At 43.3% G+C, this 125,384-nt stretch overlaps 4 protein-coding genes, 3 non-coding genes and 2 pseudogenes across 20 annotated transcripts; 4 read left to right on the plus strand and 5 right to left on the minus strand.

Annotated features, from left to right (window-relative positions):
* Positions 1 to 102: 102 nt before the first annotated feature.
* Positions 103 to 422, minus strand: LOC123825249 (annotated as a pseudogene).
* Positions 423 to 2,425: 2,003 nt separating this feature from the next.
* On the minus strand, positions 2,426 to 2,532 carry LOC123825336. The gene has a single exon (XR_006786879.1). It is a non-coding gene; the product is annotated as a U6 spliceosomal RNA (small nuclear RNA).
* Positions 2,533 to 21,256: 18,724 nt separating this feature from the next.
* COMMD4 (COMM domain containing 4) lies at positions 21,257 to 25,528 on the plus strand. Of its 2 annotated transcripts, none has more exons than XM_045848552.1 (8): positions 21,257 to 21,333; positions 23,405 to 23,476; positions 23,709 to 23,774; positions 23,978 to 24,017; positions 24,293 to 24,412; positions 24,571 to 24,651; positions 24,972 to 25,148; positions 25,235 to 25,528. In XM_045848552.1, the coding sequence occupies exons 1-8, from the start codon at positions 21,331 to 21,333 to the stop codon at positions 25,273 to 25,275; spliced, it is 600 nt and encodes a 199-aa protein (XP_045704508.1). In that variant the 5' UTR covers positions 21,257 to 21,330; the 3' UTR covers positions 25,276 to 25,528. The 2 variants fall into 2 exon arrangements, with proteins under 2 accessions (XP_045704508.1, XP_045704507.1); XM_045848551.1 differs by lacking the exon at positions 21,257 to 21,333 and adding an exon at positions 22,655 to 22,675.
* A 3,412-nt stretch (positions 25,529 to 28,940) lies between these two features.
* Positions 28,941 to 29,047, plus strand: LOC123825343. The gene has a single exon (XR_006786884.1). It is a non-coding gene; the product is annotated as a U6 spliceosomal RNA (small nuclear RNA).
* Positions 29,048 to 33,041: 3,994 nt separating this feature from the next.
* On the plus strand, positions 33,042 to 33,177 carry LOC123825335. The gene has a single exon (XR_006786878.1). It is a non-coding gene; the product is annotated as a U4 spliceosomal RNA (small nuclear RNA).
* Positions 33,178 to 34,393: 1,216 nt separating this feature from the next.
* On the minus strand, positions 34,394 to 35,091 carry LOC123825163 (annotated as a pseudogene).
* Positions 35,092 to 35,300: 209 nt separating this feature from the next.
* Positions 35,301 to 41,834, plus strand: NEIL1 (nei like DNA glycosylase 1). Of its 10 annotated transcripts, XM_045848515.1 has the most exons (12): positions 35,509 to 35,647; positions 36,123 to 36,218; positions 36,869 to 37,129; positions 37,202 to 37,325; positions 39,283 to 39,417; positions 39,503 to 39,566; positions 39,835 to 39,934; positions 40,292 to 40,419; positions 40,758 to 40,785; positions 40,965 to 41,026; positions 41,208 to 41,373; positions 41,552 to 41,834. In XM_045848515.1, exons 3-12 carry the CDS (start codon positions 36,892 to 36,894, stop codon positions 41,620 to 41,622), a joined length of 1,116 nt encoding a protein of 371 aa, XP_045704471.1. In that variant the 5' UTR covers positions 35,509 to 35,647; positions 36,123 to 36,218; positions 36,869 to 36,891; the 3' UTR covers positions 41,623 to 41,834. The 10 variants fall into 10 exon arrangements, with proteins under 10 accessions (XP_045704465.1, XP_045704464.1, XP_045704471.1 ...); XM_045848509.1 differs by lacking the exon at positions 35,509 to 35,647 and adding an exon at positions 35,301 to 35,435 and having other exon boundaries at positions 36,869 to 37,325; XM_045848508.1 differs by lacking the exon at positions 35,509 to 35,647 and adding an exon at positions 35,343 to 35,435 and having other exon boundaries at positions 35,982 to 36,218; positions 36,869 to 37,325.
* Positions 41,835 to 42,316: 482 nt separating this feature from the next.
* MAN2C1 (mannosidase alpha class 2C member 1) lies at positions 42,317 to 52,841 on the minus strand. Its single transcript, XM_045848504.1, is given in 27 exon segments — positions 42,317 to 42,537; positions 42,614 to 42,723; positions 42,889 to 43,037; positions 43,171 to 43,250; positions 43,341 to 43,450; positions 43,815 to 43,958; positions 44,070 to 44,226; positions 44,325 to 44,429; positions 44,673 to 44,767; positions 44,934 to 45,031; positions 45,227 to 45,382; positions 45,525 to 45,610; positions 45,732 to 45,853; positions 46,211 to 46,334; positions 46,702 to 46,847; positions 46,943 to 47,038; positions 47,267 to 47,383; positions 47,513 to 47,605; positions 47,921 to 48,031; positions 48,212 to 48,318; positions 49,003 to 49,192; positions 49,480 to 49,657; positions 50,696 to 50,766; positions 51,645 to 51,768; positions 52,193 to 52,318; positions 52,558 to 52,578; positions 52,580 to 52,841. Coding segments are annotated over 27 exon segments (3,126 nt in total). The 5' UTR covers positions 52,654 to 52,841; the 3' UTR covers positions 42,317 to 42,401.
* Positions 52,842 to 55,526: 2,685 nt separating this feature from the next.
* Positions 55,527 to 117,118, minus strand: SIN3A (SIN3 transcription regulator family member A). Of its 4 annotated transcripts, none has more exons than XM_045848577.1 (22): positions 116,907 to 117,118; positions 101,414 to 101,460; positions 100,681 to 100,901; positions 94,943 to 95,122; positions 89,954 to 90,060; positions 89,011 to 89,293; positions 87,981 to 88,232; positions 87,269 to 87,421; positions 86,971 to 87,129; positions 85,139 to 85,228; positions 82,663 to 82,781; positions 81,915 to 82,125; positions 81,490 to 81,606; positions 78,731 to 78,969; positions 77,180 to 77,363; positions 75,185 to 75,758; positions 72,505 to 72,674; positions 68,896 to 69,069; positions 63,735 to 63,827; positions 62,687 to 62,781; positions 58,771 to 58,978; positions 55,527 to 55,953 (listed from the first exon to the last, which is right to left on the minus strand). In XM_045848577.1, exons 3-22 carry the CDS (start codon positions 100,867 to 100,869, stop codon positions 55,723 to 55,725), a joined length of 3,828 nt encoding a protein of 1,275 aa, XP_045704533.1. In that variant the 5' UTR covers positions 100,870 to 100,901; positions 101,414 to 101,460; positions 116,907 to 117,118; the 3' UTR covers positions 55,527 to 55,722. The 4 variants fall into 4 exon arrangements, with proteins under 4 accessions (XP_045704533.1, XP_045704530.1, XP_045704532.1 ...); XM_045848574.1 differs by lacking the exon at positions 116,907 to 117,118 and adding an exon at positions 116,074 to 116,249; XM_045848576.1 differs by lacking the exon at positions 101,414 to 101,460.
* Positions 117,119 to 125,384: the final 8,266 nt, after the last annotated feature.

Raw genomic sequence — 125,384 nt, forward strand, 5'->3', positions numbered from 1 at the left:
AATTCACAAAATTGTGAAAATTAAATGGCACACTTTTATTTATTTTGTAAGTGGATATATCCTCAAGATTTTATTGTCACATAAGAAAACCAAATATAAACCTTAGAACTGGACCACTTGGCCCTTTCTCTTCTGATCTCCTCCCAGTTCAAAATGCTTGCATCTCTTAATAGCCAGCATCCTCTTAGATCTGCAGTTGGGCTCAATGCATTCAGCCTCAGCACAATCTTCTTTGCAGTTTTAGCCTTTTTTCAGAAAATGAGATTAGTCTGCCCACCACAGCCACTCTGCTTCCTGTCATAACACCACTTTCCCTGTGCTTACAGAGAATCCTTGCCCTTCTTGTACCATGTTGCTTTGTGGGTTTGATCCTTGCCACACTTCTTACAAAAAGTCCAGCCAGTTTTAGGAACATACACCATGTTTGCAAAAGCACTATCAGCATGTAAAGTTAAAAAACACACTTTTAAACAACCAATGGATCAAAGAAGAAATCACAAAGGAAATTAGAAAACAGAGAAGATAAAATAAAAAACAACATAACAAAACTTAAGGGATTTGGTAAAAGTGGAGCTAAGGGGGAATTTGTGGCTATAAAGGCTTACATTAAAAAAAAAAACAAGAAAGACCTCAAATCAAAAACCTAACTTCACATCTTAAGGAACCAGAAAAATGAGAAGAAACTAAGCCCAAAGCTAGAAGAAGGAAAAAAAATAAAAAAGATTAGAACTGACATAAATGAAATAGAAAACAGAAATACAGAGAAAAATTAGTAAAACCAAAGTTGGCTCTTCAAAAAAAATCAACAAAATTGACAAAACGTTTGCTAGGTAGACTAAGAAAAAAAGGAGAGAAGATTCAAATTATGAAAGTCAGAAATGAAAATGAAGCCTGTCCTACCAATTCTACAGAAATAGGAAGGATTATAAGACAATGCTATGACAAGTCTAGGTCAAAAACCTAGATAACCTAGACGAAATGGAAAAATTCCTAGAAACACAAAACCTACCAAGACTAAATCATGAAGAAATAGAAAATTTTAATGGACCTATAGTTATAAAATTGACTGGGGTTAAAAAAAATCTCCCAACAAAGAAAAGCCCTGGAACTAATGGCTTCACTGATAAACTCAACCAAACATTTAAAGAATTAGTTCCAGTCCTCAAACTCTCCTCACTCTACTGCAAACTGAATAGGTTGGACACTTCCTAACTCATTTTATGAGGCCAGCATCACTCTGATACTAAAGCCAGAAAAAAACACCACAAGAAAAGGAAACTATAGCCCTGGCTGGTATGGCTCAGTGGGTTGAGTGGTGACCTGCGAACCAAAAAGTCACTGGTTCAATTCCCAGTCAGGGCCACATACCTGGGTTGTGGGCCAGGTCCTCAGTAGGGGGTGCATGAGAGGCAACCACATATTGATGTTTCTCTCCCTCTCTCTCTCCCTCCCTTCTTTCTCTATAAACAAACAAGGCCAATGTATAAACATGTATAAATAAACAGGCCAATATATCTTACAAACATTGATGTAAAAATTCTCAACAAAAATACTAGTAAACAGAATTCAGCAACTTAGTAAAAGGTTGTACACAAGACCAAGTGGAATTATTTCCAGAATGGGAGAATGGTACAAAATATGAAAATTGATCAATGTAATATAACACATTAACAGAGTGAAGGGAAAAAGCCATGTACTAATCTCAATTTATGGAGGAAAAGCATTAGACAAAATTCAACTCAACAAACTAGGAATAAAAGTAAACTATCAGCACATAATAAAAGCTATATATAAGAAACCCCAGCAAACATAATACTCAATATTGAGAGGCTAAAAGCTTTTCCTACAAGATCAGAAACAGGCACGGATGCCCACTTCCACTGTTTCTATTCCACATAGCAGTGGAAGCAGTGGAAGTGAGGCCTGCTGGAGGCTTTTGTTTGTATCAAAAAGGCTTTATTTTGCCTTCATTTTTAAAAGGTTTTTCTTAATGTAGAATTCTAGGAGGATGACCTTTTCTTTCAGCACTTTTTAAAAAATTTTAATTGTTCAAGTACAGTTTTCTGCCTTTTACTCCTGTTCCAGCCCACCCACCCATCCCTCCCCACCTCCCTCCCATTACCACCCCCCCTAGTTTTTGTCCATGTGTCCATCATATTTGTTCCTGTAAACCCTTCCCATTCTCCCCTGAAATTCCCTCTACTCTCCCCTCTGGTCACCATCAGCCTGTCCTCCATTTCAGTGTCTTTGGTTATATTTTGCTTGTTTCTTTGTTTTGTTGTTTAGGTTCCTGTTAAAGGTGAGATCATATGGTATTTGTCTTTCACTGCCTGGCTTGTTTTGCTTAGCATAATGTTTTCCAGCTCCATCCATGCTGTTTCAAAGGGTAGGAGCTCCTTCTTTCTTTCTGCTGCATAGAATTTCAAAAAATATGGAACTCTTCACGAATTTGCGTGTCATCGTTGCACAGGGGCCATGCTAATCTCCTCTGTATTGTTCCAATTTTAGTATATGTGCTGCTGAAGTGAACACTTCTTTCAGCACTTTAAAGACAACAATCAATTTTTTAGTTTACATAATTTCTAGGGAAAGTTTTATGCCATCTTTCTTCCTTTGTTCTCTGCCTTCTTTGAAGTGATTTCTTGATGATATGCCTTGGTGTGATTTTCATCTTCTTGGGGTTCATTGAGAATCTTGGATCTCTGGGATTATTGTTTTCATCAAATTTGGAAATTTTGAGCCCTGACTGGTGTAGCTTAGCTGGTTGAGTGTCATCCCACAAAGGGAAAGGTCACCAGTTCAACTCTTGGTCAGAGAACAGGCTTGGGTTGCAGGCCACATCCCCAGTTGCAAGAGGCAACCTATTGATGCTTCTCTTGCACGTTGATGTCTATCTTCCTTTCACCCTCCCATCCCCTCCTCTAAAAAAAAAAAAAGATAAATAAATCTTTAAAAATATTTTGGAAATTTGGGGAGCATAATTTCTTCAAATATTTTTCTGTCTCCTCTCTCTCCTCTCTTTCTGGAATTCCAAATATGTGTATGTTAGACAAGTTGACACTGTCTCACAAATCACTGATGTTCTCTTTATGTTTTTTCAGTCTTTTTTTTTCTCTTTCATTTTTGATGGCTTCTATTCAAATTCATTGCCTTCAGGATCACATCCCCACCCCCCTAACCCCAGTGACTGATCTGCTGTTAATCTTACGTATTGTTGACATTTTTATTTCTACAAATTCCATTTTAAAAATAACTTACATTTATCTATTCTCATCATGTTAAGGTTTTTCTCTACTTTCTTGAACATATGAAGCATATTTATAATAGTTGTTCTTTTTTTAAGATCTTATTTATTTATTTTTAGAAGGAGGGGAAGGGAGGGAGAAAGAGAGGGAGAGAAATGTAAATGTGTGGTTGCCTCTTGCACACCCCCAACTGGGGACCTGGCCCACAACCCAGGCATGTGTCCTGACTGGGAATCAAATGGGAAACTCTTGTTCACAGGCTGGCTCTCAATCCACTGAGCCACAACAGCCAGGGTTCTAATAGTTGTTCTTAAGTGTCCCAATCTGCCAATTACATTAGTCCCCACCTATCCATGGGGGAAATGTTCTAAGAACTCCAGTGGATGCCTGAAACCTAGATAATCTTGAACCCTATGCATACTATGTTTTTGCCTATTAAAGATAAAGCTTAATTTATCTTCAATAATTTATCTTTTAATCTAAGCTACATTAGGCACAGTAACAGACTGACAACAATACCTAATAATAAAATGGGATGAGCATAATAATACACTGTAATAAAAGTTATACAAAATGTGGTCTTTCTCTCAAAACATCTTATTGTACTATACTCATCTTTTTACTCAAAGGGGTCACTTGAGGCCTCATCTGTGGAATATCTAAATTGCCAGCACCACTACTCTTGCACTTTGAGGCCATTGTTAAGTAAATAGGGGTGACTTAAACACAAGCACTGCGAGATCCCAACCATCAATCTGATAACCTAGACAACTACTAAATGATTAATGGGTGGGTAATGTCTACAGCATGGATACAGCATGAATTCACTGAGACAAAAGGTAACTAAAACCACAAAAAGCAAAACCGTGGTAAAGAGGGGACTATTGTACACCATTGCTGTCATTCAGGGTCTGTTTCTATTGAGTGTTTTTTTCTCCTGGATATAGGTCCTATTTTCTCCCTTCTTTGCATTCTTCATAATTTTTATTGGGTTATAGACATTGTGATTTTTATGTTTCGGATGATAGTTTTTGCCACTTTCTATTAAATTGTTTTGGACTTTGTACCAGCACCATTTATTTGAAATAAATTGGATCTAATCAAGGCTTGCTTTCAAGCTTTGTTAGGATAGTTTCAAAGCAGCCTTTAGTCTGGTGCTATTTGAGCCTTACCTAATACCCAGAAGACAATCCTCTTCTGGGTATTAGGAGGTGTCCTACTCTGACTAGTGAAAATTGGAATTATTTCCAGTCTTTTGTAAGCTCTAGAAATCTTTTGGTCTTCTGCTTTTGGGTGGTTTTCCCTCACATGTGGACATGTCAGCATATAGGGTAATCCCTTGGGTAAGGATTAAAAAACAATGTATCCTAAAATTAAGAGAAAAATCAGTCAACACAAAGAAATCCATAAATAGCTCAGATAATAGAATTAACAGACAAGGGCTTAAAAATAACTGTTAAACACATTAAAGAATTTAGAGAGCTAATTTTTTAGTTTTTATCACATATGTAGAGTTGCACAGCCATCTGTAGTGAAAGTACAGAATGATCACTATGAATGTTGGGGACCACTTTATGTGGTATTGGAGGCTGGAGCCCTATGTGAACAAGACCAGAACACTGGGAATGCAGGCTGCAGGCACAATCTGATGCTAACACCAAGGGTTCCCATGGGAAATCAGGCCTGAAGAACACATTGTACCCTTTGAAGCTTTTTTTGCTTTGTATGGCACTGTTGATATAAACCAGATGTTTAAGTTCAAGGCATAAGTTTACTTCTTATCTCATGAAACACATCTTAAAGACCACCTGGCATCAGCATGTCTAACAGACCCTGACCTGAGGCAGATCCCTGTGTTTCTTCAATTGCTATCTATAGATAATACCCGTTTTCTATAACTATAGCCTTTTGACATTGATTGATGAGTTATGCATGCATGCTGTATACCCCTACACATACCGATCCCAATAAAAGCCATATTGGAGAAGGACGCAGGGCATTCTCCACTGGAGGGAATTGCCACCCCCTTTCCTGCTGGAACAGACTGTGTCCGGGGTGACTCATTTCATCCATGACCTGAAGAACTCCATGGAACGAGGCTCCCCTCATATGAAGAACTCCCTCTGCTACTCCTTGGTAGCCACACCTACCTCTTCCCACCAACCCTATCCCTGGCAATCACTGATCTGCTTTCCATCTCTATAACTTTGTCATTTCAAGACTGTTATAGAAATGAAATAATATGTGACCTTTTGAGATTGGCTTCTTTCTCCCCTCAGCATAATACCCTTGAGACCCATCCAAATTGTTACGTGTATCAATAGCTTGTTCCTCTTTATTGCTGAATAGTATGTCATAATGGATGTAAAAGATTTTGTTTAACCATTCACAATTTGAGAAATATTTGATTGTTTCCAATATTCCAATATTTGGGGCTGTTACAAATAAATATGCCGTGAAAAATCATAGATTTTGGTGCAAACATGAGTTTTCATTTTTCTTGGATAACTGCCCAGGAGTGCAACTGCTAAGTCATACAGAAGATTATATGTTTAGTTTTAAAAGAAACTACCATTCAATTTTTTCCAGAGCCTGTACAATTGTATATGCCCACCAGCAATGAACGAGGGACCCAGCTTCATCTGCACCTTCACCAAGAATTAATGTTGTCACTATTTTTTAAAAAATTGAATTTACTGGGGTGACATTGGTTAATAAGATTATATAGGTTTCAGGTGTACATTTCTATAATATACCAACTGTATATTGTATTGTGTGTTCTGTTAACTCAGCTGATCTAATTGGTATGTAGTGATCTTTCACCAGTCTTTATTTGCATATTCCTAGAGGTTAGTGATATTGAACATCTGTTTAGTTATGTGACTTAAATCAATTCATTTTAAATATATTTTATTGGTTATGCTATTACAGTTGTCCCAGTTTTTCCACCTTTGTCCCCCTCCACCTAGTACCCAATTCCCTCCAGTAATCCCTCTCCTTAGTGCATGTCTATGAGTCATGCATATAAGTTCTTTCACTTCTCCATTTCATATACTGCTCTTAACATCCCTGTCTATTCTGTAACTACCAATTTGTATTTTTTCCAATCCTTGTACATTTTCCCCCAATCTCCTTCTTCCCTCTCCCAACTGATAATACTCCATGTGATCTCCACTCCTATGATTCTGTTCCTGTTCTGGTTATTTCCTTAGTTGTTTTTGAGATTCAGTTGTTGATAGTTATGAATTTATTACCATTTTAATGCTCATAGTTTTGATCTTTTTCTTAAATAAGTCCCTTTAACATTTCATATAATAATGGCTTGGTAATAATGAACTTCTTTAGCTTTATGTTGTCTGGGAAGCACTTTACCTGCCCTTCAATTCTAAATTATACTTTTGCTGGATAGAGTAATATAGGTTGTACATCCTTATTTTCATTACTTTGAATACTTCTTGCCAGTTCCTTCTAGCCTGCAGGTTTTTAAAAAAAAATCAGCTGACAGTCTTATGGGAACTCCTTTGTGGGTAACTATCTGCTTTTCTCTTCCTGCTTTTAAGATTTTTTTAAATTTTATTTTAATCATTGTTCAAATAGTTTTCTCCTTTTTACTCCCAATCCAGCCCCCGCACCCACCCCTCCCCACTTCCCTCCCATTACCACCCTCCCCTTAGTTTTTCACCATGTGTCCTTTAAGTTTGTTCCCATGAACCCTTCCCACTGTCCCCTGAAATTCCCTCTACTCTCTTCTGTGGGCACTGTCAGCCTGACCTCTATTTCAGTGTCTTTGGTTATATTTTACTTGTTTCTTTGTTTTGTTATTTAGGTTCCTGTTAAAGGTGAGATCATATGGTATTTGTCTTTCACTACCTGTCTTGTTTTGCTTAGCATAATGTTTTCCAGCTCCATCCATGCTGTTGCAAAGGGTAGGAGCTCCTTCTTTCTTTCTGCTGCATAGAATTCCATTGTGTAAATGTACCATAGTTTTTTGATCCATTCATTTACTGATGGGCACCTAGGTTGCTTCCAGCATCTAGCTATTGTAAATTGTGCTGCTATGAACATTGGGATGAATAGGTTCTTTTGAATTGGTGTTTTAATATTCTTAGGATAGAGTCCCAGCAGTGGAATTGCAGGGTCAAAAGGCAGATCCATTTTTTAGTTTTCTGAGGAAGTTCCATACTGCTTTCCATAGTGGTTGTACCAGTCTGCAGTCCCACCAACAGTGCACTAGGGTCCCCTTTTCTTCACAACCTCTCCAACACTTGTTGTTTGTTGCTTTGTTTATGATGGCCATTCTGTCTGGTGTGAAGTGGTATCTCACTGTGGTTTTAATTTGCATCTCTCTGATAGCTAGCGATATTGAACATCGTTTCATGTGTCTTTGGATTTTCTGTATGTCCTCCTTGGAGAAGTGTCTGCTCAAGTCCTTTGCCCACTTTTTAACTGGATTCCTTGTGTTCTTAGAGTGCAGTCGTGTAAGTTCTCTATATATTTTGGAGATTAAACCTTTGTCTGAGGTGCCATTGGCAAATATGTTTTCCCATACAATTGGTTCTCTTTTAATTTTGATACTGTTTTCTTTAGCTGTGCAGAAGCTTTTAATTTTGATGAGGCCCCATTTGTTTATTCTTTCCTTTATGTCCCTTGCTCTAGGGGACACGTCAGTAAAAAAGTTTCTTCGTGAAATATCTGAGATTTTCCTACCTACGTTCTCCTCTAGGACTTTAATGGTGTCACGTTTTATATTTAAGTCTTTTGTCCACATTGAATTTATTTTTTGTATATGGTGTAAGTTGGTGCTCAAGTTTCATTTTTTTTGCACGTGGTTGTCCAGTTCTCCCAACACCATTTGTTGAAGAGGCTATTTTTACTCCATTTTATGTTGCTGCCTCCTTTGTCAAATATTAATTGACCATAGAGACTTGGGCTTATTTCTGGGCTCTCTGTTCTGTTCCATTGGTCTATGTGCCTGTTTTTATGCCAGTACCAGGCTGTTTTGATTACAGTGGCCTTGTAGTATAGTTTAGTGTCAGGTATTGTGATCCCTCCTACTTTACTCTTCTTTCTCAAAATTGCAGCAGCTATTTGGGGTCATTTATAATTCCATATAAATTTTTGAAGTGTTTGTTCTATGTCTGTGAAATATGCCATTGGTACTTTAATAGGAATTGCATTGAATGTGTAAATTGTTTTGGGTAGTATGGACATTTTGATGATATTAATTCTTCCAATCCATGAACACGGTATATGTTTCCATTTGTTTGTGTCTTCCTTGATTTCTTTCCTGAGTGTTATATAGTTTTCTGAATACAGGTCTTTTACCTCTTTGGTTAGGTTTATTCCTAGATATTTTATTTTTTCTTTTTGCTATTTCAAATGGGATTTTTTTCCTTGATCTCTGTTTCAGCTGTTTCATTGTTGGTGTACAGAAATGCCTTTGATTTCTGGATATTGACTTTGTATCCCGCTGTTTTGCCAAATTCATTTATTAGGTCAAGCAGTTTTTTGGTAGAGTCTATAGGATTTTCTATGTATACTATCATGTCATCTGCAAACAGTGACAGTTTTGTTTCCTCCTTTCCGATTTGGATGCCTTTTATTTCTTTTTCTTGTCTGATTGCTGTGGCTAAAACTTCCAGTACTATATTGAATAGAAGTGGTGAAAGTGGACAGCCTTGTCTTGTTCCTGATCTTAGTGGAAAAGATTTTAATTTTTGCACATTGCGTATGATGTTGGCTGAAGGTCTCTCATATATGGCCTTTATTATGTCGAGGAATGCTCCCTCTATTCCCACTTTGCCGAGTGTTTTTATCATGAATGGGTGCTGTACCTTATCAAATGCTTTTTCTGCATCAATTGATATGATCATGTGGTTTTTGTCTTTGCTTTTGTTTATGTGATGTATTACATTTACTGACTTGCGAATATTGAACCAACCTTGCATCCCTGGAATGAATCCCACTTGGTCATGGTGTATGATCTTTTTAATGTATTGTTGGATGCGGTTTGCCAGTATTTTGTTGAGGATTTTAGCGTCAATGTTCATCAGTGATATTGGCCTGAAGTTTTCTTTCTTTGTTGTGTCTTTATCTGGTTTTGGAATTAGGATGATGTTGGCCTCATAAAAAGAGTTTGGGAGACTCCCATCATTTTGGATTTTTTGGAATAGTCTGTGAAGGATAGGGGTTAGCTCTTCCTTAAATGCTTGGTAGAATTCTCCTGTGAAACCATCTGGTCCAGGGCTTTTGTGTGTTGGGAGTTTTTTGATTACTGCTTCAATTTCTTTTGTTGTTATTGGTCTGTTTAGGCTTTCTGCTTCTTTTTCATTGAGTTTTGGAAGATTATATTTTTCTAGAAATTTGTCCATTTCATCTAGGTTTTCAAATTTTTTGGCATACAGTTCTTTGTAGTAATTTCTTACAATCCTTTGTATTTCTGTGGTATCTGTTGTAATCTCTCCTCTTTCATTTCTGATTGTGTTTATTTGGGTCTTCTCTCTTTTTTTCTTGATGAGTCTGCTTAAAGGCTTGTCGATTTTGTTTATCTTTTCAAAGAACCAGCTCTTGGATTCATTGATCCTTAGAATTATGCTTTTAGTCTCTATGTCATTTAATTCTGCTCTGATCTTGGTTATTTCCTTCCTTCTGCTTGCTCTGGGCTGCCTTTGTTGTTGTTCCTCAAGTTCTTGTAGATGTAGGGTTAGGTTGTTTGTTTGGAATGTTTCTAACCTTTTTAGGTGGGCCTGTATCGCTATAAACTTCCCTCTCAGGACTGCCTTGGCTGTGTCCCATAAGTTTTGGGTTGTTGTGAGTTCATTTTCATTTGTTTCCAGAAACCTTTTGATTTCTTCCCTAATATCATTCTTGACCCATTCATTGTTTAATAGCATGCTATTTAATCTCCATGATTTTGAGTGTTTTGGGGTTTTTTTTCCTTGGGATTGGTTTCTAGCTTCAGTCCCTTGTGGTCTGAGAAAATGCTTGGTATGATTTCAATTTTCTTGAAATTCTTGAGGCTTGTTTTGTGTCCTGTCATGTGGTCTATCTTTGAGAATGTTCCGTGTACATTTGAAAAGAATGTATATTTAGCTTCTTTTGGATGGAGGGCTCAGTATATATCAGTAAAGCCCATTTCATCAAGGGTATTGTTCAATGCCACAATATCTTTGTTGATATTTTGTTTGGAAGATCTGTCCATTTTTGATAGTGGGGTGTTAAAATCTCCCATTATAATTGTGTTGCTGTCCATATCTTTCTTGAAGTCCTCTAAGATTTTCTTTATGTATTTGGGTGCTCTTATGTTGGGTGCATATATATTTACAATATTTATGTCTTCTTGATGGATTCTTCCCTTGAGTATTATGAAATGACCTTCTGGGTCTCTCTTTATGGACCTTTTTCTGGAAGTCTATTTTGTCTGATATGAGTATTGCTACCCCGGCTTTTTTTTTCCTGTCCATTTGCTTGGAAGATTTGTTTCCAGCCCTTCACTTTCAGCCTGTGTAGGTCTTTTATCCTGAGGTGGGTCTCTTGTAGACAGCAGATATGTGGGTCATTTTTTTCTTATCCATTCAGCTATTCTATGTCTTTTGATTGGAGCATTTAATCCATTTATGTTTAAGGTTATTATTGATAGGTACTTATTCATTGTCTTTTATGTATGTGTGTTCCTCTCTCTCTATCTTTTCCTTCCCTTCCTTAAAGCAGTCCCTTTAGAATCTCTTGCAGAGCTGGTTTGGTCAAGGTGTATTCTTTTAGACTTCTTTTGTCTGGGAAGCTTCTTATTTGGCCTTCTATCTTGATTGAGAGCCTTGCTGGATATAGTAGCCTTGGTTGCAGACCTCTGGTTCTCATTACCTGGAGTATTTCTTGCCATTCTCTTCTGGCTTGAAGTGTTTCCATTGAGAAGTCAGCTGTTAGCCTTATTGGGGCTCCCTTGTATGTTACTTCCTTCTTCTCCCTTGCTGCCTTTAAGATTCTCTCTTTGCCTTGAAATTTTGCCATTTTAATTATGATGTGTCTTGAGGTGGGCCTCTTTGGGTTCCTCTTGATTGGGACTCTCTGTGTTTCCTGGATTTGTGTGACTTTTTCTCTCGTCAAATTAGGGAAGTTCTCCTTCATTACTTGTTCCACTAGGTTTTCGATCCCTTGCTCTTCTTAGTCTCCTTCTGGTATCCCTATTATACGGATATTATTACATTTCATATTGTCTTGCATTTCTCTTAATCCCTCTTCATTCTTTCTGAGCCTCTTTTCCTTTTCTTGCTCTTTCTGGATGTTGTTTTCTACTTTGTCCTCCAGCTCGCTAATCCGATCTTCTGCTTCATCGATCCTGCTTTTCATTCCTTCTACTGTGTTCTTCAGTTCAGAAATTGTATTCTTCATTTCCTCTTGACCTTTGTTGAAAGTTTCTATTTCCTTTTTTATGTTTATATAGTTTGCAGTGAGATTGATGTAGTTTCCCTCTAATTTCTGATAGCTCATTGTGAGTTCATTGAACTTCCTGATAATCATTGTTTTGAACTATCTGATAGTTGAGTTGCCTTTATTTCATTTAGCATTTTTCCTGAGGCTTCCTCATTTCCCTTCAATTGGGGGTTGTTTCTTTGTTTTCTCATTGTTCATGGGTTTCTTCTTTTTTCTTCTTGTTTGTTAAATTGATCTGTTCTGATTCCCTGTAATTATGGTGTGAACTCCTCTGGTAGAATATTTGTGAGATTCAGTGGTGCAATCTCCTTCATGTATCCTGGTGTTCACAGCTTCCCCCTACTATTTTTTTGTGATCAGTTGGAGGAGTAAGGCGAAATGGTTTAAGACAGCAAGACAATGTACTATGATATTTACATTAGCAGCCAGTAGAGAAGAGATGGGTTATCCTTTGGCTCCTTATAGTGTTAACCGTGATCCTCCACCCCACTATCCACGTTCTAGAAAGGATGGAAAGAGGGTAAGACTCTTATTGAGGACGAGAGGATTGTTAGTTGGATCTAGAAAGCTGTGAGGCTGTGGGAGGTCAGATTCTAAGGTAGGGTTGGATTAAAGATTAGTATATAGGAGTAGTGTGTAAAAGAATAGAGACAAACCACAATAGTATAGTTCAGAAAATTGCAAAGTGGGCTGAGATCAGGTAGGGGTATTGAGTAGTATTTACAATTGTATAGACTAGGTCTTACTAACAGTAATAGTAAAGTGACAGTCTTGTGGCAGAATCGATGAGGTCTAGATAACAAGAATAAAGAGTATAGAACCTTGAGAGGTGTATTAATGGAACACAGATGAAGGATAGTAACTTATCAACACCTTGTGACTGAGATACCAGGGGGAACCTATCAAATGACAGTATAACCAGCCAAGCAAAGAAGATTATACAGAAAGAAAAAGAATACCAAAATATTATTAAAATTAAAAATGTCAGAAAAGTGAGAAAAAGATAATACAAATTTCCAGTAACTTGCAAGATTAAAAAAAAAAAGGAAAGAAAAGCAGGAGAGATAAATTTGGAGTGGAAAGAATAATATTAGAATGAATGGAAGAGAAACATAAGGGATTGCGAGGTATAAAAATAATAAGAATTGAAAAATAAAATGTCACATAAAACACAAGATAAAATCAATCAACCTACAACAGCCACAAAAACCAAACCAAACCAAACCAAACAAAATAAAAAAAAAACCTTTTGTTGGTTTCTAACTGGCCAGACCAGATTTTCTGATCTTGCTGGCTTCAGCTGGCTGAGGGACCTTTGAAATGCTTCTCTCACTTCCCCGCCAGATCTCAGCAAGTCTGTCAGGTACCCTGGGTGCTCCCGAGCACACTGGCTCTCCGGATCTCACTCCCACATACTTCTGGACTCCGGGGCCTGCAGGGTTCCAGCTCTATGATCTCAGGAGGCACCCGCAAACATTTTGGGATTCACTGCACCCTACCTGGGAATTGTAAAAGGGCACACCCCTCCCCCAAACTTTTGAGATTCGGGGTCTAGGATCGCCCTAAACGCCTCGCCAAGACCCTTCCAGGTTCACAGCGCGCAAGTCAGGCTTCCCAATGGTGCATGAGCTGAGCCCTTTCCAGCTCCGTGTTCCCCGCCGAACCACCCTCTGACAGGGCTAGGGGTGTTGGTGCCTTTCCTGGCTACCCCGGTCGGGCTGGCTGGAAATTTCTGAGCCACTACTGTAGGAACGCACCAAGCGCCACGTCCCTCCAGGGATCACAGCGCACGATTCAGGCCTCCCTATGGGGCACGAGCCGAGCACGGCCCAGCTCTGTACTCTCCACCGATCTGCACTTCCACTGGGCTAGGGGTGCAGGCTCTCTTCCAGGCTGAACCTGGTCGTGTCGGCTGGAGGCCCTCACTTCTCCCAGGTCTCTGGGCGGGTGTTCATAGTCCCTGGGCGATTTTTTCCCAGTCCAACTGGCCAATCTGTTCCTTCAAGCAACACGTTCTCCCCTGGAGTTGCTCACCCCCCGTATTCGGGGGAGGGAGGAGCGACTCCCCTCTCCCGGGAGCCCTGAGGCAGACCCAGGAGCACCGGGCCTGGGGACTGCACACCCCTAGTCCCCGCGCTGATCCCTGGGTCCCTTTTGTCCTGAAGCAGTCTCCTTACTGTCTGGTTTTTCAGTGATCGCAATAATTTTTGATGTCCTGCTTTCAAAAGTGATTCGGTAACCTAGTCCACTTGCTCTGTTTCTCCACTGATCCACACGTTTCCCTCCTCTTCACAGAAGCCGAGAAAAACGCTGCCTACAGTAAAGCCGCTGTCTTCCGTCCCCCACTGCTTTTAAGATTTTGTCTTTACTTTTAATCTTTGGCATTTTAATTATGATGTGTCTTGGTGTGGTCCTCTTTGGGTCCATCTTGTTTGGGACTCTGTGCTTCTTGAACTTGTGTCTATTTCTTTCACAAAATTAAGGAAATTTTCTTTCATTATTTTTTAAAATGTTTTCAATTTCTTGCTCTTCTTCCTCTCCTTCCAGCACCCCTGATATGTATGTTTGAAGTTGTCCTAGGGGCTTTTTAGCCTTTTTTTTTTTCTATTTCTTTTTTCTGCTTGCTGTTCTGATTGAATATTTTTTTCTTAAGTTCCAAATCATTGATTTGATCCTCAGCTTCATCCACTACCACTGTTGTTTCCCTGTGAATTTTTTATTACACTTTGTGTAACCTTCATTTCTGCCTGGGTCTTTTTTTTTTTTTTTTTTTAATGCTCTTGAAGTACCCAGTGAGTCCCTTGAGCATCCTAATAACCAGTGTTTTGAACTCTGCATCTGATAGGTTGCTTATCTCCATTTTGTTTAGTTCTTTTTCTGGAGTTTTGTTCTGTTCTCTCATTTGGGTCATTTTGGCAGCCTCCCTGTGTGTGTGTCTGTGTTTTAAACTAGGTAGTTACTACATCTACCAGGCTTGGTAGAGTGGCTTAATGTAGTTGGTGTCCTATAGGATCCAGTGGCACAGCCTCCTCTAGTATCCAAGCTGGGTACTGAAGGTGGGCTCACTGTGCAGGCTGTGTATGCCTTCCTGTTGTAATTGAGCCTAGATTGCGATTGGCACATCCAAGGTCAGCTACCACCTGTGTTCTGCCCACAGTCACACAGCATTAGCTGCAAAAGTGATCTACAGATGGCTGCTACTTGTGCTGGGTTTGGGGATGTCCAAGAAAGGACAAGCTATGAACCCAGGGGGGGCCTGGGGCAACTTAGCAAGAGGGCATAGAGCTCACTGAAGCCAGATGATGCTTGTTGAGAGATTTAAGAAAATCTGAATCATGGGCCAATACAAGTCATTCGTATGGAAAGCCAGTGGGTGGGAGGTGGGGGACTAAATAGTAATGGGAAAAAATACAATAAAGATTAGATCAAAAAAAGATATAAAAAGAAAAGCCACTGGAAACAGCTTGGGTGGGCCTGAAAGTTGGGTGGTGCAGGACCTCAGGTAATCACCAGTGGGGCAGTGTTAGCCAGGTTGATGGAGTCTCAAGTTTGCTGCCCCACCTTGCTCTGTGGGGGAAGGGCTCAGAAAAGGAACGATGGCCTCTGTCAGCTCTTCTGTCTAGGAGAAAGTGCTCCCCAGCTCTTGTCCTGCTGCCAGACAATTCAGTTACTCTCCATGTCTCTGATACCTTTCAATCTGCTGGCCTAGCTCAGAGGGAGTGAGTCTATGTAGGCCTGTGTGAGAACCCTTTAAGAGGTACCGCCTGGGATTCTAGAAACTTATCTTCCACATCCTTAATCCCTATTGGTTTTACAGCCAGAAGTTATGGAGACTTACCTTCCTGGCACTGGAATCCTGGGCTGGGGGTGCCTGGTGTGGGGCTTGGACGCCTCTTTTCAGATATATCCCTTTCAATTTTTATCTGCCACCCATGGGTTGGGACCAGCCTGTTCCATGTCTCTGCCCTTCCTACCAGTCTCAGTGTGGTTTCTTCTTTAATTCCATAGTTGTGGGACTTCCATTCAGCTCAATTCCTGATGGTTCTGAATGATGGTTGTTCTACAGTTTAGTTGTAATTTTGATGTGGTTGTGCAAGGAGGTGAGCCATGTTTACCAATGCTGCCATCTTGCCCAGCAGTTCCCCCTTAATTCATTTCAGAGCACACAGGTTAAGGGCTCAGTTCCCCAAGATTGCTCCCACTTCAGACAGCAATTCCAAATTCGTGAGTCCCCTGTTGCCCACATGTCTGTCTGATTTGGCTAGAAATCAGGGCCTCACAACCCCTTCCTCAGGTTTAACAATTTGCTAGAATAGCTCTCAGAACTTAGGGAAACACTTATGCTCACCAGTTTACTAGATGATAAAGGACATGATAAAGGATGCAGATGAAGCAATATATAGCACAAGTTCAGGAAGGTGTCTGAGCACAGGAGCTGCTGTGCCCAGAGTTCGGTGCATCACCCTCCCAACCTGCAAGCTCTCTGTGGCTTAGGGATTTTTAGAGGCTTCATCATATAGGCTTGATTGACTATTAACTCATCTCCAGCCCCTCTCCAAGCTTCTCATCAAGGATTGGCATTCCTGGAGACGGCCCCATCCAGAAGCTACCCAGGAACCTACCAAGGGCTGCCTCATCTTAGGAAAAAAGAGGCTCTGATCACTCAATTCCAAGGGATTTAGGAGCTCTGTGTCAGAAAACAATGGCAGAGACCAAATATGTATTTCTTATTATGTCAGGGTTGCTCGTGCATGGAAAAAGTCAGAAAGGACTATTGGAGCAGTTATTTGGAAGGAAAAGTAGTTTAACACATTTTGTTTTAACTTTTCTGTATTTTGTGATTTTTATTACAACAATCATGTTATATAATTATAATTTATTAAAGCTATAAATTTACTAATATCCTGATAAAAATCAACATGAATCTTCTATTTGTGATCCAGACAGGGTCTACAGCTGGCAGGGTCAGGAAGCCTTCCAGACAGAGGTCGTGCCCCTACCCCAGTTTCACAAGCTGGACCCCCTGCCTGGACACCTCTACTACCCTCCTCTTTACCACCCTCCCCCAAATCCTGTGGGTAAGGCCCTCCCTTTCCCCCAGCCCTGGGCACACAACTGACCAGACGACACCATGGTCTGAGGGTGTGCCTGTCTGTCTGTTTCTAAAAAGAAAGAGGAACTCCTTGGGTGGGCACTCGTCTTGACCTATCACCCTGGTGTCTGGCATAGAGAAGTGGAAGATGGGTATTTGGTGAGTAAGTGAATAAATGAAGGCGGAACTAATTCTTAAAAAAAAAAAAAAAAAGTGATTTCCTTTCCCCAAAAGGTAGGACCAGTTCCCCTTTTAGCAACCCCCTGAGCAGGGAACCAAGTGTGAGGAGTAGAGTGGGTATAAAGCCTGGTGTTCTGAAGCCTGCAAGTCTCAGGGAGAGCTCATTCTTGGATTCACAGTCCCCTTATTCCCAGCCATAGCTGTACAGGGCAGGAAGGCCCAGCTGATGGTAAAGGTGTAGAGGGACTTGTTTGGGACTGGCCATGTGGTTCAGCCTGAGGAGCTGACGCTGGGCCGTGGGGGTTGTGCTCCCAGCTCCTCAGACCCCCTCAGGAAGACACTCACCTTTGATGTGGGGCTGTATGGGCACAGCAGCAAACTGCAGGAAAGAAGATATAATGCTTTGGTATTGGCACTAGAAGCCAAAACATCATATCCTGGCCAAAAGCTGCACTGGACTCCCACCTCAATCTGTGGGGCAAAAGAATGGGGTCTTCAGGTGGCCCCAGAGTTTCTTGGTTCTGATTGGGGTCCTCTCCTTATGGGCTGTGACTTCAGCTGACCCTCCCTCCCTAGGTCTCACCTCCATAGGTGAAGCTAGGGCTGGGCCAGGGTTCTTCAGGCTGCCCAGCTCTGTCTGACCTTTGGCTTTCTCACAGGGTGGCTGGAGGTCAGATAGATGTGGTCTGGGGTCCCCTACTTGTCTCCATTTCCTTGTGAAGCCTTCCTCTCTTCACCCATTAGGCAGGCGGGGCTGGGACAAACAGGCACTCACCTATGGGTCTCTGGCTCCTCTGGCCCAGGTGGGCCTGGACAGCCTGGTCTATATGCAATGCTCCACTACACCCCACTGGCTATGTGGCACTCGGTGACTTCTAATTGTTCTTCATGTGCTTGTTTTGATTTTCTTAGATGGACTGTCATCTACAAACACTAATTTATTCTTTTGCAACATTTATGCTAATGGATTCTTATTTGTCTAGAATAGAGTTTTTCAATAGAAGCACTATGGACATTTTGAGGTGTATAATTCATTGTTATGGGAGACTGTCCTGTGTATTGTAGGATGGTTAGCAGCATCCCTGGACTCCGCCTTCTAGATTCCACCAGTACTCCCTAGTTGTAACAACTAAAGATATCTCCAGACATTGCCAAATGTCACCTGGCAATATCACCCCCAGGTGGGAATTGCTGGCCTAAGTACATCTAGAACAATGCTGGATCATAGTGATGATAGCACATTACTACTCCTGACCTTACCAGAAATAGCCCTAGTAATAAAGTCTACTAGTTCTGTATACTGCTGTCCAGGGCTAGTATACTAGTGCAAAAAAAACAAAACAAAACAAAAAACAAAGCCACTTTAAAACGGAGCTGAGCTGTCATCCCAGAGGAACTGCCTTGAACATCTTACGCCTCAAGCCTTTGGGATCTTAAAACACAGCAAAGTAGTAACCTTTGGCTGGACCTAAATCAACATTCTATCCCAAAGAACTGTTTGCAAGGACCAGACTGATGACTACCTGAAAGGAAAATTAAAAAGATTGTTTAAAATTAGCATCCATATGTCAGCTTATCTGCACCAACATAAACGCCTTCCATTAATTCTTCTCCTTCCCAGTCTCCTAAATACCCCTTGCCTTTGTCTCCAAATAGAAACACTATTTGGATCTATGCCTGAATCAGTGATTCCTAAATAGGTTTTCTTTTTTATTTCATATAAATGCTTGTTGCCACTCACTTTGGCCTTTTATTTTTAGGTTAGCACTAGTATACTGTATCAGAGTTTAATTTGCAAAAAATGAAACGTATGACTTTCATACAGATAATGAAGAAATGTCTGTCATATTTTTTTAAATTAATGAGGAAACAGATGAAAGTTGGTTCAAGGAACAATTTGAGAAAAAGTATTTATAGTGCACTTGGAAAGCCATTTGAAATGTGTTCTGAGACAATATATGGGTTATTTTTTTTATTGAACAGATATTTGTAAGTTAACATATAGCCTCTCAGCTACATTTTCTTACCTTAGTGGTTTTCATCAAAGTACAGCCCAAACTGGAAGCATCAGCACCACCTGGGTACAGGTTGGAAATGCAAATGTTCGGCTCCTCCTCCAGACCTATTTAATTATGAATTCTGCGGGTGGACCCCGGTGATCTGTTTTAACAGCCCTGCATGTGATTCTGATGCATTGTAATATTTGAGAACCACTTCTATAAATAGTCAAATAATCTTTATTTTCAAAACAAGTATTAGGCACTGCTCCAATATGACATTAAAAGGACATGCCACCCTATCTGGTATGGCTTAGTTGGTTGGGTGGCATCCTGCAAACTGAAAGTTCTGGGGTTTGATTCCCTATTGGTTGGTCAAGGTGCATCCTCAGTCATTGCTCAGTCCGTGGTCCACAGGAATGTACAAAGGGCGACCAATCCATGTTTCTGTCTTACATCAATGTTTCTCTCCCTTGCTCTCTCTCTCTCCCCCTTACCCTCTAACATCAATAAGCATGTCCTCTAGTGAGGACAGACAGAAGAAAAGAAAAATGAAAGTTAAAAAGACATGCCACCCACCCTTTTGCCTTATTTCCAAATTTAAATCATTTCACTGTTAAAGTCTGGTATCTGGTGTTTTGTTTTTCAAATAGTCTATCAACTTAAGGCAGTTTTCACCTATTCTTAATTTACCTTTTCTCTCCTTTTTAATAAAAATGGGTTTCCAAGTCTATCAACTTTAAGCTCTTGGTATCATGAAATACAATATTTTAAAATTTATTCTTTGAGAGAAGGGAGGCAGAAAGAAAGAAACATCGACATGTGAGAGAAACATCAGTAGGCTGCGTCTGGGCACACTCCCCAGCGGGGTCCAGGAGACTCATGCAACCCAGGCATGTGCACTGACTGGGAATCCAACCAGTGACCCTTTGTTTTGCAGGATGATGCCCAGTCAACTGAGTGAGGCAGGGGGTGCTGGGCAGTCAGGGCCCACTCTTACATTCTTTTATTCCTTATATTCTTAAAATAAAATTTTTCTTGAGCATGGTGTAGTATTTTAATATGGCTGACTTCAACATACTGGTGTTTATGATTTTTAAAAAGCTCTTTATAAATGAGATCATCGCTTCCCAGCCTTTTGACTAAGATCAAGTGTAAAAATGAGGTCAATTTTAGTGCGAATTGGGAAACTTTCCAGCTCTTTCTCTTCCTGGGGCAATTTAATTGTCATGGGCTTTATCTGTCCTTTGAAAGCTTAAAAGCCTGCAGCAATAGAGCCAGCTGGGCTCCGTGTATGGGGCTGAGACCAGACACGCACTCAAGAGAGGTCTCAAACTGTTCCGTTTCTCGATTAGTTATTAGCCTATTCTCTTGCGTATTTTTGTTGTTGCTGCTGGTTTGGCGGGTTTTGTTGTTGTTGCTTTACCTCGTCATGTGAATATTGGAAACTTGGTTTTCCTAGACCATCTATTTGCTGAAACTCACCAGTAAGCAAACCAATGCAATTTATAACCTCTTTTTCTCCCATTTTATCGGGCAAATTTAAGATAAAACACCTAATGTTGGTGAGGTTGTAGGGAAAGTGTGCTCCTGAGCATGTTGTTACCGCCCTCTTTGCTAGGCAAATAAGGGGGTTCATCAAAATGAAAGAAAATACCCAGGCACTTGAGATGTCCGGGGTACTAGTAATGTTGTTATTTTATGTGGGTACAGGTGACATGGTGTGTACAGTTTATAAAAATTCATTGAGCTTTGTACTAACACTGGGTACAGTTTTCCATATGTGTATTATATTGTAATAACCTTTAAAAACATGGTTTTCAGTCCTGGCTGGTGGGGCTCAGTAAATTGAGCAACCAGCTAAGAACTAAAAGGTCACAGGTTCAAGTCCCAGTTAGGGCGCATGCCTAGGTTGCATACCAGGCTGGGGAGTGGAAGAGGCAATATCTCTCGTGCATTGATGTTTCTCTCCCCCTCCCCCCAAAAAAAATAAAATTTTAAAAATCTTTAAAATAAAATATATGGCTTTCGTCACAACCCACAGCTATATATAATGGCTGTACTTACCTGTGACCCGAGGTCCCTTCTAAGGCAATTACACCCAGCTTCCTGATCCCTTAACTCGAACAAATTAAATGCCTTCTGCTTCCTATTTTCTACTGTTTCTGGGTCCCCCGGTTAAAATGGAGGTGGCGTCGGTCATTTCCCGGGAGGCTTTCCGGGGAGACCGAGAAGGCCCCCTAGCATTTCACCCTGTAGAAGCTCCGGGTCTGAAGAGCTGCCACTCCCGGCACGGGAAGGCCGGCGCCGGAATCACGTGACCTTCGCCTCAGCTGACCCCAAGAGGCCGGAAGAAGAAGGTCCCGGGGCCGGGCTTCCTGGCGCTATGGTGAGCTTTCGGGGACGCGAGGCACGAGTGCTGGGCAGTCGGGGCAGCGTCCGCAGGTCTCGTGGACTGCCCCTGTGTAAGGGTGGGGCGCGGGTACGAGGAGATGGGGAAACCGCGCTGCCTCCTCCGCAAACACTTGGGGTGCAGTCGTGCGGGCCGAGGGGCTGGGACGGAGAAGCCCCCGACCCCCACCGGCGGGCTGGGTGCGAGTCCCGGGCGATGCCTTGGCGAGAAGGAAGGGCCCCCACCCCTGCCCCCGCCCCCGCCCCGCGGGGCGCGTCTTGCGCCCTTCCGGAGTGGCAGCTCTCCCAGGCCTTCCCTGGCTCCGACAGGACCTCCCAGAGGTGCCCACTTCCAGCCCTCCTGTGGGACTTGGACAAGAGCTTGCTTAGAATTTGGCTCAGTCTAATAATTCTTAACTGCTTAGAAGGCCCTTTCTTCCCAGAGACAGAAAAGAATAGGTTTTGGGTCGGGACTTCAACCCATCCATCCATCCATCCATTCCTGCAGCAGATTTTGAGTGCGTACTATATACCATGCACCGAGCCGGGCACTGATACTTCAGCTACATAAGGGAAGGGCAAAATTGGAGACTACATTTGGCAGTCATAATTAAGACTTAAGAGGGAGGCGACCTAACTATACCGTAAGCATAGTGTTAGGAAAGGATCCTGAGGGCCCCGGAGCAGGAAGGAGAGCTGGCTCCCTGTATTGCAGTTTGTGTACCAGGAGTTAGAAGTCTGGAGGTGGGGGCTATAGAGAGCATGGCTTCCTAGGAATGAATGCATTTTCCCCAGGTCGAAGAGTATAAACTGGAGGTTAGTGAAAGATGAGGCTGAACAGGTAAGCAAAAACCAAAGCTTACTGCGCTTTGAGAGGCACATAAAGGAGTCTGAACTTTAAGAAGAGGGCACTGGAAAGCTAGGAAGATCCTTTGGCTAACTTATGAAGGGATCAAGAAAGGAGCAGAGAGCCCAGGCTGGGGCATCAGACCCCCAGGAGATGGCGGTGACCTGAGTTAGGGTGGAGAAGGTGGAGGTAGGAGCTGGGGGAGTCGGCGGGGCTCAGGCACTAAATGCAGGAGGTAAAAGAAAAGAGGTGTCTGGGTTTGGTTCCCAGGTGGTTGAGCTCAGTGGGGTGGGATACCCAGTAGGGTGAGCAAGTATCAGTGGGAAGAGCATCAGTTTTGCCAGGTTTGTTCCCAGCCCTGGTAGACATGTGGAAAGGTGGACATGTATGTTGTTGTGGGCTAGAGTTTTTGCCAGGCAAACAGGACAAAGGACAAAGCACAACTGATCAGGGCAATGGAGGATACTGGCAAGATGCGACTGGCAAGATGCGAGTGAGTTTGCCTTCTAACAGAGGAGAGAATAAATAATAAAATGTGATATGTGCTGTGATAATTGTTGTGGAGATCAAGGAAGAAGCATAAGGGACTAGAGCATGTTAGTAAAGTGATATTTTTAAAAAATCTTTATTGAGAAATACATGCAAATATGCAGTGCAATATATTTTGACATGTATGTGCTCAAGAAAACATCACCAGGATCAAAATAATGAACACATCCACTGGCTCCTGAAATTTCCTTATACAAGAGGCTATTTTAGAAAGTCTAGTCAGAGAAGGCTCATCAGGAGAGGTGTCATTTGAACAGGGATCTGAATAAAGGGAGAGGTCAAGCAAGCCACAGGGACGATGGGAATGTGCCTGGTATAACAGGAACAGCAGGAAGGCCAGTGTGGCTGGAGCCAGGGAGGAAAAGGTGGTGAGAGAGGTCACTGGCTGTGAGGCCAGGGACTTTGTTTTGTTCTGTGGGATCTACCATAGAGTAGGCACCCAGTCAATATTTGCCAGAGAGATCAACTGGAATAGGCATCAGAACAAGGACTGGTGGGAGGGTGGGTCAGGGAGAGGGTTCTCTAAACAGCCTGTTAATCAGGAAGATCAAATGGCCCGAAGGCATCCATCTTGGACAGGGAGCAGGGGTCCCTGAGGAACAGTAGTGAGGGAGACACTTGGCCACACCTCAGCCCTCCCTCCAGCCTGACTGATTGCCTCCCTCTTGTGCAGAGGTTCCGGTTCTGTGGTGATCTGGACTGTCCCGACTGGGTCCTGGCGGAGATCAGCACACTTGCCAAGATTGTTGAGTGCATGGGGTCTTGGGGGTGGAGAGGACAGAGGGATTGTGGGGCGGGGGGCGGCTCTGGGACTGGAGGGAGGGTGGTGAGGTCACTCTGGGGTCTGGGCCTCAGCGCTCTCAGCTCATCCTAGCATGTTGTGTGACTGATCACATGGCTGACCCTCTCTGAGCAGGCCCCCCAGCATGGAGGGGTGAGGTGGGCCAGTCTGGCTGATGTAAGGCCTTCCCCTCCAGTCCTCTGTGAAGTTGAGGTTGCTGTGCAGCCAGGTGCTGAAGGAGCTTCTGGGACAGGGGATTGATGTGAGTGCCTGGCCCAGCAATGCTTTGTCCCACAACCCAATGGCCCCTACTGTCCTGAGAGCGCCCCAGGCCCAGGGAGGTGGGTGATCAGCCTCATGCCCTCCCTGGATACTTCCCATTCTTACCACAAAATCCAGATTGTGGGGGTAGGGAGAGGTAGGAAGCAGGGGTCTGGCACCCCTAAGGGCTTTCTTCTCCCACAGTACGAGAAAGTCCTGAAGCTCACTGCCGATACCAGATTTGGTGAGTACCCCACTGACTCCACAGACCTTGGGCAACTCTGGCTCCTTGGCCTGAGGCCTGGTCCAGAGGCACTCCCTCCCAGCATCCTGTCCTGACCCACCTCCGCAGAGGAACCTGAGGAGAAGACATTGACAGTCCTGCCCCCAGAGTCCTCTGCCAGCAGTAGCAATGCTTATTGCTCAGGGAGGCCTGGGAGCTGGGAGCTGAAGATGGTATGGCAACAAAGGTGTCTGGGACCACAGTGACACCCGTTCCCCACCCATGGGTCTCCCCAGAGTCGGGTGATGTGAAGGCCATGGTGGCAGTACTGAGTTTCATCCTCTCCAGTGCGGCCAAGCATAGTGTGGATGGCGAGTCCTTGTCCAGTGAATTGCAGCAACTGGGGCTACCTAAAGGTATGGGAACCTGGGAAGGCCAAGGCCTGCAGGGCAGCAAGCCAGCCTGTGTGACCCTGAGATGCACCCTGCCCTCTCTGGGCCAGGAGCCTGAGACCTGCCCTCTGAGCTACCCCAGTGACCACCTGCTGCTCAGAGGACCTCCATTCTGCCCCTAGAGCACGCAGCCTGCCTGTGTCGCTGTTACGAGGAGAAGCAAAGCTCCCTGCAGGAGCACCTGCAGGCCTGCAGCCTGCGTGGTGAGTGTTGAATTGGCCAAGGTGGGGCCTGGCGTCCAGTCTGGAACGTGTGTGTAGTATGGGAGACACTGTCCTCAGAAGAGGACATGGTCACATGTCACTGTCACAGAGCCAGCACTCTTGACTTTAGGCAGGTTTCTTCCTCTAAGATCTGCTGTGGATAATCTGAGCTCCCAATTACTGCGCACCTACTTTGGGTCAGAGGTCAAAAGGATAAGAGCTTCTCAAAGGCCACACAGCCTTGGAGAGTTGAGGGCTGAGTAGGGGGTGGGCTGAGAACTGTCTGGCCACGAGCCTGAGAATTCCGCCCTGTCTCACAGTGAACAGGCTGGCAGGTGCAGGCTGGCGGGTAGACTACATCCTGCGCTCCAGCCTACTGCAGACTGTGGAAGAGCCCATGGTGCGCCTGAGGCTGGAAGTGGCAGCTGCCCCGGATGCCCCGGCCCAGGTTGTTGCCCTGTCCCTCTCAGCAGACAAGTTCCAGGTCCTCCTGGCAGGTAAGGCTCAGCTATACCTGGAGGGCTTAGGGGCTCTCCCAGATGCGACCTGACTGCTGCCTAACTCCCTGCCTTTTGTCCTTTAGAACTGAAGCAGGCCCAGACCCTGATGAGCTCCCTGGGTTGAGGACAAGAGTGTTTGTAGCCTGCACGGAGCTGCCCTACCCATGTTGAGTGGCTGCTCTCTGAACTTCTTTTCATGACCCCAGGTCTAGGACCCTGGAGGCTTGGTCCCCTGGATCTCTGGCTTTCTAGGTTCCTGTCTTAAGGGTTCAGCATAAGGATCCTGAAGACTTTTCCAATACTGTCTTCTCTTCCCCATGAAAGATACTTGTCAGTGGTTTTCCCGAGCAGGAAGAATAAACAGAAGTGTAAAGGAGTGTGTGCACAGGTTTCTTTTTAGGTTCAGACCAAAGGCTTTCATGAGAGAGACCCAAGTAACATGGACCTGGCCCATCACTCATCCTCTCTTTGCAACTGCCGATTGAAGCAGGTCAGCAGTGAGGCACACAGAGGACCAAAATGGAACAACAGCTTGTCTGTAGAGGGGAAAGTCAGAGTTTTAGCTCCCAGTCCTCTGGTGCTCTTGGCTGTGCCCTCTCTGCTGGTCCTTAGGCTGGTAGCAAGCAGTGGCCCCAATGCCAGGTGCCCCAAGTAGAGAAAGGAGAGGACCTTGTCTTCCTTCTGTCTTCTGTAAAAAGAGGGAATGGCCCATGCCTGAACCACTCATTGGCATGAATGGTTATGGACCAAATGTGTCCCCCACCTCAGATTAATGTGTCAAAGCCCTAACTCCCAGTGAGATGGTTTTAGGAGATGGGGTCTTTGGGAGGTGATTATGTTTAGATGAGGTTAAGAAAGTGGGACCCTTTTGAGGTGCTCCTTTTAGTTCCTTATAAGAAGATAAAGACACAGGCACTCTCCACAAGCGTGTACCAAGGAAACGTCTCCCAAAAACAGCAAGAAGGCAGGAGAAGACTCTCACCAGGAACCACATCCGGTAGTTCCTTGATCTTAGACTTAGATGTCTGTTGTTAAAGCCACCCAGTTTATGATATCTTGTTAAAGTAGCCCTGAGCAGAGTAAAGTAAATGGCCTCCACGGACTGACTTAAACCAACCAGGGCTCCTTGTATAAGAGACTAATTCCAAGGCTGGAGAGGGAGAATACAAGGTGAACCTAGAACATCTTAGGAAACAATCAAAGAATAATGAATCATTTCAAAGGGAGCCAACTGGCCAAAGAGTGGACCATTTAGGCATCAAAAGGATAAGGACTGACTCTTCCTGACTTCTGCTTTTGAAATAAGGGAGCAGATGTGCTTTACCTGATTCCTCCATTAGGCGCATTTCCAATCCTTGGACTGAAATATAAGAGAGAAGAAGGGAGACTAGCTAGGATTCTTAGGACCCAAATAACACAGCAAAGTATTCCTTAGATTTTCTTTTTACTTCATGTATCCTGGGCTGGGTGCTAGAGAAGTAGAAACCTGGAAATGCCAACACACAGGCATAAATGACATATATACATACATACATACATACGTACATACACACCCAACAAAGTCTGCACGCTCTAGCCAAAGGACTAGGAAAGAGGTGGCACAGCAAGACAGTAATCTTGTGGAAGTAACCTCTGTACACACACGGGCAGCTTCTCCACACAGCAGCAGAGGCTGAGTAGGGCATAGACCCCCAAGGCAGTTAAGAGGCAGCCTCCCCTTCCCCCACTGGCGCTGTGTCAGAGGAGGCCTGCCTTAAAAGAGATGATTAAGATCCAGAGCCTCATAATGCCCAAAATGTACAGGATTCAATTAAAATATTCATCATACCAAGAAAATCTCATATGAGAAAAGAACCAATGCCAACACGAACATGACTCAGATATTAGAATTCTATGCCGATTTTTAAAACAGCCATCATGAAAATGCTTTAAGTCTCAGCAAAGAAATAGAAGATACAAAGAGCCAGATAGAAATTTTAGAACTGAAAGCTACAATAACCAAAGTAAATCTCAGTGGATGTGCTTAACAATAGAAGAAAGATCAATAGAAATTACCCAAGTTGAACAACAGAAAAAATAGCTTGGAAAACAAGCATAACCAAAACAACCTCAGAGAACTGTAGGGTTATAACAAAAGATCTAATATTTGTGTCATCACAGTCTAAGAAGGTGAAGAGAAAGAGGGTGGGACAGAAAAAGTATAGAAAGAAATAATGGCTAAAAAAAGGGGGAGTTTTTTAACTATAGAGTTAATAAGCAGAATAGACCTCACACAGGTCATTTGCAAAGAAATCCATGCCATAATCAAACTTCTGAAAACTAAAGAAAATTCTGAAAGCAGCAAAAGAGAAATGACAACTACAGGGCGAAAACAATTAGAACAACTGAATTTCTCATCAGAAATCACAGAGTCCAGAAGGATGAAGCACAATGTTTTCAGGCCCTGAAAGAAAATCATCAGCCCAGAATTCTATATTCAGTGAAAATTAACTCAAGAATTAAAGGAGGGCCCTGGCTGCTGTGGCTCAGTGGATTGAGCGCAGGCCTGCGGAGCAAAGGGTGGCTGGTTCGATTCCCAATCAGGGCACATGCCTGGGTTGCAGGCCAGGTCCCTGGTAGGGGGCGTGTGAGAGGCAGCCACACGTTGACATTTCTCTCCCTTCTTCCCTTTCCCTCTCTCTAAAAATAAATAAGTAAAATCTTTTTTTTAAAAAAGGGGGAAATCAAGACATTCTCAGATGAAGGCTAAGTAATATAATTTGTTGCCAGCAGACCTAACCTAAAAACAAAGGAGGCTAAAGGAGGATCACTAAAGAGAGGGGAAATGATAAATGAATGAATCCTGGAAAGAGTAAGAAAGTGGATACCAAAAACTTCCCTTTCTCATGAATATCTTATATTTGACAGTTGAAGCAAAACTATAACAATATTAGATGTGGATCTCATTGTACCGGAAATATTTAGGGTTATTATAAACAGGAGATGGTAAGGGAGGTAAGGTTTCTGTACTGCACTCAAATTGACAAAATGTAGTTATGTATATAATGTAGGTCCTCAATGTTGTCAATAGGTTCTATAACTTTTAAGTGAAACAGTGTATAACAAAACCAATTTTACTATAAGCTAAATGATATAAACAAGAGTTAAGTTCCTACAGCATCTCTTCTGCTATATGTGGAGGGACCATTTCAAAAGCTGCATGCTACAGTGTAATACACTAAAAAACAATTTAGATACAGTAACTGCAATTCTAAAAAAAATGTTCAAGGAGCCCACAGGGAGGCAAAAAAGAAAAACAAAAATGGAATAAATACAAAAAGTGGCAGACAAAAAAGTCATGAAAGTACTAGATCTCATAAACTGTATAATATTAGCTTCATTTCCCAGGTAGTTTTCCCTCTTCTGTGTTATCACAGAATCCCACATGCACTTCTCTCATTGCTATTGTAACATGACACTGTAATCTTGTATTTAATCATTTGTCTCTTTTACCAGCTTGAGTCTTTTAAGGATGGGAATTGTGTTCCATGTTCAAATATCCCCAATGCCTAATAAAGTACTCTTTCAATAAAGAGGGCAGGGGGAGCCATAAGGGCTGCAATGGATTTAAAGATGTTGAAAGTAAAAAAAGAAACATGAGGCTGGTCTCTCACCCACACGTGGTGGATAAAAATTCAGGAGAGTTATCTCAGGAGTAAGGAGTCCCAGGCCCACACCAGGCCCCCCAGCCCAGGGTTCCAGTGCCAGGAAGGTTAAGTCCCCACAAGTGGCTGTAAAAATCAGAGGGGAGTGCTTGCTTTGACAGCACATATACTAAAATTGGGACTATACAGAGAAGATTAACATGGTTCCTGTGCAAGGATGACACGTAAATTCATGAAGTGTTCCATATTAAAAAAAAAAAAAAAAAGCCAGAGGGGGTTGAGTAGGTGGAAAAAACTGCTGGAACCCTAGGCAGTTCCTCTGAAAGAACCCACACACAAACTCACCTACTCAGACTCATTCCTTCAGCTGTAGCACCGGGGCAGCAGCTTGAAAAGTACTAGTGGTATACAGGGAGGGACCAAAGTGTCTGGCATCAAGGTGAGCAGAGGCCATTGTCCCTTTTCTAAACCCTTCACCCACAGGGCCAGCAGGCTGGTGCCATATCTGAGATTCTATCACCTGGTTAACACTGTTTGGTCCACCTTGGAGAACCCAGAGGCTCTGCCCTACCTAAAGCACCGGCCCACCCAAGCTGCTTTTCCACATGAATGGTTGGTCTTGGCTCAGACTTCACAAATTCCTAAATTGTCTCAAACAAGCGACAGCTGACCTCAGTGAGCCCCAGGCCTGGCAGCCAGCCTAGATTCGCAGAATGGCTTCACTTAGGAATCTCCTAGCCCAGCACAAGCAACAGCCACCTCAGATTCAGATTGCTTTATAGCTCAGGCAGGGTGGCCCTGGGAAAACTCAGGTGGGGGCTGACCTTGGCCTGCACCGCCCAGGAAATCCCATGGCCAGCACACACTGTGGACAGTTACAGGCCACATGGGAGCATCACCACCCTGCCCCTGCACAGCTGAACCTCCACAGAGGGCAGAGGATAGTAGCCAGTTGTCATAGCCAATCCTTGCAGCTGACTGGCCTGGGTAAATTCCTCCCGTTGATCTGCCAACAGCAACCAAAGCTCAACTACAAGAGGAGGGTGTACTCAGCCCACAAAAAGGCCACACCTGGAGTGCCCAGCTTGGGTAGTAGGGGAGGCTGTGCGACTGGGCCCTACAGGACACCTACCATATTAGGCCACACTACCAAGACATGGAGTCAAAGCAGCTCTACCTAATACACAGAAACAAACACAGGGAGGCTGCCAAAATGAGGAGACAAACATGGCCCAAATGAAAGAGCAGATCAAAACTCCAGAAAAAGAGCTAAACAAAATGGAGATAAGCAATCTATCAGATGCAGAGTTTGAAACACCGGTTATAAGGATGCTCAAGGAACTTAGTGAGGAATTCAACAGCATAAAAAAGATCCAGTCAGAAATGAAGGATACACTAATTGAAATAAAGAACAACTTTCAGGGAAACAGTACAGTGGATGAAGCTGAGAACCAAATCAATGATTTGGAACATAAGGAAGCCAAAACAACAACAACAACAACAACAACAAAAAGCAACCAATCAGAACAAGAAGAAAAATATCCACAAAAAAAAAAAAAGAGAGAGAATAGTATAAGCAACCTCTGGAACAACTATAAGGGTCCAACATTCACATCATAGGGGTACCAGAAGAAGAAGAGGAAGAGCAAGAATTTTTCTATTTGAAAAAATAATGAAATAAAACTTTCCTAGCTTGGTGTAGGAAATAGACATGCAAGTCCAGAAAGCACAGAGTCCCAAACAAGATGGATACAAAGAAGCCCATTCCAAAACACATCATAATTAAAATGCCAAAGGTTAAAGATAAAGAGAGAATCTTGAAAGCAGCAAGAGAAAAGTAGTTACTACACAGGCATCCCCATAAGACTGTCAGCTGATTTCTCAAAGGAAACTTTGCAGGCTAGAAGGGATTGGCGGGAAATATTCAAAGTCACGAAAAGCAGGGACCTATGGCCAAGATTGCTGTACCCAGAAAAGATTTCATTTAGAATGAAAGGGAAGATAAAGAGCTTCCCAGACAAGAAAAAAACTAAAGGAGTTCATCATCACCAAACTGTTACATGAAATGTTAAAGGGACTTATTTAAGAAAAAGATCAAAGCTCTGAACAATAAAATCACAAAAAATACAAATCTATTAACAATTGAATTAAAAAAACAATAAAAAACTAAGCCCTGGTTGGTGTGGTTTGGTGGATTGAGTGCCAGCTTGTGAACCAAAGGGTTGCCAGTTCATTTCCCTGTCAGGGCACATGTGTGGGTTGCAGGCCAGGTCTCCAGTTGGGGGCATATAAGAGGCCACTGGTTGCTGTAGTTCTCACACATCAGTGTTTCTCCTCTCTTTCTCCCTCCTTTCCCATCTTTCTAAAAATAAATAAAACGTTTTTAAAAAACTAAGCAAACAAGAACAGAGACAGAATCATGAATACGGAGAGCGTTTTGATGGTTGCCAGGTGTGAGTAGGGTGTGGGGGGATGGGTGAAGAGGTGAGGGGATTAAGAAGTACAAAGAAGTAGTTACAGACTAGCCATGGGGATGTAAAGTACCGCATAAGAAATGGAGTAGCCAAAAAACTTATATGAATGACCCATGAACATGAACAATGGTAGGGAGATTGCCTGAGGAAGTCGGGGGTGATGAGTGGAGGGGGGAAGAGGGGAGAAAATCAGAACACCTATAACAGCATAATCAAAAAATATAATAAAAGAAATCTGAGTCCCTAAAACTCCCTGCCTCTCCCCCCAAAAACCCCAAAATCAATCCTAATTTGTCACCATTGGATGTTTTTCATTGCATCGGATTCTTAGTCTAAAAATTGATCATTAAAGGGAAGGAATTCAGGATTTATCCTGTCTTAGTATTTCAGGATAATCAAATAGTCAACAAGGTAAAGCTCTTCTTTACAGAAGAATTCCAACTAATGTAGAAGGAGTGAAAGAATTAGAAAATAACCATTTTGTGACTCCCAGTGAAATACTTGGTTGAGGCAGGATTATCAAGGATGCTAAAATCATACGATGAAAGGTGAATGTGATGTAAAACTGGGTATTTGTGTGGTGCCAAACAATCCCCTCAAACAGCCCAATGTCCCTTGGCTGGTAAGCAAATAAACACGCTGGCATGTCTACATAGTAGAATACTACTCAGCAATGAAAAGGACTGAATGATAAGCATAACAATCTGGATAGATCTCAAATGCATTATACTAAGAGAAAGAAACCAGAATCAATGTATGTCAACTATAACTGAAAAATATTTTTTTAATAAAGAAAAGCCCCATTAAGTTGTATGCCTGGAGCCAATACAAAATAATATTAAAAGTAAACTGTAACTGAAAATTTTTAAAAAATTAAAACAGGTATCAAGTACACACAGCATTTCATAATGGTTTGCTTTATAAGTGTTTTCATGGACAGACTGCCTCTGCATCATGAATTAACCTTCTAGAGTACTATTCAAGTAAGTTTTACTTATTTAATTGATAAATCAATTTCTTATACTGATTTTTAAAAAAAAGATACACAGAGAAATCAGACTCAGATGACTACATACTGAGGATTTCATTTATATGGTGTTATGGAGAAGGCAAAACTATGGGACAGAAAGCAAATCCAGTGGTTGCCAGAGCATAGGGTGAAAGTGTAGATTAAAAAGCTGCAATGGAAATTTTTTTTTGGCGGGGGATGGAAATGTATTATCTCTTGATTGTGGTGATGGTTCCATGAGTGTATGTATTTATCATAACTTGCATTCTAAAAGGTGAATTTTACTGTATATATATTATACCTTAATTTCAACAAAAAGTGACCAAACAGAAATCACCTCCATAGATTACTTAGTGGTCAGAAGGTGTAAAATATTCCTTTACTACACAGAGGTCTGGCTGTCACAGCCTCATCTGTGATCAATTTCAGCCTCACTAAAGTGGGACAATCAGCTATTGGTGCCTCCTACTCTTAATGTGGTGGAGTCTGCAGAACAGAGCAGCATCTAGGAGATGTCCTTGAATGGATGTAGCTGAGCCTTTGGATCTGACTCCCAGCATGCCGGAAAAACTAGATAGAGGAACAAGTCTGAAGAATGTTTGAGGAAACATTCAGAAAATCCCAGAATGCGATGGGGCATCTTAAAGAACACCTGGCCTGGACTCTTGAGAAAGATCAGTGTCATGGACACAAAGAAAAGGGAGTAGGGTAGGAGGGTGACTTCATCTAGATTAAAAGTGATTATAAAAAGACATATATACCAAGCTCTGTGCAGTGGCAGTATTGCAGTCAGTGAGGTTTATCCAATGTGTGATCATTGCTAAGTGAAAACTTTCCCCAAAACCCTGCCACAACTTGAAATATATAGGCACTGGCAATTTTTGACAGTCTCTATGGACACTGAGGGAAAAAAATGGCATATAAACTTTGACTGGACTCTGCCTTGAACAAATAGCTAAAAAGACATTTTGGGGACCAATTTGAATGTGGACTAGCTGTTAGATGATATAAAGAAGTTATTGTTAAATTTATTAGGTATGATAAAACACAGCTTTTCTACCAGTGTGTAGCAGCACACTGCTGTGCTTCGAGAATCTTTACAATATGCAATACCTGACTCTTTAGTCAGGGCACTGACCTCTTTTCCCTTAGAGTGTCAAATAAAAAAATTACAACAGCCAACAAACAATAGCCTCCAGATGCATGAATCTATCACCAGGTGAATGAATAAAACAATTTTTATTGTTTTATTGTTTTAACAATTCATCTGGTATGAATGAATAAAAATTATACTTATTTTTTTGTCATGTAGGAAAAAATAAATTTTTTGGTGTCCCACAGGATTTTAGTAATTAGTTCATGTGCACCAGAGATCAAAAGGTTGAAAATCTCTGGATAAAGGTATTGTGGCTTTGTAGGAAATTGCTTTTTACAGCTGCGTGCTGAAGTATTAGGAATGAAATGCCATAATTTAATTTACTTTAAAATACTTCTGCCAAAACAAATGAATTAATAGATGAAGGGGGGAAGAGGCAGAAGTCCCAGTATGAAGGGGGAAAGTCATGTTTATAGGTCAAGCACACAGGATGAAATGCAAACTCCTTACAGAAGTCCCTGAGGCCTGATCTGAACTTGCTTGTGTCTGTCCTCACCTCCCGACACTGTCTCAGCTACACTGCAGCCTACACAGACCTTCTTTCAATGAGTCAGTCACTTCCCTTCCTCCAAGCCTTTGCACTGGCCATCTCTTCCACCTGGCATGTTGTCTTTTATTTTTATAGCAACTTATTAAGAGTTTATTATAAATTTGGTTCATAGGCCACAAGGAAATAAAAGGACTTTGTAAAGTCATTTGGGAAACAGGGAGGTGAGGAGGGCAAAGGTGAGTCTAGGGCGTTGGTGGGCACCCACTGGGGAGGGGGCTGTATAAGGGGAACTAAACAACCTGTGAGGCTCCGGCATAACAAACAGGTCTGTAATAACGTGGACCTGAGGAACTGGGCCCGCACCTCTGTAGAGCTACTTCTGTAACTCTGTGGCCGAGAGTCAAAGAAGTCCTCAAATCCATGGGAGAGGGGTCTGGATTCCTGGAGGGAACCTGCCCATTGAAGTTTCTCATCCAGGGAGGATCCCCATTGGGGGACCCATGAGAAGCCTCATACCAGGAGGTGGGACCATCATGCCGGGAAGGGGTGCCCCTCGAGGGCCCATAGGTGGGTGAGGACACCTGTGGCCAGGTGGGGTGGGATCCCTGCAATACTGGTTGTGGCAGCAGCTGCAACAACGCCTCTATTTTTGTGGGGTCATCATCTGTTGGGATGACCCACCAACCCCCGCAAGTCCTGCAGGGGCCTGGGACCTGGGAACATCAGCTGGGGATTCCTCTGCCAGCAGCCCTGCCCATCCCTGGACCCCCAGCAGCTCCAGCAAGTGGAACTCAGTCAATGACAGTATCTTTGGGAAGAGGTCCTTCTACTGTAACTGAGACCATGTTCTCCCCTGGTCTCCCCTCCAAGCTGCAGCAGACCAAGGACTTGCTTCCCTTCTTCTCTCTTTCGCTTGAGTTCTTTGGCTTGATCTTCCTGAATTCATCACAATCACACTGGATCAAATTCATGTTAGTTGAAAGCCTTGAAGGTGCCCATGAAGACACAACCATCTTGCAGGATGTACCTCATCCTGTAGTGGATGTGGGCAGCATCTTGGCTTGCCTGCAGCCATGGTGGAGGTTTTGATCCCTCCAATTTCCCCTGGCATGTTGTCTTGTACCCCCTGTTTGCTGGATACTTCTGAGGTCTCAGCCTAAATGTCATTGAAGAGAGACCCTCCCCCACAAAACTGTCTGATGTGGGTTCTGCTTCTTGGCCTGTTTATTTGTCGCTTGGCTGCACTTCTCACCCACAGGTGGTAAAGATGTTTCTGTTTGTAAGTTATGTCTGTGTTGAGATACTTAGGGCCACCACTGGGTCCCCAAGGGCCTTCGTTTATCGTGCACCTGCATGCTCCCTCTGCACATCTGGCAGGAACCTGGCTGCTGTTTCAGTCTGGGAGTACCGACCCTGTCACTAGCCGGATGACTTCCCCAGCCACAGAGACAGCTGTGACACAGGACCTCAGAACTGACCTTGGATCCTGCCGGTGCCACCCTCCCAAATAGGTGACTGCCCCTAGCCTTTCCCACACGCCGAATCACCCCAGTTCGTGGATCCCACCCCGAAGGCCTCGGCCTCCTGCCCGAGGAACTACATTTCCCAGTGGGCGCTGGAGCAACCACAGCTTCAGGCGAGATCCGCCCGCGACTTTAACTCCTTAGTGGCTGCTGGTTGGCGGAGCGGGTGCGGGTACCTGGGGCGAAGGGCGACATTCGGGGTGTGTACCGCAGATTGCAGAGAGGATGGGATTTAGGGGCCTTGGAGAAAAAGGGAGCCAGGGTGTACCGAGGACAGGCAGCAGGGGTGAATGGTGAGGATGGGGGAGCGGGCCACAGAGTGCCTGCCCTTAGTGGGATTGGGAACCCCGCTGAGGGACCTTTTCCCTCAGTTGGAATATTCTCGGGGTGCCGGGTCCTGCACAGCGAGAAGGTGGGTGAAGGGAAAGGGGGTCTATCCTGGCTAAGCTCCGCCTATGCCCGACCACACCTGCGTCTTCGATCTCTCCGCTTGGCAAGGAGAGGGAGAAAATGCAAGCTCCCTTCCCCCAACAGGTGGCCGGGATAGGGAGAAGAGGTGGAGTGGGTTCCCCTCCGTCCCTGGCGCTGACCTGGGAGTGACCTGTTCTGCTCTGGACCTTGGCCTGGAGCTCGGCGACCCCGTCTTACTGGCGACCCTGTCTTCCTCCCTCGCAGCTGCGGGGACCTGGCTCCAGCCCAGACGGTACCTCGAGACACCTGCATCCCCTCCTGTCTGTCTTCGCTCCGGTCTTAACTCGTCCTAACTGCCAGGTGAGCCTCTGAGCGTTAATTTTCCCAGCTCCCCAAGTGGTGTCGGGCTCATTCCCTCAGCGATTGTGGCAACAGATAAGGTTGGTTCTGAGTGGTGGGGTGGTGAACAAAATGAGCTTCCACAGGGGAGGAAGTGGAGGTTGAGGTGGACAACAGACGATAAGACAATTTCAGATTTGGGAGTGCCATGAAGAAAATGTGTGTCTGGAGGAGGTGGGGAGGCCAATTTGGAAGGGTGGCCAGGGAGGGCAGCTCAAGCATTCCCAGACTGAGGGGACAGCAGGGCCAAAAGTGTGGGGATGGGAAAAGCGGCATGCTTGGGGCAAGTGATTGAGGGGCAGCCTAGGAACTAGATGATAGCTGGTTCCAGGAAGGATCTGGACTTTATTCTAAAAGCTGCAAGTGTTCATGGGAGACCATCGTGGAAGGTGTTAACAAACAAGACTGGAGCTCTCCAGTGCTCTGGGCTTTCCCAGCATTTTTAGCTGGGGATGGTCCCAGGCTGTGGCCAGGCCAGCAGCATTTCCTGCAAAACCTACCACTCCAGGGTCCCCTCTGATTCTCAAGTGCTCCTCTGTAAAATAGGGGTGATAAGTCCTGCCTCACAAGGTACACACCTGATCCAACTTGCAGTTCTCTTCCCCTCACAGGGCCTGCCCACTCCTGGCACAGAATGCCTGAGGGCCCTGAGCTGCACCTGGCCAGCCACTTCGTGAATGAGGCATGCAGGGGGCTGGTGTTTGGCGGGTGTGTGGAGAAGTCACCCGTCAGCCGCAACCCCGAGGTGCCCTTTGAGAGCAGTGCCTACTACATCTCAGCCTCAGCTCGGGGCAAGGAGCTTCGCCTGACACTGAGCCCCCTGCCTGGGGCCCAGCCCTCACGGGAGCCAATGGCCCTTATGTTCCACTTTGGTATGTCTGGGTCCTTCCAGCTGGTACCCAGTAATGCGCTACCACCCCATGCCCATCTGCGCTTTTACACAGCTCCTCCTGGCCCCAGACTGGCACTCTGCTTTGTGGACATCCGCCGCTTTGGGCACTGGGACATCGGGGGCGAGTGGCAGCCAGGCCGTGGGCCATGTGTCTTGCTGGAGTATGAACAGTTCAGGTAGGTAGGGCCAGCCCCAGGTGTGATGAGCACAGCCCTGGGTCCTGGACCTGACTCTTTTAGTGCCTTATTGGCCAATGAGGGGCAAATCCCAGCCCCTTCTGAGCCTCAGTCCCTTCCTCTATAGACCAAGATACTATACTTCCCTGGGGACAGCTCTCTGAGCTAATGGATATGGAAAACCAAAATTGTTATGGGAGGTGGGAGCAAGAGGTGAATAGGAAGGCATGCCCTGAGAACGTAGCCAGTTACTGTGAAAGTTGAGGCTGGATCAGCGCCCTCCACTGCTTCTAGGTACCCTCAGGAGGCTAAGAAGAAAGGTGGAGGGGCTTTAACAACATGAAAGAAGGGAGGCTGAGCAGGAAGTGTTTCAAGATGGTAGGATGGGGACTGCCTAATGACATGGTTTCTGAGTCAGGTTTTACGGTCACCCACATTTGCCTACCCACTCGTTTGTGTCCCATGGTCTCCTCTGTGGCTGTCTTTTGCCTGTGGGAGAGGTAACAATCTTACCTGGTTGTGATGCATGTCACCTAAGATGGCATAGTGTCAGCCACCTCCCTTCCTCCAAAGAGGAAATGTGTATCAGTCTCTTTGTGCCAGGCCCTGTTCTAGGTGTTGGGGATACAGCAGTGATCAAGATGGATGTGGATCCTGCCTCCATGGAGCCAAAGTTCAGGCAGGGCATGGAGGGACAAGGAAACAAACTAGATGGATTCATATAGACACATTCCTGAAAAACCCAAGAGGGAGAGAATGACTTTTGGCTAGGGAATGGGGGGCGGGGGGCATTAGGAAAGGCCACTCCTGGAGGAGACATTTGAGCTGAGGCCTGCCTGAGAGCCAGCCACGGAAAACTCTAGAGGAAAAGCATTCAAACTGACCAGAATCACAGGCACAAAGGTCTGGAGCCCATTTGGTGGATCCTCCCTTCCCTGGGGACAGCCCACCTTCATTTGGCCCTTAGGAGACTGTGTTGCCCACTGAGGTGGGTCAGGCCACGTCTGGAGCTACAGAAGGCAGTTGACTCCTGGCCTTCTCAGGAATTCCCAGGCATGACTGACCCCAAGTGCACACTCAGGAAACATCTGTGGTCCTGCACTCCTTCACCTTGCCTCTCCTGAGAAGTCATGCCACAGGTCAATGCTGTCAGCAGGCTTTGAAGTTTCTCTCAAACAATGAGCATCTCAGTGTGTTCTTGGCCCTATAGTTGGGGAGTCTGAGGGGATCTGTTCCCCTCAGGGAGCTGGCCACCCAGGCTAGCCTTCCACTCTTACATTTACCCCAAAATACTGTATTCCAGTCCCGTTTCTTATGCTTCTCAGGCCCATCACTGAGTCAGTCTTGCCATGACCCTTTTCCACAAAAAAAACAAGATGCATTTTCTCTTCCCAGTGGTGAGGAATGACCCATGGCCCTTGGAGGTAGGGTGGGGGCTGCTGACGCCATCAGTAGCCAGGACTTGCTCCCGCACACCTGCTGCACAGAGCTATTACTAGCCTCCCTAACATCTTCAGGTCCTGAGAAGAATAGACCCTTCCATATTAACTCTTCATTGCTAACCATCCAAAATTCCTGTACAGGGATCTCTAGGCTGCAGGCATATCTGAGGTCTTGTGATCACCTTGCTCTCAAAAATGTCTGGAGCCTGAGGTACTCTGGTGGCATATGCACAACAAATACACTCATGTGTTCCCTTTAACTTGTTGCTTTTGATTGGAATTTTCCTTTTGTAATGAATTAAAATCCTGTATTGTTCTCATTTAACAGATAGGAAAACTGAGGTTCCCACTGCCAAAATAGCACTGAGGCTGGGCAAAGGGAACTAGGACTCCTAATTTCCTTCCTTTGCACCTAGGAAAAGGTTCTCCTGGCTCCTCTCCGCCATCCCATAGTGAGGGGGGTGTGTGTGTGTGGCGGGGGAGATGAAAGGGCAGAATGGGCCTCACGTGCCCAGGCTGTGTCCCTCCAGGGAGAATGTGTTACGAAACCTAGAGGACAAGGTCTTTGACCGGCCCATATGTGAGGCACTCTTGGACCAGAGGTTCTTCAATGGCATTGGCAACTATCTGCGTGCAGAGATTCTATACAGGTTAGCAGGCAGACCATGGGTACAAGGGTAGGTTGGGTGCCCACATTCCCCATTGCTTACTACGGCTCCCTCCCCCACACTGCAGGCTGAAGATACCTCCCTTTGAGAAGGCCCGCACTGTTCTAGAGGCTCTGAAGCAGCACAGGCCGGTGAGGGTGGAGAGGAGGGAGGTATACTCACATACTAGTGAGGGCTGACAAGGTATGGACTGAGTCATAGCTAACTGTCTCTAATGTAACTCATACAGGTCCTTAGTTTGCTTTCTCTACAGTGTGTGTATGTGTGCATGTGCACGCATTGGGTAGGAGGAGGATGAACCATCTGAGTCCTGCAAGCACGCTCCCAATGGGGTCAGCTGTCTTCTGAGTGCCCTTACTGCATGCTGACAGCCAGACCCTGTCCCTGCTCTTTCTCCAGAACCCAGAGTTGACCCTGAGCCAGAAGATCAAGGCAAAGCTGCAGAACCCAGATCTGCTGGAGCTGTGCCATTCAGTGCCCAAGGAAGTGGTCCAGTTGGGTAAGGCCTGAGATACAAAGATGGCCAACTACCTCTGCTTTGGCATATTGTATAACCCCCAGGGCAGCTGGTGCCCCTTTTTAGGCCTGGTTCCCTGACTGGGGAATGGAAGTTGTTGCTAAATGGACCAGGCATCTTCACTTGTCAGGTGTCTGTGTCCTATAAGATGCCCATGAGACAGGCAGCACAAGGATTGTTAACCCCTCTCCAGGATGGCCCAGAGTGGGGAAGACACCAGTCTGAGGTCATACAGAGCTGGAGGAGAGAGAGCCTTGGCCCCTGCCTCAGTCTATCAAGTTCCCCCTCCTTCTAGCCTGAGTCTGACCTCTGACCCCTGCCTGGCTCCTCTGTCCACAGGGGGCAAGGGCTATGGACAGGAGAGTGGGGAGGAAGACTTTGCGGCCTTTCGAGCCTGGCTGCAGTGCTACGGCATGGCGGGCATGAGCTCTCTACGGGACCGGCACGGCCGCACCATCTGGTTCCAGGTTTGGGTCCTAATGCTCACACAGGCAAAGAGATCCCAAAGAGGCATGTGTGGTAGAGACTTGGGGTCACAGGTGGGCAGGAGATGGGGTCTGTATCTAGGCCCCCCAAGTGTCACAATGTCCTTGAAGCTCTCTAAGCCTTCCCTATGCTATGCCTCTCCCCTCTTATGAGTCCCAGGCTCCTACCTAGTAGAGTAGCCCAAGGCAGGGTGACAACAGTCTGATAGGCTTAGGGGAGGAACCACACAGATCTGGAAATAGGTGTGAGTCCTGCCTTTCCAAGGAAAAATGACCCCTGCCCCAATCAGGCTGATTTCAGAATCCCTGTTTCACTTTAGGGGGATCCTGGACCTTTAGCACCCAGAGGTAAGCTACTCCTAATGTAATAAGCTAAGAAAACAGAATGGATGAGTTATCTATAAGGGTTGCAGCGGTCCCTAGTCCCCACTGCAACTCTGGGAGTTGCCCCAGGGTGGAAAAGTGGGAGTCTGGAGAAAGGGCCCAAGGCCATAGGACCTTGCAGCCCCAGCACCAGTGTCCTTCAGGGAACAAGTCCCATAAGAAGAAATCCAAGAGATCACAGCCAGGTCCTGAGGACAGAACTGAGGTATGACTCCCTGCTCCTAACTCCTTCCTACACTCCCCCTGCCCTGACTGTACTTCCCAGGGCCAGCTTTTGGATAGCTGCCTTCCATTGACTTTGTGGGGGTGGGTGGGGGCAGTGGTGGGTCCTAACCAACCTCTGAACTGCTCTCTGAGCACCTCAGGAACCTGTTTCCTCCACCCAGGACCCTCCATCCCCAAGCAAGTCCCCTTCCAGGACACGAAGGGCACGAAGAGGACTTCCTAAGCAAACTACACCCCATCGGCCTGAGGGGACCAGTCTCCAACAGGACCCAAAAGTCCCCCCAGTCACTGAGAAAGGAAAGAAAACAGGGCGAAGAGCAAACTCAGGTGGGCCTTCCTCAGCACCCTCCTCTGGGGATGGAAGGGGCACCACCAAAAGGAGCTTTCCAGAAGGAAAGGGTGACAGTATAGGCAGGAGTTACAGGTGGACAAAGGTGGGAGGAAGGCTGACAGGGTAGTCCTCAACCTGGGGTCTGAGCTGCCACCTTACCTGTCCTCCCTCCAGGCCACTGCGGACCCCAAAAGATCAAGACTGACACCCCATCTTTGGAGCCTGAGGGGACTTTAGCTTCTTAGCTGCATATATGCCTTCCTGCTGCCTTGCTCTGGACCTGGGGACCTCTGTGGCTTCCTAGAGGCAGGGAGTAGTCGAAGGGTGCTGGATGCCTGTGGTCCTATGGTTGTTCCTTACACAAGTATGATTTTTAAATTTAATCCCCACCATCCCCCCTTTTTAAGCTCATGTAAAAAATGCTATATTTTTAAAAATGTATAAATTGATAAACTTCTTGGGTTGGCTACAGAAGACCTGAGATGGTAAGTTAGGAGGGCCTGTTTGCCTGGCCCTGAGTCCAAGAGGGCTACATCCCCAGCAAGGCAGACTGAGGCCCATGCCAGTCCTCAAGGCCCTGGCTGTCAGAGGACAGTCTGTGTCTGCAGGGACAGTCCCGCACAGGTGGTGCACAGAACCTGGCCCAAGGCTAGGCTCCATAGCTCCTCCAGTCCAGGATTCTTCAGGGCCTGTGGCTGCCCTCCAACTTGGCCCTAACTAGTCAGTGCTGACCCACCCAGCCCTGCTGATAGGGATTTATCTCATGCCCTTATCTGGTGATCATCCCATCCCCAAGTACCCCCCAGGGCTGCAACCCAGACTCTGCACACACAGGTTACCTTAGATTTTGCCTTTGCCCCCAAATACCTGGAGAAAAGCCTTCCCCTCACAAATTGAGAGGATGGGCCCTTAAGAGGAAACAGCAGGAATGAGCAGGGGTCTTGAGACAAGGGTTTAATGTTTAAGAGGTCATACATCAGTGCTTCAGGCAACCCCTAAAGCTTTCTACAAATAATCTCCACCCTCAGGGACTTAGTTCGGGGGTAGGTTGCAGCACTAGCAACAGAGATTGAACTTGGAAGGGAGAAAAGGTGAGCTTCAGGCCGGAGTCCCTAAGGGGCAGGTGGCCAGCAGGGTCTTGGCGCTCCAGAAGGTCGCAGCTGCAGAACAGGAGGGACCATAAGGACTCCCTTGAGGACCCCGTGAGGGCAGGACTGCCACTCCCACCCCACTCACAGGACGGCTTCCTGAACTGGCAACGACGTGTGCAGCCAGCAATCCACGTGGCTGCCGTAGGCCTCGTACAGCCTGAGCACCAGCGTGCGGTCCTGGGGATTGGTTTCAGCCTGGGTTGGGAAGGGGATGGTGGGTGGGGCCAAGATCGGAAGCAGCCCGGGTCCCCGCCCCATGCCGCCCCATGCCGCCCCATGCCGCCCCATGCCACCCCATGCCGCCCCATGCCGCCCCATGCCGCCCCATGCCGCCCCGCCTCGCCTCGCCTCGCGCATTGCCTTCTTGACGGTCTCCAGCACCACGGCGGGAGAGGACACAGTGAAGGCACTCCAGGCGGACACAGGTGCCCGGCCTGGGGTGGGCAGCGCCAACAGAGGGAAGTTGAGGCTGTAGGCTGCTTGGATAACACCAGCATCCTGGAAAGAGCCTGGGCAAGGGCCGAAAAGGAATGCGTGGTGCCAAATGGGTAGAGACGCAGGGCAGCAGTCTTCCCCTCCCCACCAACGGTTGGAGAAACCGAGGTCTGGAGAGAAGCAGAGAAGGGGTGAGGCAGCACTCACCCGTGTGCGGCATCAGCGCATATGTGAACTCATGGCGCCCCATGTCAGCAGTGGCATCAGGGGCCTTAGGAGCCCGCAAGCTGCAAGGAGGGTGGGAATGTACCAGGCTGGAATTTCGGCCCTGGAAGACCTGCCCCAATGCTGGCCCCAGGTTTGGGCACATCACTCACAGTGAAAGGCTGAGGACGTTGCCCCGAACCGAAGAGCCGTACTTGCAGTCATTGAGCAGGGCCAGCCCGAAGCCGTGTTCTGATAAGTCCATCCAGCGATGGGTCCACACCTGAAGGACATATCCCAGACCCACTTGGTGGCCCTTCCTCCTTTTGCTCCAGTCACTGAAGTGAAGGCAAGTTCTGGGACCTCAGGATTGAATGCCAGCTCTCACAATAGGAGGCCCTGAACACACCACCCGAACTATCTATGCCTCAGTTCCTCATCTGTGAAATGGGGACAATTAGTACTTAGCCCACTGAATGGATACAAGTATCAAACTAAACATAAAGCATTTAGCACAATGCCTGGAATACTTCAAGAACTAGCCAATACTGCTCTTCCTCCTCCTCCTCCCCATCCCATTCCATACAACGAGTCTCTCCCCAGCTAGAAAGAGTCCGATCCCCTGCCCCACCGTACCCGTGTCAGACCTCAAACCGTGCCCAGTCCCAAGAGGTGTTGTAGTGGGTAGGCCGCTGCAAGTGCCCGAACTGGACCTCGTAGGTGGCCTGGGGGCTCCGCACACGGGCAGGGAACTCCACCTTCAGGAATTTGTGGGCTTCGTGCCAATGTACCTGGGATGGGGGTCAAGGGTGAGGGGAGGGAGAGACACACGGGCCTGGGGCTGGCCCCTCCTTAGCAGCCACACTTTCCGGAAGGCAGCCACCATTCTACCCCCATGCTACCTCGGTGTGGAAGCGGACATAAGGGCAGCCGGCGTCCAGTACCACCTCCTGGCTGAGCCGACTGTTGGGGCTGATCTGTAGCAGGAACCAGGCACTGCCCCGCACGCCACCCTCAGTGCCCACTGCCAGGGTCCCTGCCTGGCCTAGCACTGGCTTCCTAGAGGGCAGATGTGTGAGGCACTAAGCTGGGGCCAGCTGATGAAGGGCCCATTAGGCCTGTATGTCCCACCACCCACACATCCTGCCAACCCGCACCGTGTCTCCAGGTGGTAATCCATGACATCCCATGCATCCCAGTACAGAGGGACATCATCAAACAGCACAAACTGGTTCCCCACGGCACCCTCAGCAATAGCCTCCCTGGAAGGAGATGGGGATTGGTACTTTACAACTATATGGGTTTGGTCTCTCCAGATGCTCAAGGTGCGGTTGGGGTAGGGTGAGTACACCAAGGGACAAGGGTCTCCCCAGCCCAGCCTGCTTTGCTCCATGAGTGGGTCCCAACCCAGAACCACTGGTAGGCTGATGTGGCCAGAGGACAGAGGGAGCAGGGTCTGGGATCCACCTGCGAGATCCTGGGAGAGGGCAGTGAGGGGTTGGCACCTGCTAGAAGCCACCAGCACCAGGGATGTCAGGCGGCCAGTTGGGTCCAGCTTCACCCGGATGATGCCATTGTCCAGAGTCACAGAACTGTCAGTCTTGGCAGAAGGGAGCCTTGACACAGTTGGCAGGGGCTTCCCACAACCAACAGCCCCCCACCCTAGCCCCATCTCACCACTTGTTCCAGTCTGGGGAGCTCTGAACCCCGTGCTGTCAAGAATGTTCCAGGACAGCCCTGACCCAGCTGGACACGCCAGCACTCACCTCTTGCACAACAAACACAGGCTGCTGGGGCAGCAGGGGCTGCAGTGAAGTGGGAGCTGGAGCAGGAGCATAACCCATGCTGGGCACTGTCACCAGTGCTGGGGATGAGAACTGGGCATGAGTGCAGCCTCCTTGAACTTTCAGGAACCTCTCTTTGGGATGCAGCGATACTACTACTGCTACTCTCCAGCCTGGGTCACTCCAGGGCAGAGATCCCCAGGGGAGTGTCCCTGACCCTTGGTCTGGCCTCCTTCCCTCCTGCTGCAGCAGCAACCCTTCTCTCCAGCTCATACCTAGGCTGTGGGCTCCACCAGGCCTGGGCAGGGCCAAAACTTCAGTGCGCTTCCAGGGCAGTGTGTTGACAATGAGGAGGCCCTCAGGACCTGGTTCCCCCGCACACAGGGCTGCAGCTGCAGCGCTAAGCAGTGTGTTGCCTTGGGAACGGATATCTGAGGAGAAATTAGTTGGTCACTAGTGGGCAATGACAGAGGCTTCCTACAACCAACTGGGATGATCTGAATGACCTACAGGTGACACTCTGGGCTCAGCCCTGGGTATTGAAGAAAACAGTGGGAATGTTCTCAGGCTAACCTTCATAGTGGCACATGGCTTCCTCGGCCACTAGCTGAATGCAGCTTCCAGTCACCACATCGTGGAACTGGTTCAGGAGTAGAAGCCTGCAGGGGTCAAGGGCAGGAATGGGGAAGGCCAGGAGGGTGGGAAGAATGAAGGCTGGGAGGAGCAGCCACAGAGGTCTCTGGGTGGAGTCAGGCAGGTGACAGGCAGAGCCAGGCTGACCTCCAGAGGCCCTGCAGCTGGGCTGCTGGGTACAGAAATGAGGTGCTGCGGACCAGGGCCAGGCTGCTGAGCAGCTCCACGTCATGCAGGATGCGCTCACACTCCCGGTTCCCCTTCTTGATCTGAGCCAGGGCCAGCAAGGCAAAAAGGATGAGTCTAGAACCTGCCCAAGCATCCCAGAACAGCTTCCAAAGCCCTCCATGGCTCAGAACACCTGATGTCCTGACTCAGAACAACATCTAATGGCTCCCCAGGACCTCCTGGATAAAGCCTCTTGTGGGTGACATTGTCCCAAATGCCTCCCTCCTTCAGTGCCTCCTTCAGACTCCTGATCAACACGGCTCTTGCACTTCTCTCAGCTCCTCCTTGGAGCACAAGCCTCCTCCCCCAGATCTGGCTGGGCTCTGTCCTGTTTCTTTCACTGACTCTATACAGCACAAGCATGCTCTCCCTGCTCGGCTGAGTGACTGGCTCCTGACCTGGGCGTGGGTGGTGTAGGTGCCATTATGCAGCTCCAGGAAGAGCTCCCCGACCCATGTGCACAGCTGCTCTGAGTTGCTCTCCAGCATTGAGAAGAGTCGCCCCGGAGAAGACAGCTGTACCCTGAGGGAGAATGCAAGCCTGGGTCTCCCAGCCTTGGGGGGAGCCACATGGCTCAACCTTCATCCATACCAGAACAGATCAGAGATCCAGTTCCTGAAGAAAAGAGCTGCCCCCAGAATGCTGTCTACACAAAACCAACTCTAGAAATCCCAGGAAGAGTTTTCCTCTCTGGTGAGTTTAAGTTCCTTCCCACCCTCAGCTTTCACCCTACCTCACCCCCAAGGTAGAAGGTGGAAGGAGCCCATGGAACAGGATTGGAGCGGGACTGGTCTAACGGATGGGTGGGGCCAAACGTTTGACTAGAAAGGCCTCAAGGCAAGGGCTGATGGAGCAGCTCAGTGAAGGCTGCTGGTGGGCCAGGCCTGACCTGGGCAGCCCATCTGTATTGTACAGACGCTTCAAGCGGTCCACCATGGTCTGGGTGGGGCCACCGCCCCCATCCCCAAAGCCAAAGAGGAAGGCACTGTGATTGGTCCGCCCTTTGTCCCGGTTTTTGGCCACGGTCTTCAGCACCTGGACAGGCAGGGGCAGGGCAGCATGGTTTAGTCTAGGACAGGACACCTAGCCTCTCCAACCTACCTCCCTGGCCCCACCAGGAACCCTCTCACCTCCTCCACACTGCCCTCCATCCCATATGAGTCACCAGGTGGGAAATGAGCCAGCACACGGGAGCCATCCAGCCCTTCCCAGAAAAAGGTATGGTGCTGCAGGCAGGCAAAGGTAGAGAAGAGAGGCTAGTGTTAGAGCTGAGGCAGAGCTGGGTGTTCTAGGCCTGTCCTGCTCTGCCCCTAGTGTGCCCTTGGAGGAAGCACACCCTCTCTGGGTGGGGGTTGGGTGGTTTGTCCAGGACCCCTGAATAAGCCTGGGGAAGAGATGAGTGGGCCAGGTGGAACCCAGACCCATTCTAACGTTACCCACTGGGGTCTGCTCACCGGGAAGTTGTTCACCAAGTTCCAGCTCAGTTTCTGGGTCAGGAAGTGCCTGATGCCACAGCTGCGCATGATCTGAGGAAGCTGTGCTGAATAGCCAAACGTGTCTGGCAGCCAGAACTGCAGGAAAAGGGCCTCTGGGGCATGAGAAGCAGGATTTTTGGCAGAGCAGCCTCAGCCTCAGCCCCTCATTTCTCCACACCAAGCTCGAACCCAGTCTGCCTGAAGGGATTGCAGGGCCCCGCCTACCTCAGAGCACATCTTCCCAAACTCCTGCAGGAAGAAGTTCTGGCCCTGTAGGAACTGCCTCACCATGGCCTCTCCACTGGGAATGTTCCCATCCTGGCAGTGAGGGAAGAGGGGATCAGCACCACATGGGGAAGAGGTGGGAGCTCATGCCGACCCCACCCCATCAGAAGCTGTGGCTCTGACCCAGGGGTTACAGCTAGCACCCAGGGAGTATGTATCTCCTGGTTTCAGACCTGTCTATCTGCTGGAAAGGGAGCTTCTGGGTTTGGTCATGGAGACAGCCTGTCACCTTGCTTAAGAGTTTCCTCCCCCTTTGAGCCCCAAGCCGCTGCCACAGATAGGTTGTGAAGGACCTGCAGAAAGCTGAGGAGGAAAGCCTTAGGCTGATGGTGTGCAGATTGCACTTACCATCTCCACCCAGGTGCCCCCTACAGGCACAAACTGCCCATGGCAGGCGAACTCCTGTAGCCGGGCATACAAGCCAGGGTAGTGGTTCTTCACCCACTCGAGCTGCTGCGCCTGGGAGGGAGATGGGGACAGGGGCTGTGCCAGGAGTGACAAGAACCCCACCCAGGTCCAAGAATCTGGGATCCAGATGAAGGTGGGGAAAAGCCCTGCCCCTCAGGCTGAGGAGGCCCTCAGAACCTCAATATTGGACCTACTAGGTTTCTGGTGTCCCCACATGGTTGTCCCCCAGACCTGGGAGCAGACAAAGATGAACTCAGGGTTCCGCTCCATGAGCTGCACGGCTGTTATCCAACTCCGAGCACATTTCCGCACTGTCTCCTTGAAGGGCCAAAGCCAGGCTAGATGGAAAGAAAGAACAACAAGGTCCCCAGCTCCACACAGATCTCCAGCCTCACCCCTTGCCCCAGCACTCCGACCAGGCCCAGTATGGGCCTCTAGGGTCTTCTTAGCTCTCCTCCCATCCCAGGCCCCTTTCCCTGAAAAGTCCTGTGATATCCCTCCTGAGCTAGCAGTTCAAATCACTCCTACTAGGTGGGAGTAAGGGGTGGGACAGGAAGGCCACTAGGGCTATCAGGTCAACGTTAGAGGTCAGGAAATAAAGGACCCAGAAGTTTAGACACCTGTAGTGAGAGTACTTTAAGGAGCAGCAAGTTAACCCTATCCCTAACACACATTGATGGGTATCCCAGAACAGAGGGCACAGCTCCCCAAGATGAATCTGGCCTGGTCAGCCACCCAACATGGAGCACTATAGCCTCCCCTTACCTCTAGGTCTCAGTTCCTTCCTCACCAGGCAGAGCCCCCACCCATGCATGGGTTCACATGGGGCATCAGATTTTGTTGAAAGAATAAGTGAAGTTATACCTAGCAAAGCCCACAGTCCAGTCCCCTTGCCCCATTTCACAAATGGAAAAGACTAAAGCCCAAGAGGGGCAAGAACTGGCTGAAGGTCACACAGTGCTTCCAGGGCACATTCAGACTTCAAGGTCACTCCTGCATCCCCTAGGCAACCGTCCCCCTACCTGTATCAATGTGGCAGTGCCCCATGGCATGGATGGTATGTTGGCTTTCACCTCCACGTTGACCAAAGAACTTGGAGGCCAGGTCCTGGGCCGCTGGGAAGGTTTCAGGCTCCGCAGGGTCACAAACGTTCACAATCTGGTTGGCTGTGTACAGTGCCTGGAAGCTGCGCTGGTTGTCTTCCCCAAGGCCCTACAGCAGGGTTCTGCCTCTTAATCCCATCTTAAGCAAGCCAGAGTCTCCAGAACTAGGTCCTGCAGATCTCCCAAAGGTCATCAGCAGAGCTCTTCCCTATCTCCAACTCTTTGACCCTGACAGTCTTCCTGCTCAGCACTGTTTCCCTTCTCCCCTTTACATCAACTCTAGGGCAGGCAGAAACACTCTCCCTGTTGTGCATTCCCAAAGTCCCAACTATCTGACTCAAGAAACAACCTGCCTGGAGTTCTAGAGTGATGAGGTAGGGTGGGGGTATCAAGTACCTTGGCCACGCCCAACAGCAGCTCCAGATCCACCAGGAGTTTGTGGACATCTCGGTGGAACAAGGCCAGCTCGGCCCTGCTCACCTGGAACATCTTCTCTGGGTCTGGCGCTGCAATCATGGTGCCCTTCCCGGCCCCCAGGAGCCCATTGCAGGCAACTTCCACATATAGGATCAGGCTACAAACGTGGAAAGAAAGTCTTAGGCCAAGGGACTGGCAGAGGACTCTGGGGGCATGGGAGGACTGAGGGGGCATCCAGATGACTCCTTCCCATTCACCTCCATGATCCCATATGTCAAGTCTGTGTGAAGAGGGTCACAGTAGTATCACGAACCTGCACCCATGTGATGATAATGAGAACTCTATTATGATTGGCAAAAACCAAGCCGCTCAGTCTAAAATTGTGTAAATCATGTTGCTGTTTAGCCTTTTGTTCCCAAAGCTGTCTTTACAAAGCACTACCTTGGTCTCAGAAATGTCTTTGCGTATTAAAAACTAGTTGGGATCTCTCAGAGCAAAGACCCATCAGCCAACCTAAGGAGGGCTGTTCTCTGGAGCAGCATATTGAGCTGCAGAGCTGTCCTACTCAGTCTTTAGAGAGTAAACACGATTTCTTTGGGGAAGCCCTCCCTGACCCTTCCCCCACCCCCTCTTAAATCTGAAACAGAGTTCTCAGATTGAGCTCCCAGTGTTTTCTCCCAGAACCCACATCAGTTTTGTAGTTGTATGAGCATGCATGAACCCCCTTGCTGCATAGGATCACATTACTCACCACCACAGGCCCAGTGTCTGGAAGCATTAGACACACAGTGTTCAATAAATATTATAACACAATCACAAAGTCTAAGAGTTTTTAATAGCATCATAAATGTCCATTTTCTAATAGAGTGAAAAAATTCAGGACACAAAATATCAGAGATATAATCTCAACTAGTAAAAGCCACATCTGCAAGAATTCCTGAGATGAATGCTGACATGTGAATAATGGTCATCTCTAGGTGGTGGTATAATGGGAGGTCCATATTTACAACAAGAAGGTAAACGTTTTTTATAGCCAGAAAAAATAATCCTGTTTTTACAAAACAAACTTTGAGATGGTTGCGGTGGAGGTGGGTGTGTTCCAAGATCATTCTGAGCCTCTGCTCCCACCAATGTGTCCTCCCCCTCTAGTGTTCCCTCCTGCATATCCTTGGTCAACCAGAGCACAGGGACTTACCTCCGGGGATCTCCTTCCCCCAGCCTATCAGTCAGGACATAGCTGGTCTTATCCCCTTCTTTGGTCAAACCCTGGTGGGAGGAGAGTGAAAGAAACAGGTCCTGAGGTTTTTGGACAGTTCAGGTGAAGTATAAACTGAGGGAGTCCAAGACGCTCCACCTGGTCTCCAGCTTTGGCTTCTTTCTCCTAGGCAATGTCAAGAATGATAAATCAGGGACCCCTGGTAGCAGGTGGCCTAACCCCCATGGCAATCAGTACCATGACCACCACATGGCACCAGCAGAAAAGCCCCTGGTTTTATGGGAAAGGTCCTGGTCAGGCATCAGGAGTATTGGGTGTGGCTTCTGTACCCCCAATAAGTATGTTAAGGGAAATTCTGTAAAGTCAGGGGCAGGTTTGTCTCACTCCTTGCTATAGTCCCAGAGCTTAAAACAGGGCATGGCCCAGACAGGGCATTCAGGAGACATCTGCTGAGCTACTGGATGGAGGGAGGGAGGGAGGGCTCTGCCATACAGGTAGGACAACAATCCTACCCTGAGACTGAAAGTCCAATTGGAATGAAGGTTGTGCAAACCGAGCAAGTGAACTAACCTCTACATATCTCAGCTTCTTAATCTGTAAACGGTGATTAAGACCCAAATATGATTATAAAGATATTGTTAGGTGCATAAACAAGATACTTAGCAGAGGTTAGTTGTATCTGGAGAATTGGATGGGGTGGTAGGGTGAGATCCATTATTTCAGGGGAAAAGAACTTAAATGAAACTCAAAAGCAATTCATTTAACTTACCCAATGTGAGAGGGACCCAACAAAGCACAGAGGCCCAAGTAGAAACGCCCCCAGTCCTGAAATACTGATACCATCCTTCAGGCAGAGCCACTCAACTATGGCTTCCAGAGATTAGCGCTAAAATGTGGCCACGACTGTCCCTAGGGCAAGGCTCCTTACCTGAACTGGTTCCCCATCACGCCACACCAGGCCTTCTCCATCACTTTCCCAGCGAAGGTGAACTTCCTGACCCACCCATGCCTCTGGGATGGTCAGCTCCACCCGGAACCAACAGGTCCACCACCTGCAAGAGAGCCAGTTAGGTGGGCCTCAGGGTGGAAGCCCTATCCTTTTGAAATAGTACTTCCTTGGATTAAGTAAGGGTCGGTAAGGGCTTGAGACTTTCTCTATGCATTACAAAGTACTCAGATTTGATCCACAATAAAGGAGCAAGGTGTGTGCAGCAAGGTGATGGAAAGAGGCAGAGTAGTAAAAGGTCGGTGATCCATCTTTGAGTACCTTTCTTAAGGGGAGTCGAAGGACTGGGAGAAACGAGAAAATGAACTCTTCCATGCTAAGGGACCATGGAGATGTTCCCAGCAGGGGGTGCAGTTCTGCCCTAAGTGCTAAGGCCGCCGGTGGAGGTGTGGCCATCAGGAGTGAACCAGCCCAGAGGGGTACCTTCCCTTCCGCCTGCTGGCCCCGCCCCACCTCTAGGCATTACCCACGTGGGTCCGAAGCTGTCGCCGACCTGCGCAGGGCGGAAGTCCTGCTGGACTGCCTCCTGGTAGGACAGCCTCTCGGGCGTCAGGAAGCTAGAGAGCGCAGCCACCGGGCAGCTGTCTCCGAAGAGCCTAAGCAAGAGGGGCTGGTGGGCTCACGCTGGAGGCCAATTTCCCGCTTACCCACCAGCAGCCCATCAGCGAGAGGCTTTCCCCACAACACAGCCTTCCCACCCTCTCCCCTTGCCCTGTCTGCAGAGGGCGGGCATTTTCCCTCAGTTTGGGTGGTCGAAGCTTAGGTTTATCCGTATAAAGGAAGGCTGAGGCATGCGGGAGGGGCCCCGCCAGCGCCCAGAGCGAGGAGGCCACACCTGCCGCGGAGGTTGCAGTCAGTAGAGTGGCGACACAAATTTCTCCACCCGCTCCAGCGTAGTGCGCCAGTGCTTCAGAAACGGTGCCGCTGCCATTGCCACAAGCCCAGTACTCCTTCCGGAAGGTCTCGGATGCTGCCAGCGCGGACCGGAACCAAAGGTTCCAGCGTCCAAAAGAAGCCTTCCTGCCGCGGGACGCCTTTTTTGGTAACACCGCGGCTCCTGGAAGCCCAGGTGCTCTGAACCTCGAGCAGGGTACTATTAAGCACTTCCGGGGCTCTCCTCTATCTCTTCCGGGCTAGTGGGCCACTTAGCAAGTCCCTAAATAAAATGGTAAGTTTGATGTTTACATTCTCCGAAAGTCCTGGCACAGCAGAAGCAGGTCACTCAGCCTCAGCAGCTACAAGTGGTAAGCTCCTGGCCCTCCAGTTATCAGCCAGGCCTCTGGCTCCCTCAAAAACCTAGAGAGATCTGGGGTGCCAGGAATAGACCTGGGGTTAATTAGGGAGGGCTTTGAACCTCAGCTTCCTCTACCACCTATTTTGTTTTACAGCTGTTGGTCACTACCAGAAACTCTAGATTTTGATTTGAAATGCCATGTTAGTCATAGCATTGAAGATGCTAATAAAATACTGTATTCCACCACACAGGACTGAAGAGTTCAGAGAAGTCATAATGCCAGAGACACCTCTAACTTCATTTTCATGTTACTTTTTTTTCCTCCTAGGATTGCTAGAGTTCTCGTCTATAAAATTATTAGTAAGAAAAGTATATACACAGCATTAGCCCTGATATTTTAATAGAAATACTAACCAGCTCATATGTATATTTCAAATGCAAATTGCAAGGAAAGGTGACTAAGTACACAAAACCAAACATAACTGAAACAAATAAATAAAACCTGCCAGCTCTAATACAGGCTGGGTTTACAGATTGGAGCTTAAGTGTCAGAAGAGGAATAAAAATGCTGCTTGTGAAAATCCTAACTGTAGGTGACATTCCTCCTTCTTTCTGGTTGCACTGGTGGGTTGAGTTTTTCTCTTGAACTGGCCTGAAAACCCTATTCCTGACCTGCAAGCAGGTACTCTGGACCTAACACTGCAGGGACAGCAAGAACTGGGGCCCCATCAATTTCCCCCATAATCCCAAGTCAACGGGACCTTTCATGAGTAAGCAGAGGGGAATAGGTGAGTTATTCCTGGGAAAACCTGAAGATCTCTCCTCCCCAATCAGTATGTATCACTCCATCTGCAGGTCAGGGACCACCCCAGCTTCACCCTAGAATCTCCTCCCACAAGGCTCTTTTCACACCCTACATTTCTGGGTTCATAGTTTTTGTCATTCCTCCTTCCACACACAAACAAAAAGTCAGAAGTCTACCATGTATCTGAAAGTCCAGAAACCAAAAATTTGTGGGGTTTTTTTTTGGGGGGGGATGGGGGTAGATAAGAAGTAAACAAAACCACACAAAACACTGATTACTTTCCCTGATTTCTGGAGGGATTTCAGTGATTGCTGGAGGAAAATCCACCATTAGTCCAGGGTGACCACATATAAAATCCTAATCACTCATGTTTAAATGCCTGCCAGCTTAAATTTATGTTAATCATATATATATCCCATTTGCAGTTAGTAATGAAGTGTGCCATATCTTCTCCCTCCCACCCCCAATGATATACCACACACCTTATACACACTTCTTTCAAGTACTAGTTTGGTATTTAAATTGTTCGCTCCCATTTCCAATAAGGGTAAGAAAAAATATATAGAGAAATAGAAACTATATAGCTAGACAACTTACCCAAATATCACATATTTCTAAATAGTTAAGAGGAAAAAAACATACTGAAAGAATTATATTCTGTTTCAAAAATTTGGAATATTTTGACTTAATTGCAACTGACCACTAACTAAAGCAAAAGCCTGTTGGTACCATTGATAAGGAATTGAGCCCAAATCCCTGCTTTGTAATAGTTCTCTGGTGAGGACAAGGGACCTGGGTTGCAAATTTATTCCTTGAGAACCAAGCTTTATTTATTTACAAAAAAAAGAAAGAAAGAAAGAAAGATAAGAAAGAAAGAAAGAAAGAAAGAAAGAAAGAAAGAAAAGAAAGAAAGAAAGAAAGAAAGAAAGAAAGAAAGAAAGAAAAAGAAAAAGAGAAAGAAAAAAAAGTTTGGGGCAAAGGGAAGACAAGTTTTACACAAAAGTACTACAACAGTAACTCCCTTTGGTAAAAAGTGTAATAAATGTCTTGCACACCTGTTCATAGGTACTAAATCCGAAGCCATGTAGAACTATGGTACACAAGAAGCTAGAACAGTTATGCTAGCACATCAAAGCATATTTCTTTTAATAAAAAATTGACAGTATGTACATTATTTACAAAAAAAAAGGAAAAATCAAGTTAAAATTGTGTGTGAGAAAGAGTAAAGCTGGTGGATGGCACTAGGGCAGACTTGTAAAGAAGCAGGTACAAAACAGTTCCACGGGAGCTAAAAAGGGCTAATTTGAACTTGTTGAGGTTGATAACCAGAGGAGAGAATAAAAGGGAGGCAGCAAGGGATTTGTCAGGAATCAAATCCACAAGATGATCAATCCCAAAGCCAAACTGCGGGTCCCAGATAAAATCTAATGGATGCTCTAGATGTGCTCGAGTGACCAGGAAAAAAAAGAAAAAAATCAAATCCAGTTTTGTTCCCCTTTGGGGGGAGAGAAGAGGAGCAGTGACCATGAGAGTTACAACCCATCTGGGCGTTGCATTCTTCCCCAGTCTGTTTGTCAACGTACGCCCATCCAGCCAAGATGTGAACAGCACCTGGTTCCCTCTTCGAAGGTCAGGCCCCAGGAGACTCCAGTCTTAGCTCTGCTGGTGTGTGCAAGCAAACTGCGTGTCTGTGCTTGCATGGATCTCCCCCTTCAGGGCAGGACAATACCCAACCCCCTTGGGGAAAGTTCCAGCTCCGGTCGACTTTGTAAGGTACCCATGTTTATTACATGTAGCCCACTTGGTGTCAGGCTACACGCACAGATTAGGTGGCCATGTCCCAGAGAGGCCCAGTGAGGCTTGAAAGGCATCTTCCTTGTTTCTTCAGTGTGTGTGAGGGCATGTGAACCCACCCCCACCCCACACACACCTCCCTCAAGTTATCTGCTCTGGCTTTGCAGTTATGGGGTTTTGAACACTGTGCCATATTTGACACGGTACTTGTTAATGCTCACAAAATGCAAGGTCTCTGTGTCACAGGTGGTGGTACAGGGCACCAGGCCCTCCAGCCCCTCACCCATGAGCCACTTGCTGGTCTCTGCTGCCATTTCACGGGGCACATGCTCCTTGGTCCATTTATCTACCCAGGCCTGGAACCTCTGATGTAGCCTCTTGCTTACACGCTCATGGGACTGCAAAACAGACAAGCAAAAACAAACAAACAAAAAAAACCCCATGAACTAGGACCAAAACAAACAAACAAACAAACAAAAAAACCAAACCAAAAAAAAAAACACCCCTTCAAATACTGGTTTGGCCAAAAAGTTTGCTTAGTTTTTTTCATATGATGGATGGCTCTAGTAGTGCTTAGTTCTCTTTAATTTCATTCGAAACAATTTTGTAGATTGTATTGTGACAGCTGTCATATCAGTGTGCATTAAAAAAAGCTTTATCAAAACTTTTGTGAATTTTTATGCAGCCATTTTAATATTGAAGATACATGACCTTTTCAGCATATTATGCTTTATTATCTCAAAAAAGGTAAAAATGCAACTGAAATGCAGGAAAAAAAAAGATTTGTGCGGTGTATGGAGAAGGTGCGGGATTAACTGCAAAGATGTCAAAAGTTGTTTGTGAAGTTTTTTGGTACCACTGACATACTAGCTAAATAAGTCTTTGTTGTGGGGCTGTCTTACACATTGGAAGATGTTTTAGCAGCACCCTGGCCTCTACCCACTAGAAGGCAATAGGAGGAAATAGCTGTCATACTCAAAATACCCAAATTAAGTTATTGGTAAAAATGAAAGATGTCTTTTATTTTATGAAAAAAATTAAACTGACTTTTTGGCCAACCCAATACAAAGCCCAATTTTCTCCTAAAGTAGCAAAGGAAAGATGTGGGCTCAAGTCTCTGACACCACTGATTAGTGGGGGTAAAAAACAATAGGAATCTATGTTTAAAGAAGAGAATTCAAAGAGGGTAAGAACACAGAGCATGTAAGGAGTTGGAACCCATTGAACCACCAAAGAAATGCCAACACAGGGTTTGGGCAGGACAAGCTCAGCACTTCTCAATTTTAGCATTCACTAGTATCACCTGGGGAACCTGATAAACATATAGATTTCCTTATTTCCATCAACCTACATTTTAAAATCAGCAACACAGCTTAATATACCCCCAAGTGAGATGAGTTGCAGCTGTTGGTCATCTCTATTAGCAGCATGACAATCCACTTCTAAGTAACAGGACAGCTTAAGTAACAGTGGCTTAAAATCCACTCTCCTTCACAGTAGTACCTTCACCCTGCCCACCAGAGTGCCAGGCACAGATCTTCAGTGAAGGTTTACATTCCTACCTATTCACCCTGTAAATATTTATTGGTGCTCATGTGCAAGGTCGAGTAGGGGAAAAGGATGAATTAGGGGTTGCCCAGCTACCCAAATACTTTGAATTAGAGACACATATACAACACACAGCACCATAAGAGAAGTACATTAAATCATCCACCCAGCATCTGCTTAAATATTTTATTGTCCCTTCAAACTTAACCAGTTCAAAACAGAGTGCTTCATCTGCACCTCAGACATGGTAACCCCTTCCTATTAACAGATATATCCCTAAACTTCCCATTTATTCAAGCAAAAGAAAGAAAACCAAATAACAAAAACTGCCAGGCATCATCCTTGGTGTTCTCCTTTCTCTTACCTCAAATAGGAATCTGATCATTACCTGATGATATATCTCCAAATTATACCTCCAGTCTGTCTAATTCTTACAATTCCACTGCTGCCTTTCTGCTAGCCCAGGTCACCATCACATCTCATTTGGACGAGAACAGTCTTTTGAATGGTCTCTAACCTTCCAAATCTGTGCCACACTCAGTCCCATTCTCAGACAGTCCAAGCCATGTTGGTCAACAATGTCCCAATGTACCACGAACAAAATCCACATCATGGCCTATGAGACTAAGCAATATGGCCTCTACCTACCCTTCCAATTTTCACATAGCCCATTTTCCTTATGGCTCTAGCCACACTGACGGTTTTAGTTTTTCACACATTCCTTTCCCTCCCAGCCTTGCAATTGTTTCCTTTGCCTAGAAAGTACCGATCCCCAACTGTTCACCAGGCTGGATCCATGTCACTGTTCAGGCCTCACACATCACTTCCTCAGAGAACTTTCCTCCAACAAAGGCTGGATGACCTGCACATCAGTAACCCTTGGAACCCTTGGTCACCTCACCTAGTTTCCTTCCTTGGTAGTGTGTGCCACACTGCCTTATATGCCCTACTTCATGGTTGTAGTCCCAGGGCCTGGCTCAATACCTGGTACATAAATGCACCGTGAAGCTTTCACAATTGAGGAAGAACATGAAGACAGGTAGGTCTTATACAAGCAACACCACTTGAAAGTAAATGCTGGGAGCAGCTCCACTGGAAAGTGCCCTCAGCTGTTATGGGCTGTTTTGTGACCCCGCCCCCTCCAAACTCAAATGTTCAAGTCCTAACCCCCAGTACCTCAGAATGTGACCTTATTTGGAAATAAGGTCATTACAGATATAATTAGTTAAGATGAGGTTATATCCTGTTAGTAGGGTGAACCCATAATGAGTTATGACTGGGGGGGAGATTTGGACACAGACATGCACACAGGGAGAATGCCATGTGAAGATGAAGGCAGAGATCTGCAAGCCAAGGAATACCAAAGGGTACCAACCAACTACCAGAGCCTATAAGAGGCAAACAAAAATTCTCCCTGGCAGCCCTCAGGAGGTTTGAACCCACTCTGACACCGCTTTGAACTTGGACTTGTAGCCTTCCTGAGACAATAAATTTCTATTGTTTAAGTCTAATAGCCTGTGTGGTAGTTTGTTATAGCACCCTTAACAACCTCATACACCAGCTTACTCAACAATTCTCAAATCCAAGTAAAAGTCTTCATAAAGGAACTGAGAAAAACAGAAAGCCTCCGGGGTAGGTTGGTCCTGGCTAGGGAGAGAGGTTCTCACCTGGTGAGCCCGGAGCAAGGCAGTCCTCCTATACATGTAATCTTCAGACTTGATCACGTATACCATCTTGTAGGAGTTCAGCTTGAACCTACACTCCAGCTTATCCAGGCTATCCACATTCTCCATGCTCTTCTTGCTGTTTCCTTCCTTCCCTTCCTTTTCCTGTTGTTCTCGACCACGCTGACACTTCCGGATCCGCCGCAGGTTCCTACAAAGCAGAAAGCTCTGAAGGATGAGAGCTGGTTCAGACAGATTCTCACGACTCCTCCAAGAGTTTCCTATTATATGCCTTCACAGCACTCATGATAATTTTAATTACATACATACCAAAAACATTTCAACAGTAGAAATAAACAGAATAAAAAGAAATCTTCACCTCCTACCCCTAATTCAAGACCCACTTGCCTTGGCAAAGGTAGTCTGTTAGTGGTTTTGAAACCTTCTAGGTCTCCCTGAAATAACACATATAAATCACTCACCGTGGTTCTGCTTTTAGAATTTGTTCAAGACAAAAATCGCATCATACTATAAATATTATTCTATTATTCTCAACTTTACACTGACTCATGAGGATTTTTTAATTTTACTACAGACAGATTTGTCTCATTCTCTTTAATGGCTGCAGAGGAATGTGCCTCAATTTAACGATTCCTTAATAGGAATCAATCAGGGGTTCCTCAGCTGAACCACAGAACAACAGAAAATTACTTGAATGCCTTTTTTTCTTCAATTTTTGCAAAGATGGTACATAACCAATACCATTTACATACACAGGAAAGGAGATAAACATCAATGGATGTCTTGGTAGGTATTTAGAGCTTAAATCTCTCCAACAATAAGTAGAGAAAGGTTGTGAACTAGGCAATTATAGTTTCCAATACTTTGTCATTAAAAGCACTTTCAGTCGGTATTCTGTAGGACAGCATGTTCTTTGGTCCAAGGGCTCTTGGCAGTCCCAAAACCCTAATTCAGGAGCTCTGTAAAATTGATACTACTTTCATGATACTACTAAAACATTATTTGCCTCCTCTCCTCTTTTTAGTGCATTACTCTTTGTAGTCGTAGTGCAAAAGTAATGTAAATGCTGGTGGTGGCATCAAACTACCCTTAGAAATGTTTGTATTCTTCTCTGGCCACACACTGGAAATTAAAAAGAAAGACAGCTTCACTTAAGAATGTTCTTGATGCCCTGGCTGCACTGCTCCATTGATTAGAGCACCATTCTGTGCACAGAAGGGCTTCCAGTTCAATTCCTGGTCAGGGCCTAGGTTGTGGGTTTGGCCCCTGATTGGAGTATGTACAGGAAGCAACTGATCAATATTTATTTCTCTCTCACACTGATCTCTCCCCTCCCCACCCTCCCTCTCTAAAAATCAATGGAAACATGTTCTTCAGTGAAAATTAAAAAAAAAAAAAAAAAGTCTTTGGGGATGAAGAAATAACACTGCTGAATTAAATTCCAGACCCTCAATTCACTTCTAATATGCCATATGGTAACATGGGAACTACACAGGAAGCACCATCATGTGCTGAGATACAATGGGACCTTTAAAGAAAAGCAGCCCAGTTGCAAATGGATCACCAATTTTACCTGAAAAAACAACTAACTAGTCAACCTAGGATATCTAGTACACATTTTTTCCAAAGTGAGCAAGGGAGCCTGGCACTTGAAGGAAAACATGTTTGTTGCCAACAGTAAGATCTGAGCTTTCAAGTAAAACTATGAATTTGGGTAAACTGGTACTTGCCAACATGAGCTGACAGCGTCCCATTATTTAAAGATGTGTTTGATGAGGTCAACAGCAATTTTAATACATGAGATTTTCTGGATATTATAAAATGAAAATATGTAAACATTTGGTAGGTCTGTATAACTTAGTGAATTATTACTTTCCAAAAAACCAACTGAATGAAGTTATAAAATCATGGATGAAAAAGATTCAAAGTACAAAATAAACCAACAGTTTGACATAACTGTATGAAGGGATCATTGCTTTTCATTGCTACTGCAGCTCAGCCTTATAAAACTACCGTTTGAAGGGTTCTGTTGTCATATCCCAGAATATCCAATTATCTGAAAGGTTATGAAAATAATTTTCCCTAACTACGTATTTGAGTAAGACCAGATTTTCATCACATATTTCAACCAATGACACAGTGAAACAGACAATATAGAAGCAGATATAAGAACTCAGTTGTTCTTCCATTACGCCAGACACAAAACAGATTTACAAAAATGTAATGCAATGCCACTCTTTTCACTAATTTTTGTTTTGGAACAGCTTTCCATTACAAAACTATTTATAATAATATAATGGATTTAGTATCATCATTTTAAAAATGAATTCATAAAACTTTTAAACATTTCTCAACCTTCATTTCTGTGGTGAACATTCCTAGATGTAATGCATATAAATGAAAGCTTTTGGAAGTACTCAATCTCTAAGACTGAAGGGGGTCTCAAGGCCAAAAAGACTGAGAACCTTTGATACAAGGCAAATTATTAGAAACCAAAGTTCTAGGGTAAAGGTCCCATACAGGAGCAGCCCTGACCCCAAAATGAATATATCAATTTATCTCGTTCCCCATGGAATATGCAAGTGCCCCCCTTCCCTGCATCATCTACAACACAGAATATAAATCTTTTAAAAACTTTGCCAACACAGTGGTTCCTGGGACATAGGCATGGAGACTAAGTGTTTTGTTGAGAGAGAAGCATGGCACAGAGCAGCTGCTTGAAGTCTGCTCAATGAAATCAATGAAAAAAAAAACCCCACAAAAAACAAAAAACAAAAAACTGGCAGAGCCCTTCTACTCACCCATCCATGTTCTGATTAGGACTAAGTCTGTAATTCTAGATAACAACTTTCTGAAAATGTAAAGCATGAGATTTCAGTTCCAAACTTTTGGGAAGAAAGAAAGCTACTCTACTATAGCAAAACCTATTTTCTACTTCTGAAACTCTTCTTTAACTTCAGATAGAGTATCAGCATTACAGTCTGCCCACATATGGCGGTAGGGATGGACTGAAAAGATTCTGTGAGGAGTGTTAACATTGCAGGCTTAACAAGCTATCCTTTGAGAGGCATGCTTAGAAGGTTATCCCTTGGGATCTTGGATTTTGGGAGAGTTTCCATTATTCCCTAAATAGTAAGAGTGGTTTCACTGTATGTTAACTGTTTGCACATTATATATGGTTTATGCTGAAAATGTGTTTTCTTTCTGGAAATCTGTAATTCTGGTACATGCTAGGCAGAGGGTACCTACACAACTAGCATCTAATAAAAAACTATGGCACTGAGAGAGAACCTAATAAGCTTCCTTGGCAGACAGCATTTCAAACAGATTTTCACAATTCATTGCTGGAGGAATTCAGAGCATCTTGTGTAACTCCAGAGGAAGAGGTCTCTGGGAAGCTTTCACTTGGCTTACTCTGACTTTGTCACAGGTGCCTTTTCCTTTTGCTGATTTAGCTTGGTGTCCTTTTACACATTCCTATCCAATGTAAGGGAAGTTAAGTTGTTGCTGATTCTCTAAAACTCTCACTTCCCTGATGCTATGGCACGAGCTCCAGGTAAACTTCTGGTGTAACTGGAACACAAACTTTGATTAGTATCCTCAGCAGACAGAACAATGAATACAGCAAGTGAAAAAGAAGAATCTGACTTTGGCCAGCATGGCTCAGTTGGATGGGCACTGTTGCTCGAACCTAAAAGGTTGCAGGTTCGGGCTCCAGGTGCATATGGAAGGCAACCAAATGATGTTCTTTGTCTCTCTTTCTCTCTCTCTTCTCTCTTTAAAATCAATAAGAAAATAAAAATATCCCGCCCCTCCAAGAATCTTGACAGTCATTTAACTCTCCATCGCCCAACCATGCACAAGTGTACCCTGCCTATACATGACTTGGTTCACTCACCTTGGGAGAAATACTGGTTTCCGTGCCAGATGTTCACGAAGCTCAGGAGAGGTAGTATCGGAATTCATGTATCGCTCCACATAGTCGGACCAGCGCTAGGATTATAAACACAAAATAGGGGTGGGGAAAGAGCACAAAATCTGAATTCTATCTGCATCAGCAAATTCTATGACTAAAATGTCTGCGACCCCTATAATGTCAAGATAAAAAAAAAAGTCACTTCCTATAATAAAATGCTTGTTACTTGGTATTGAAACAGCTTAAAAATTCTGTTAGATTAGCAATTTTCAACCCTTTCCATCTCACAGAACACAAACTATTTACTAAAATTTTGTGGCACACCAAAAAAAAAAATGTATGTTTTTGCTGATCTGACAGAAAAAAACAGGTGTAATTTTGATTCATTCACACAAAATGGCTATCAGTGTGTGGGCTATTGTTTTTGTATTTGACAGTCCAAGGGAAAAAAGGTCGGTTACCCTGACTAAATAGTCAGGTATTGGATGTTTTAAAAATTCTTTTAGCATACCAGTTGAATATTGCTGTGTTAGATGGCAAAACCCAAAGTTTCTCTGAGATACTTAAAAATTAATAGAAGTCATAAATGTGTAGAAGATGGCTCACTGACAAGTTTTATTTCCTCACAGAGCATTTAGAAAAACCTTTTCAGAGCATTTTTATTTAAAAATATGGTGGGTAGAGATCTCCTGGTTTCATCTAATCCAACAAAAAGTAAAACATGACACAAAGAGACAAGATGATATCAGGCAAATGGCACTTCATTTGTTGTTTCTTACACTTTCGGCGAAAAACGGAGGGTGCCGACCACAAGGTTTCCTCAGAGGTGATTGTTTTACTGAGAGCTAGATGAGACTGACGTCAACCCCAAATAGCTACCACCTGGTAGATATGATCTGTGTTTTAAGCATCAGGTTGTAACCCCTAAACAGGCCTATGGCTATCTTGGCCTTCTAGAAAACAATCAAGGTCAGTCTCTCAGGGTATGGCAGCTCCCTTCACAGCAGCTTCTACAATATACTTATCATACCTCTGCTTCTACAGGGTCATCCGAGTTCTCTTCTTCTGTGTCCAAAAGCTCAATGGTCAGCTGAACCTGGCCTTGGCTCTGAATGAACATAAGCTGCAAATAAGAAATCTGAATGTAAACAAAAGACCATCTCCAAAGCTATAACCTAGTTTCTCATGGACTGGAAGGCAATCAAGTCATACCACTCTGCTCCAATGGAAGAGATGAGGAGGACAGATACTCAAAAGCTTAGGAGGCAGGTGATTAAAAAGGCAAAAGTTTAATCTTGCTTTTAGCAAAATGAAATGTTAGTGTAAAAAGCACCATTTTATGTTTCATACTTCTTGAATTAGCTAGAATAATCAATGTCAGTAAGAGTGCTTTAAAGCCAGAACCATAAAATGTCAAATCCATCTCACTTGATAATCCCACTTCTTAGGACTTAGTACAAAGATTTAAACAAGTCTACAGTGCTTAAAGATTACCTGACTAAGGAACACAAAATATTCCCGTGCTTGAGCGCGCTCGCGCGCTCTCTCTCTCTCTCACACAAACACACACACACACACACACTTTGTTTAAGATCTTGTTTATTTTTAGAGAGAGGGGAAGGGAAAGAGAAAGGAAGAGAAACATCAATGTATGGTTGCCTCTCGCACACCCCCTACTGGGTACCTGGCCCAAAACCCAGGCATGTACCCTGACTGGAAATCGAACCTGTGACCCTTTGATTCGCAGGCCAGCATTCAATCCATCGAGCCACACCAGTCAGGGCAAAATACTGACATATTAAGAAGTGATCTGCTATAATGGTATCAGTCATACTGGAAGTTCTTCAAACTGTTATATTTAAAAGCAATACACTAGTAAGAGGCAAACCTAAGTCATGTTTTGCACAAAAGAACTATTAAATGATTATGGCACATGGATCTCCCCTTTCAGAACACTAGGATTCTAAATGCCCTTATCCTAAGGGCTTCTTGCAGACCCTTGTGAGACCCAAGGTCACACAATCCACACCACATGGTAGTAGCTCAGTGCTTAGAAGGAAACTTCAGAATCATTTATTTCAACCTCCTTGGTTTATACAAGAAGGAAACTAAAAGTCAGAGAGTGCTGGTTTCTCAAATGTACACTGTCAGTAAGCAAACAGGACCAGAAGCCAGTTATGGTCCCTGGTGTTGTTCTGCAGAAGCTTTAAAAATTCCTAATATATATACACAAATAACAAATATAGTTTCTTCCAAAACAGACTAAAAACAAAACAAAACAACCCCCTGCCCCTAGGGGTTTGTTATCCCCCCACCCCTACGATGACCAAGAGTTTCTAGATTAGTACTATTGCTCTAAGAAAATCACCCTCCAAAGTGATGCTGAGTAGACAGTCTATGCTCTACATGTTTAAAAATAAATTCAATTTCACCCCAATGGTCTCTTCCATCTGTTGCCTGTCTTGTTAGGCCCTTCACCATGTGTTCATCCAGCTCCCTCTCCTCTATAACCACTCTCCAAGTCTTGCCTAGCTTCATTATTAGACTGCCCACACCCACCAACCAAACTCCATAACTGCTTCCAGCAGAGTAAACATGCCTCTGATTCCTCCATTCCTCCTTATTCAGTACTACCAAATCGATCTTTCTGAAAACTCAAACCCCCTGGGATATTTAGTCCTTAATAATGCCTCACTGCTCACCAACCACAAGAAAATCCAAGCCATTGACTTTGTGTGGCTCTTAAGATCCTCTACCACTACTTGGATTCCCTGTCTACACGCTTCCTCCACCAATAGCCTTCCTATACTACATTTACTCACCACACAGATGTGTGTGTTTGCTACTTATCAGGCAAGGGCACACTCAAAATAGAACAGTTTCTTGTGAGTAAAGGAAACAAAGATAAACTGCTAGATTTACATTAATTATAACTAAGTAACTACAAAGGTACTATTTTAGAGACATGAGCAATATGATGTAAGAGTAAACAATTCCTCCTCAGGGAGCTGAGGAAGATTTCACATCACTGAAGTGACCCTCAGCTGGGCACTGAAGGATATAGGAAGAGGTCAATCAATTTCAGAGAAATTATGACAGTGACAACTGCATTTTAATAAGTACATAAAAAGAACTATACCTTACCCTAGCTGTTGTGGCTCAGTGGGTTGAGTGTGGATCTGTAAACCAAAAGGTCACCAGTTGGATTCCTAGTCAAGGCACATGCCTAGGTTGCAGACCTGATCCCCGGCTGGGGGTGTGTGAGAGGCAACCATCAATGTACTGTATTTTGTCATGTACAGTGCATACTTTTTTTGCCCAAATTTTTTGAGGGAAAAATAAGGATGCACATTATACACGGGCAGTACAAGACTGTGGGTGTGCATTATGCACAGGGTGGGCATTATACACGGCAAATACAGCCATCTATAGTACAACTGTTGATGCCTATCGCACATCAATCCCCCTCTTAAAATAAATAAAATCTTAAAAAGAAAAAAAAGAACTATACTTCTCTTCCTCTTGATAAGGTAAAAGATATGAATAAGCAATATACAGAAAAGGGAAGGAAAGGACAACCGTAGGAAACACAGAAATGTGAATTTAAAAAATGTAATTTTCTAACCATCTAACTGACAAAAATAAAGAAGTTTGATAATACCAAGTGACTAAGGAAATCAATGCTCTTATGAAAGTGCACATGGTATAGCCTAACATTTGGAAGAGTGAAAGAGCAACCAATATCCATTAAAATTTAAAATATGCACACCTTTTGACCAAGTAATTTCACTTGTCTCTAACCTAGTCAAATACTAACACATCAGCACAAGGACACAAGTATTGGGTTGGCCAAAACGTCCATTTAGTTTTTTTCCATAAAATAAGACACACTTTTCAATATGTTCATTGATTTAGATATCAAAATATCCAAAGTATGGATATCACTCAAAAGTATGTTGGCTATCTCCTGGTACTGGCTTCTAGTGGGTGGCAGCCAGGGGTGCTGCTAAGCATCTTTCAATGCTTAAGACAGCCCCACAGCAAAGAATTATTTGGTCGACATGTCAATAGTACCAAGAAATGTCACAAACCACTTTTGACACCTCCACAGTAAGTCACAGCACCTTCTCCATACACTGCACAAATCCTTTTTGGCATTTCAGTTGTGTTTTTGCCTTTCTTGAAATAAAGCACAATATATGAGAAAGTGTCTTTTTCCATTTTCAATATTAAAACGGCTGCACAAAAATCCACCAATTTTAATAAGGTTTTTTCCAAATGCACATTGATATGACAGCTATCACAATACAACCTAACAAAGTTGTTTTGAATGCCAAGTTAAAGACAACTAAGCACTATTCAGAGCTGTTGTATGAAAAGAGCTAAATGAACTTTTTGGCCAACCCAAGACAAGAAAATGCTGTTCAATGTAGTACTATCTGAGATAGCAAAAAAGTGAAAATAAATGCCCATAAGAGAATGACTTTTTTAAAAAAGAATGTGGTACATTTATACTATTAAGTACGACACAGCAATTGAAAAATAGGTGGATCCAAAATAGAGCAATTCTAAGACATATTAAGTGAAAAAAGCAGGATGTAAAATAGACACAGTCTAATATTTACTCCTACATATACACACATTCTGTGTATAAATGCACAGAAAAGGGTCTCTGGACATACAGGCAGCTAAAAATGCCTGATTTTTAAAAAATCAGTGTAGAATGTACATAGGAAAAATGAGAGAGGAGGCTGAAGGTAGAGGTTGTGGGCACAGGGGTTTTGAAGGGCCACCCATGCTTAGCACTAATATATTAAATTTTTTTCTCTGTGTAAACATTTTAAAGAGGATCACTGTGGTGACACAATTTTCCTGGTTACAAAGCCTTTGCTCCTGCTATGCCCTCTGCTATGAGTTATCACTCTGACAACTGCCCTCTGCTATGAGTTATCACTCTGACAACTATTCTCATCTACATGGTGAATCTGCCCATTCCTTCATTGGCCCTTGCCACAATTTAATACCCTGTTAACTCACTAAGGGTGAGGATGCTAATTCTGTTTCACCATTGAAATTCACACACAATAAGAACATAACAAATATTTATAGATTTAAAACCCTGAAAAGCTTAGGAAATCTCTTCTGTAGTGGGAAAGTCCTCAGGTATTAGAAAATCAGATCTGAGGACTGAACAAAGAAATTTGTTTCCTGTTCTTTGATTCTAAATTAAGCAAACATTACAGGTGATGAATTAGAAATGAAAACAGCTGAAAGGAGAAGCACACAACAAAGTGAAAAATCTGGGGTTAGATTATTAAAGTACATGGAACATACACAATGAAGTCAAACCTTGCTCTCTACTCGGCCACTCACAACCCTTGTTCTGGGACATCTGAACCTGCCCTTCTTGTGTAAATACCAACAGGCTTTGCTCAACTATGCACATATATTACATAGCTGCAATAATAGTACACATGCTTTTGTATTCTTTTATTTGCTTCATTTTTATAATTTATAATTAACTTTTAAGGGATGCAAATATGTCATCCAGTATTCACACAATAGGCTTCCATTAACCAGTCCCATAGTGAGTTGGACATTTAGGCTGTTTCCAGCAATACGCTTTTCCAATTAGCTATTTCAGTGGTGGAAAACTAGAAACAACCCAGGTGTCAAATAAGACAGGCATAAAATATCAAACAGTCACAAGATGTTGGAAGACTCAGAGGTGTTGCTAACTGAGCATAATAACTTACAGAACACTTTGCCCAATATAATCTCTTTCCAAATATACATAAGCATAGAAAAGTCTAGAAATGTCATCAGTGATTATTTCTGTGAAGAACTGGAGGCAATTTTTCTTTTCTCTGCATTTCTTATCTTTTTGACAATGATCAAGGATTATATTTTTAAACATTTTAAAACAATATACTTATAAACCACTATCATGAAAAAATGTTAAAAAAAGCAGAATACAAAATTATAAAAAAATCATGTAAAACAAATTTTTTTAAGGCAAGAAAGAGACTGTCCTTGAAGATTTTATTTCCCCTTTTCCATGTTTTTGAATTTCCTTCAGTGGAATCACTAGGTCAAAGGGCCCTGGTCTGTATTTGACTTCTGGTGGAGACAGTCCCACATCTTACACTGTCACCAGCACAGTCCTTAACAACTACACGAGTAACTCTCACCTTAAAGCAGTTCTCATCTGACATGAGCTGCTCGGCCTTCCGCTGATATGCTGACTCCAAGAGACTCCTCGAAGTCTGTGTGTTCAGCTGGCCTCCAGTGGCCCCATTATTGTTTTCTGCCAGGTAAAGGTCAGTCACCTGTACACAGATCTCGTCGCTCACGATGTGCTGAAGCTGGAATCAAGCAAAGGCAAGTTGACAATGAACCAAGAAAATACTCCTTCCTGCCACACACTTAACCTTACTTTGACGTTCCAGTCACTTAACTCAAAATGGTCTGTTGGAATTGGTAATTTTAAAAAATAAGTCACACAAAACTACTATTCTTTTTATTTCCTTTGGAGAATAACTAAGCCAAAATCTTCAACTATATCCCTGGTCCATAAGTAAAAGTTTGAAATCTACTTTAAAGCAAAATCAAAGGCAATGGTTATTAATGTGCTGCTTATTTAAAGTTCTAAAGAACTTAAAAAAATTTATATGAAAGAAAATTCCCATGGCTTTCTATTTTTACAGCACTTCTTTACCATTTATAATTTGCTTTCACACATAATCTCATATGATCAATGTAACTATCCTGGGAAGAGCCTGAAGAGGGCATCCTGTTTTGTGAAACAAATTTGTATGTTAGATAAGAAAACTCACTGTATACCAAGGTGAGGAGAGAAGGCCCTAGAGAACCACGAAATTGGGATCCATGTCTATACCCGCAGCCCTAGTACAAAGTCTGAAACTCATTAGGCATTTAAGAAACTGGTGCTGAATTAACTGCAGAGACTCTCAGCTGAAGGAGCAGAGTCAGGATGAATACTCAAGCTTCCTGACTCCTAGGGCCAATATTCTTCCTAACACACCATGTATTTTCTACATCTCATAGAAAAGTATGGTACTTAAATTGTATATAACGTTAACTAATCTCCAAAATAGATCAATCATGATTGACTACTGATAACTTCTGTGACTACTTTATTAAATTATCTGATGACTAGACTGTTGAATCTTTGTTTCCATTTCCATGAATGAGGATATTTCTATTGTGAAATAAAAATTCCCTCAACTGAAACTACCCATTAAAATGCCAGAGAATGTGTAAAACAGATATAGCAGAAAGCGAAAAGTTAACTGCAGTATCAATTTGTCTATTTTAAAATTCTCATAACCACTAAGCCATTCTATTTTTAGGAAGATATATTCTTTTTGAAGTGCTAATAACTATAACAACTTCTTTTTGATATTTAAAAGTCTTAAATGACAAGTATGTGTATTTGTAGATAAATGGACAGAGTGCAAGGTCAGAGGATGAGTGATTTGATGGTGGTAGAAAAAGCAGCAACTGGAGAAGATTAAATACATTATAATTAGTCCAGACAACGGATTCTAATGGACCATTAAAATAATGCTTATTAAGCCCTGGCTGGTGTGACTCAGTGGATTGAGGACCAGCCTGCAAACCAAAGGATAGCCGGTTTGATTCCCAGTCAGGGCACCTGTCTCAGTTGCAGGCTGGGTCCCTGGTTAGAGGTGTGCAAGAGGCAACCACACATGGATGTCTCTCCCTCCCCCAAAATAAATAAAATCTTAAAAAAAAATGCTTATGACAACTTGGTAACAAAGTTTAAGATAGTGCTTTAGAGAGAACAAAAGCAGTATACAGGAAGTATATCCAAAGCATGGTCTCTGCCATGTTGATACTTGTGTTTTCTACCTTCTTATTAAAGTAGCCCAGGTCTCCCCACCCATATTGTCTTTTGGATATCTGGCCCCTTCTAGAGTCTTTGAACAGGGCAGCACTCAAATTCAGGAAGAACTAGGCAACTCCACCCCTAAGCCAAGCCAGATTTGCATTTCTGCTAATTTGAAATGACACAATGAGTATGCTTCGTAGACAGAGGAGCATCTGGATGGAAATACGAGGTAATATTTGGGTCAGAGGCACTGCCATGGAAAGCCAAAGCCTGGGTCAGGGGAAGATCCAATGTTCATCTGTGGAAAAGCACAAGAATGAAGTAGATATCCAGAACGAAGGCATGCAGGCAAAGGAAAAAATGTCCCAGTCCAATCCCTTTGTGGTCGGATATACATTGAGTTCTGTACTAGATGTCTGTAAGACTACTTACTGTACTCTTAAAACTAAATCCCTCTTTAACTAGCCTGGAAATGGTAAGATAATTGTATGGACTGATCTTGAAATATATGTTCTACCTCCAATCAGCAATGAACTCTGGGAGAATACCAAATGAGATGAGGTGAATGAGAAAAGAAATGCAAATCTCATGATCTCATTCCAAACGAGGGGTTAAGATGAGAACCATGAACATATGTTTTAAAAACACTGAATTTGGGTTTCTTGATGAAACCTATTTCCATAAAATAAGACTGAACATTATGTCTTGCTGACTCAAAATCATAACCAGGTACTTCTAGTAAATGGGCAAATTATATCTGTTGTTTCAAAAAACCAACCTCAGCTTATAAAACGTTTTATTAAACTTATAAAGTTGTCATGCTGGCATTATGAAGACGTTACTCCTAACTATAGCAGCAGCAAACCTGAAAGCAGAAACATAAGCACAAGGCAACTTTTAGGGGATGTCAATAATTTTAGTCTCTCAAAAATTATGACCACAGCTAATTGTATCCATATAGTGATTTCTGCCAGTCACCATACAGACCCCTCAAGGAAAGGCCTAATAATTTCTTCAACTTTCAGGAAAAAAAAAACTACCTGCCTGACAACTTCTGTGAAGATGTCAAGTCAGGTATGTGACACGTTCTTCCCTGACTCTGAGAAGGACGCAGAGCCAAGCACATTTTCAAGTTCAAGGCAAAAGCAGAGGTACTCTACAAAGAGTTCCATACTTTACCCTAAGAAAACACTTGAGCAACAAACTTTTCTTTCCACAGTGGCAGCGTAGACTCTAGAATTAGAATTTTCTTTTTACAAGTTTTCATTTTAAAGAAAGTAGTACACCAACTACAGACTCCCTTTGGGAGTTCAGAATTCAAGGAAAAGAAATGGAAACCTGACCACTGAATGCTATTTCCTATGAAATTAATATTTCTAAGACAACAAACATATTTACAAACTTGAAGGGTGCCACAGGAACAAACCACAAAACCAACCACAAACCTAACTCAGAGGGAACCCCACATAATGAGGTGGGTAGTATATTATAAAAGATGATACATGGAACCTTTCCTGTAAAAAGGACTTCAAATATTAAATGAGGAAGTCTATAGAATTACCAATACCTATGGAAGAGAAAAGGCTACAGCTGAGAGTTCAACCCTGGTAGATGAGAGCAGAACTGGACCAGGAGGACAAACAGCAGGCTCAAGACTAATGCTGGCTCAACAGTCAGCCAGCATGAAAGGAGTCAAACACCAGGTCTAAGGCAGTCTCATCTAACTGTGTGGGACACTGGGCAAAGCAGAGGAGTCAATTATGTGTAGAAATGCTGCCATTTTGTTAACAAGAGACATCCCACAGCACATTTACTTCCTCTCCCATCTACAGAAACATTAATACATAAGCATTGTTATAAACCCATTCTGAGCCTGGCCCATCTTTAGGTAAGGACATCTTTCCTTACCCCTCCTCACCCTCACCTGTCTAACGATGCTCTGGATGAGCTTGTCCATGGTGAAGGCAATGTAGGCATGAATGGTGAACATCTCTCGCAGTGAATCTTCATACTGTGATGAGTCGATATTGCCATCCAGCAGGCTCCGCACCATATCGAGGAAAGCTGGATAATAATCCTCTACATCAACATCCACTGTGGGAGAGATGGGACAGGTGAAGCCTTACCCTGCTAGGAAAAGATCAGGAGAGTAGGCAGGGCAGGTCCCACAGCTGGCCTACGGAGCACTGAAAGAACAAGCCCTAGATACACGGAACACGCCCCTCAGTCTGTAGAGACCCAATATGACAGGAGGCTACAATCAGCAGTGCTGTCTATGAGAGGACAGTGACTGTGCATTATACCAGCAGCTTCTACCACTGTGACCATGCCAGAAAGACACTTACTGACAGGCAGGCTGGGCTTTGCATGATAAGGAGCAAAATATCTCAGGAAAGAGGTTTCTTCAAAAAGTTGTTGGCTCCCCTGCTGAGGGAAACCTGCTCCCCCTGCCTGCAAAAAGCATTCTTCACATGAGGCACCTGCTCACAAAGCTACATCCAGGAAACATAGAGGAACAGATGAGAAAAGGCAGAGAGTAATACTTCAGCACTGAGAAACCTCAGGAACAGAGAAAAGGTGAGCAAATTAAATCCTCTATGAATAATGAAGTCATCTGCATTTGTTAAAGTTCTTTTGTTTAAAAATGAATTCCCAACGCTGTACTTCACAAATTGATCAAAGTGATCTGTAGATGCACATGAATCACTTCTGCCACCAGCTGGACCCTTACGAGTTGTTACGGAGATGCTGGCAACTAGCAGAGTGCACAGAATGGTGAAAAGACTCTGCCTACAGTTTACTAAAATAAGACCCATTTATTTATTTAAGACTCAAAAACATGAAGATCTGACAGTGACACGAGGGGCGTACTGGTTGTGTTTTTCTTGACCCAGGTACTGGTTACATAGGTGTGTTTACCTTGTAAAAATTCACTGAGCCATACAAATTCAGATTTGTGTACTTTTCAGTATATGTGTTGCATTTCAATAAAAAGCACACTAAAACGATGAAACTTTTCTGTTACTGACACTTGTTACCAGTTTATAAAGTCTGTACAGGGGCAAAAAGGCTGTAAGAGCAAAAGGTGACTATTTCTGTTTATCTGTGGTGTGAAACTCATTTAAGACAGATAAAACAGGACAATTACTATTTAGAAGCAGCAACTGGCTTGAGTTTCATCAGGGTATCACCTTGTTCAAAGCCACAACACAGGTATGACCTGTCCTGGTACCATAAAAAAAAAAACCACAACAAACAAACAAACAAAAAAAACTGTTCTGCCCTGGCTGGTGTGGCTCAGTGGACTGGGCACCGGCCTGTGAACTGAAAGGTTGCTGGTTTGATTCCCAGTCAGTGCACATGCCTGATTTAAGGGCCAGGTGGTGCAAAGGGCAACCAATCAATGTTTCTCTCACACATTGATGTTTCTCCCTCCCTTCCCCCTCTCTGAAAATAACACATAAAATCTTTAAAAAACAAACAAAAAAAACAACACCGTTCTGTCAGAATAAAGTTATGAGGGCAATGAACTATGATTGGTAAGACTGGCACTATCACTAACACTAATCTACGTAAGCCTCAAACCAAGATAAGTCAGTGGCAAAGCCAGGATTGGGCCATTTTCTCTTATTTCTACTCAAGCAGATGGAATTATCGCATTGAGGTCCAAAACTTGTCTCTTTCACACTAGGATTAATACAGATAAAGATTTTTAGAATTAATTCCCAGGGTCATTAGCTCTTCAACAGATTGAAGGCTAGGGTCACACATGGGCTTCTTACATCAGTAACAGTTAAAAAAAAAAAAAAAGGGTAATTTGCTCCACAGATTGGCTATTTCTTCAAGAACACAGAAAGAAGACTTCATGAAAAAGTTTTTGGCTCACAGCTCAGGTATTTAATTTATGAACTGAATGGTTATCTAGAAGTAGGTGGCACAGAATTACTTAAAGCACATGATTGCTTCCTTAACCCTTATTTGTTTTCCTTTTCCTGAGTTCTCTATCTTCATTCCTCTTCTGCCTACTCTGCTGCCTCACACCATCTCTTCAGCTCTAATCTTTCCAATCCCCTCTCTAGTTATTAGAATGAGCCAGGAACCCCTCTGGTTGAAGAGAAGTCCTGCCCAAGAACATTAGAAAACCCGCATCTGTCTTAGGTATGAACAATTAGGGGTGTAGTTATGTCACGGAGTGGAATCATCGATGTCATTTCCGACCTGTCTTTTAAAACACTTTGCATTAACCCAGAGATGGGGTATTTGGCAAATTGATGGCAACTGATACCCTCTTCCCTGGTGTCCACAGTACTAGCCATTGAGTGTTCACGATCCAAGCACTACACAGGGTGGTTTACATATTTTCTCCAACTCTCCCAACAACCCCACAAAGTAACAAGCAGCACTTTCATTTTTCAGAGAAACAGGTTCAGAGAGTTTAAGTAAGGTGTAAGCTGCACAATGAAGACTCGAACTCCCCCGAGGCCTGCCTGTGCTCCATGTATAAAAGGAAACAGCCCCAAGTCTAACTAGGTCCCATCCCAAATTCACCAACCCCGCATCCTCTGTGAACACATCTTCTGTAAACCAGCAGTTCTGGCACTCACTAGGTTCTTTGAGACGGAGCTGGATGGCAGGGCTGTCACTCTTGTCTCGTTTTATGCCCAGCACTTCCCGCTCCCACTCCCTTTCTCGGTTTTCTTCTTCAATCTGCCTTTCTGCTTGGGAGCAAATTCGCAGAAGCCTCAAGCAGAGAATCTGGTGCAATCGCATAAAGATGTACCAGTTGTTATTAACATAGAAGAGGTTGTAGACTTCATCCATCCCTCTTAGCTTCTGCGCTGTTGTGTTACTAAACAGTAGCTTAGACTTAGGGGGACTTCCCCCAACACCATTGTGCTTCTTAGCTGCCCCTGTGGCTTCATCTACATCCATCTCTTCTTCTTCCTCCTCTTCTACATCTGAGAGATCACCCCTCTGAGCAAAGAGCAGATCTGGAATAAAGTGATACATGATCTGCTTGATTTTGTACTTGTCCTCCTTCTGAATGCCTGCCTGCCTCTTCACATGGTGGATAATCAGGGCAGCAGCGTCCTCCAAGATCTGCTTGTCTTCATAGGCCAGTGAGAGGTGTGGGCCAGCAGGAACACCAGCATTTTCTTCTGTAGCCTGCTCTTGCCTCTACCAGGAGAGAGACACAAAGTAGTAAGTGCTATATCCATGGCAACAACAAACAGACCTACAAGACAACACCATGAGTACATTCAATTATTAACCATAGTGGCTAGTATTTTCCAATCCAAAACTTCCAGAAACAATAAAGTAATGTGGAATATGTGGTTTGAGAACAAAATATTGGTACCTTCTAGATTTTGAAGACTTACAGGAAACAACAGGATAGAATTTGGACCATCTTCTAAAATTCTAAATTAGTATTCATGGAGGATACAACATGACGTCTAGGATTCACTTTAAAGTACTTCTGGGAGTGGGAATGAGGGTGTTAGATGTAACATTGGCAAAATAGGGATGATTAAGCTTATGCAAGAGTTCATTTTACTATGCTCCCCCTTTTGTGTGTATGTTGACATTTTCACAATAAAAAGTTTTGTAAAATTCAAGACCACACCGCTTCCAGGAATTCTCAACCACATTGCATCTGTATGTCTATCTATCACTTAAGACTATGAGGTCAAAGAAGCAGGACTACTTTCTTATTCATCTCTGTATCCTATTTCCTGTACTACATATATAATCCTTATAAGTATGTTGAATAAATGAGGATTAGAAGGAGTTTGGGGATCAATGAGAGAGGTTTAAGTGGTGGGAAGCTGAGATAGACTAATGAATACAATGTACTGCTTGAGGGAAGTGAGTGGGGAGAGAGGTGGTGTTGTCAACTAAAAGCAGGAGGGTAAACTGGGAAACCAGTAAAACAACTTAGGTACAAAGGTAAGGCTTATTTTACTTTTTAAAATTTTGTTTATTTAATTTAGAAGGGAAGGGATGGAGAAAAAGAGGGATAGAAACCTTCACCAGTTGCCTCTCAACACCTATAACCAGGGACCTGGCCTGTGATCCAGTCATGTGCCCGGGCGAGGAAGCAAACCAGCAACCCTTGCCCCTGACTGGTGTGGCTCGGTGGATTGAGTGCCAACCTATGAACCAAAGGGTTGCCAGTTCAATTCCCAGTCAGGGCATATGCCTGGGTTGCAGGCCAGGTCCCCAGTGGGGGGCTTTCAAAAGGCAACCACACACTGATGTTTCTCTTCCTTTCTTTCTGCCCCCCTCCCACTCTGTCTGAAAATAAATTAAAATCTTAAAAACCAAACCAAACCAAACCAAACCAAACCAAACCCAGCAACTCTTTGGTTTGTGGGATGATACCCAACCTACTGAGCCACACCAGACAGGGTAAAAGGTGAGGTTTAGAGTTAAAATGGTAGAATCAGGAACAGAAGCCTATGACAATTACAAAGCAAGAATCAACAAGTCTTAAGAGGGTCTAGCTTTCATATAACAATGCTCATTTCCAGGAATCAAAGCTATATGAAATACAAAGATTAGAGACCTCTCTCAGGGGGTAGAGACCTCCAGCTCACCTCATCATAGATACTCTCAATCTCGTTGAGTAAGCTCTTAGACCTCAGAACCTTGGTGTCGTTCTGTTTAAAGTTGATGCCCTGGTGGTCCAGAGACTTCAAGTAGTATTTCTCATTTTGCTCTCTCCAAACTTTGTTAAAACCCCTCTGAGCTTCTCGCCATTCTTCCTCTTTCATCTTCAACCTAGCAGGGTGTGAAGGTGGGGTGGAAACAACAAGGTGGGTTGGAATCCTGGTTTTGCTGTACTAGCCACAGACAGGCTAGTACATAGCCAACTACATGTTGTACTTTCCTTACCAGTGAAATACAGGAGTGAGAAGTATGTCACATTTATTTCAAAAGTCAAAAAGGTATGCCTGTCAAAATTATTGGTGGCTTAACAAATATGCAAAGTCTTTAATTCTGTTACATGAGGAAATTACTCATTCAAGATTTGAGGGAAGTAATTTGTCCCAAAGTCAGAAATCCTACCTAAAATAGTTTTTTCTCAAACAGCAGTCCATGGAATAGCCTTAAAAGAAGGAGTTTTCATCCTTGGCTAGTCAAAACAAAGTTAAACAAGTTTGTCTGTTACAGAACCTCTAAGAATGTTTCTATGCTAAAGTAAACACAAAAGTCCAAGAGCAGAGAGCCTGTACAGTTTGGGAAGTTCTGATGAGAACCAACTGACCCTCCAGACGAGGAGAGGAGAGTAAAATAAAAAAATAACACAGGAACTGAATATCTCAAAGCAAAAAGTTAAATACTACTAGCAAAAAGAGAAATAACCTGTGGTAACATTTGAGGGGAAGACTTGAGAGGAACACTAAAATTGGGGCATCCGTGCAGCAGACAAGAATTCCTTTTCACCAGGTGATAAATATTGAGTGAGCACCAAGCCCTTAGCTGGGATTCACACTGTGGTCCAGAGTGCTGCGGACTTGGAGGAACCTAGGGCTCAGCCCTGACTTGAGTCTTTCCTTGATGCCTGATCACAGATGGGCACAACAGCCCCTCTACACCTCAGGCAGAAAGCTTATTAGGAGAAAGAATAAGAAATTCTTGTAAAAATCGCTACCTAAGTCTTTTTAAATAATGTGTATCAATTTTACAAAGACAAAGGGTGACTCTTAAAATCAAAGATGTTACAATGGTTAGTACTAAACACCAGGGAAGATGGATGGTGGCTTTCTTCTTTGTACTTTCCTCCACTTAAAGCATGGCCTCAAACAGAGCACTCCATTATGGCTTTTCAAGGTTTGTCCTCTACTGTTGGTTACACAGAACCCCATCAAGAAGCTCTACCAGCATGCTCGCTTTGGCAGCACATACACTAAAACTGGAATGACACAGAAAAGAGTAGGAGGACCCCCAAGTGAGAATAACATGCAAATTTGTGAAGCATTTTATAAATAAATAAATAAATAGAAGAAGCCTCACTATCCCATGCTGTACCTGATTTCCAACAACCAGATTGGGGAGAAATGGAGGTACCATGGTTAAAAACAAGTTTTACTTTAGGGGACATCCTGAAGCACCCAAGAGCACAAAGGGCACATTTGCTCATATACCTTTTAAGGACAATGGGGACGGCAATGGAGGGGTTCTTCCTCAGACCATCAATGATGTCAGCTGCTTTGTCAGCATATATCCTCTGGAGTGCTTTCCGATGGATGACTTCTGATGTGCCCCCAAGGGTGTTGTCCAAGCGAAACTTGGCTTGTTCCTCAGCGGACAGGCGGGAGAGCTTCTTCTGTATTGCTTCCAAAACCCGGATTGTTGCCAGATTGGTCTCTAAAACTACATCAAGCTAAAAAAAAAAAAAAAAAAAAAGAGTGTGCTCAGGACCCAAACCAGAATAGAACAGTAGTCAGGAGTATTAGGGTGAGGTATCAAACTCCCTGGAAGGGAGTCCTGGCTCTGCTGCAATAGCCTCAGAAGACTCTTTTCTTACCAGTAAATTAGGGATAATAGCACCTACTCTCATAGGTTGTTTTCTGGATCAAATGATACAATTCTCATGAAGGGTTGTGTGCAATGCCTAGCAAATACCAAACATCAATAAATGATCAATAAGCGGTAGTCATTACTTCTACCACTGCCAGTATGTTTGGTTTAAGACTACTAACCCCAGATTAGAAGGCCCTAACAGGAAGCAACCTTACAAACGCTATTCCCTGAACTTTCCTGAACTGCTGTTACAAATAGTAACCAAAAAAAAATAAAAAAAAATAAAAAAAAATAAAAATCCTAAAGAGACAATTCAGGATGATAACTCTCAGTCTTATGAGAAAAAAAGTTCAGGGTAACTGTAAATATTTAAATATTTAATGGCCTTGCTCACTTATCATTCCTTAAGAACTTCAATGTTGTATGTGTAGGGACCCATTTAAATTCTTACTGAACTCCTGGCACTTATCTGGCAAGGGCCTAGTTTGACCTGATTAAGGATATGACTGGCAGCCTTTGGGTTAACTTTTCTTATAGCCTTAACACAAGAATCTTTAAATGAGAAACAGAAAATAAAGTAAATAAGTAAAGTAGTCTCAAGGGCCTACGAACAAATGTCTATAGAAGTTTCGCGCCCTGGCTGGCGTAGCTCAGTGGATTGAGCACGGGCTGGGAACCAAAGTGTCCCAGGTTCGATTCCCAACTAGGGTACATTCCTGGGTTGTACATTCCTGAGGCCATAACCCCCAGCAACCGCACATTGATGTTTCTCTCTCTCTCTCCCCACCTTCCCTCCCTAAAAATAAATAAATAAAATCTTAAAAAAAAAAAAAAAAGAAGTTTCGCTAAGTTTTCTAGTTTTGGGACTGTAGTAGTCATTTTCTCAAATATTTCTGGTTCCCCCACCCCCAATTTTGGACAAAAGATGAACTGAACATCCTGGCTCCTTGTGATTAGATAGGAACATGTTTGTAACTAGTTCTGGCAAATGAATTGTGAACAGGTGGATCAGAGTAATGTGTATTACTTCCAGGCTACAGCCATCTTTTTCCTGGCCAATGACTGGCAGCTTGGGCTCCCAAGTAACTCTGAGGAGCAGAATCCCCTGCTCCTGAAGGAACAAATCTGTTTCTTCAAGCCACCAAGATTAGGGGATTGTCTATATAAGATCGCTCACCTATCCTGATGCATAAAAGAATGTTCCTTGGAAACCACTGCATTGATAAGAGATTTTCAGAAAGTATGCTCCTTCAAACTAACCCATCTCACCCAACCCTAAACACATACACACAGATAACACTTCTGTCACTTTTACTACTATAATCACACATGGGAAAATGAGCATGTTATCCTCTTGCTTGCATACATACCAGCTGAGAACAGAACCATCCCATCAAAAAATAATGTCAATCTCTGCTTTCCAATTCATCTAACCTGACTAAACATACATGAGCAATGTTTTCTTTAGCCTAATAAAATTTTCCACGATAGTTAACATCTATCATGATATACTTTTCTACAAATGGCTGAAGCTCTTCATTAACCCCGGGGCAGAGATGGCCAATCATCTGCCAGTGGCCAAGTAACATGGTTCTTCATTTACAACATGCCCAAGGCAGCTGGAATGAGTGTGGAGTAACTGTCAGAGGGCTAAATCAGTACGGGTTAACAAAGAACAAGGTATCACCACCCATCCATAAGGATAAGCAGGGCCAGTCAGTTTTATATAATAAATACATTAAATAGGATACATGTAATTTTACTTCTTTAGATACATTCAACACGCCCTTTTCTTGTCGAAAATATCAATGATCATGGGGGATTCAGAATCCATTTTCAGTACTCCCACTCCTGGCATAGGGGCTATACCAGCTCATTTATTCACTCAAGCTACTTCCCAACCACTTTAAAATAAAGTCCCTACTTTAACTTTCTTTCAAAAAGTACCACACTAACATCAGAAATATGAAAGAATACCAGTTCTCACAGGAGAGTTGATTTCACCTATTAAGAGTAACAATACACTTTAAAATAACTTCAAGCAGCTTTAAGAAAGCCAAGTAGGCCTTACTACAGTACTAAGTTTATTTACCATGTAACATAGTAACCTCTAAAATGGAATTAAAAATTCAAATAATTATTTGGCTATCATGGATAATTTCAGTTAGAATGGTTTATGTGGCCTAGGTAAGTCACATTTGACATAAAAAATATTACTAGCATATTTGACAAACTCTTAAAGCATGGTAAGTACAATAAGCATTTACCACAGAAGAACATAAATGTTCTTCTGTGAGCCAACCCTCACAGATAGGTGTTTAAGATACCTTATTTACCATCTCCCATTTCCCCAAACTTCAAATGATAAAGGTGTTTGTACCTCAAAGCGTTCATCTTCACAACGATAGATATGTTCTTCATACTGAGTTTTCTTGGAACTAACAAAGGTGGAGTCCTCAGACCAGGAAGGGAAGGAAACCCAGGTATCATTTAAAACCTTTAGGTAAAACAGAAATTGAAACACAAGTGTAACAAAGCTTTCTAGTGATTAATTGTTCTCAATAAAAAGACAAAGCTCTAGAGAAAGGAGGAACATTTAACATTACAAGCTTCACCTTTAGCAAGTTTACAAATGATACTAGATTAAGAAAAAGGTTCTGAAATAAGTATAAACACTTTCTCTTTTGAAAAAAGACAGAAAAGGATCTTGATTTCCTCAATGATATAAATTCTTGATCCCTGAGACCATTCGCATCCGGAGAAAGCTAAAGATCTGGTGGTGTTCCTTTCTGGGGAAGGCCTTACCTCTTTACAGAGAGGAGTCCGTCCTGTACACTTGGGCTGCTGGTAACTCTTTGGGAGGGCTCGATAGCTGGAACCCAATCGTTTACACGAGGCATAATCTATCTCCATGGCAATGCCTTCTGTAGCTCGTTCCTTTGGAAATGTTTCCAAATGTACAGACTCCTTATAGCCCAGAAAGTTTTTAAACCAATTAAACAACTCAGGGAATTTCCTGAAAAACCAACCCAAAAAACTGGTGAGCAATTAGAAGCATGATGTACTTATCCTGAGGTACAGCTACCACTATTTGGTGTTGGGTCAGAATTCTGCTACTAGGGACAAATTCCATTGGCAATTACTGCTTCTGAGCATTTGGCTTCCCCTTTTCTTGTAGGGTGCACTAAGGTCAGTTAGGGTGGTGAAGGATGAGTGCACTGAAATCAGACAAAATCAGTCATTCTTTTAATCAGGAATACTGCTTCGATATTCAGATCATCTTAGGTTATCAAATATAGTCGAGATTCTAGAACCCTGAAGAAACTGGTCTCTATAACAAACAACTGACACTGATCAGGGATGCCCTATTTTTTCATCTCTACAGTTGAAATAGAAGACTTTCCTCCCAGAAGACTCTGTCATTGACAGACTTCTTTGAACCAACTAACCTAACACAATCAAACTAATTTTTCCTATCACATATTCTCATAAACTAAGTTTTATTTCATTCCAATATCACATATCAGGACTAAGCACCCTCAACTCTACTTACCCCAGGAAAGGAGAGACTAACTGCACAAGCTCAGCCCGAGAGATAACCTCCTGGTTGAAGATAACAAGACAGCGCAGGAAATTCTCATAGGCCTCTGCACTACGCAGAGCCTTTCGGACCTTGTGGAGAGAACCAGAAGAGAAATGGTTAATTGGGGAATGAAGAGATCCTGGATCACTTTATTATTTTTGTTTCAAAGATTTAGCTTTCTAAAATATTTTATTTATTTATTTCTAGAGAGGGGGAAGGGAGGGAGAAAGAGAGGGAGAGAAACATCGATACTGAGGGATTAAACCAGCCATCTTTTGCTTTGTGGGATGACGCCCAACCAACGGAACCACACCAGTCAGAGTGATCCTGGATCACTTTTAAATGACTAGGGAAATTTGAAGTTATCTGATAATACTAACAAATTAATGTTAGTTTTTTCAGATGTGATCATGATGTTTGAAAAAAGGCTTTATTTTAAAAGGAATCAGCCCTGGCCAGTGTGGCTGAGAGTCATCCCGTGACTGAAAAGGTTGTGTCAGTGACATGCCTAAGTTACCGGTTTGATCCCCGGACCAGGCGCAAATGGGAGGCAACCAATCGATGCTTGTTTCTTGCATCAATGCTTCTCTCTCTCCCTTCCTCTCTCTAAAAAAGCAATGAAAAAATGTCCTCAGGTGAGGATAAAAAATTTTTTTTAAAAGGGAAACTTAGTAAAAATATCTATGAATGAAATAATACAGTATGTGTGATCTGTCTGCAGTAGATGAGAGCACACATGAAAGAAGTACACTGGCTTGCAGCTGGATGATGATGGGTACATGAGGAGTCAGTTTAACTGTTCTCTTCAATTTCACCTATGTTTAAAATTCTCCGTAACAAAAAAATTTTTAAATGAGATCCTGAAATAAGACATTTACCTCCTCATATGATCAATTCTCCAAATCCAAATCAGTTACTCAAGCTTTTGTTTCCTCTCCTAACAGATGTTTACAGCAAGAGTTTTATCACCACTGTTTTCAAACTCTGGTAATCTTACATAATGACCTTTTAAAATAAGATACTTGTGTCTTCTGACTCAATTCTTTCCCTCCTTCCATTTATAATATCGATCATTTTAATATCCAAAACCTAAAATGTTCAATGGCATAGGCAAAGTAAAACTAGCCTGGCTAGATGAAGAAGCTGAAGTTGCAATTTCAGTAGTAAATATTTAGCATTGTAGTCCTTTAGTGAACGATCACAGACCCCATGCTTTATCAAGAACCCCTTCTCCAGGCCCCCATTTACTTTTCATAACTCCCAATCAGTAGATACTATGTGGAATATGTACTTTCAAAGCCAAAGATAAAAGAGCACTTCACTGTTGTACAATACACCATATTTTCTTTAACTCTTATTAGCCTTTAAACATACACAGAATAGTCTAACGAACCCCACATTCTCACCCAGCCTTAATGATCAACATATAGTGAATTTGGTTTCATCTATGCCCATTTCCCCACCAATGAATTTTAAAGTGAATTCCAGATATTTCATCTATACCTAATGCAGTATGTATTCCTAAAAAAGAAATAAAGAAAAAAAAATACCATCATTCTTTAAAAACTAAACTTATTTAGTTTCCCAATTCCACCCTTTCCTTGACATTTGTTGATTGTGACTTGGACTTCTACATTTGCCTTAAAAGCATCAAGCAGCCTTTGGAAATGATTTAAGTCAGAGTCAAGGGCTCAACTATTTTGCAGAACAGATCACACAGGCACAGCAAGCCAAAAAGAGATCAAGAAGCACCAATCGTGGAAATGCTAAATCATATGTACTTTTGCAAAAACCCCAAATTGCAAGACTGGGTAAATCACCAGCAGATCACCTCAAGCTGGCTTCTGCCAGTGAGAAGTCTGACAGTTGCCAGCAATTTTGATGAAAGTAGCCTGCTAATCATCAAGTCGTCTCCAATGAGGAAGTTAGACACAGGAGAAAGGTCAAACTAATACACCCTAAAACACTGTTTATACCAGTGATCACCATCCCAGGCTGCTTATCAGAATCACCTAGAGAGCGCTGACAACATACAACTAAATCAGAATCCTGAGGAACCCTGTATGTGATAATACAAGTAAGTATCACAAGCAATCAGAAGATTACAAGTCATTTTAAGTCTTCAACAATTAGTGCACTGATATTCCCCACTTTCCACTGTACAGACCTGGACATCTGCAATAGGGAACTCCAAACACCTTTTGAGAGTTTTTAATATCATGCATTTTGTTAAAGCTATTTTCCACCATGGAAAATGCTGTATTTTGCTGCAAACTATTTGACAAAACCAAAGCAGACAATGCTACCATTTCTCTCGGAAACTATGTTAAATAGTAGAAAGTCCTAATCAGGCTGATGCCTCTAAAGAAAAAAATCATCTTGGGGATGGAGTGATTTTCTTTTGGCATAATGGCTGATATTAAATCTAATTCATTCATTTACTCACCTTATCAAAAAATAATGATTCAGTTCCTACACCATGCTTGCTGGCATCTGCCATAGAAGAATCCTTTAGGCTGAGCAATTTGGGTTTCTTCTGCAAAAAAGGGAAAACACAAACATGTTAAGATTCAAAGGGTGAATTCCTCTGAGTATTATTTTCATGTGTCCAAATGGTTTTCTTGTTAACCACTGCTGATTAATAATTTGCAACAAGTGAGAGAATTCAAGTCAGTAACTCATAGCCTACAGGATTTCCACCTGTTTCCTCCTCTTTCAGTTTGCCTGTCAGTTTTTTACCACAGAGGTTCACAGATCATTCTACTACCCAAATATCCTCCCTACAAATTGTCACAGAATTAGTATCTTTCCTATTCCATGGGCCACAAGAAACTTTATTTGGTACATAATGCCACTGCCTTGTCTTCCTCGCTGTGGAGGCAGAAGAGGCTGTAAAAAGAGCTGGAGTGTATTACCTAGAGTGGACAGAAATCAGTCTTTAACTTTTAATTATAGTTCAATTTAAAAATTCGTGAAAAGAGCATAGCATATTTTCCTAACAGAAGGAATTAACTATCTTTCAGCAATATCCACTCAGACCAATTTAAGACTGTTCTTTCAAAGGGAACAAACAGGTCATAACGTAACTGTCAGGCAAGGGCTGACTTTTAAAAAGCAACATCTCAATTATCTGTGGAGAAACACAAACTCTGGGACAAGCAACACATTTACCTTTGCCACCCCAGAGCTTACTTGCTGAGCAGCCGTAGCCACTGCTCACGCTGCCTGAGCAGAAAGTAGGGAGGGATTTCTAACCCCCAATGTAGCGTTTCCACCTGTGGTTAATCACGTGTGGGAGAAGACCAACTCATGAGTGGAGCAAATCTGCTGACCTGATTCTTGCTATCCTTATAAATAATACTTTTTATTGAAGAAATAGAAACTATGACTGTGTTCAACTTGCTTTTGAAAGAGAAACCATTACAAACACTAAAAAATTAGATCTTCAAAAGTATTAATAATACCTAACAAGCCAGTCTTTGTAGTTATCTGCTTAATCACCGGTCATCTCTTACTATTAGAAATTCTACTAGCTTTTATTCTTTAACAAAGCTCTGCAAACAAGCATCTCTTCCATGTTATGTACTGCTGTAAAATTTACTGAAGCAACACCTCAGTCCCTACACCTACCCCTCTCCACGATAAAGAGGGAGGGAGCAGGCTCAACTTTCTGCAGGCAGATCAGGATTGTTGTGACAAGTCACTAACAGTAGTTTAAGACCTCCTTCTGTTATAACCAAAAGGTCCTACAACTTGGAGATTAACAGGATACAGATACGATCAGGCAAACCAAAAAAGGAGCTTGGGCAGGAGAGGTCGACAGATGAAATCGATCTCATAAAGCACAGGCACTTCACTCACAGAAGAATCTCAGAGATCACTGACTTGTATCTGAAACAATTATCAAACCTAGTAATCTTTCTTAGCACAAGGCAGGTTTAAGGCTTCAAATCAGAAGAAAAAAATTAATGTCTCAGAAACTCTTAGCAGAAAAAAAAAACAGATGACACCTATCAGCAGAGAGAGAGAAAATATAGAGGAAGCCAATAAAAACTCAAAAAAGTGCACAGTGATCTGAGTCATTAGTGGTATTCTAACCTTCTTTTGCAAAGCCAGATAAGCTTTTGCACTGAGTTTCTGTGCCATGTACCCTCACTCTGAAAATCCAGGATCCAATTATCTACACACACAGGCTAAGAACACAGGACCAACCCTAGAGTACCTCTCCACTACACTTGCTCCTGAAAATCCAAATGAGCAGCCACTACTCATCCTCACCTTCACCGGAGGGGTGGTTCCTGTTCCAGAATGCCTCCGGATCTGGCAGCCATTCTGGCTGGGCCTCTGTGGCTTATTGTTCAGTTGGGGCTTCTTCACAGTTCCTCCATGGTCATTTCTCACAGAATCAACCTTCTCCGCAGTTGTTTTGCTTAAAAGCTAATTAAGACATATGAAAGAGATTAGTGTTCTCATCTAAGCAAGCAAGAATCATTTAGAAAAAGTGACTTTCTGATTCCAGCTTCCTAACTCATCTAAGATAATTCTAAATAGCATAGTTCTTCTAAATAAAACTTACCACAGAGCTGTTGGCGTCTGGTAAAAACTGTCCAAACTCTGATAACAGATCTTCCTGATTTTTAAAAAGACGAGCCACCTGAGCATAAACCTCCTGCTCAGTCAATGCTGGAGTGTAGTTTCCTCCAGCTTCCTTGGCATTTCGCTGCTCTTTCTGATAAATTGTAAATGGGAAGAGATCATATTGGAGGAGCATTGTTTTGAATAAATCACTTTCGCACATTTTTTGAGATGTATGATAGGAACTCTGTGTGCTATCTACTTGGGCTGCCTTTAAGAACAAAGTCTATACTCATAGAAAGTGTTTTGACTACAAGCTTTGAGAAAGAAGTGGAAGATGGTGGTTGACAATTCCTTTTAAAACTAGGGCAGTTAATACGTGAATGTGCAGGGGACTACTATCAATGTATAAAACACAGAATATTAGAAAAATTTCTCCTCCTATTGTAGATTAACTTTAGGACACAAGTCATCCTCTGAACTTCACACATAAATAATTATTTCACAAGGCAGTATCTTTAAAACCTAACTACCTGCAATAAGGCAATTAAAGCCAGGCAATCAATGCTTTATAAATACATTATCACAGTTTCTAACTGGTTTATTTTCAGTAAGAATTAGGGGACACAATAATATTTGTTCAACTTCTTCTTGGACTAGATGTCTTCAGAGGGTGACCTGGTTAAGATAGGTTAGAAGGGCAACTCTCTTACCTGATATGTGTGCAAGATCTCCAGGAATGCTTTGTAGATGTCTGGTTGGCCCTGGAACCTGTTCTTGATCTTATTAACATAGTTGATGGCATGATTAAACTCCACAGGCTGATTGTTCTGCAAGGATGGGGCCGTTCCCAACGAGATTGTCACTGGTGTATGAGGTTGGACGGGTGGAGAGCGTGGGGATGCATATGGTGGGAGTGGGGGGGTCTGCTGGCTGGCGGGAGTATGTGCTTGTAGTTGGGAAGGCTAAAAAGAAAAAAGTCTTTATTCTCCTCAGGAACACAAATGGTTTGACACAGGAAAAAAAGTTCAAACTAAAGAGACACAAGGTGTCTGATTAACCTATTTATTCATGTTGGCCATGCCATTTCAGCCCAACTCAAATTACATTGGGCAGGGGTGGGAAGTATAGAGGGTCCACAATTCTAAATCAAGTATTTCAGTCTCAAAATTCTAAATACAGCCTTAAAAGTCGGTGCAGGGAAGAACTTTTTATATGCAATTTTAAGCACACTAGCTCAACAGGTGCAAATACAATAGAAAAAACTTCACTCTACATATGCTGTGTCTTTAGTGTCAAAAGACACTTCAGTGTTATAGTACCTCCACATCAAAGTTTCCTATGCCAGCTTAGTCCAACAGAACTGTCTGAAATGATGGAAATGTTCTTTATTTACATTGTCCTGGATGATACCAATTAGCCACATGAAGCTAATGAGCACTTGAAATGTAGTGAGTGCAACTGAAAAAGTGGTTCATTCCCAGTAAGAATTAGGGGACACAATGTTTATTTTAATTAATTTAAATTTGAAGAGTCCTAATAGGTTGTTGATATTTTGATTTAAACAGACATCTAAACATGTGGTATGTACATGTGAACCATTTTACAGAGATGTGACTACTGAACCTTCTCTGATGAAATCACTGTAACATATATATCTAGTCTTACCTAAAGGGGAAATGTCAAAGGAGGATGCTTTCTAGGAATGCATTTCAAGTGATGTAAAATTTTCCAAGTGCTTACCTTGTTGACTTTGGCAGGTGGTGGCTGAGGAGCTGGCTGGGCAGGAGCTGGAGCTGACTGGGCTGAAGGCTGGGAAGGATGCTGGGGTGGTGGTTGAGGCTGGGGTTGGATGCCATGGGTGGGAATCTGATGAACCTGGCCAGGAGTCGTCACATTCACCATGTCATTGGTTTGCACCTCAATCTTGTAGCCAGGGGGCAAGAAGGTATTGAAGCCCATAATCAGGTCTGGGTGGCCTTTGAACAGCTGGGATACACGACTTATCACTCCCGGAGTGTCAATGCTGATTAAAAAAACAAAAACAAAAATTAAAGTGGTAAGATTGAAAAACACTCTAATATGAAAAAAGTTTCACATTACATTCTCTAAAAGGAAAACAAATAAAAATCAGTCTGCTTATTACAAAGTTAAGAACATACGAAGAAATATGAAATTTCAAAGACATTTACTTAATATTCAAAGAGATTTGGTCACAACTTTGAACAGAATATATATTCATGGTAATAGTCCTATCAAGCAAATACTCAGATAAACCTAAAGCTGCAATCTCCATGCAAGATCCAACCTGTGATACAACAGTACAAATCATGTATCTACACTGTTCAGATTAGTTAGCTATTCTCTTATAATAGTGAACCATGCCAGAATATTAGTATCTTAAGCCAAAGAGCAAGTAGTCTGATCATTTCAGTCTACCTTCACTGATTGAGGTGAAGTCCTAAGAAAACTTTAGTTAAAGAAAAATGTACCAGTAGGAAGAAAACAAAGATCTAGAGCCTATGATTTTCATCAACAAATCAATACATAAAATTAAAGCATAACCCTGAAAATTAAGCTCCCAAAAGAAGACATCCATTATCTTTCAGGAGAGCAGAATAAGCTTTTCACCGCCCCATCAACATTCTAAGCACAAAGCTTGAGTACAACCACATACATCTTTTACCTTTGTGATTTGAATTCCTTCATGATGTCAAGGAAATCATTGTAGACCTGAGGCTGACTACCAAACTGCAGCTTCACCTGGTCAAGATAGGATAGTGCATCCTCCACCTGAGGCAGGTAATAAAAAGAAAATAAGACAAAAATTATGAAAAACCAAATAACTTATGCCTAAATAAAATTCATGTAGTAAATGAAATAGAAATATATAGTAAATACACATTAAGTATTAAAAATGAGTGTGGATACCAATAATAAAACTCAAGTTTCAAATAAAAATCAACTCAAAATCTGTAGTTTTGCCTTGCATAATTCTGGAGGGAAAGATTAGTGAAGAATACACATTGATATCTCATCCACTTACTCATTCATTTCTTCATTTCACAAATATCTACTAAAGCTACAACATGCTGTATCAGGCCCAGCATGGAGTACTAAAGAGTCAATAGTAAGTCATAATCCCTCTCTACATAAGTTCACTCACATCTAGCTGGGAATCCTAACACAGTAGGATAAGTGGTTAATCACTGAATACACAAAAAGCACATGAGAAGGACACAAAGGCTTCCCCAGGAAATAATTGATAAACTGAGTGTAAGGATGAGTACAAGTTACTAAAGTGAAGACCCAAGAAGAAAGTCAGAGTAGCCCCGGCTGGTGTGGCTCAGTGGACTGGGTGCTGGCCTATGAACCAAAAGGTCACCGGTTTGATTCCCAGTCAGGGCACATGCCTAGGTTGCAGACCAGGTTTCCAACAGGGGATGTGCAAGAGGCAACCACACAATGTTGTTTCTCCCCTCTCTTTCTGCTTCTCTTCCTCTCTCTAAAAATAAATGAAATCTTGAAAAAAAGAGAGTAAAGAGCACGAGCAGAATCTCAGACAGGACACCATGCAAACAATTTACTTTGGCTGGAGGATTTGTGGCGAAGAGGAGGAATGGTGACAGGAAGAGTGGCAAGAGATGAGAGAGAAGAGGAAGCAGAGCATGATCCTGAAAGGCCTTTAAAACTTGTTAGAAAGCAACTGAGCCCTGACTGTTGTGGCTCAGTGGACTGAGTGCTGGCCTGCAAACGGAAATATCACTGGTTCGATTCCCAATCAGGGTACCCGCCTGGGTTGCAGGCCAGGTCCCCAGATAGGACATGTAAGAGGCAACCAATTGATGTATCGCTCACACATCAATGTTTCTTTCTCCCCTACTCCCCCTCTCTCCAAAAAAAATAAAATAAAATAAATAAAATCTTTAAAAAAAAGAAAGCAATTGAGATTTTTATCATCTGCATTTTAGTGTATTCAAAAATAAAATAAATAAAATCTTTAAAAAAAAGAAAGCAATTGAGATTTTTATCATCTGCATTTTAGTGTATTCAATTTGGCTGCAGTGCTGAGACAAACTGGTAAAAGGGCAAGAGAGATTGAAAGGAGGCAGGAAAACCAGTTAAACTCTAAGGCTGCCTCACATGTGAACAATTGTAGCTTGATTTATAGGACTGACCAAAAGAACAGGGAGAACTGGATAGATTCCAAAGCTTAGGACCCAGAAGAGACAGGGACTGGGGACTGCCTAATATGGGAGATAAGGGAGAAGGAGCATTCACTAAATTATAAATTATTTGAGCATTCACAAAGAGGAACTGTTTGCAGGACTAGAAAGTTGTAAGTTGGATTTAGAACAACTAAATTTTTAGTTACTGAGGAGATATCCAAGGAAACTACCTACGAGTTGTTTCCTATATATTCTGGGGTTATTTTAAATTACCTATTTTGTTGTGTATAACACTCACCCACATTTTGTGTGCATTATACACAGGATTATTATGCCCGTTATTATTATACCCATGTACAATGTGCATCCTTATTATCCCCCCTCGCCAAATTTGGGTATAAAAGTGCACATTATACATGGTAAAATACAGTATAGAAAATATCAAGTTTACAAAAGTTACAAAAATAAGTATGTGATTTGGTAAACTCTACTCTTGTGATAAATATTGTGAAATAGAATATTTATGTTCAAGTAAACTATTAAATGACATTTCAAGAGTTGCCCAAACTTCTGTAACAGCCACAGTTAATCACGAGTATTTCAGTGTTACTAAAGCAGATTATATACTTGACCCACTCATTTGGTGGTTGGTTTTTCTTTACAAATAATATGACAATTCCTGTTGAAATTCAATACACTATTTAATTCATATTCAGAATTATCCATATTGAAATTGGTCATTAATGACAAGTTGATGGACTATAAAACTCATTAAATTTGTAGAAAATACAAAGACTCTGGAAGATATTTGAAAACAGCATTTACAATCATGTGACAAATGAGGACTTAAAAAATAAACAAACACCAAAAAAAGCTCACTATGGTATAATATAATTACTACAGAGAGAGAAAAAGCACAGAAACCTAAAGGAAAGAAATTGTATGTGATGTGTGTATGTTTAGAAGAAAAGGTACAGGTCATATGCGAACCCCTATTTGAAAAGTAGTGATAAAATAACAACTATGCTTTAAAAACCAGCTTGACACCCACATTATGATACATGAATGTAAAAATACTGTATTTTTTGGACAAGAAGATGCACCTTAAATTTTGGAGGAGGAAAATAGGAAAAAATTTTGTGAAGCAAAAAAATATGGTAAAATATTTAATAACATAAATAACATAATATTTCACCAATGTAGATGTAAACAGAACTCAGTAGCAGCATTAACAGCCATTATTCCTTCCAATTTTTTTTTTTTGGAGGGGGGAGAGAAATAGTGCATCTTATAGTCTGAAAAATATGGGTAGTAAGGAAACTCTCCCATTACCTGAAGTACAGTTCAAAAGCAGGTATGCAGTTCTATGGACCACAACTTAAAAAAAAAAAAGTAATTTAGAACTAGTCATTTAGAAGCTAAACATTTAAGGAGGCACTAGGGGAGAACCTTAGACTGCTGGTGCACTTTCCTGGCTCACTTCACCAGGAACTTATTAAGGTCCCTAACCTCCTGGAGTTCATGATCTTATTGGGGAGGGGAGAAAACACAAACTGTAAAGAGAACTTGCTAAATATGTGCCAAATATCTATGCTGCTGTCATTCAATAAATAGCTAAATCACGGCAAGAAAGCCTCAAATTATTTATATCTTCCTTGTCAATATGCCAAAGACAAAAAAAGTTTAGATGGTGTTGACACTTGAAATAACCTACATGTACGTTCTTACTGGACACTTCCTAATTACAGAATATAAATGGCTTACAGAAGTAGATTCAAATGCTCGTAAAGCCTTTTAAGACTGATCTAAAAATGGCAGGCAATGTGGGAATGCTGAATTAAATTACATGAAGGCACAAGAAAGCATTTTATCTCTCCTCATTAGAAAGAAAATGCAGCAAGTTTCTGTGTTCAGAAATCACATTCAAGAGCTTGTAACTAAAAGAACAGAGCACAAGTCATGGGTCAAGTCTTAACTGGACCCATGACTCACTCTGTAACCCCAACTCCAAAGCCCGTTCTTGCTTTCTTTACAGTTTCTGTAAAACAGATAAAGCACAGTCTACTTATACCCTAGTGAGGAGGGTGAGTAAAATAGGTGCTATGCTTTGATAGAGCTGGCTGACAAAAGCTAGAGAAATAAATATATTTTCATTAGCTTAACAGAAAATTTATAAGGTTTTTGTAACATTAGACATTCACTGTTGAATATAGTATCAATATGGAATTAAATCACATCAAACCAACTGAAAAAAGTATTTTCGGGGACTGGTGAAGTGCTAATTCTATAGCAATAACACATTTTGGTACACAGACATCACTCTACAAGCAGAGAGTAAAATGTTGTAAGGAAAACAACAATTTAGCTAATACGCATTTTCCCAAATATAGAGCCCCAAGTGAAGTTTCAGGCCCAAATAATTCGTACTCTTAAAGACTATGCTTAAATATAGTTTACTCATTACTTAAGCTAATATAGACAAAGTAAATTTCATAAAATCCTTTGCTACAGCTCAGCTTTAGTATGCTTTATATTTATATCATTTACTTTGCTTGGGCCAATATTAAACAAGTTCCAGGGAAACCATGGCAAGGAGTGCAGGGTCAGGGAGAACTAGACTAAGTATCAAGGAAACAGAAGGCTGAGATATTTGCTATACATATGTTCTTCAAGGGTATACTGTTCATTCCCACATGCATACTTGATAATAATTAGGCTGATAGGACCAAATAAAGATTTGACATCTTCATAGTTCTTTACTTTTTATTTCCCGCACTTGGGTTTAAGCTTTAAATAAACGTAAACAGAGAAAAACTAAAATCTAGAACACTCGCTACAACAATCACACATTTTAAAAAATTACACTCAAGTAAGCAGAGAGAAGTTGGTTGGGCACACAAATTTCACTTCTCCACAGATGCCTCATAAATTTCAAAGGACTGAAAACCTATGGCACATGCTCAGCAGAACAGATGAAAATACTAACACTTCATTCAAAATTAAAGTCTTTCCCAAACTTCCTGTGGTGAAAGGAGCATGTGTTTTACTAAACATGGACTTGAAGATGCCAGCCAATTCAGCTATTCATAAACAGAAATAAAAAGATTAAACCATAGGCGAGTACTGGGCCCATTTACTGTATAGGACTGTAGTCAACCATATGTATGAACAATAAAACCTTATACCATGGTAAGAATTAAGAGTTCAAAAAGAGGCATCCTAAAAATGGACTTAGTTGATACCATATGCAAAAGGCCGCTCAATCCTGATCTGAGTGCCATGCATTCACAAATTCCAGAAAAGCTTCTTGAATGTAGTTTCTGGATCAGGCACTGGTGTTAAAGTGGGGAATCTTAGTAGGTTTCAAAACAAAAACAAAAACAAAGTAAAACCCAACCCCTAGTCTAGTGTGTTAGAAGTTGTAACATCACTAGTAATAGACTGAAGCCAATATTGCCTTCTGTGAGAGAAACTTCTTTGATGGAAGGAAAAGAACTGAACACCACCTTGAGCCTCTGAAATTGCTGCTGTCCCTGCACTGGTGCAACTGGAGGGGCTGGATGAGCATGACTCTGGACCACCTGGCCTCCATGGGGCTGCACAGCTGCTGGGTGGTGATGGCTGCTATGAACCGCTGCTATGGTGGGTCCATGACTGCCACCGGAGCCCTGTGGCACAGCTGAAACCTGGGGTGGACAAAATAGATACATAAAAGTTCAAGGCTGTGCATGCTTCTCCAAATGTGTCTAAAGAACATGTATACACAAAGATGATTAGAAACCCAAATTTCCCACAAGATGAAATTAATGAAATAAATTATAGTCCATTCATAACAAGATTCTCTGCATCCTGTCATATATTATAGATCAGTACTTCTCAAGCTATCTGTGGTAAAGCACCAGTTTTTCTTTTTTCTTAAATTCCAATCTATCATGGGCCACTACTTTTTATAAGATAAAATGAAAATGAAATACCAGAAAAGTGAAATAAAAAATATATATGCCCCCCCTAACCAGTTTGAATTAGGTGGGTGTTGTTCCACAAAGAAAAAGGCCTCTGATTTGATTCCTAGTCAAGGGCACATGCCTAAGGTGGTGGGTTTGGTTGCAGCAGGGGCACCTTACAAGAGGCAACCAATTGATGTTTCTTGCTCACATAAATGTTTCTCTCCCTCTCTTCCCTTCTCCTTCCCTTACCCCCTCTCTAATAATAAATAAAATCTTTTTTTAAAAATACATAAGCCCATAATTTTCATTATTGGATTTTATAAATATAAAATTATAATGTTGGCCCTCGCCAGTTGGCTCAGTTGGTTATCGTCCCTGAACACCAAGGCTGCAGGTTCAATCTCTAATCAAGGCACATATAAGAAGTAACCAATGAATGCATAAATAAGTGGAACAACAAACAGATGTTGCTCTCTTTCTCTCTCCTTTCCCCCCTCTCTCAATTAAAAAAAAAAGAGAAATCAATAAATAAAAAATAAAAGTACAATGTCTAGTTGCTATAAAGGTTTCTGAACACTAAATTTCTACTTAGAGGTAAGAAACTACATTACCTCAACCATCGGTGAACATTTTAAACAGCACTGATATAGATGCAAACATTTTAACATTAAAAAAATGTTCACAATCTAGTAAAGGGTAAGGGGAGTTGAATATATAGTGACAGAAATCTGACTTTGAGTAGTGGGCACACAATGCATAGAAATGTGCACTTGAAACCTATAGTAATTTTACTAATCAATGTCACCCCAATAAATTTAATTTAAAAAAATGTTCATAATCTATAAGCTGAATGTATTCATGTGTTTCATATGAATTTAAACTAAAAAAAAAATTAAAAACACATTACTAGTAGTATATATAAAACACTTAAAAGATTTTAAACCCTTACCCTGACTGGCATTGACTCACTTGGTTGAGCATTGTCCCGCAAGGGGAAAGGTCGCTAATATGATTCCTGGTCAGCAGAGCCTGGTCTCTGGATGGCAAGAGGCAACTGATTGATGTGTCTCTCCCACTCTTTCTCTCTCCCTTCCCCTATTCTTTATTTATTCATTTATTTATTTACTTACTTAAGAATAAATAAATAAAATCTTTGGAAAGGGAAAAAGAGCCCTGGCTGATGTGGATTGAGTACTGGCCTGCAAACCATAAGGTCACTGGTTCGATTCCCAGTCAGGGTACATGCCTGGGTTGCCTGCCAGGTCCCCAGTCTGGAGTGTCAGGAGTTAACTGATTGAATTTCTCTCTATCTCTTAACCAATCGATGTTTCTCTCCCTTTCTTTCTCCCTCCCTTCCCTTCTCTCTAAAAAATAAACAAGATCTTTAAAAAGAAATGAAAAAAGAAAAAGAAAAAAGTTTAAACCCTAGACAAAACATATCAAAACGTTAGTATTTTATCCTGTGGTGACAGAGTTAGAAGATTTTTACTTTGTTTTGTTTTGCTTATCCTTATTTGCTCCTTCTAAAACAAAATTTTTTCCAAAGTGTTGGTGGTTTGACCTCAGACATCTTTCTTTTCTATTTTCTTCTTCATATTCATTCTCTCTTTCTCATCCTCTTACAAGTTTAGGGATGACTTAAAGCACAAGCCCCTTTCCTCCCATTTTTATCACAAGAAACGCCATATAAAATTTTCAAACCTTTTAAATTTTCTATTTCAGAACTGTTAATCCCTACAGAAGACAACTAAAGACAAATATACCTGATTTGTCATATCTCCAAAATAAGGAGAGTAAATAACATGAAACTTTCTCTACACAATGTAAAGTTGCGTACTACAACTTAAAGGATACTTTTTCCCTCAAGTCCCCACAAATTTATAAAGATGATCTTGGGCAAAGGGGAGGGAAGGAAATTGAGCAACTACTTATAAATCCTCAGAAATAACATAATATACATTAGGAGTAAAAAGAAACTCTTGAGACAATTTTAAAAGCTCTAATATTATCTTCACAAAAAGGGTTATTATTCTGAGCTTCTAATTCCAACATGCATAAGTTGGACAGGTCTTTACATGGTTCAATTGGAGTTTACAACGGTTTGAGATGGCTGGTTTAATATAAGCACATTATAGTTTCTAATATAGAACAGATGTAACTTATGTCAAGCGTAGGAAACAATCATGAACTTGTTCAGATAAAAGAAATCAGCCAAGGAAATCAAGCAACCTTTCTTCCAATACTTAACTAAAAGAGTTGATCTGTAGCAATCCTTTGTATGTGAAGGTATAATACTGCTTTAAGGGGGACTATTGAGGAAGAGTGACATACCTCAGGAATCACCATAACCTACTTCACCTGGTTTCCCTCTTCTTTGTCTTCTTATAGCTAAACAATCTGACACAAAGTGTCAAACTGCTTTCAAGAAAAATTATACCGATTTACATTCACAGTACCAGTCATAGCTTTTTAAAAGTCACTAACAATTCACACCGAAAGAGGCCTCTCTAGACCAGTTAAATAAATTATGGTTCAGATGACCTGGGATGTTATATTATAAATTCAGTGATTTAAAAAAAATAACTTGGATCTATACATACATATTCAAGTAGAAAGTTGTCTACTATATTTAAGTGAAAAGAGCAAATAGCAGAATACATGCTGTATGACCCAAACTGTGTAAAAAGAGAACTGTATCTAGGTAGCTAGGCAGGTAAATACTGAGGTCTGTCCAGAAAGTATGTAGCCATATACTGTGAGAGACATTTATTAAAGAAGGTACAAGAAACGTACATGAGACAATGACAGCTCAGTCCCCTTCAAAGTAGGCACCCAAGGACCTCATACAGTTCTCCCAGCATTTCTTCCACTGGTCAAAACACTCTGCAAAATCCTTTGTTATAAATCACCATCAGCTGCTTCATCGTATTTTCCTGAATTTCATCAAGGGTCTGAAATCTCTTGCTTTTCAGAGGTGATTTTGGCTTTGGGAAAATCCAGAAGTCACAGGGCACCAAATCTAGGCTGTAGGTGGGCTGAGTTACCAGGTGATTTGATGTTTCGCTAAGACTCTGCAAGAGATGTGATACATGAGCAGGCACGTTGTTGTGATGAAGGTGCCAATCACCGGTTGCCCATAGCTGTGGCCATTTTCATTGTATTGTATCTCTCAACCGCTGAATACCAAGGCAGTACTCCTTATTAATTTTTTGGCCTGAAAGGGCATACTCATGATGGACACTACTTTCCTAATAAAAAAACACAGTTAACATGGTCTTGATCTTGCTGCAACTTTGCCATGCTATCTTCAGGTGTGGAAAACCAGATGACTTCCACTGGGATGACTGGGCCTTCATTCTGGATCATAGCTGTAGACCCACCATTGATCTCTGGTTATGACCTTCTTGAGGAAATCTGGTTCACTAGTAGCGGTTTGAATCAAGTCATTAGCAATTGCAGGATGATGTTCCTTCTGCTTTCGTGGTAGAAGCCACAGAACAAACTTTGCCACGACATATTTCATATTTCCTGCGTCGAAATCTCAGACACAGTAGTTTTTGGAATCCCCACATCAGCTTCTAGTTCTCGCACTGTCAGTCACCGATCTTTGTTGATTACAGCATGTACATCAACAACGTTTCAGGTGTTCTGCTTATTGCAGGTCTTCCAGAACGTGGATCACTTTCAATAGATTCTCGATGATCTCTGAAGTGTTTGTGCCACTTTTATTTGTGCTGCACTCATTGCATCTTCCCCGAGAGCCTTCTAATCATCCAAATAGTTTCCGTGGAGGAATGTTCATGTTAACACAAAATGTGATGCAGATTTGTTGCTCTACTTGCTCAGTCATTTTGAATGTGAAGACCACACAGTACACATGTTCACTCAACGATGTCTACCACCCCACTGACTAGTATAGTGAAGTCGGCATTGTTCACACACATGCAAAACGTTGTTATATTAACAATGACTAGACTTTTTCCAGACAGACCTCATATAGATATGTTTGTATATGCATACACAATTTTGGAAACCCAAGAAATATACCAGTGGGATATAGTCTAAGAGGTCAGTGGAAAGGTAATTTTACATCTTTTTAAAAAAATGGTGATGTTGCCCTGGCTGCTGTGGCTCAGTGGATTGAGTGCCGGCCTGTGACCTGAAAGGCTGCAAGTTCCATTCCCAGTCAGGGCACATGCCTGGGTTGCAGGCCAGGTCCCCAGTTGAGGGGATGTGAGAAGCAACGGATCAATGTTTCTCTCACACATTAGTGTGTCTCTCCCTCTATTTCTCCCCCCTTTCCCCAAGAAATGAATAAAATCTATAAAAAATAATAATGGTGATGTTTACTTTCATAATTTAAACGGACAAAAAATTAAATTTCTTCCATTTTTGCAAAACAAATTGAACAGATGAGATGAATGATCAAGTTGGTCAAGATGTGGAACAATAGGAATATACAGTGCTGGTGGAAATATATAAATTGGCACAACTTTGAAAGCCAATCTGAGATTACCCACTAAAGTGAAGATATGTATACCCGAGGACCCAGCAATTCCTCTCTTAGATACGCAAGCAACTCTTCCTCATGTGCCCTCAAACCTGCTGAGTAGTCGGAAAGAAGATAAGGAGTTTGCACCAAAATGTAAACCAACTACTCCACTAATAAGCACACTGCCTTTTTTCCCTTCTATATCAAGATTCTCTTGAGAAAGGTAGTACGTTCATTTAGATTCTGGTGCAAGTCACTGTGAATACCACTGCACTAGAGAACCAGCTAAAACATTCACAGTAGCCTCTTCTTAAGAGCATAAATCTGGGAACAGACTGGTTGTTTAACAGAAAAATAAACTGAAAATATTCATATAATTTATAGCAGTGAAAAAAAGTGAGTGAAAATAAAATACATGTTTTCATTTATATAAAAGTTCAAAAATACCCAAACTAAACAATTTTATTGTCTAGAGATAGAAACAAAATGACTTATCTAAAATCAAGGAAATGATAAATGCAATGTTCTGATCAGTGGCTACTCTGAAGGATCAAAAAGGTAAAGGGGTTAGAGAGAAAGCACAGTGAACACCAAGGTCCTAACAACCTTCTTTTTAAAAACTTTATGTGGTAAATATACAAGCGTATATTGTTTTCATTATTTTTATACCTTACACATATCCTGTAAATATTTTTCTTTTTTTTTTTTATTATCTTATATCTCACTGAATGCTGAATAAAAACTGTTCTAACTGAATGAAAGCATCATGCTGGCTTTGGCGCAGTGCCTTGCAGCGCCAGCTCACCTGATAGCTGGGAGTGACGGAGTACTGAATGCCTGTGGCTGACTGCATGGTCTCAGCCACGGCCTCATACACAGGAGGGGCAGGGGCGAGCACTCGGTGCTGGTGAGGAAAAGCCTCTGTGCTACCAGGGATCCGCCTCTGCTGAGCCGCATACACCGGTGACTCCTGGTCATCCAAACGTCGCTTCATTCTGCACTCATGCTCGGGGATGCACGAATAACCTGCAGAAACCACAAGCACAACATGCACACCAATTCGCGCACCGTACCATGTGTACAATTCAGGACTAGCCCCCAGATTTAATATAAGCTCCCCTCCCAGAACTGATTAGCTACTTCATTCTAGGGATGATCACTGGGTAATGAAAGTACACGCTTGTGCACACACACCCAACATGAACAGGTTATCATAACTGAAAGATGAAATTTAAATAATAGCATAATTTAAATCAGTTTGGTACTACAGAGTTGAAAAATAACTTCCAATTTAAAACATACACAAAAATACATCTTTTTTCTTTATTCTTTAGCTTTCTCTTCAAATGCCATCATTTCTAATACTAAGTACATATTCACATACTACAAAAACATTCAAGTACTTCTTCCTAAGTCATTTCAAAACCTAATACTCTAACTGTGGTCTAATTTTTAAAATACCAATTATTTCAGCAATTAAATGGTATCATGGAAGGAGTACTGGGTCAGGAGTAAGAGGACTATGGTTCTAGACTTACCAATATAAGAAGCTATTTCAATATTCCACGTCAGTTTGTTTCTCCAACTATAAAATAAGGTTGAAATAGGTAATTTCTAAGGTTTCTTCTGACTAGCATTATTGAACACTAAGGAGATTCCAGATTATTAAATCCAGGGATTAATCCAGGGATTATTAAATTCCCTTAATTTAATAATCCCTCTGTAGGGGGACACTTTCTTTCCTCAAGGACACAAAAAGTCTAGTAACAGTGGCCAGGCCCTGGCTGGTGTGACTCAGTGGACTGAGCACCTGCCTGTGAACCAGAAGGTTGCAGGTTCAATTCCTGGTCAGAGCACATGCCAGAGTTGCAGGCCAGGTCCCCAGCTGGGGGTGTGCAAAAGGCAACTAATCAATGTTTCCCTGGCACATCGATATTTCTCTCCCTCTTTCCCCCTCCCTTCCCCCCTCTCTAAAACTAAATAAAATCTTAAAAATAAACAAACAACCCCCCCCCCCAAAACCATTGGCCAGGAATTTGGTTGGGTCTTTTCAGAGCTATTCCAACACACTATACTAACACAAACATATCAGTAAGAATGCTCCAGCCATCCAAAGAACATGGGGGCAGCCCTACCACTTCTTCAGTCACAAAAACAACTTTAAAAAGACACCACTCCTGTGGTGAGAAGATAAAAAATACAGTAATAGTAGATCTCAAAAACCCCCATCTGAAGCAAAGCTCTTTTTGTAAATAGGAAGGAAGGAAGGGGAGAGAGGGAGAGAGGAAGGGAAAGAGGGAAGGGGGGTGGGAAGAGAGAAAGAAAAGAGGGAAGAAGGAAAGAAAAAGGAAGGACAGGAAGGAGGGAGGGAATGAGGGAGGGAGGCAAGTCTTTACCGAATATCTAAGTCTCCCACCCCTGTCTTCTTCATTCCCGGGGAGCATGAAAGGTCTGAAGGTAAACAGTCCTCACAAGGCCTGCCCTGGGTACTTCATCTCTTCTCTGTCCTCACCATTGTCCTAGCCCTGCCTGGTGCTCTCCCTCTCAGCCTTAAAATAGCGTCTGGTTTTTCTCACACTTCACAAACCTAGGTTAGCCTGACACAGCAGCACAATTGTTTCATTTGCAAGGTGGCCATTTAATACTATCTTTTTGTAAATCTCGAATCACAAATAATCTCTTTCTGTTGACTCTAACTTTAGATCAAAGGACCAAGTCTCCAAAATTTACGTATGATAATATATTGTACTCAATTAACTGGAGTTGAAAACACAGTGCTGACAGATACTGAAGGAAAATAATGTAAATGTCTGAACTGATCATGTTTTTCCTAGGCATATCTATATCTATATCTATATATATTTTAAGATTTTACTTATTTATTTTTAGAGAGGGAAGGGAGGGAGAAAGAAAGGGAGAGAAACATCAATGTGTGGTTGCCTCTGGCATGCCCCTACTGGGGACCTGGCCCTCAAAACCCAGGCATGTGCCCTGACTGGGAATCGAACCAGCGACCCTTGGGTTCGCAGGCTGGTGCTCATCCACTGAGCCGCACCAGCCAGGGTAGGCTTTTATACTAAGTAGTATGCTTAGCTCAATTATTTCAAAACTTTTTAGACATAGTAAGAGATTGGAAATAAAAGCTTACCCATGCTATGTGATGCTTATGAGCCACCAGTCAAATGAGTATACAACACTCAACCTCAATCTATTTTGAGATGAGGAAACAGGTCTAATAAATGGACAGAGTAAAAAGCTTAAACACATTTTAACTGCTACTTCTATGCACACAGATGATCTAGATCATAGTTTGGTCTTGGGTTCTGTTGGTTTGAAACCTAGATACTTAAACTCACCTTAGATTAATCTTTGTAACCAAAGCCAAGTCATCACTTCATAAATAGAAAATGAAATTTAGATCAGAAAAGCATGGCATAGGACTATGGGGAAAAAAGACTAGAGTACCTGTTAAGACCTAGACTAATGCAAACTGACTTGAAGCTCTGTAACGTTGGTTCTGTTTTCTGATCTGCAAAAGGAGGGGATTAGACTACACTAGTGATTCCCAAACACTGGTATGTGAACCTTCTGCAGGAAAATGAAAAGGAAAGGGGAGAAAAAAGAATTGTGATAAAAAAAAAATGTGATGAGTTTTTCACAGGTTAAGTATTAAAAATGCTTTATTCTGAGATCATGTCCTATCTTTTTGCTATTAAAACATCATTTCTTTTATAAAATGATTGTGATTTTTAAAAGTATTTAATTTCATTGACCTCTAAAGAGTCTGCCTTCCAGACTATCTCCATGACACTAAAGAGTTTACACAGGGCAAATCTGTAATTTCTCTGAACCATACTTTACTCCTTTAACAGTCACTGCTCTTAATTCTATTCCCTAACTGGTTCTCAAATAAATTGCTTCTTCTCTAATCCCATAACCACTCCCTTATTTCAGGCACTCATCATCCCTTACACCTCAAATGTTTCCATCACCCTCCAGCCTCTCTCCAGTCTAGTCTACCTTCTACATTGCTTTCAAAATGGTCAACTCCAAATGCAAGTCCAATATGGTTGTAAATTAACCACTGGCTTCCCATCACTTAAAAAAACAATCCAAATTCCTTAGTTTTGCCTATAAAATTCTTCCTTACTGATTGGGGGATAATTTAATTTATAATGATGTCACCAGTCCACACCCTATCGTCCAGTCCTGTCAAATGTCTTCCCACTCCCTAAACAAGCCACAAGTCTATGAACTTTTTCAAGGCAGGGTCCTTTCCAAATTTGTCTACACCCCCCCCCCCCAGTCATAACGCATCACAGACACTCAATGTATACACAAGAAGGGAAAGAATAATCTAATAGTTAACATAACAATAATTAGCAAATACTGAGTGCCAAGTACCGTTCCACACAATTTACAAATACTAATTTAATCCCACAACCAGGTGCTGTTATTCTCTATTTAAAAAATAAGGAAATAGAAATACAAAGATTAAATTAACTGCCCAAGGTTGCACAGCTAACAGGCAAAAGCTGAGAGATGAATCCATGAAATCTGCCTCCAGAGCCTGGATTTTTTTAACGTACACTTACAGAAGAGGAAAAATTAAGGAAGATGGAAAAGTTCCACTTCACTCAGTTAAGGTACACATGCTCAAGCAACTCCAGCTTTCTTTAATCTCTAACACACTTAGCTCATTCATCGTTCTTCAGTCTCAACCCAGTAAAGCAGGAATGCTTTGGTAGCACTTATTAACTCAATTCAAATATTCAGTAAGCAGATATGATGGAGGTATATGATCTTGGCCCTTGCCTGTAAAAGCCTAAAAGCTAGTTGAGAAGACCCTATACATTCTCACTAGTCAACTAAGACATATAAAATAAAATGATACTTAGTCCAAAGTAACTGGCTAAAACCAAATGACAATGTTGTGTGGGTGAGTGTGCAGGTATCTGGTGGAAGGGTTTTTTTGTTGTTGTTAAAATTTTATTTATTTTAAGAGACATGGGAAAGGAGGGAAAAAGAGAAGGTGAGAAACATAGATTGGTTGCCTCTTACTGGGTACCTGGCCTGCAATACATTCCAGGGGTGTATCCCAACTAGAACTCAAATATGACCTTTTTGGGGAAGACATCCAACCCACTGAGCCACACCAGTGAGGGCTGGTGAAGTTTTAATTGGTATAGACTATTTGGTTGGCGACTTGCAGGCCAGCCAATTTCACTTCTAGGTCTCTACCCTACACAACTGCCAAGTATATTTATTACACAGCAAAGTATTAAAAAAATTAAATGTCTATCAATAGCTAAATAAACCTGATATATTGGCGGTATTAGGGAAACTATGTAGCAATTAGAAATATTAGGGTTCCTCTACAAGGAAAGCGCTCTAAATCTTAGACATCCTGTTAATGAAAAGAGCACACTACAGCGTGTTCCCTTACACCTCAGTGTGATCTTGATACAACACAATGTACTCTTTAGGATTTGTGCATTTCATTGTATGCAATTTTGCATGAAAAGGAAAAAGCTATAATCAAATAATGGACTCTAGAAAAGAACATGCATGCTCAAACACTCAGGTGAAAGTATACTATAATACCTGAAATCTTACTTATTTTTAATCTTCCTAGGGCATAGGTGGCAAACACAAGGCCTACTGGCCGAATCTAGCCCTCCACCTTGTTTTATTCGGCCTGGCACCTTGTTTCTACCTGGCTGCAGCACCGAGCTCCTTGGCCCTAGTTAAGGAGTAGTTACATTTATATAGTCCTAAAATTACATTCGGCCCTTTGGAGGCAACCCCAAGGCTGATGTGGCCCCCGGTGAAAATGAATTTAACACCCCTGGCCTAGGACATGCTTATTGATTTAAGAGAGATGGGAAGGGAGGGAGGGAGAGAGAGGCAAGTAGAGAAACATAATCAAATGTTTCTTGTCCTGACTTGGACCAAATGCCACAACCTAGGAATGTGCCCTGACTAGGAATCAAACCTGTGATGTTTCTTCAGTTTACAGGACCACGCTCTAACTAACTGAGCCACTCTAGTCAGGGCTGAAATTTACTTTGAAATATATCAAGAAATTATTTTGAAATAACAGATGGAGGATGGATAGATGAATATATGATAAAGCAAGTACTGTAAAAGTGGTAATGATAAAATCTATCCCGGGGTGGGTGGCTCAGTTGGTTGGAGCATTGTCCCATACAGTAAAAAGTTGTGGGTTTAATCCCCAGTCAAGGGACAGACTTAGGACGTGAGTTTGATCCCCGGTCGGAGTGCAAATAGGAGGCAACCAATCAATGTTTCTCTCTCACATCGATGTTTTTCGCTCTTTCCCACGTGCTCTTTCTAAATTAATAAACATATCCTCTGCTGAGGATTTAAAAAAAGGAAAAAATGGAGGTCATAGCATATATGGGTGTCCACTATAACATTCTATCAAGTTGCTGTATATTTGAAAATTTTCTTAAAAATTGGCAGGAAAAGCTAACAATACAAATCAGTTTACAAGTGGTAGAAATAAGTACTTGGAAAGGAGTAGGAATGTGTACATTGGGGAAGACTATATGAAGATGGTAAATGTTTAGTTACATCTGAAAAACAGGGATAAATTTGGACATAGAGTAAACAGGATGAAATTAAAATATTACAGTAACTACAGACTTACACATGATAAAGTAATTTATATCTTTGCGAATTCATCTATCTGACATACAGGGTGGAGCAAAAGTAGGCTTACAATTTTGAGTACACAAAACAGTTTACTCTTGTATTATTATTAATTACTGAATTATATTCCATGTAACCTTCAAACCTACTTTAAGATTTTATTTATTTATTTTTACAGAGAGGGGAAGGGAAGGAGAAAGAGAGGGAAAGAAACATCAGTGTGCGGTTGACTCTCACATGCCCCCTACTGGGGACCTGGCCTGCAACCCAGGCCTGTGCCCTCACTGGGAATCCAACCAGCGACCCTTTGGTTCGCAGACCTGCGCTCAATCCACTGAACTACACCAGTTAGGGCTGTAAACCTACTTTTGCTTCACTCTGTATAGTACCCCAGTGTCTATATGTGCAGGCCCTGTGCTTAGTGTTGGGACTTTAGCACTGAATAGGACAGACTTCCTGCCCCACAATAATCATGTTGACGTGACTCCTATCAGTTGATAACGCCTCACAACAGATGGAGAACACCATAACCCTCCTATTTAAAGAAAAACTGACACTCAAAGAAATTAAGTGACTTGTTCAAGGTCACATACCTGGCTAAAGGAGCAAGAAGCTAAACCCTCCTTAGACTATATGACCAATCTGGAGTAGAAATATCAGACAGACTGTGGTATCCTGCTTACAGAGAGGTAAATCAAAGGTATAAAGAATTCGAATGTCAGCTTGTATGATTTTCAGGTGCCACTATGGTCCCAACTGTTTCGGATTTGGAGCTCACACTGTTTTCAGAACTCTTATCTATGAAAACAACTATTTAAAAAAGCACTTTGAGGGATTTTTAGGGATGGAACCTAGTGAAAAACACTTCTGTGAACAATGTCAGCAGAACACTAAAAAGTCACCTGGCCTTGAGTGATAATATAAAGTAGGAACAGCTCCAAAATCATGTAAAAATGTCATAATGCCCAAGCAAAGCAAGCAGAGAAGAGTGTCTGCCATTGCACAGGAGGCTTCTTGAAATGGGGTTGAAACTGGAAGCATATGTAACAGATTTCAGGCAAATGTTAGAAGGGCAGAGGTAAAAGGTAACTCTTTCAGAATAAGAAAAATAAAAACCAACTTTCTAGTTCCCACAACCTAAAATGTCTTTAATCACAATAAAGAGTTTCCCTCTTTATTCTAATCCAGACATTTCCATGATTATTAAAATCCAAAAAATAGACTTCCAGGAAGTCCAAGAAGCCAAGTCCCAAAGAACTTGGACCCAAGGAAGCACACACTAAGGCACATCATAATTACATTACCCAAGATGAAAGATAAGGAGAGAATCTTAAAAACAGCAAGAAAAAAGGAGACAGTTACCTACAAATGAGTTCACATAGGACTCTCAGCTGATTTCACAAAAGAAACCTTGCAGACAAGAAGGGGCTGGAAAAAAGTATTTGAAGCCATGAAAGGCAAGAACCTACATCCAAGATTACTCCATCCAGTGAAGCTATCATTTAGAATGGAAGGGCAGATAAAGTGCTTCCCAGATAAGGTCAAGTTAAAGGAGTTCACTATCACCAAGCCCGTGTTACATGAAATGTAAAAGGGACTTATCTAAGAAAAAGAAGATGATCAAAAATATGAACAGTAAAATGACAACAAACACAACTATCAACAACTGAACCTAAAAAAAAAAAAAAAAAACAACCCCACGAACTAAGCAAACAACTAGAACAGGAACAGAATCACAGAAATGGAGATCACACAGAGGGTTATTAGCGGGGAGGGGCCGAGGGGAGGATGGGGGAAAAGGTACAGGGAATAAGAAGCATAAATGGTAGGTACAAAATAGACAGGAGGAGGGTACGAATAGTATAGGAAGTGGAGAAGCCAAAGAACTTATATGTATGACCCATGGACATGAACTAAGGCCGAGGGGTGGGGGGGTGCAGAATGGAGGGAAAAAAAGGGAGAGGGAAAAAAATGGGACAACTATTTAATAGCATAATCAATAAAATATACTTAAAAAGAAACCCCAAATTGAAAAACCCAACTTTAAAGAATATTTTTTCATTTAGATTAAATTTCATAAATTGGCTTAACTGGAGACAATAGAATTATTTTAGTCAAGATAAACTCAGAGTAACAAGGCTGTATGGAACAAACTACCCTATTCTAGGCTCTTTTAAGTATACAATACTGCACTTTCTTTTCTAAAATGCTTTTAATTTATGGCTGACCCTCTCGTGCCTCTTAATTTTGTATTGCAATCATTTTCAATTAGACACATTTTTAAGTTCCTTTATTTATATAATTCAAAAAATCCTCTGAAATTATTCTCTTATTAGTGGTCAGCATCACAAAAAAATGTGTCTTGATCAGTATTCTTCAATGAACACTCTTGAAACAAAATGGGAAGTTGCTCTTCAAAAGCTAAGGAAATTTTATCAAAGCATTAAGTGAATATAATTACTTCAACCCAGTGCAACTACCCACCATAGTCTACTTTAAACCCTGTCTGAAACTTCATTTCTGAATTTAACTCTGCTAGAATAGAAAAAGTATTCCAGAATAAATGAAAAGGGCAATCTATTTAAATTTCCCATGTTACTTAGAATAGTTCAACAAAATTAACCTATTCTCCTAAAAAACAAAAAATTATGGCAGTGCCCTCTGCAGTCCTCTGGATCTGTCTCTTGCTTCAACAGTGTTTGGATGAAACAGACCCAGGGATGCCCCTTCTTCCAATCTCTGACCATCCTCCAACCTCTTTTGTAGTCATCACTTGTGGAACCACCTCAGCCATCCACAGCCTCTGAGACCAATCAAACACTATTTTTTTTTATCTTAACTCATTGTCAAACAACCACAAACTCCCAAATCTGTCAGAATTATTCCTCCGATATGGAGGCTGCCGTCAACCTGCCTCTGCTGGCCTCCCACACCTTACCTCTCTCTTAAGCCTTTCCAAATGAGTGGGGGAAAATTTGGGATGCCATGGAAGCTACCATGGCCATGGAGAAGAGCCTGAACTAGGGGTCGTTTTCGATCTGCATGCCCTGGAATCTACCTGCAAAGACCTTCATCTCTGTGACTTCCTGGAGAGCCACTTCCTGGATAAGGAGGTTAAATTCATCAAGAAGATGGCCCTGGATGGTGTGGCTCTGTGGACTAAGCACAAGCCTGTGAACCATCTGAACCATCTGCAGGCTGGCCAGGCTGGTCAGCCCCAGGCTGGACTGGGTGAGTATCTCTTTGAATGTCTCAGCCTCAAGCACAACTTGGAACTTTTGGAGCCTGGAGGCCTTTGAGGGGCTCCCTCTTCATTATCCTGGTATCTGGCTTTTGCCTGAGCCTCTCCCTGAAACTATTAGGCATCCTCAACCACCCTGGATCCCTCTCCCATGCATTGGACCAAATGAAAACAATAAAGCTTTCTGCAGTAGAAAAAGAAAAAGAGGAAAGAAAAGGAAGACTACCACAAGATCTAATACTCAAGCCTCCCCTCAACTCAGTTTTATATACTTCTTGAGATGGTCCTCAGACCAGGTGAGATTTTTGCCCCAAAGCACATTTAGCAATGTCAGAAGACATTTCTGGCTGTCACAATTGGGGAAAGAGGAGTGCTACTGGCATTTCATGAATAGAAAGACCAGGGATGTTGTCAACATCCTACAATGCAGAGGACAACTTCCAACACTGAATTATTCAGCACAAAATATTAATAGTGCCAAGGCTGAGAAACCTCAATCTATTATTATGATAATCCCATTTAGCATATACCATTTGTGAGCTTTGGTGGAATTATGTCATACTGCAGTGTGACAATTTTTACCAAAGTGGTTCAGGACAATCATTTTGGTTGTACAAAAAATAACACTGCTTTCTCTATGATGTGATCCATTCACCTTTAATCCTCAATTTAAAAATAAACTTATCATTATCATTTACCATTTGGGTGAAAATAAGTTCATAAAAAATTTTAGTAAGAATTTAAACAGCAAATCCAAATTATTAGTCCAAGTGTTCCTGGTTTTGCAGATATAAATAGAGACTCAAAATAGGTAATATCCATCAAAATACAACTCACTAGTCACAACTGTGACGTCAATTTGAAAATTTTGATTCCAGACTTCAGGTACACCTCTACTAAAGTTCTAGCTTATGATCACTTTTGGGTCTTTGTTTTTCTCTCTTTCCCTTGCATCATCAAATACAATACATTGAAAACTGTTTTCCTAAAATTATTTTTATTTATTGACTTTAGAGGCAGAGAAAAAGGGAGAAAAAGAAACATCAATTTGTTGTTCCACTTACTTATGCATTCTCTGGTTGCCTCTTGTACGCAACCTGACCAGGGATTGAACCTGCAATGTTGGCACATCTGGATGATGCTCTAACCAACTGAGCTACCTAACCAGGGCCTAAAATTTCAGTTCTTAATTTGGTTACAAAGAGGACAACAATCTTCTAAGCTCCACACTACAAGCATAATCAGTTTTAGACAATAAATACCAATTAGAATAATCATCCAATGATTATTTTCTCATTTATACATCACGTTCCCTTCTAATCATATATTGTATATCCTTTTAGCGAATTGGGATGGTTTTGCTTCTAGTTGAAAATATTGCATTCTTAAGTCTTTCCTGTTGAATACCTAGAAGAGTCACTCATGAAGAAAGAGGAAGACAACATTCTCTTACTTTTCCCTCAGAAATATATTGTCAAGTCAAATTCTTTAGGCTGAAAAAATTCATCTAGGATATTCTCATCTGAAGACTCATAGCCTGTGACTTGGCTTATATTGCACAATTATGCTATCATCATCACCATTACAGTCTACATGCTGCTATCTATTGCACTACATTCATCTACTAGTTCCTCTAATAATAATTGTGAAATGTCTTCCTGTTAGTTTTCTTCTCCTTGTCATTATATAAGGAAAATAAATAAATAATGGGTTATTAAATACATTCAATGAAAGCTTTAAAAAATTATGACAGTATAAAGAATTGTCATATACTCTTAACCAGATGCCCCAAAGATTAACACCCTATATAATGTTTAAGATGCTATATACCAATTTCTTTTATACTTTTCTTGAAAGATACTGTAATGCTTTCCGCAAAAAGCAGTAAGAAAACCGAAGTGTAGAACTGCCCTGTCAACTAAACGAGGACCCTTAGTACTTTTGTTTTTTCCTATGTGCTTGAAGAAAAAATAAAATCTGTCATTCTGGTGTAAGAAGGAGGGAGGGAGAGAGGGAGAGGGAGAGGGAGGGAAGGAGGGAGGGAGGGAAAGAGAGAGAGAGAGAGGGAGGAACGGGTGGGGGTGGGGGTGGGGGGGAGGTATCAGAAATTGCTACCAATAAATGCGTCACTAACTTTGAAGCTAACTGCCACTGAACAGAGGTAGCCTCTGGGTAGCAACCCTCACATTTCAGTTTGCAAACTAATTATTTATCACTTACTGTGTCCCAGCACTGTCCTGAGTGCTGAGGCTTTATCAAGAAAGTGAAGTCCAAATCTAGATGCATTGTGCACCACTGATGCAGTGTGCTCCCTGAGGATAATCAATATTAGGTAGTTGTCCGGAAAACTTATGAGGACAAAAACTTTACACATTTGGTTATAACTGACAACAAATCCATGTCTTTTGAAGAAAGAGACCCAAGAAGAAAGTTACATAATTAGTTGCAGGTTTGATCCCTGGTTGAGGTACGTATGGGGGCAACTGATCAATATTTCTCACACTCATGTTTCCCTCTGTCTGTCTCTTTAAAAATCAATAAATATATATTTTCAGGTGAGGAATTCTTTAAAAGGTCAGAAAAATAAAATTCCCTGAAATATTTGGAAATAATATAATTTACTAATAGCAGAACCCTGATTCACAGACTACCCTAGTATGCTGCTGGATGGGTATTGGACCTTAACTGCAACAAAAACCAAACATTCAGAATTATTTACTTAAACCATTAGAAGAAGAAGTTAAAAACCCTAAGATATTACTAGTACTATTCATCTGTTAGCAGAAACATGAACCCATGTGAAGGAAAAGAAGATTTAGGAAATAATAATCGACTATTTTGATAACATATCTTGAGCTTGACATGATAGCAGTAACATATATGCCAACTACATAATTTCTTCATTGGGATTAACTTTCCAACGCAGCAGAAGCAATCAGGTCTGCAAACTAAAGAGAACAGGACTCACAAACTCTGGAAAAGAGACAAAAAACTCACTTGCCAATTTCAGCACTATGCCGTTCCTTTTAACATTTCAAAGCATCCTCTGGTATATTTTGAGCAAATGTCTAAGGTCATTTAACCACTGGATTCAACTAGATCTCTATGATTTCAGACTCCACCCTCCTGTTTCTCATTCACAGTCCCCTCTCCCTCCATCCACAGGTAAGCTCTCCTTCCTCTGAACTCCCTACAGCTCTCTGTACTTGACTCTTACAGCACTCAATCTACACTGCTGTGTAGTAAAATCATTAAACGCATATTTGCCTTTCCTTCTAACAATGTAAACTTCTAGAGGACAAAGTTTCTTCCTGTGTCAGCTATTTAAGAAGATGGTCAATAAATGAGTGTTGACTCAATTCACCTTCAGAATCTGAGTCTCAATCTTTTCCCTCATAGCTGCTTTCAAAAGCACACTGCTGTGCTGGTTTCTCAAAAAGTTAAACAAAGAACTGCCATATGTTCCAGCAACTCCACTTCTGGGGATACACCCAAAAGAATTCAAAGAAGGTACTTGAAGAGGTATTTATACACCCATATTCACAGCAGCATTATTCACAATAGCCAAAAGGTAGAAACAACCCAATAACCCAAAGGTCCACTGACATATGACTGGATAAACAATATGTGATATATAAATAAAATGGCATATTATTCACCATCAGGAGTAATTCTGACACATGCTACAACATGGATAAATCTTGAAGACATTATTCTAAGTGAAGTAAGCCAGACACAACTAACAAATACTGTACAAGTCCACTTCTATGATGTACTTAGAGCAGTCACATTCACAGAGAAAAACTAGAACAGTGCTTGTCAGTGGCTGCGGGGAGATATGTTATTGTTTAATGGGTACAGAATTTTAGTTTGGAAAGGCGAATACATTCTGGAAATGTTTGTGCTGATGGTTAAACAATGGGAATATACTTAATGCCACTAAACTGTACACTTAAAAATGGTCAAGGTGGTAACTTTTATGTTATATCCATGTGAATTTTTTTTTACCACAACAAAAAAGAAAAGAAAGAGCCCTGTCTGGTGTAGTTCAGTGGCTTGAGCATGGGCCTGAAACCAAAGGGTTGCCAGTTCAATTTCCAGTCAGGGCACATGCCTGGGTTGCAGACCAGGTCTCCAGTTGGGGGCATGTAAGAAGCAACCACACATTGATGTTTCTCTCCCTCTCTCTAAAAATAAATAAATAAAATCTTTTTAAAAAGAGAGAAAAACACACTGTTACGCCTTGGCTGGTGTGGTTCAGTGGATTTAGTGCTGGCCTTCGAATCCACAACCTAACATGCCTGGGTTGCAGGCCAGGTCCCCAGTAGGGGCCACACAAGAGGCAACCACACATTGATGTTTCCCTCTCTCCCTCCCTTCCCCTCTTTAAAAGTAAATAAATAAAATCTTACAAGAAAAGCACACTGTTACTTCTGTTTACTATCCTTAGACCAATGGCTGGATCTAGATCCTGGCTTGACCACTTATCATGTCTAACCTCTCTGTGCCATTCATCTTTAAAACGTGGATCCCATGAATTCTACAGATTTCACTACACATGGTTGCCATGAAGATTAAATGGGTTAATAAATGTATACTGTCTAATTGAATGTCTGGGACATAGTAACAGCTCAAAAAATGTTGAATTCTTATGTACAGTTTGAAAAAGCTTGTACCTATCATTCTTGTAAGAACTACAGAAAGTAAAAGCTTAAGAAATTCTTGGTTGGGGAGACAATGAGAAAGCCTTTTAAGGGACTGCACTAAATGAATGCCATGAACATCTTTTAATTCCAGCTAAATTTCACAGCCATTAATATCTGCCTTGCATAGTTCTCTAGTATCTTGTCTGCTTGCACTGAAGATGTAAACAGGACTATGCTCTGCCAGGAATCTTATCACATTACTACACAGCTCTTTCCACAAACAAACAAACAAACAAACAAACAAATCTTACTCTTTAATTACAAATCTTACCTTCTTAACTACAAAGTGCCAATCTATCAAAGGTCTTTAATTCTGACAAACTACGTAGTATATACTGGTAATGCTGATTTTTGGACAAGAAGCATTTATGAAAAGTTTCCTATGACAGTATATCGAGGTTCTTATTTGAATTCTTAAAGCCTATGTGGGGACATGTGACCTGCCACACCAGTAGACAACATGTTCTCTAGGGCAAGAATTAGATCTTCCATTTCCCAACACACAGCACTGCAAATAGTGGAAACAACCATGTGTTGATCAAACTTTCCTGAGTGGTAAATTCTCCACTACCTTCACTATCTTTGTTAGTCTGTAGCATCAGGAAAAACACGCAGGTTTTCAGTCTCCATACCAATTATATTACAGCCACCATTAATCAAACTAAAAAGCTACTGTTGCCCCTATTTTCCTTAGCTGATAAGGTGGGACTTACTCTCATGTGCCTAGCACAGGGTACCAAGCTCTCAGTCCCAACTGAGCAAAGCATAGATATAGAGTTTAATTTCCATTCAGACAATTAGCCAGAGGGCTTGCTCAGATGTTAGTAAGTAAACACATTCATTCAATATTTATTTTCTCGTGAAAACTACCAGAAACAATTTCTCTTAAGAAAAGAGAGTATCAAATCAGAGGAAAAATCTCAAAATGGTTCCTAAAATCTGAAATGTCCTAAGGCAAATCCCCAATAAGCACTGGAGGGGCACTACATGTCATAAAGAACGATATCTTCACCATCACCCTTCTTTTAATAAACTAGGTCAAGAACATTAATAGCAAGTGGTCTATATGTTCTAACTGAATCACATAAAACCAGAAGACTTTTCAAGAACACCTATAGCTACTTACTTGCAACTTCTTTGTGAAATCAAGCTTATACAGTCAGCTGTATAAAGCATTCAAAAATTCAAGAGTTGAACAGTATTTTATACAAAGTATGAGTTTTAAGATAAACCGCCATTTTTATAAACTGATCACTTTAATATAAAATAAATCCAACATTTTTTTTTTCTAAATATGAGCCCTGTGAAGAGCAGGAGCTCACAGCCTTTTCACGGCTGTGTTTGAAGTCCTAAGCCACTAAAATAGTGGCTAAATCTAACTACCCACCACCCCACTGGCCGAAAGGAGGGCCCGCCCCTTAGAACCACGTTAACTGAACATAAAGGGAACTCCAGAAAAGGTTGTCCTTAGCCACATTTCTAGTCTCTCGAGGACTCTCTCATGGTACCTCCCTTCACCAAGGTCACAGCACAAGTAGCATTTGACCGCAAACTTCAACCAAAAGAACTTGCGTACCTCACCACAAAAATTACAACCAAGAAGTGAGTGGCGACGACCATGCTCCCACTCTCCAAACTGCACGGTTCCATCCCCATTGCAAGGACCAAGGCAGAAACAGCTCCAGTACCGGACCCTTGCGTGCCAGGGAAAAGGCATTGCGGAGCTGCAACAGTAGGTCCTAACATCACCTCTCCTCGGGTCAGCGGGGCCCTCCACCCGCTGGAGACATTGGGCGGGGCAAATCTAGGCGCGACTCCCAGCCAGACCCGACAGCGGGCTTTTCCGAGCCCCGCCTCTAGAGCCAAGGAGGCGGAAACCAGGGGCGGGGGAGGGGGGGCGAAAGGATGGCCAGGGGGCGTGGCATCATCGCTCCGTACTGCCTCTCCGGCCAACCCAACCCCGAGAACGAGAAGGAAAGCGGACCTCATACCCCCTCCCCACCAGGCTCCGAAGCCACTCGCAGGAGACCACCCTCCCGTCCCACACCCCAGCAGACCCGCGCACAGCAGCCAGCCAAAGTCCCGCCCACCCCTAGAGGACGGGAGGGGTCACCCACACTCCTAAGGGCCAGCCCCGCCCCTTTCTCCACAATTGCAAGCGCGCGCTGAGCCCCACCCCCCAGCAGCGGCGAGAGAGCCCGCCCTCTCCGCGCGCACCGGGACTACGCTCTCCTCCCCCTCCCGCACGGAGCTAGCCCGCTCCGCCCCCCCACCCCCCTCACACATCCACACACCTCCCGCCCGCCGGCTCTACGGGAAGCCGAGGAGGTCAGTGCCCCCCCTTAGAAATACACACCCTCGAGTCCCTCGTTACCCGCCACCTGGCTCCCCGACCCGGCGTGCTCTCACCGCAAAGCTGCTTCGGCCGCTCCTTACTGCGTGTCCGTCTCAGCGTGAGCCTTGGGCTCAGCAGGGAGGCCCCGCGAACGGCGCTAGCATAGGCCTGCTGAAGAAGACTGGCAGGCTCCTTTCCGCTAACGATGCGGTCACAGACCCCGATGCCCAGACTAGGAAGGAGGGAGGGAGGGAAACTCTGAGGGGGGAAGGGGAGGGGGGGAAGATGGAGAAACCGTCTCCGCCGCCTCTACCGCCGCGGCCGCTTCTCTGTTACCCGGGAAATCCCGCCCACTCCGCCGGCCCGCCCAGCAAAGGAAAGACTGAACTTCGCTCCGCCACAGGCTACATAATCTGCCTGTCAAAAGTTTAGCCAATCGCTGCACCAGCCCGCCCCTTACCCCTTGGCAAGGAGGGGTAGCTGCTCACCTTCTCCACGCCTCTATTGGCGGGGAGCTTCCCGAGCTCAACCCCGCCTATTGGAGATGAACTGCTGAATCCCACCCCCAAGCCGCAACACTATTGGAGGAAGCAGAAAAGCTCTTCACATCATTGGAGGACTCCACATATCACGCCCCATGCCGTCTCAGCCACAGGCTCACAAGTCAGTTCTCGCCCAGGCCGATCATTGCAGTGGACGGCTATCTCTCTCTCTCCCACTGCCCTAGGAAGGTAAGTAACCGATGTGGAGTAAAATGTCCGTGAGACAGTCCCTTCTGACCACACTGCCGGGACAGGCCCCGCCCCCAATCATTGAATTGGATAGCTCATGCCCGGTAGAAGCCCCATTGGCCAGGACGCCTGTCTAGGAAGGAGCTGACTCCGCCCCGCGCGAGGAGGCTGAACCTTAGCAGTCCTTTTGTGGAATGTTTACACTAGAGACTGATCGCAGAGTTCCTGGGCCCGAAACAGGAGGTGCTGCTGATAGCAGAGGTCCTATTCCTGGGATTTGAAGGGTGAGAGACTAGCATTACCACCTTGGATGACCCCCTCCCCCCTTACAGAAAAAGCGAAAAGAAGAAAACCCTTCATACTTCCTATCCTACTCTCATTTTACAATTTACATTTCTGCTCGCTGCCTCGTCCTCAACACAGATTCCCTAGCAGCCGACAACTTTCATTAGCAGGGTGCAGAATAAGGACTGGAGACCAAGCCGAGAATTAGCCCCAGGGGTTGCCAACCCGCAGCACATTTACAACACCTACAGTCCCCAAACCTGACCAAGCAGTCTTAAAAGGGTGGAGATAATAAACATGAAGCCTGGGCCCTAACAGCCACGGGCTCTGGCAAGCCTCCGGAAGGCGGAGAGTTAAATCCAGAGGCATCCCCAGACTGGAAGAACTGAGGAAGTAGGCCAAACAGGCCAGGGCATACATAAACCTTCACTCAAACTTCAGAAAAAGGGTAAAAAGTAGCGTTGGGGGTAAAACATTGTAAGAACGCCTGTTCACCTCCTCCTTGGGCAATGGAGTTAATGGCAGTCCCTAGGCTCTCTCTTTGTTGGTTATGGTGCTTCGAACACAAAAAGTGCTTGAAGTGCATGGGTTGCTTTTATTTATTCACCAAATAAGGCGGAGAACTCACGCTGGCCTTGCTTTGGAGGGTGTTCACTGAGCGTCAGGAGAGGAAGGGGCGGGACTAGAGTTTTCCCGCTTTCTCCAGCAAAAAGGCTACTCCGTGAGAGCCCACTCCACTAGTGATAGACCCTAAGGAACCTAAGTCCTAACGTATCCTCCCTAAGCAATCAGGCGAAGATGGCAAGGAGTGAGCGCTGGCAACAGGTGGGCCTGACTCTAAGGCTGGCTTCCAGTCGCAAGGACAAGGCAGCTAACTGAACCCCGGGAGCAGCCGACAAATGGGAGCAGCCTCGCCAAGAACCAAGCCCTACCCCAATACAGAGCTCTAAAAATAAGTTATGCCTAGGAAAGCGCACCCCGGGGCAAACCCTTAGGAAGTTTCAAAGAAGCGGCACTTCTGCAGAACTGAGGGCTACAGTTGACGCGGCACCTCTGACTGCGTGCCACACTGAGCTCCTACCTGACATCAACAACCACTTCGAACCCAAGCAGGATTCAGCCAACCCCGACTTCTCTGCATCCAGACCAATGCTAGGTTGCTTCGAGTTCTTAGACAAACACAACTAAGGACAGTGGCCGCCTTACGCTAGAAAGGAAACAGTGTCAGCGGCCGCAGCTTTCTGAAGTTTAAGCTCAGGTCGATCTTTGGGAAGTCAAGGGGCGCGGGAATATGGCCAGGCCACAGGTTCAGAACTTTATTACTTGGCCCGGAAGGGCAGATCCCACTCCCACCTCTCAACCCCTGCAGAACCCCCAGAGCTAAGACCCTCAAATCCACTCACACCGTCAACCCCTAACTTCATCGCAAAGGCTACCAGATCTCGAGCCTTGGAGTAATGAATCATAGTGTTTCCTCCGCTCTCCCCGCCCCGCCTTGCCAAAGGCTCTAAACCCGGAACTTCCGGGCGGGAAACAGTTCTAACCAGCAGTAAGAGCCTCACCCATGTGCGGAGCGCGAACACTAACCAGGAAAGGGGGCGGAGAAGAGGGGTGGACTTGGCCCTCCTGGCTCTTTACGCAAGAGGCGGGGCTATACCTCGCCAATCAGAAGTAGGGGTGGGACTTTGCGCTCTCGGTGGGCCGCAGGAATCCACCCCCCGCCCTACAGGAAAAAAAAAAATTCTAGAACTTAAGCTCCAGCCCAGCGTCCGAGAGGCGGAGCCCGGGAGAAGGTCATCCAATCCGTAAGGGAGAAGGAAAAAAGGGAGTCTCACCCAGCCGAGAGAAGGCGGGCCCTCGGGCGGAGCCAGGTGTGGGTGGAAAAGAGGGAAAGCCCCGCCCCTAGCTCTCCTGCATCGCGCCTAGCACCAGCAGTCGTCGGGGTAAATAGTAAACAAGCCAGGCCAAGTAGTGGAGGCAGGAGCCACAGAGCGCTCCGTGGACCCGGCCCCCGCGCCTTCTCTCCAGGAGGCGCTCCACCCAGCGGTCGCGGTTCACACTGGCGCCCCGCCTACCAGCAAGCGGCCATCCCGGCTGACAGGCGGGTTCCCCGCGCCCCTCCCCGCCCGCTGATGCATTTCCTTTTCCCGAGTCCGAGCGTGGATACTGTTTTCCCAGTTTCCGACCTTCACTGCTCCTTTCAGGCCACCCCCTCGTGGGTGCTCTCACTCTCCCCGCCCCCTCGGCCACCGCCTTGGGGTGGGCGGGGAAGGAGGCAGTTCCTTGTTTGCAGGATCTGCTGGAGCACTGGTTGAAGCCTCGGAGGTCTTGGAGGTTTCCACAGCCACTGGCCGAGGTGGTGTGGGCTCGTGCCCTGGCGGATTCTGGCGCCCAATGCCGGTTCCACTGTTACAGCTCGGGAATTTGGAGCGCATAACTGGCGTGGGGGTCTCTTTCCCGTGGCCTCCCCGCCCCTCCCGCCGGGCCCGCGTTGCCTCCGCCCCAAGAGTCCATAACAACCGCGGGCCCGCGGCGTCCGCGCCTCGCTGGAGCGCGCGCACTACCCCTCCAACAGTTTGCATATAGAATCGAAACCCTCAGGACATCTTGCCGCACTCGCCCCGCGTGGTTAGCGGAGGAAGCCGCGGGCCCCGGCTCGCTCGCAAAACTCCAGCTTCCCGGCTCTGAGGGTTTATGCAGCCGCCCCGCGCCGAGCCCGGACCCGGCTCCAGGCACAGTGCGGAATCTCTCCTTTTTTCTTTATAATAATTGTTTAAGGCTTTTCAGGAGCAAGGGAGATCCCTTCCTGCCCGCACTTACCCAGACCCCCGCCGCAACCTACCAAAACTAAGGTCTCGGTGAAATAAACTAGGCAACACGCTGGCGTGCTGGCGACCCCTGACTGGGCTAATCCCTCCCCACGAATCCGGCCTGGCTGGGAAACAAACTGGCGCGCGGGCGGCGCTAATAGCTCTCCTTCCTGGCCTGCCCCTCACCTCCTTCCGACCCTAAGACTCCCCTTAATTCCGTCCCGGCGCCCGCGGCGCCTGCCCCTTGGCAGACCGGCCGAATTGACCAACCGGCGAACCAGTCCCCAAAAGCCTGAGACTGGGGAGACCAAATTAAAAACAGCTGTTTAACATACCCTGCGAGCCAAGCGGGGAGTCTTGAATGGGGAGAACGCCCCCCACGGGCCATTGGTTCCCTGGCGCTCGCGTCAATCACCCTCAGCCCGCCTCCTCCGTTCGCCCCACCTCTTGTCTTCATTGAACGCCCCTCCCTCCAAAAAAATATAAATAGATAAACTAGCCGCGCGTGGGAGGCGCTTCTGTGGCTGAGGCCACTTTCCAGCACCAAGTCGAATTTCTTGAGACCCTTGGGCTGGAGGGAGGCTGGGACTAGATCCGCAGGGGTGGCCCGGAGGAGGAGCTAGTAGGGTCCAGCCACATTTCCTTCACACACGCACCCCATTTGAAACTGGGTAGGGGAGGTGATAGGGACAACCTAGGGACTGACTGGAATGTCCCCAGTCTCCTGGCTATATAACTTAACCGTGCACCGCCCATTCTGTTAGGTGCCTGCCTAAATGAACTGTGTAAGCGGGAAGTCCTGCGTTCAAGGCAACAGGCACTTGTCTTAACACCTACCATGGGTTAGGCACACACACATTCCTACCGCACTTGCTGCTGAGTGCGATTTTAAAGAATGGATGAAATGTGCACTTTATACCCTCCAGGGGCTACAGACCCAAACCAGGAGATGCCACAGAAAGAGCTAAAGCAAGGCAGAAATTTATACATTGATATTCATAGGTGCTCAGAGCAGGTAGATTCTAGCGGAAGAAAACTGGGGAAGTCATGGAGGAGGTGGTACTTAAGTTGGGTCTTAAACGATTTAATCAGGTAGAAATGGAGGGGTAAGTCATTTTCAACAAAGGGCACAAAGAAGTAAATGCAAAACATTGTTAAGGACCTTCAGGTGTGTCTGTATGTCATGGAAACCGGGGTTGGAAAGATTGAACAGCAGAATACTTTAATACCTGGTTAAAATTCTTAAAATTGCACAAAAGAATGGGCAAGCATAATGGTCCTAGGACCACAGGCCTAGAACTATGGTTTTAGATACTCAACATTCCAGCCCAGCACCTGGATGAATTCTGAGGATGGGTTAAGTGAGGGGTACCTACAGGTAGCAAGGTGAGGGAACAAAGATAATACTGGGTTTGGAGACTGCAGAGGAAAATCTTCTAGAGGGAGAGGTAGGTGGGGAAAACCAAGAGGTTTCTTTTGCTCTCTCCCAGCCACCCAATCCAGAAAGCCTTTCCCTTTATGCAGCCCCCAAGTCAAAGCTCTGACTCAGATTCTTTCTTGAATCATTTGCCGTGTTTGTCATAACTTCCAACCAAAAGGAGTGTCTGCAGGGCAAGGACTAACTCACATGCTTGTGTTCAACTGAGCTAAGCCTGAGGCCAGAGCACACAGTAAGGAAGATTGAGGTTCCCAGGAAATGTAATGTGGATGAAGTGGTGTGTGAAGAATGTGAAGGGCCTCAGGGTCCTTTGAGCATAATGGGGGTCTGCTGCCAGTTAATCTGCCCCAACAATTCAGGGAAGATGTAATAAGGACTTAACCAGGATAGTGGCAATAGGTATGCAAGAATTAAAAAAGAGAGATGTGTTTGAGAAAGCCTTAAGAGAACTGAGTGACTGATTTAGTGTAATGTAGGAAATGGAGTTGGTGGCCTCCTGTGTGAGGAGGGAGAAGAGCTTGAGGTTAGTGGTTAGGTAATCTGGGTTCTAGATTTAGCATGGCGAGTGACTGGTGGTATATCCTCAGGCAAATCCCTTCCTCCCTGTGGGCCTGTTTTTCCCCTGTGAAATAGGGGGTGGAAATTGGAGTAGAAAGGCTCTAAGGACCATCCCTTTATTTAGTGCCATGGGGCTGGGAAGGTCAGATGGGGAAGGAAGCTTGACACTAAGGAGGGCAGATATGGGAAGGGCCGGGGGTCATACAGTTGTAGTGGGGGCTAGAATCTGGGTGGTAGCTTGGTTGACGGAATCTTTGAGGGTAAGAGTGTGAGTATGGTGAGGAAAGCCAGGAGATCAGGACTGTGTGTTCAGTGGGAGGTCTAGCAACTGGCAGGGCCATGGAGGGTGAGATTTACTCTCAGAATGGGGGCTCCCTAGGGTGAGAACCAAGGTTTACTATATCAGAACACAGATCACCTGATCTGTGAAGCCCCACATCAGATTCCTGCTCCATTTCCCAGTAAGCTGTGGCCTAGATGAAGGCATGCATAACAGATAACTGAGATGAAGCAGAGTGTTAGAGCAGAAAAAAAAATTAGGCTAAAAGTTGAATTCCATAGATCCCACTCAGTCTCTTATGATCTGTGGATGGTCCTCCAATCCTGTACAAGAGGATAATATAGCAATCCTTGCCCTGTTATGAAGATCAAATGTAATGCTATTTAATACACCTTGTGAGGTTCCAAACTTCTCGAGGCCAAAGGCCCAATCAATTCACTCTAAGCATATATACATGGTATACTCTGGATGAAATTATTTATGGAGAATTTACCTCTAGAGGAGTTAATCCCACTCAAGAGAAACAGGCTTCACTGATACTTCCTACCTTCCTAGATACACCTCCCTGGTGGAAATCCCCTCCAGAACACCCCGTAGATTGAGTTCCTCTAGTACAACTGCTCTAACTCACCATAGCAGTCAGCATAAGAGACCCCTTGGAAGGGGTCTAACAATTGTTTCTGACTCAGTGTGTCAACGTCTGCATAACACAGCAAGTCCCAGAGTCTTTGGGAAGTATTTGATTTGGCAACATTTGCTTTGCAGCTGCACTTAAGGTTGCATCTATCCACCTCTCTTTCCTCTACCCTATCACTGAGGGCAAACCAGTGAATGGATCTGGTGAGGGCCTTCCCTGGAGAAGTCACATTGAGAAGCCAGGTTCTGATTCCCAGGAAGCCTCCTTTGTGTGTTAGGGATTACTATCCTATTTTGTACTTGAGCAAACAGAGGCTCAGAGTAGTAGAATGACTTGCCCAAGTAGCCAAAGCAAGACTGGGCCCAAATTCTGAGCTTTGAACATCCCCCCATGTGCTGTCTCCTTACATACTAAGGCCTATGATCTAGGTTGGGGCTTCTAAATGATTTTTGGCCATTCCAAAAATATTCTCCTTGAAGCAAGATTTGTCATCCAAGTACATACATGCATGTGTCTTCTTCTGCTCACACATACTCAAAACAACTGTTACCCTTTCAAACACCCTGTGTCTCACAGGCATCTCACATCCACTCACTCTCATTCACAGAAGGGCTCACAGTTCCTTAGGGTTCCTGTGGGAGGAAATCCTGAAACACTGCTGCTGTCATCAGTCAGCATTCTGATAATAATTACCATTGTAATTTCCTTCCCCAAGTGTGAAATTGAGGGGAATTGTGGGAAATTCTATGTGTAGAAGCTTAGTTAAAATACTTATCAAGCCTGTAACTGTTCAATAGAAGAGATCCATTCCTTGGCCAGAGATGGCCCACTCCCTTATCTTGGGACACTGAGGCCAAGAACCAAGGCTGAAGCTATTGTCCCCTTTGGTTCCTGGAAAAAATGAGGATTTTTGAATTGAGATGATTTTGACTTTGGAATTTGTAAGATACGTGTTTACTTTGAAATTAAGTATTTTAGTGTAACTTTTGTTACGACTGTGTTTCTGCACATAATCCGTAATTGGTAAAATCCAATTGGAGTCCCTATCCTTTTCTTTCTTTTTCTCTTATCTCCTGACAATTAGGCCAAGGGCTGGGAGTAGGGAAGGGATTAGCTACTGGGAGCAAAGAAAAGAATTTGGAACTTTTGAGATGATCCCTAACACACTGTAATAATGTGCTTTCTGCCAAGTGGTCCTTTATCTTGGTTTACTATGTTAAAACAGTAAACACAACAGATCATGACATTCCTCTTTAACTGGACTGGGTTTTTCCTGTTTTTTTTTTTTTTTTTTTGTCCGACTACTTAAGTTATAGGAAGTTATGGGGCCATTTCAGGAGTTGGTCTCTCTCTAATTAAGTGGATCCTGATTGTCATGTTATCCACTTATTTCCCTGGATATTTTAATGGTCAGTATTGGCTCTGGTGGGTGTTCCTGGTTTTAGGCTTTCTCCTGTTTCTTAGAGGATTTATCAGTTATGATGCCAGAAACTTTCTATTGCCTGCTTTGCTTATCTTTGTGTGTGTGGTCCGTTTAATTCTTTGTTTGCAACCACCAAGAGCCTGGACACCACCTCTATTTGTGACAACTTTGTCAAAAAGATGTCAGTGCCAGTACCCTGCTGACAGAATCTCTGCCAGCTACAGACCAACCATTGCCAGTCTGGAAATATCCAGGTGAGGGGCATCTGAGGCTTGCTCCCCACCCCAACCCAAAGCACCCTACAGACTCCAGGGGAAAGCTCAGGTTATTGTTCAGAATCCCAGTTTAGCCACTACCTAGCTGATGTCTTTGATAGGTCACTTATTTATC

Source organism: Phyllostomus hastatus, unplaced genomic scaffold (assembly GCF_019186645.2).
Source record: "Phyllostomus hastatus isolate PE091 unplaced genomic scaffold, TTU_PhHast_1.1 phas_contig_62, whole genome shotgun sequence".
Taxonomy (NCBI): domain Eukaryota; kingdom Metazoa; phylum Chordata; class Mammalia; order Chiroptera; family Phyllostomidae; genus Phyllostomus; species Phyllostomus hastatus.

Excerpts from the sequence above, each read along its gene's own strand:
- COMMD4 (XM_045848551.1), top strand. Across the intron at positions 23,775-23,977 it reads TTCTGGGACAGGGGATTGAT|TACGAGAAAGTCCTGAAGCT; the intron begins GTGAGTGCCTGG and ends CTTCTCCCACAG. Across the intron at positions 24,413-24,570 it reads GCAACTGGGGCTACCTAAAG|AGCACGCAGCCTGCCTGTGT; the intron begins GTATGGGAACCT and ends TTCTGCCCCTAG.
- NEIL1 (XM_045848509.1), top strand. The coding sequence starts at position 36,892 with ATGCCTGAGGGCCCTGAGCTGCACCTGGCCAGCCACTTCGTGAATGAG. Across the intron at positions 39,935-40,291 it reads CAAGGAAGTGGTCCAGTTGG|GGGGCAAGGGCTATGGACAG; the intron begins GTAAGGCCTGAG and ends CTCTGTCCACAG. Across the intron at positions 40,786-40,964 it reads TGGACCTTTAGCACCCAGAG|GGAACAAGTCCCATAAGAAG; the intron begins GTAAGCTACTCC and ends AGTGTCCTTCAG.
- SIN3A (XM_045848574.1), bottom strand. The coding sequence starts at position 116,243 with ATGTTAGGACCTACTGTTGCAGCTCCGCAATGCCTTTTCCCTGGCACG. Across the intron at positions 101,461-116,073 it reads GTTGTAATTTTTGTGGTGAG|TTGGAGAAACAAACTGACGT; the intron begins GTACGCAAGTTC and ends CTTATTTTATAG. Across the intron at positions 95,123-100,680 it reads CCGTCACTCCCAGCTATCAG|GTTTCAGCTGTGCCACAGGG; the intron begins GTGAGCTGGCGC and ends TGTCCACCCCAG.